This window comes from Hyalella azteca, unplaced genomic scaffold (genome assembly GCF_000764305.2).
Source record: "Hyalella azteca isolate HAZT.00-mixed unplaced genomic scaffold, Hazt_2.0.2 contig10333, whole genome shotgun sequence".
NCBI classification, from domain to species: Eukaryota; Metazoa; Arthropoda; class Malacostraca; order Amphipoda; family Hyalellidae; genus Hyalella; species Hyalella azteca.
This window is the reverse complement of record NW_025940377.1, coordinates 1-106,004: the sequence shown is the minus strand read 5'-3', so window position 1 is coordinate 106,004 and position 106,004 is coordinate 1. Positions and strand designations below refer to the sequence as shown.

Genomic DNA, 106,004 nt, shown 5'->3' with positions numbered 1-106,004 from the left:
ACGTGGATGTGTACACGCTGGATCACGTGGATGTGTACACGCTGGATCACGTGGATGTGTACACGCTGGATCACGTGGATGTGTACACGCTGGATCACGTGGATGTGTACACGCTGGATCACGTGGATGTGTACACGCTGGATCATGTGGATGTGTACACGCTGGATCACGTGGATGTGTACACGCTGGATCATGTGGATGTGTACACGCTGAATTATAGTAAATAATCTAACGTAATTATCACGGTTATCATTGTTTGTTCGGCGCCTTATATCAGTTCAATAAACATACCAATTTATTCAGCATTAACATTATGTATTAATGGTGTATTAGCATTCAATTTAATGTATGAGAACGGCACTGAATGCAGCCTTCCCAAGCCTGGCGCTGTGATTGGTTGGCGTCCAGCCAATCACTGGCTGCGGTCTGAGGGCATTGTTTGTATATATCCAATACGCTGTGTGCTGCTCACTGTGTGTACACATCCAATACGCTGTGTGTTGCTTTCCGTGTGTGCTGTTGAGTGTGTTCCATCAGTCACATTTATTCTTTTTCAGGAACCAAAACTGCTTCTCCTATTTTTATATATATATTTTTAAGGATTTTTGTTGAAGATTACTATTTTTTTAGTCTAATTACTTTCTTTGCTGTCAGATTTAGATTTTGATTGATTTTCTCGCTGAATGGCCTGTACTTTTGAAGTGAAGAAGCCGGCATCGAGTTGTATCTATTTTGTGTTAACTTATCGTTATACACTTCAGTATTAGCTATCCTTCGTTATATCCTTAGTATCCTTATGGCAATAACCTCTTAGATGATACTTCAGATTTTAAATAAAAGTTCAAGTAAGTTGGAACAGACGTTCCAGGCGTGCCGTGTTGTTGGTTCACTCAGGTGGGTGGGTCACTCCGCGGCCTGGCGCCGTCGTGAGAGGGTGTGTGTGCGTGTGCGTCTAGTTCGTACTTGACTGGGAAATCACGTGCGGTGGTGGGGAGTCATGCGTGTGGTGAGACATTGTGAGGCTATACTGTATACCAGTTCAAATGATTCTTCGTTTGATTTTATTAGGTTCAATTTTTTTAATGTTCTATTCCTGTTGGTGGTGTTACTTCACGAAGCATTCTATTTGAACGTTTATTTAATATTACCGCACGAATATTGGCTGATGTACCTTGAGCGTGCCACTGAGCATGCGCGCCCTCACTATATATGCACTATTTCCATTTTAATTCATTCACGTTCAAAATAATTATTTACTGCATCATAATTTTTCACACTTGTTTAGCCGAACTTCTCATATTTTTTTCCTCAAAAAGTTCAATTTCATGGGCAGGGTCATAGTTCCGCGTCAGCAAACGATGCGTGTTGCAGCCTTGCAAATTTGTTGCATGAATATGTATCAGTTATTAAATAATCATTGCTAAATTTTAAGTTTTGCGTTGTGCATCGATTCCTGAAATCGGTATATTTAGCCAGTTTTTATTTTGAAAGCATATGCACAATTATGTATTGGCAAAGTTGGACAAAACTTCTTCCTCTATGCAAACATAATTGAAAACCCGAGAAAGCTTTTTATTATTAATTTCTTCTTTTTTATGAATCGAACACATGCATCGAACACATTTTTGTGTTGTGCACCTGGCGCCGCAATATAGTTCGAGTTGGGGCGCGTTCACTATAGTTCACATATAGTTGCATGGGGCGCGTATCCAGGATACTTGTGGCTCCGCAATATTTAGGGGCTGTTGGGGTGCGTATCCAGGATACTTATGGCGCCGTAATATATAGGGGCTGTTGGGGCGCGTATCCAGGATACTTATGGCGCCGCAATATATAGGGGCTGTTGGGGCGCGTATCCAGGATACTTACGGCGCCGCAATATATAGGGGCTGTTGGGGCGCGTATCTAGGATACTTATGGCTCCGCAATATATAGGGGCTGTTGGGGCGCGTATCCAGGATACAAATAGTGTCGGGATATTGCTTGGGGAATTTATCCGTAATGGTGGAATGGTGGAACACTGACAAAAATATAACTCAGTACTCACAGCAATGAGTGACAGAGAGCGCATTTTCTCGTCGACGAAAACTCGAGGTCACGGACGGACAGACTGACAGACGGACATCTGGCGAGCGCAATAGTACATTTTTTCCATAAATGAGAAAATGCGCTAAAAATAGGGGAGAATCAGACCTAAAGTAAAAAAGGGAATTTCATTTCGGGTAATTCAAATTGCATTAAAAAAGAAATGAAAGTTCATCGCTTTTTTTTATTTGCAAACAGGACTTGAATGGTGTTCCTCGTCCTTACTATCGCGATGCTAACGGAATAACTAAAAGTTTTAATTATTATGTGAATGTTTTGTACATGACGATCAATAAATTAAATATTATCTTTATGTTAACGATCGCTGCTCTGATGCAATCATAGATATTAATTAAATTTTAATTATGAGGTTTGTAACATATAAATAGTCTAAAATGTTTATCAAATCTATCAAAAAAATTGAGTTTCATTATATTTTAATAGAGATTGTGAGGTTTATGGCTAAGTCATGATTAAGAAACCAATTCCTGATTTCTCATGAATTACGATACATGCACTCAATTGTTTTATATTGAATTAATTGTTCTGAACATTTTTCCATTTCAGAAGATAACATTTTCGTGTGTAGAAAAGACACTAGTTGTGCGGACTTCAATCTGTTAATTTTTATGAAAAAAGACTTGGTTCTATACATTCATTTATTATTAACAGTGATTATTAGTTATTACTTAATACATATTATTCCTAATAAGATAAATATTTCGACACGCCAACATGAGCGAGCAATATTCCACTACCACCAGCAAAGGTCCAGACTCGCCATTTTCAAGGAAATCCCTGGTAACATCTTCTTCATCTACATCTACGTTATCATCTTCTTCATCTACATCTACGTTGTCATCATCTACATCTACGTTGTCATCATCTACATCTACGTTATCATCTTCTTCATCTACATCTACGTTGTCTACGTCTGTGGACGGCCGGCCGTTGCCAGACTACGTACAGACCATCACGGTCACAGGTGAGGTGGCTTAATGTGGCTTAATATTTCGTATCCTGCTATATCGTATATTCATAAGTATTAACCATTTTACACTACACAAAAAGTATATTTATATCCTATTATTATATAAGTAGGAGGCATTTTATACCAGAAAAAATGATCTTATAAGTATCGGGAGTATTTTTGTATGCATGGAAGGGTACAGATAAAGTTGATCTAAAATTTAATCACCGTTCTCAAGGATTAAGTTCTAGGTTTACCATTTGCATCGTGGTTTTAATTAGGTAGCATATACTAACATAATTCTATTGCTTTAAACACACGTTTGCCATTAATTAAAAGCAAAGAAAATGACAAGTAAATTCAATATATACTTTCTCCATCATCTGGTTGTCTACACACAGTTTCTAAATACAAAGCGTAATATTTACACACAAAACACAGTTTTTAAACACAAAATACAGTATTTGAACACAAAACACAGTATTATAACACATAATACGGTATTTAAACACAAAACGCCGTATTCAAACACAAAACACAATATTTAAAAACAAAAGTTTATGAACTATACCGATGTAGCTGGTCCACGCAACGTTTTTGATGAAGATATATTGAATTTACTTTGTTTTTTTTTTTGCATTTATTTTCTTGATGAGGCTACGTAAGTTTCATCTTGACCTAATCTTCAGATCGTCGTTTAATTTAAAATGATTTTTCGAGTAGAATGCGTTGCCTAACTTTTATATTTTTTAGGACGAAAGAAAAAGCCTCTTGAAAAACTAAACTGATATGTGTGCCGGCTTCCGCCATTTTGCGTGTGTGTCATAATGTCTAGGAAATCAATCGTGAAAATATTCTGTTGATATCACAGTTCCATAACTCGTAGAATCCAAACGTTTGATTGTGACTGACGTAGCGAACATTCACCGGCCTGTAACTGACGTAGCGAACATTCACCAGCTTGTAACTGACGTAGCGAACATTCACCAGCTTGTAACTGACGTAGCGAACATTAACCAGCTTGTAACTGACGTAGCGAACATTAACCAGCTTGTAACTGACGTAGCAAACATTTAAAAGCCTGTAACTGACGTAGCGAACATTCACCAGCCTGTAACTGACGCAGCGAACATTCACCAGCTTGTAACTGACGTAGCAAACATTTAAAAGCCTGTAACTGACGTAGCAAACATTTACTAGCCTGTAACCGGCGTAGCGAAGATTCACCAGCCTGTAACTGACGTAGCAAACATTCATTAGATTGTAACAGCCAGCAAAATCTTGCGTGTATGGCAGCTAGCAACATCTAGTGTGTATGGCAGCTAGCAACAACTAGTGTGTATGGCGACTAAAAAGTCTAGTTTTTAGTACATCTAGTAACGTCTAGTGTGTAAGTGACAGGCAGGCATTGATGGCTTATTAGCTCTTTACGAACTCCTCGAATTGGAACAAGATCGCCGCGAGGCTCGCTTTTTATGCCTGTATTTCTATAGATGATATAAAGGAGGCCACAATGCGCTCATTCAGGGCAAAGAGACAGATGCTCGAATTATAGATGAACTAACAGACGCTCGGGTTACGCCGGTGGGAGCGCAAACTTTTCCATTTTGTACACTGATAAAAATGAATCGGTCACATTGTACGAATTTTACAATAATGGGACACATTGTACGAATTTTACATTAATGGGACACATTGTACGAATTTTACATTAATGGGACACATTGTACGACACACTTTAAGCATCTAACACTAATTAATACGTTATTTTAATAGATGGGTGTTTCATATTTAAACTGAATCAGGTTGACCCACTAAAGAACATAAATTGCATCGCTATATTTGAACAAAATCTCGCTTATTTTTCTGAGTATGCATTGTTCTATCATTTGAATTATGGCCGGCGTATTGCTGGCCACCGCATCAAAGACGCCATTAGGCCTACGATAATTCTGCTATGCGTGGTTAGTTGGGACGCTTTTGAATGTAATTTCATTGTAGGTTATTTTTCCTTTGCTATTCCACTTTTGAATACAAGTGAATTTAAATTCAAGCACTGAAATGGAAATGAGCCTCGGTGAAAAGACGGCGACCGAGACAAAACTGGTATAAATAAACGGCTAATTTCTAGATATCTTCCAATGAACCAAGCCTTTTATGAAATATGGCGTGACTATTGCAAGTGATTATGTATATATTAGGCATAAATACTGACTTTTAATCAATTATGCATTGCATTATTTCCCAAATTTCGAATAAGTTCACTTATATTCTCATATATAAAAGAGGTTTTTAAAAAATGAAACATTTTTACAACCAGATGACATAAATTTAATGGGAATATGCATCGATTAAACTCTATTTCGTACGTTTAAATATGAGCGAGAAGTTTTATTTATTTTATATAAACCACCACAGATCTTTACGCGGATACGGCGACCGTAAGACTACCTTAATCCTACTTAAGATGACGTCACGTAACGCCGGCTTCCGCATTGCGTGATCAGGATCTGGAATTTAGTTTCCGGCAATAAAAAAAACTAACCGCCTAATCCGCTTTAAAAAACACAAAAACACGAAAGGAAAAACACAAAACACTATTTTCCGCAAGGCGTTTTTCCCTTCTTCGAGAATTATACAGTGAATGGCGAAAAGCTATTGGTTGAGGTAAGTTAAATTGAAATAGTGATTTTGCTACAGTTATTCAAGAAGTTTATTGATGTAATAAAGCGTATGTGTACTTAGGCCGCTACGTGTACTTAGGCCGCTACGTGTGCTTATAAGGCCGCTACGTATACTTATTAGGCCTTTACGTGTACTTAGGCCGCTACTTATACTAAGGTCGCTACGTGTACTAAGGCCGCCACATGTACTTATGGCCGCTGCGTGTACTTAGGCCGCTACGTGTACTTAGGCCGCTACTTATACTAAGGTCGCTACGTGTACTAAGGTCGCTACGTGTACAAAGGCCGCCACGTGTACTTAGGCCGCTACGTGTACTTAGGCCGCTACGTGTACTTAGGCCGCTACGTGTACTTAATTAATTAGTCCGCTACGTATATATGAGCGAATTTAAGTGCGGCCCAAGACAGTATTCGATGAAATTAATTTTAATTTCGAAAAAAGTCAATATGTCAAAGAAAATAAGTTAAGAGGAAAAATAACATGAATTTGCACGAGGAAAAAATAACACGGTTGACAAATGAGCTATGCTTGTGTTATGTTGACCTTTTCTTTAGCCTCGGTGTTCAAAAAACGTTAGTTGTTCATAACCTCCGTGTTCAAATTATCATGTGATCATCTGGTATGAAAATTTCATCAACTTTTCTTATTCATATTCGTCTCATGTCACCTCGTGTAATGATTGTTTTGTTTTCATTCACATATCCCCAGTAAAGTTAATTCACACTTCACATTCAAATACGTACAGAACTTATTACAGTTCATATGGTATAGCTTCAGTTCATACAGTATAGGGTTATAAGATTGACCAAGTAGAAATCTTGTATTGGCCAAAAAGGACTCTTTTATTGGCCAAGAACAACTCTTTTATTAGGCAAGAACCACTCTTGCATTAGACAAAAACTACTCTTGTATTAGGCAAGAACAACTATTGCATATTAGACAAAAACTACTCTTGTATTAGGCAAGAACAACTATTGCATAATAGACAAAAACTTCTCTTGGATTAGGCAAGAACAACTATTGCATATTAAACAAAAACTATTCTTGGATTAGGCAAGAACAACTATTGCATATTAGACAAAAACTTCTCTTGGATTAGGCAAGAACAACTATTGCATATTAGACAAAAACTATTCTTGGATTAGGCAAGAACAACTATTGCATAATAGACAAAAACTTCTCTTGTATTAGGCAAGAACAACTATTGCATATTAGACAAAAACTACTCTTGTATTAGGCAAGAACAACTCTTGTATTTAGCAGAAACAACTCTTGCATTAGGCACGAATAGCTCTTGTATTGGCTAAGAATAACTCTTGGATTGGTATAGAAAAACTCTTGTATTGACTACGAGTAGCTCTTGTATTGGGCATGTTTGCAAATCGCTTAAAACACTCGAATTTACTTGTTGTCCACTTCAGCTCTGATAATTCATGGACCACATCAACGTATTCAGACGCATTCATGCTGAATGCCAGGAATGCGTGGCATGCGTATATACACTGCGCCAGCGAAGCGTGACAGCTTAGAGGCTAGAGACTCTTCGTGCAATTAACATGATATTTACCTATAAATAATAATGAAGAAATGTTGAAATAGTTGAACATCAAAAACAACATCTTCTTCAATGAGAAGAGATGTGTGTTTTCCAATGAGATAATAAGTTTGGAAGACGGCATGTAATAAATTCTACAGAGAGTAGAAACAAATTCGTGTTCAAGAAATGAGTGCCAAAATTAGATTGAGTTCAAACAAATTAGTTTTCTTGTCGGAATTTAGTTCAGTTTGACGTACCAAAAGCGTGTCGTCGATTTAAAAATTTCGATTTATCGTATTATTGTTCGACTTGTTGACCATTTGTCTTACTTTTTTATAAGTTCCAGCAACTAACTTTTGATTATACGGTGACAGTTCCCACACTAGTATGGAATATTCCGGGTGTCGGAAAGTGGAAACATGTGCGCAAAAGTCGATTGAATGAAACTCTTAAATAAATAATCACCATAGGTTTTGAGGTGCAACCCCATGCAATTGTTCTCAAAAATTCCCTTGTAACTAAAGACTATATTACAGTGGATAATTTAAGCACCATAAACTCATCATGCTAGGCAGTCTGCATGCTAAGTCAAACCCTCATCTCAGCACCTCTGACTTATCATGCCAGGCAGTCTGCATGACAAGTCAGGCCTTCATCTCAGCACCTCTGACTTATCATGCTAGGCAGTCTGCATGACAAGTCAGACCTTCATCTCAGCACCTCTGACTTATCATGCCAGGCAGTCTGCATGCTAAGTCAGGCCTTCATCTCAGCACCTCTGACTTATCATGCTAGGCAGTTTGCATGCTAAGTCAGACCTTCACGTCCAGGTAGCAGCGGCGCTAATCTGCTTAGGATTTCAGTCTTTGGCCTGCAGATAAACCAGTCAATAAAATAACATCTAAGTGCCTGCCTCGAACTTCTTCTTTTGTCATCCCGAGAACTTCCTTTGTATTGCCCCAGCTGACAATACGAGGCAGCATCCCGCGCCCCTTATGCTCAGACACTCTAACAATCCCCTTATGCTCAGACAATCTAACGATCACCGCAACTTTTCTCGCGATCGTTACTTATAGAATGATTTCGGAAGTAAATATTAAGTTGTTTGTTCAACTACAATAGTTTTAAATATTTCTTACAGGTTATGGTTTTACTGTTTTATTTTAGGAAGAGAGGTGAAAAAATTGAATCGATTGACATTTTCAACGTCTTGAGTCTTTAAAACCTATTACGGGAAAAAATATACACGGATAGTAGGTAAAATTTTATTGGTTTGATTAAAAAAGATTCGAGGAAAAAATTGAGTTTTACATCAATGTAAAGTTCATCTGCTTTGCAAATATAATTATAATTTTACTAAATTGCGTTATTGTTACGAAATGAAATAGTACAATAATAAATTGCTTGATTTCCGCGGACTTGACTAAGAAGAATAACGTTGTTGCGAAGATGTTTCATTCAGTATTTTAAATAGCATTAAAAAAATATAATGACTGACTCGATTATATATACATCGTCATAGATTTGCAACGTCATGAAAGTTCAACGTCAGAAACTTCCAGCTTCATTGTAAATGCAGTATCGTAGATTTCTTACGTCATGGTAATTTAATGCAATGCTGGAGTGAGAGGCAGGAAAATTCTGTATCTTTTTAGAGAATTTTTCCAGTAGTGATCGATGTTGTATGCAACGTATATAAGTTTATAATGTGTGAGTGGGGCATGTGTGAGCGGCGCATGTCCGAGTGAGGCATGTGTGAGTGGGGCATGTGTGAGCGGCGCATGTCCGAGTGAGGCATGTGTGAGTGGGGCATGTGTGAGTGGGGCATGTGTAAGTGAGGCATGTGTGAGTGGGGCATGTGTGAGTGGGGCATGTGTGAGTGGGGCATGTGTGAGTGGGGCATGTGNAGACAAGCAATGAGCCGATTTAAGTTAGTAAGAAGAATTAGCCCAGTGACAGTATAAGTTAATGCATGCGGTTAAATAGAATTAATAATAGTTTCTCAGAAGCAAGTTCAGATTTTAATTTGAACAAACTGGGCCAATCAAGTGTATAAGAGAATGGCATGCAAATGAATGAGAATGATGATTAAGAGGAAATTTAAGGCAAGAATCGCTGGCAAAACCGGCGGCTGTCAAGGCTCGTCATCTAGATTAAGCTACAGAGCGAAGTAAACTCTTTCTTCACTTTAAGAAAGATAGAAATTTTAAATAGAAATTCTATCATTTGAATTTTCAAAATATCTATCAATTTAATTTCTAATAACCTGTCTATCTCACCTCCCGTCACTACCTGTCTATCTCACCTCCTGTCACTACCTGTCTATCTCACCCCCCCGTCACTACCTGTCTATCTCACCTCCCGTCACTATACCTTATTGGTAAAGGTCATAAAACAACTGTAGCTCAGTAGAAATTTCTTCAGCTTTTATTTAATGAAATTAACGGATCAAATTTGCTGTCAATTTTGTTTCTTACTACACGTTGAACGGTGTGGACAAGGTTTGGTCAACATCTGAAAAACTAACAGGGCTATCAACGACATTACAGGATATGCTTGGCTTAATTAAGTATAAGCGAAATCTACTGGTATTATCGATACATTGACTTAAAATTACATACGATATATCTTTCTAGGTTCCGTCTTCAATATAAAGAAATAGAGGCAGCTGCAGCGTAGTCTGCGTACACGTGAATCGCACGTAAGCTAGGCACCATCGACCCGGGTTGTTCTAAAGTAGATAAAAAAATACTCTTGAATTGCTGCTGACAAAAAATTATCATATACTAACTTGCGAAATAATAGAGATATAATTGAAAATAATAATTCGATAGGCAATGGGAACATAATTACCTTAAATGAAAAATCCACTTAAGAGGGTGCATGTAGACAAGCAATGAGCCGATTTAAGTTAGTAAGAAGAATTAGCCCAGTGACAGTATAAGTTAATGCATGCGGTTAAATAGAATTAATAATAGTTTCTCAGAAGCAAGTTCAGATTTTAATTTGAACAAACTGGGCCAATCAAGTGTATAAGAGAATGGCATGCAAATGAATGAGAATGATGATTAAGAGGAAATTTAAGGCAAGAATCGCTGGCAAAACCGGCGGCTGTCAAGGCTCGTCATCTAGATTAAGCTACAGAGCGAAGTAAACTCTTTCTTCACTTTAAGAAAGATAGAAATTTTAAATAGAAATTCTATCATTTGAATTTTCAAAATATCTATCAATTTAATTTCTAATAACCTGTCTATCTCACCTCCCGTCACTACCTGTCTCAGCACAGTACACAGCATGCACTGCACCACAGCACTGCACCACAGCACAGCACCACAGCACAGCACCACAGCACCACAGCACAGCACCGCAGCACAGCACCGCACCACAGCACCACAGCACAGCACAGCACCACAGCACCACAGCACAGCACCGCAGCACAGCACCACAGCACAGCATCACAGCACAGCACAGCATCACAGCACAGCACCGCAGCACAGCACCACAGCACAGCATCACTGCACAGCACAGCACCGCACCACAGCACCACAGCACAGCACCGCACCACAGCACCACAGCACAGCACCGCAGCACAGCACCACAGCACAGCATCACAGCACAGCACAGCAGCGCAGCACCACAGCACAGCACCGCAGCGCAGCACCACAGCACAGCACCGCAGCGCAGCATCACAGCACAGCACCACAGCACAGCATGCACAGCAGCACAGCACCACAGCACAGCACAGCATCTGTCTCTTATACACATCTAGATGTGTATAAGAGACAGGCACAGCACCACTGCACAGCACAGCACCACAACACAGCACAGCACCACAGCACAGCACAGCACCACAACACAGCATGCACAGCAGCACAGCACAGCACCGCACCACAACACAGCATGCACAGCAGCACAGCACAGCACCAGAACACAGCATGCACAGCAGCACAGCACAGCACCGCACCACAGCACAGCATGCACAGCACCAAAGCACAGCACCACAGCACAGCACAGCCCCACAGCACAGCACCGCAGCCCAGCCCCACAGCACAGCACCACAGCACAGCACCACAGCACAGCACCACAGCACCACAGCACAGCACCCTGCAGTGCTCGCCACATCTACCCCAGCCACACAACAGAGCCCACGCCACTCAGTGTGGCTGGTGTGTGTCGTTCTAAACACAATTGTGGCTTGTGACATTTTTTGTTCCTGTTCAAAAGCTGGCCAATTACACGGAGGGCGCCATGAGGCGGCCATCGCTGGCCACCAAAAAACCTACCATAATCCTGCCATGTTTTTCAATAGGGTAGTTTGGAAGGGAGGTCCTATAATTCCGACAAATTGCCGCGTCGTCCGCAATTTTAGTGAAGTCGCAGGCAAGATTTTGCTTTAATAAACTAAGTTGTATTTTGATATAATTTATGCGCCAACTAAAAGTAAGAAATTCTTTCTGTACTTTTGGTTCTGATAATCAGGGATGATTTGTTATTCATAAAGAATGATTTGTTATAACTCAGGAAGGTTATTCATAACTACTGCTGGATGTGCAGGTCCAATATACGAAATCGGGTGTTCAGTAACTATACGCAAATAAAGGTATATTCGTTTGAATTTGTTGGAAATCTATATTTTTTGTTGGCTGTGAGTGAGTAATTGTGTGAAATCATAAATTGAAAATAATTAATTATCAAACGAAGTTTATAGTTGTTATGTTTATTCTTATCTATTCTTTAAATCTATTATTATAGGAAGGAACAGACTATTGAATTTCGAAAATTTGCAAAAATTGCGTCGATTTTATTTAATTTTGCCTTTGATCTGCGTGAGTTCAATGAGATACAAATTAGGCAGCAAGGCATTGTTAACGCACGAGGCTACTTAACCTCCTTCAAAGAGGGTAGGTTTGGAGGGCGGGCCCTTGGTGTTGGGCCATTGTACCCTCCAAGGAGAGTATTGTACCCTTCAGGGAGGAAACAATGGGATGACAACAGCTGGGCCTCGGGGTGAACAAGGTCTGGGGGATGAGGTTGGGTGTAGGGGTTGCATGGCTGGGGTGAGGCGTTGAAATTGTTGCTTGTCAGGCCGTTCAGTGAATTTTGGTGGCGCGCGCACAGTGGGCGGCCGAGGGCAGTTTTCCTTCAGGCAAATGACGTTGAAACAACGTTGATAACGAGTTGATTTCGTTGAAAAATGTTGATTGCGAGTTGATTTTGTTAAAATAACGTTGATTACAAGCTAATTTAGTTGAAAAATGTTGATTGCGAGTTGATTTTGTTGGAACAACGTTGATGAGAGTTGATTTCGTTGAAAAATGTTGATTACGAGTTGATTTTGTTAAAATAATGTTGATTACAAGTTAATTTAGTTGAAAAATGTTGATTGCGAGTTGATTTCGTTAAAATAACGTTGATTACGAGTTAATTTAGTTGGAAAATGTTGATTGCGAGTTGATTTCGTTGGAACAACGTTGATGAGAGTTGATTTCGTTGGAACAACGTTGATTGCGAATTGATTTCGTTGGAAGAAGGTTGATTACAAGTTGATTTCATTTAAATTAACATTGATAGGAGTTGATTTCATTAAAACAACGCCTGATCAACGTAAGTTCAACGTAAGATATCTGATGGGTTAATTGGTTCTTCATTCGAAGTGTAATTTATTCAAGAATATCTCTTTAATTTTGTCCGTACGTTGAGTGACACAAAATATTTATATTTGATTATCAAATATAAGTTGACGAGAATGAACCCATCATCACTATTTTACTTCATCATCTTGAACGTCATTAATTGAATGATGAAATAATAACGAGTTCCACCACGATATTTATGTTTAAAATGTTAATTTAATATAAATAATTAATAGTGAATAGCAATATTTATTAGTTTATAAATTTATATAATAACTTATGTTAAAATTCGCAAGGAAAATTATAGCGCGGCCGTGGGCTGCACCAAAAGCCATCAGTGCATTAGCACGATCGTTTATGACACGTGACGAAGTGGGTCCAGTAGACTCACTTGCATCCTGGGCCTATACTTTCAAAAAAAGTTAAGAGATCGTAAGTTCATCAGCCAATCATTGACGGCCTTTCAAGCAAAATCCACCAATCATAGACAAGAAAATAAAGCGTAAGTACTTACGTTCACTATACTTTCAAAAAAAGTTAAGAGATCGTAAGTTCATCAGCCAATCATTGACGGCCTTTCAAGCAAAATCCACCAATCATAGACAAGAAAATAGAGCGTAAGTACTTACGTTCACTTAGCGAGTGTTGAAAGTATGGCCCCTGGTGTAGATGTAATCTTGGTATTGCACTCAGAAGAAAAATTAGCCAGAATTTGTCCAATTATCGATGCGCTTTTTGGGTCATCCTGACACAGTTTCGCCCGGAAAAAAAGGCGTTTCAGATCTCAATTTTGCTCTCTGCTCGTGCCGTGAGTAAGAAAGTGATTAAATTTTGGACAATCTAACGCATTCATTTGTGTAAGTGCACGGGTAAAAATAACGGTGGAACTAACAGAATGAAAGTAAAGTTGACTGTAATTATGATTTATTTTCAAAGCTTTCAGGCTTTTAGTCTCTATGCATCTAGACTCTAGTTTCTAGTTGAAACTTTAGATTCTATTGGCAATTATTCTTTAGATAATGAAGAAAAACGGGCCAAAAAATGCTCGATATAGCTGAATTACACATAAAGATACAGTATATTAAGCTAATAGCTGGATAGTCGATTCTAAAAGTACATAGAAATTACATCTACATTACAAATAACATTCCTACTAAGTTTTACACATAAGTACACATGAACAGCTTAAAAGCTCTATATAACGGGTTACAAGTCGTTAAAATTGGTGAAATTATCGACTCTAATTTAAAACTTCAACAATATTCATAATAAATAAATATATCTATTTATTTATTGCTGACATTGAACACTAGATTTCACGATGCTTTAAGAAACTACCAAATGAATATAAGAGAAAGGCACATATATTTAGCTTACGTGTATTTCAACGTAACTTAGATAAATAGGCTTTATAATAAGCTGTATTTTTAAGTCATTTCATTGTATTAAATTTGTATTCCATACGACATTACAAGGCGCTCTAGTACACATACACACACATATATATATATAATAAATCTCGTTTTAAATAACTGAATTTAAATAAAAATCAATCACTAAATCCAGATAATAAATCACGCAATGATAGAGCCAGCATCATTGATAAGAAAGATCGTCATGATGATAGAGTAATAATCATATTCATGTTAATTATCAATCGCGTGACGTCAACGTATATTACATTAATCGGTCAATAATTAACGCGTGACCGTTATGTTAGCTGGATTAATTGAAAATAAAATTAATGAATAATTGACAATTGAATAACTGTCTGCGGACAGACAGGGACAGGTTATTAGTTACATTTGTCCAATACTAACAGGATTCTTAATAATTAAATAACAGACCCTCATATGGATAGACTACTAGTTTAACTAATTGCGTAATAATTGGATAATGTATAAAATAACCGCGTAGCATGACACCCAGTACCACGTTATAGTTAATTTCCCGCATAATAATTGAATAACTGATAATTGAATAACTTGTTGCAGACAGCCAGGACCACGTTATTAGTCAACTTATCGTATAATAATTGAATAATTAATAATTGAAAAACTGGTTGCAGACAGCCAGGGGCAGGTGCGGCAGCTGGTGTTCCCCAAGGGCCTGGACCTGGACCGGCCTAAGCGCGCCCGCACCACCTTCAGCAGCCGCCAACTGACGCTCCTCGACGCCGCCTTCAGGAGGAACGCCTACCTCGTGGGGCGCGAGAGGGCCCAGCTCGCCAGGCAGCTGGGGCTGTCTGAGACCCAGGTGGTGGGGAGGGAGGGTTAGTGGGTGGTGTGGGTGGAGGTAGTGGGTTGGTGTGGGTGGGGGTAGTGGATGTGGGTGGTGGGGGTAGTGGGTGAGGGTGAGGATGGTGCGCGTGATGGTCGAGGTGCGCGGGATTGGTAATGGGGGAGGGCGAGTCAGGGTTCAAATGAGCCCCAATGGAGTGAGTTATTGCATGTTGTTAATGTTGAGGGGAATAATTATTTGCTTGAACAAGTCACGCGCGAGCTGCGGTAACTAATATAGCTTTTGATTTACAATGTGTATAGTAACAAAAATTGGCGCCGCTTGTAGGTCACGACAAACGTAATTGTTGGATGATATAAGGCGGATGTTCATATTTATTTTCTTGCCCTAAAGCTAATTTCATAAACTTGCTTCTTCAGGTGAAGGTTTGGTACCAAAACCGCCGCACAAAAGACAAGAGAGACAAAGAAAAGGAGCCTGAACCTTTCCTCCCCGTCTTCGGGAAGCGAAACTTCCTCCCCTCCTTGGGGCTGCCTTCCCTGTCCTCAGGACCTCTTCGTGGGGCTCCACAGGAACCCTACAAGTTCCTTCTGAAAGATCCTTGTTCCGTGTCAGGGAGTCACGTCACTGATACTCAGCTGGTGCAGACGCCCAACGCTGCTAACCAAATAGCGGAGACCTGCAGAATTGATTCCCGCCTTGGGCAGGTGTCCAGCAAAGATAACGATACCCAGGGCATATCAGCTCCTGGTAAAACACTTTCTTCTTTGTCCGTAGAGAATTTAGTACCAAAGAAACCGACTTGGCAGACGACATTGTCGGACGGCGTTAATCTAGCAAAGACTGGCACCGTTCAAAGCCCCGTAACCAGAGAGGGGTACACCGCTTCTCTTGACTTACCCCATCTTGGTTATACTCAGGCCCACCAGGGTTCTGATGAACTCAGTCGGGGCAACCCGCAGTTCACATCAAGTATCTCTCCTGATCGTGGGACTTGCAACGGAAAGTTTTTTTCCCCCTACGCTGCTTTAGCGCCATCATCTTGCTACTCCCCACTGGGGATGTTTAAACCCCCATCTACGAGTTTCTACTCTACCGTGAGTTCTCTACCTCGAGCCCAGCTCAGCAGCGACGTCTACTCGATGTCTAGTCCAGTCTACCCTAACATCCCCACCCCAATCAGGGTGGAATTAGGAGGACTGGAGCCTGGCAAGTGGATGTCAACTTCCTGAACTTCTTATTTTATGGTATTAAGCAATTTACAAGTCTTTTTATATTATTTAATATATTGTATATGTCAAGAGAGGCAGCTCTCAGCATCTCGCAACTGCTCAATAAAAATCGTATAATAGTGCTCAGGACAATGATTTTTAAGATTAGTTTACCACAACTACGAAGCTGTTACGAGCGAGCAAGAACTTTAAATTGTAGCCAAGGTTTGTCACGAACGAAAATATTTTTAAAGAAGGCTAGAAGAACAAGAACCAACACCAGGGGCCACGGCTATAAACTAAACAAACTGCACTGTAATACATCCACGCGCCAACATTTCTTCTCGCTTCGAGTCACTGACATGTGGGACCGCATCACTTATGACATCGTTGACGCTCCGAGTATGAACACCTTCAAGAACAGACTAGATAAAGCTATGGAAAAATATATGTTCAGACATTATGCAGTAGCATATGTTCGGTCTCAAAATGCCTAGCAATTTACGGACTAGGCAATAAGTCCAGCAGCTATCTCAATCAATCGTCAGTTATGGAAAGATCGGGTTCCAAAGGCCGGATCCCTTGTGAATCAAGTCACGAAAAGTACAAGAATCTGCAACAGGCCATGGGCCTATGTCTTCAACGCCGACACTTCTATTAAGACTGGTGGCTCAAGTGATGTGTCAACTTATAGCTACTAACATATAATTTGTAAACGTTCCTTAAAATACAGATTGAAAAATGGTTCACAAACAAAGATTGAACTGCACTGATATGCTTGGCTAAGGCAAATTATGTTGGGTGCTGAACGATCCACCGGTGAGTCCGGACATAATCCGCGATATATTTTTTTCAACTGTGATGGCCGGTAAAAATTGATTATGACATTACTTCGCTGATGTATTCGAAAAACTAAGAAAAAAGGAAAATTGTTTTTATTTTTACACCAGAACCTACAAGTTTATAGGTAAATATTGAATAGGATGCAATTTAATAGCGGGGCTACTCTGTTTTTACGACATCTGGCAACCTTGGTAGATCTTACGGCACTCGTAGTGTTAATGTATATATTTAAATCCTTATTTAAAAATCCATACTCCATGTAATTTATTAGGAATTGAGTATCTACCTGATAAGTTGCATTATTGGCTCAAAGACAAAGAGAATATTTTCAATTCCCTTTTTGTACGAGAGTTATCATTTCATACCTTGGCTACACAATATAAATAAAGCGTAAATATTTTTCAAATTGGTTTGTAATATCCTGTGTTAAACTTACAATAGATTGCTTCATTCAATTTCAAATTATTTCTTACAGAACAATATTGATAACGATTCTAACCTAGACACAGATAATAACAACTGTCAGAATAACTTATTTGCTCATCTGACTTCATGCATATGTTAATTAAACGTTATAGAGACAATGTAACGTTGATGTCTTGGGGAACCATTTCGATTCTCGAGGGACCGCTTCGAGCCTTATTCATGAGGCTCAGGTGGAGTGTACAGTGTTACTCCACTTGATTGGAGAGCCAAAAATATTTCGTTGCAATATTTTTTATTTTAAGCAGTCGAACCTTTCAATACAGCAACGTCCCAGCCTACGTGTACACGAGACACGTGTCATCACATTATGTCCGCACGCGCCGTACTTGGCCAGTGGAGGAGATTCCTCAGCAAAGGAAGGAGTAATGAATTTGATGATCATGTCATCATGGCGGCACGATGACGCCATACGGCATCATGCTTTGTCGCACATTGTGCCACGCGGAACGTTGAGCCACATGGCTGTTTATGGCATTAGCCATGTATGCGCCATTTGTAGAAAACTCCGAAACAACATCACCCACACCATAACATTTGGCACCCGCAGCATCGCAGCGTCACTGGCCTTATACGTAAGCTGCAGTAAATCATATGAATCATATCCTTAAAATAATTTCCCTAAACTTGTTCCTTTTAATGATTTATTCAAAGTCATTCCAGGAAATCTTTTCCTTGAAATCATTCGCCTTTCAAGAGCGCAGCATAACGGGCGTAGTGACGCTGAGTTCCTTGCCCGTGTACCTGAAGAAGTTGCTGACGCAGGGCCAGCACGACAACAGAAGGGCCATCGTCAGCACATGCGACGTGACGAGGAACAGCGGAAAACAGCAGCACAGCCACACGTCAGGGAGGTCATTGACGTGCCAGCTGCCAGCGTCCAGCGTCAGCACGGTGCTCAGCACCCTCTGGATGCTGGACGCGTATGGTACCTCAAACACCACCGACAAGAGGGCTACCCACAACCCGCAGTGTACGACCAGCAAGGTTATAAAAACCAGGGTTGGAGCACCGACCCTGGCGCGTGGTAACCAATTGGGGTCTAAGGAGGGGTCGAAAACCACGCTAGGGTTTAGAACCCCATTGTAATTAGGGTGTTTTTGGTCACGGGACGCTATTGTTGGCACATATCCACTCCTGCTGGAGGAAGTTGGGGTCTGCAAAGCCCTTCTGGGCTCGTGTCTCCAGGATAAGGGGTCTGCGATACGTTGGTCTACGGCTGACGTTACATCGTCAAGCGAGCGGCAGGACCCAGTAACATCGTCACCCTCGTCGAGCATGTCATCAAGGGCGAGGACCCTAGATAAGCCCACAGCTTTGATGACGTGCACTCTGTCCTGACGAGGGACTTTGGGAGCTGGGCTCACGTCTACAGGCACTGAAGGAGGATTTCGGTCACGGATTTTTCGACTCCTGCAGCGCCAAAGGCTGCCCAGGAGCTCCCGTAGGAGATGTGCAGCACTGATGGACAGCAACAACAGCAGGCTGCTCCCCACCAGGCTGTAGGGCAGCGACAGCAGCCGCGTCATGTCGCTGCGCACCACAGCCCCGCTAGGACCTGTGGAGGAGGACAGGGAGGATTAACATTGTTGCTAATCCTTGATTTCGTATAAGTTTAACGAGTTAATCCTTAAATGGGTTAACCATGGTGTCAGAGGAGGAGTTAGCCCTTGATATTAACCCCATTAAAGGGGTTAATCTTGATCTCACTCAGTGAAAGGAGGAGGAGGAGGAGGAAAAAGTTGATCCCAATTATAGTGGATGAAGGCGGAGAAGGTCGATGACATTGGAAGGGGAGTTAACTAAAAGGACAGCTGGGGGGAGGAAGTCAACACCAATGATTTAGAAAAAGAGAAGTTAACCTATCGACTTTGGGGAAGAGGAGAGTTTACCCTAATGGCTAACAGCATATACGGGACAGCGTTAACAATAATAACGAAGGAGGAGGAGAAAGTTTATTCCAAATAATTAGGGAAGGAGGTAGGGGTTGCAAACCAAGGACTTCTCCAATGCCTTAATGGGCATTGCCCTTTAAGGTAACAATTAGGCACGTGGCATTACCCATTAGGCACGTGGCATTACCCATTAGGCACGTGACATTACCCATTAGGCACGTGGCATTACCCATTAGGCACGTGGCATTACCCATTAGGCACGTGAGGCATGCCGCGTAGAGCAGGGCGCCGGACACGGTCCAGTGTGGCGCGCGTGTGGCGTAGCCGGCGCGTGTGGCGTCTAATGTGGCAGCCTCCAACTTTTCGGCGTACTCAGTAATCTTGGCGAGCCATGTGGCTTCCTGTGGCACCACCTGCCACACGGGATGCCATATGTGGCTTAGATGAGACATGTGCAAAGCAATCAGAGAAATGAGTGCCACTTTGTCCAAATATCGATGCACTATTTGCCCATTCTTGTGTCATCCTGACCCAGTTTAGTTTGACAAATGGGAGTATCAGTGTAGCGTTGCAGAAAGTGTGTCACTATTTGGACATTATGGCTCATTCATTTTTATGAATGAATGGTCGGTGACTGAGTGCCAGATAGGGTCGTGGAGAACAATCTGTGTATCAAAATAACGCTCAACGTTTGCGTTCAAACAACATTTCACGCTTGCGTCAAAGTAACGTTTCACGTCTAAGATCAAAATAGCGTTTCACGTTCAACATCAAAATAACGTTTAACGTAAAAGATCAAAAGAACGTTTCACGTTTAAGATAAAAGAACGTTTCACGTTTAAGATAAAAGAACGTTTCACGTTTAAGACCAAAATAAAGTTTCACGTTGGCGTCAAAATAAGGTTTCAAGTTTGCGTTAAAATAACGTTTCACTTTTGCGTCAGAGTAATGTTTCACGTTCAAGATCAAAATAACGTTTCATGTTTAACGTTAAAATAACGAATAAGAAACTGAGGCATAGTGTCTTAACTTGATTAGCATTCTATCAACATAGGTTAGTGCCATTAAACTTCATAGAATATACATTAATATACATTAGAACAATATACATTAATAGAATATAGAATAATCAGGTTAATCAATACAACATACATTAATATAATCAGGCTATTGAAGATCCATTCAATCAATATGGTCATAAAAGATCCATTAATGTAAGGAAGAAATGGAATAACAGAGAGTAGGTGCTGATTACCTTCCTGAGGTCGGTGGCGAGCTCGATGACGATGTTATTATTAATGTTAGGATGTTATTATTAATGTTAGGATGTTATTATTAATGTTAGTATGTTATTATTAATGTTAGAATGTTATTATTAATGTTAGGATGTTATTATTAATGTAAGGGTAGGTACTGCTCACCTTCCTGAGGTCGGTGGCGAGCTCGATGACGACCTGCGACCTGAGCTTGGCCACCCGCGCCACGACCCCCTCCTCCAGGGGGGCCTCCAGTGCTGAGAACACCAACGCCCCTCCCCACCACCACAACCCCAGCACCACCGCCACCCCAACCTGTCACGGGGGGGGGTGTTATCACAGCACTCATCACCACCACCTCCACCCTAACCTGTCACGGGGGGGGGGTGTTATCACAACACTCATCACCACCACCTCCACAACCACCACCATAAGCTGTCACGGGGGAGGTGTTATAACGCTAAGGCAATACAGCTTCACTTAGCGTCAACGGAGAAAAGAAGCAAACAAACGCTGCAACAAGAGTAACGCATGCAAACAAAACTGTTGTACGACTTTGGCTTCAGAAGGAATTCTCTGGTAAAAAAACTGAATAATAATAATTCATGTCTGAAAGTCTAGGTAAGTAACCGAGTGATCGACCAGCGGGACCCCGCTCACTCATGAATAAAAATTAATAAAATCTGTATAATAACTCTACGGTTCTTATGCTTCATAATATGTAAACGAGAACATATTTTGGAGAAAACCATGGTTGCTACGCTGGACTTCATGTTAAAATAAAAGTCTTGGAAAAAAGCAACAATTTTCAAGATTCCCATTGTATTAAATGGAACTTTGTGAGTAAAACTCTTCAACATGCCTATAAATAATTTGGTTAACGGAACATGATGCATATGATGGTCAAATAAACGATAATCTAAATAGCACGACCTGAGGTCTAAATTTCTTAGCTTTGAAGGTCGTGTTAACTTCCATGCGCAAGTAGCTGCGTTGGTAACTACGTTACTATAATTAATATAATAACTATGAACATTTGTTGAACACTTTAATAAAATAATTGTCAACATTTGTTGCTAGTCGTTACTAAGCTCTCTTCAACTTTACTTGTCGAAAGAATTATGGCTTCAATAAAATAAACAAAGATTATAATGCTAACACGAATCTGTAACATAAATAACATTGTTTTTATGTTGTTAAAAGTTCGCAGAAAAAACTTCAAGAGCTGGTCATATTTAGAGGAAAACCTATCAATTTCATCTTACATAAATCTCGCGCGTTTAGAGTTTTACATCAAACGAAAAATAAATCTATAGCCTAGAATTCTAATTACCGTTCTAAAACCAACGGCTTCAAATTTTTGTTTTGAAGTACTAGGTTTTCCTAAAGATTTATCCCCAAAATTTTCTTAGGTAGTATTGGGTTCTCCCAAAATTCAGTGGGAACGCAGCCGTGGGTAACAAAATTCACTCGTAAACAGGCCTTGGGCCCAACGCCAACCATCAGCATGCAATATCTACATATAGCCTCAGATCAATGAGCTGTGGGTAACTCCGGCTAACAGTAAATCCGCTTTGCACAACACAACCACGGCTTCACAGCGCCGCAGCGCAACTGGCCGGAGCGCAACAAGCCCTACCGCAACAGGCGGCGCAGGCTAGGTTAGGTTAGGTTAGGAGTAGCTGTTGCGGTCTATAGGGCCTGTTGCGCTCCGGTCAGTTGTGCTCCGGCCTGTATGCGCCCCGGCCTGTGACTGAACGGCGCTGTTGTGGTGGGCGCTTTGTGTCAAAAGCCGTGAAGATGCCCGGCTGCGTTACGCTCGGGAAGGTATATGAATCGCACTGTGGACTTGGGCTATGCTGACCTCTAGCTATTTACCCAATTCAGTGAGATCTCCCCCCCCCCTCCCGTCACAAAACGGACCTGTGAGAGCAGCACCCGCAGTAGCACGGCGGACGCCGCGGCGGCAGGGGTAAGGCAGCGCAGCTCCCGCAGGGTGGGCCAGAAGAACAGCCTCGAGTGCCGCGGCCGTAGCGCGGGCGTACGGCCGGCCATCTGACGGCCGTTGAAGTACCGCGGCCATGCTTGCACGGCCACCGAGCGGCGGCCGACGGACGGCAGGAAATGGCAGGGACAGTGACAGGATCGTGGATCATGATGACTCATCGTCTCCAGCAGCGTCTGGGTAGAGAGAAAAGGTGGATTACCCTCTACATTGGGTAGAGGGTTACCTGCGAGGGAGGGTAGAGGGTTACTTGCGAGGGAGGGTAGAGGGTTACTTGCGAGGGAGGGTAGAGGGTTACCTGCGAGGGAGGGTAGAGGGTTACCTGCTGGGGAGGGTAGAGGGTTACCTGCTGGGGAGGGTAGAGGGTTAACCTGCTGGGAAGGGTAGAGGGTTACCTGCGAGGGAGGGTAGAGGGTTTCCTGCTAGGGAGGGTAGAGGGTTACCTGCGAGGGTGGGTAGAGGATTACCTGCGAGGATGGTGGAGGGTTACCTGAGAGAATAGGTAGAGGGTTACCTGCGAGGGAGGGAGAGGGTTACCTGCGAGGGAGGGTAGAGGGTTACCTGCGAGGGAGGGTAGAGGATTACCTGCGAGGATGGTAGAGGGTTACCAACGAGGGAGGGTAAAGGGTTACCTGCGAGGGAGGGTAGAGGGTTACCTGTGAGGGAGGGTATAGGGTTACCTGTTGCGAGGGAGGGTAGAGGGTTACCTGCGAGGATGGGTAGAGGGTTACCTGCGAGGGAGGGTAGAGGGTTACCTGCGAGGGAGGGTAGAGGGTTACATACGAGGGAGGGTAGAGGGTTACATACGAGGGAGGGTAGGAGATTACCTGCGACGATGGGTAATGGTATCGAGCTGAGTTCTTCACGACGTCGGAGTACTGGGAGCTGGCGCTGCAGGGCCTGGGACCGTGGGGGGCACTCATCTGGTGCGAGGGGGGGCAATACCATTAATAACACTATTACTAAAACTAACTAGCTAGTTAGATAATGATAGATTAATTATATTAATCAGCTTACTTGCTTCCTTCTAGGTCACTGACCGAATCACCCGCTCGGTTAGGAGACGTTTTTATTTTAGTTAGACATTCTTGAGTTTTATCTACTCAAACCAGGATAATGATCGCTGAGCCCACCCTTTCTTCCTCTTAAAAAGTTGAGACAAAATTATAACCAATATGTAATCCTTAAATTCTAATTCAAAACTATTCAAACTGTCCTGAATATCATGGACCTTAACACGGACCGGGCATCTGTGTTTTTATTAATCCATTTACCAGCCTGATATTTTTAGGTTGAACCCTACGTCTTAGATTGGGAATAACTTAATTGTAACTCAGACACAACCAAGAAAAAAAATACGGAAAAGGAAAAAAAAGCATAAGTGAATGTTGGACCTGTATGTATTCCTGGGGTATTTTGATCCACCATCCAATCTGTAGTCACGAGGACATTAATATCCTTCCCCTTTGCAATCATGGGGATAAGACTTCTACAATTTCGTCAAAAAACGTGTATATCTTTATAACCAACTCTCGTGTACTTACCCTGGGTTCGACGAAACGCACTCGCTTGGGGTCGTTCTCGAACATGGGGGTGAGAGCCCCGCTGGCAGCTGGGGAGGGTCGAGCAACTTGTGTGTACAGAGGCAGGATCGCTGGCCTCTGAAATATTGAAGGTGAGGGAGAAGTGGATGTGGAACGAGTTTCTCCTAATTCACCTTCAGGAGACAAAGCGGGGTCTTCCTGGTAAAGTTTGGACCTATCGTCTTCCAGCAGCTCCGGTCTGTGTCTATCGGTTCCCGTCTGTTCTGGTCTGTTCCTATCGGCACCAGTGCGATCATGTCTGTATATTTCGGCACTCGTTTGGTCCTGTTTGTACCTTTCAGAATCCGACTGTTCCTGTCTTGTAGCGTATTGATGTGGTACAATTTCAACTTGGTCTTTTGTCGAACGGTTTACACTTCGTGTGTTGGCTCTCCGCGATGGACCATTGATGGTAGAACCGATAAAAGGAACGTAGCTGGTACGGTCATAGGAATTGTCATTCATGAATGGAACCCTGTGATGACGCGATGAAATAACGTGGGGACGGTAGGCATGACCGTCGCTTGAACAAAGGTCATCGTCAGACCGAGAGTATATGCGCAGGTCGGAGTCAGCAATCGTCCTGAGGTTGCCGGCTGAAAGAACTCTTATGGAATGACTTCGGCTGGTGGCGTCCAGAGGGGTGAGGCCAACGTGTTCCTGACGGTCAAGAATTCCTGGACTTGACTCTAAATTGCAACCGATCGAGGTAGAAACATGTGGATTAAAAGCAGGTTTTGATTGAATCAATGAAAAATTTGATGGATTCAGGGCAAAAGTGTGTGGATTCATAAGTAAATTGCCACGATTGAAGGCAGAATTGGGTGGTCTAGAGTCAGACGTTCGAAGATTCGGGGCCGAATTGAGACGTGTTTTTATCTCATGTCCTGATGTGAGGCGCCGTACAGAAGAGACTTGGGAGGAGGCACCGTTCCCCACACTTGCATGGGGAGGTCTTGAGACGTAGCCTCCCACGATGTGTGGTCTCGCAGATCCTGGAACTGTGGACTGAAACAAAAGTCAGGCGTTCACACACAATGAAAACTGATCAAAAAAGGCATCAAACAATACTGGTTTATCACAAATTCCAAGACGAAACTACTGCGCCTGTCGTAAGTTTCTATTCCTAGGAAGGAAATCCTGATTGAATAATGAGAGTATTCCATGGTAACTAGGTGAATCCTTTCAATATATATTCAAAGTACGTAAATGTACGACATTACCACATTATTGGGAGTAGCTTTCGTTTCTTTTGGACAGCATTTCATTGTTTTATCCGTATCCACGTATTGTGGAGTATTCCTAGTTCCAGCAGGTGATTTCCCAGCCATTGTTTCGATTAGTTGTCCCGATGACCCAGCAGTTTCTGCTGGTAGATTCTCATTGTCTCCGGCAGTTAGCGGATCCACTGGCTCAGTAAAAAACTGGTTTGCCTGCACCGCAATAAGCTGGCTTGCCGGGCCCACAGGAAGGAGGTCCCTCGGCCCAGCTGAAGACTGGCCTCCTGACCCAGCAGGAGGCTGGCCCCTTGACCCAGCGGGAGGCTGGCCCCTTGACCCAGCGGCAGGCTGGCCCCCTGACCCAGCGGGAGACTGGCCCCCTGACCCAGCGGGAGGCTGGCCCCTTGACCCAGCAGGAGGCTGAACCCACAAAGCGGAGGGAATTCTCGAGTTTTCTCCCTCCCGCCGGAGTTTATCGCGCTGGTTCATTACCGCCCCCGTCACATGATTGACCCTACGGTCGGCGGGGGCGGTTGTCGTCACCTCATCGTGACTGCCGTCCAGCGGGGACGTTCTCCGGCCGATAAGGTCCCGATCGTCCGTGCGGACATCGTTGCCTCTTTTGTAGACACGGCAAACATCGTTGGGGATGTCCTTTTTGCCGTCAGGGCGAATGTTCGAGTCGACGTAACGTTTATTGTGCGAATTATGTAAGTCATTTGAGACGTTGTTAACGTTACAGACTTTGAAATTTACGTTGCTACCATCCCCACCAACGTTTTGAATTTTAACGACGTCAGCAGTCGTGGCGTTGTCACTACCAAGATTCCTTCGGATGGATGACAGCCAGCCGCTGCTCGGCATTTTGTCTCGCTTAAAAATAAAGTTTGCCTGCAGTGAAACTTTGCCTCATTTGCCTGCTGAGGGAACAACTCCTGATGCCTGCAAAGGAAACAATAGAGGGATGCGTCATTTGCTGATGAAAGAAACACGAGCCCGTAGGATTTGAAGAAATTGCCTTTGCTGAAACTCTGATACTGGAATTTTCCACTTTTGATACTTAATTATAATTAAAAAACAATTTTCCTTCTACTACTTCTACTTCACGATGCTAGTTTGAGCATCTCTGCCCCAACTTCCCTTCGCTACTTTCTCACACCGGCTATCTCAGTCATATTTATAGAACCGTCACGTATACTGTGACATGGATACAGAAATAGACACAATAATGAAAATCGATATCGGTGTAGAAATAAAAATAGACTTAGAAATATTAATAGAAATACAGTGGTAATGGACATAAAAATATAAGACAAAAAATTGAAATGCACATAAAAATAGAAATGGACAAAGAAATAGAAATTGACATAGAAATAGAATGGACATAGAACTAGAATGGTCATAGAAATAGAATGGAAAAAGAAATATACACGACATAAATAGACATGGATACAGAAATATACATGGACATACAAATGGAACTTGACATCGAAATAGTTATGCGATAGAAATGGACATGAAACTTGAATGGGTATAAAAATATAATTAGACACAGAAATGAACGTGGCCACAAGAAGAGACTTGTAAATAGCAATTACCATGGACATGCCATTAGACATAATATACGGTAGCGTTGGCATGACCAAGCGTCGGACGGTGGCTATTACACGGCCGGCGAAACGCCGGCAATGATTCTTCACTCAGAAAAATGAATGGGCAACATTGCCAAAATACTGACACTTTCTCTAGTACGGCGCGAGCAGGGAGCAGATGTGGCATTTGACGCGTCTTTTGACTGTGTCAAATACTGTCATTACTCAAAATTGTTACAACAAAATCTAAATTTAACCATTCGAATATAAATAGTAATTTTCTGAATTCAATATAATTCAATTTCATTTAGTTAAATTACGTAATTGACAGGATTTTGCTACTTCCGTCTTAAAAAAAATGTGGAAAGAGAGTGTAAATTTCAGTGTCCAAGTCGAAACTTTCATTTAAATGCTTATATATAAGTAATAGGGCATGGTAAAGGTTGATGCTATGTATTTAACAATGATGAGATAATTTGTGATCGAGTGCTGCATGATGACGTAGCCTTAAACACAAACTGGGGGCCGTGATGGGTGGGCTTTTTGGGAGGAGATTTGAAGTGACCATACGTGGTCACTTGCCCACGAAAGTGTCAATAAATGAAGGCAGGAATGTACGGTTGGTTCGAGACCCTAACCACTAATTGTCAAACTTGTTCAAACTTCATAATTATACAATATACAATTATACAAACGTGAATTTGTTTTTTTATTCGTTCATTGAAATTATCGTTAAAATTTGAAATGGGTATACACGAAGAGACATGCTTGTAAACTGCGCTGAAATTTTGAACTGCAATCTAATGAACTGCTCTGAAAAAATTGAGCTGCTGCAGTGCTGTAGCATAATATTTTGTAACATAATTGAGCCTTTAATACATCAAAGTAACGCAGGAGGAACAATTAAAATAATGGCTTTAGAAGTCTTTGATGAAATTATCCTGCAGGATAGCAGCGCAACGCACGACACTTCCCCCCACCAGAAATTATTAGGCATACACTCAAAGAAATGAGGCAGACTTTGTGACGTTTTCACACAATCGACAGGATATCGAATTAAAGAAATAATCAAGTGAGCTTTTATTTTAATTTTGTCAACAAAGTATTGAATTTGATTCGACATGCTTCTTGCTTAGTTGAAACATATCTTAGAGCTGTCAAAGGATTGGCAATGTTCAGCCATTAAGACCCGAATCCCAAATGCAATCTTCAGGATACGGTCTAAAAATAAATAAAAATAATTAAATAATTTGGAGGTGGCGGTTTAGTTACACGTCGAATAAACTGAGTGACGTATACGTGACGTAAATAAAGTTAAGTCTGCCAGTCTCAAAAGCGATATGAACGTATACTGTAGAAGAAATAGGTCTGTACCAACAGGATTAGCGTAGATTAAATTATCGATAGTAATACATAATATACTCAACAAACTGTGAAAAAACTACCAACCTGAGGTTTTAATGCTAAGGGGGTGAACACTTTAAGTACGATGAATAACGTGAGGAAATTCGTGGACATCAGTAGGAGGGGAGGAAATCAGTTGGAGGGGAGGAAATCAGTTGGAGGGGAGGAAATCAGTTGGAGGGAGGAAATCAGTTGGAGGGGAGGAAATCAGTTGGAGGGAGGAAATCAGTTGGAGGGGTGGAAATCAGTTGGAGGGGAGGAAATCAGTTGGAGGGGCGGAAATCAGTTGGAGGGGCGGAAATCAGTTGGAGGGGAGGAAATCAGTTGGATGGGTGGAAATCGGTTGGAGGGAAGGAAATCAGTTGGAGGGGTAGAAATTAGTTGGAGGGGTGGAAATTAGTTGGAAGGGAGGAAATCAGTTGGAGGGGTGGAAATCAGTTGGAGGGGTGGAAATCAGTTGGAGGGGTGGAAATCGGTTGGAGGGAAGGAAATCAATTGGAGGGGTGGAAATCAGTTGGAGGGGAGGAAATCAGTTGGAGGGGAGGAAATCAGTTGGAGGGGAGGAAATCAGTTGGAGGGGTGGAAATCAGCTGGAGAGGTGGAAATTAGTTGGAGGGGTGAAATCAGTTAGAGAGGTGGAAATCAGTTGGAGGGGAGGAAATCAGTTGGAGGGTGGAAATCAGTTGGAGGGGAGGAAATCAGTTGGAGGGGAGGAAATCAGTTGGAGGGGAGGAAATCAGTTGGAGGGGTGGAAATCAGTTGGAGGGGAGGAAATCAGTTGGAGGGTGGAAATCAGTTGGAGGGGAGGAAATCAGTTGGAGGGGTGGAAATCAGTTGGAGGGGTGGAAATCAGTTGGAGGGGTGGAAATCAGTTGGAGGGGTGGAAAGTGGACGCGAAAAATAGACGGAACAGGAGGAGGTTTTACAGCTTCAGGAAATTAGAAATAGACTTAAGATTAGGATTTAATTATAGGAAACTTCGCGGGTACAGTATTAAATCACAGCACTATCAGAGCAAATAGCAAGTAATAAATTGGTCGAATTGATGTAAATATATTTTTACGTTTTAAATTTGAGTTGAATTACATTGAGAATTGAAGCCTTAAACTAAGTCGAACTTCCCAACAAATTAAACGAATGGAATAGAGCAAAAAAAATAACCGAAACTCAATTTAAAAAAACATTCATACAAACCAATTAATAGAGAAAGATGTTCCGAGTAAGATTAGAAATACTTAATGGCTGGATGCAGAAAAGTTGTAGCACTGTTTAGGAGTGACAATAGTAGACGAGTTCAAGTGGTTCATGATTGAATTACACGTCAACTTGAAATTGCGTAAAGAATTCGAATGAATTACACTTCAACTTGAAATTGGGTAAAGAATTTCAGTACGGTTTTTACATGCAGCGAATGCAACTTGAACCTTGTGATACAAACTCTCGATGACTCTTGATTCCCGCCCTAGAACCGCTGACATAAATCCCTACTTATTGTACAAATTAATTCAGAAAAACAGATTTAATAAACATAAACTATTATATGTACAAATTGACGGGGAGAAATGAGGAATTTCTCACAACTTTTTCTAGGTAGCGATGCACTTCTTGAGCTTACATGGGTCACCCTGACCCATTTTGGCCCGACCAAAGGACGTATCAATGATACATATGTTCTCTGCGCGCGCTGTAGGTAAGAAAGTGGGTCACTATGTGAAAAATTTTATGCATTAATTTTTCTGAGTGTAGTCATGAAATTTCAGGGCGTTTATGGGTGGCTTATCGGCGGCCATCCAAGAAGCTTTTATAATAGATAAATTTTTTTGTCTTTATGCAAGATATTTTGTGATCAGCTGAGTAGGAAGTGATCAGCTGACGTGGCAGTGATCAGCTGACGAGGCAGTGATCAGCTGACGAGGCAGTGATCAGCTGACGAGGCAGTGATCAGCTGACGAGGCAGTGATCAGCTGACGAGGCAGTGATCAGCTGACGAGGCAGTGATCAGCTGACGAGGCAGTGATCAGCTGACGAGGCAGTGATCAGCTGACGAGGCAGTGATCAGCTGACGAGGCAGTGATCAGCTGACGAGGCAGTGATCAGCTGACGAGGCAGTGATCAGCTGACGAGGCAGTGATCAGCTGACGAGGCAGTGATCAGCTGACGAGGCAGTGATCAGCTGACGACGCTGAGGTCGCTTCCATTACTGGGCCAGGGCGGCAGGGCAGGTAGGCCCGAGGCTCATAAACTGTTGGCCTCAGCGGCCCTGGGCCAGCTATCTCGTGATGGGAGAGGGCCATCAAACTAGTCAACTCTCCACGCGCTGGGAAGAGGCTAATAAAGATCAATTTCCTGTAGCAAAATTACTGACCATAAGTTAATTGGGTCACCCAGGTAATTGACTTATTACTTGGATATTAAAACAGAGGTAATGAGCATTTGTTTGTTAGGGACTTAGAGCAAAATAATAATTTATAAATATTGAGATATCATTAATGGCATCGATATAGAGCTTATAGATCGGTAGGTTGGAGCTGAATTATAGCACAATTATCAAGATATTGAAGCGTAGGTATCGCACAATTATCAGGGTATCGGAGCAGAGGTATCGCACAATTATCAAGGAATTGGAGCAGAGGTATGAAAAATTATTCACGTATGAGAGAGGAGAACAGAAAAACGGTAACGAGGTATTAATATACGGAGGCTACGTCATCAAAAGAAGCATGGCATGTCACAAATTTGTACCAGGAAGTAGGAGTATCAACACAGAGGTATTAAAGTAAAGGTATAATTAGGGCGGCGTCAGTACAGGAATAACGCAAGGGAACAGCTTGCTGTCACGGCACCAGAGACGCTCCTGACTGACTTGTACCTGGGGCTGTAAACTGGGGCTGTACCTTGGGCTGTACCTGGGGCCGTAGCTGGGGCCATACCTGGGACTGTACCTGCATGGGGCTGTACCTGAGGCTGTACCTGGGTCTGTACCTAAGGCTGTACCTGGGTCTGTACCTAAGGCTGTACCTGTACCTGGGGCTGTACCTGGGTCTGTACCTGGGGCTGTACCTTGGGCTGTACCTGGGTCTGTACCTAAGGCTGTACCTGGGGCTGTACCTGTACCTGGGGCTGTACCTGGGGCTGTACCTGGGGCTGTACCTGAGGCTGTACCTGGGCTGTACCTGGGGCTGTACCTGGGGCTGTACCTGGGGCTGTACCTTGGGACTGTAAACTGGGGCTGTACCTGGGGCTGTACCTTGGGGCTGTAAACTGGGGCTGTACCTGGGGCTGTACCTGGAGCTGTACCTGGGGCTGTACCTTGGGCTGTACCTTGGGCTGTACCTTGGGCTGTACCTTGGGCTGTAGCTGGGGCTGTATCTGGGGCTGTGGCATAGGTCTGGGACTGTGGCATAGGCCTGAGACTGTGACACAGGCCTGGGACTGTACCATATGCCTGGGACCGTGGCATATATAGGCTCGGAACTGTACCCACACGCATCGGTGCGCCGTCACCTCTCATGCAAACGTTGCAATTACATTCCCAGGTGACTGACAACCGCACAGAAATAAAACAGCATAAAGACGCAGCACAACAGCACAAAGAAGAAGCACAACAGCACAAAGAAGAAGCACAATAGCACAAAGGAATGGCTCAATACTGCGCCAAGAAGCTCATCTGATCAATGATCATGAACTGGCATTACGTGCACCCATCATCTTGTGATGATATGCAGCAATTATGCCTTAAATATGCATTTGGATTAGACAAATTCACGTGCTTGATGCTGGACGACAGACAATGACCAATCATGACATGCGGGTAATGATTGCGAATGATAGACAATCCCCGTAAGGTGATTGGTTGACACAATCAACAAGTCCAAATTGTCACACAATAGAGAAGTAGTTAGGAATTGGAATGGCAAACAATTCAAACCTAAAACATAACCTTGTGTTCTATAATTTAAAAACAAATAACGGTACTGGCCTCCAGGACACTCATTTTAAATGTAGGTGAATTCATTTCTTATTAATAATTCGGTAATTTGGGATTACTCCCTCGGCCACAACGTAGCGTGACTACGACTAGCGCCGTAGTGATGACCGAGCGTGAGTGGTGGGAGGTGAAGGGGGTAATGAAAGGAGAGGGAAGGGGTAATGAAAGAAGAGGGAAGGGGGTAATAGAGGAGAGGGAAGGGGATAATGAAAGGAGAGGGAGGGGGTAATGAAAGGAGAGGGAAGGAGTAATGAAAGGAGAGGGAAGGGGGCAATGAAAGGAGAGGGAAGGGGTAATGAAAGGAGAGGGAAGGGAGTAATGGAAGGAGATGGAATGGGTAATGAAAGAAGATGGAATGGGGTAATGAAAGGAGAGGGAACGGGGTAATGAAAGGAGAAAGAACGGGGTAATGAAAAGTGAGGGAAGGGGTAATAGAGGAGAGGGAAGGGGGTAATGAAATAAGATGGAAAGGGTAATAAAAAGAGAGGGAAGGGGGGTAATGCTAGGAGAGGGAAGGAGATAATGAAAGGAGGAAGGGGGTGATGACAGGAGAGGGAAGGGGGTAATGAAAGGAGGGGGAAGAGGGGAATTATAGAAGAGGGAAGGAGTAATGAAATGAGAAGGAAGGGGGTAATGAAAGGGAGTAACGAAAAGATAGGGAATGGGTAATGAAAGAAGAGGGAAGGGGGCAATGATGGGAGAGAGCAGGGAGTAATGAAAGGAGAGGAAATGTAGTAGTGAAGGAAAGGGAAGAGGTTATCAAAAGAGGGGTAAAAATATGCGTGTGTTAAAATGAAATTAATAAAGGGGATAAAAATAGAGGTGGTAATAATAAATTAACAAACAATCATGTATATATAACAATAATTCTGTAATACAAGTTTTATATATGGTGTAGTTGCTAGCAGGTGACGTCATTGGTGCTGGTCATTGTGATACATGTAATGATAGTTGGTATATTAAACTTAAATGATACTTGGTATGTTAAATTTAATGATGGGTGGTACATTCCATTTAATGATGGGTGGTACTTTCAATTTAATGATAGTTGATACGTTAAATTTAATGATAGCTGGTACGTTTAATAAGATAGTACGGAAATAAGGATTCAATACGCCCACACATTACGCGCGCGTACGGGTACTGTAAATTTAGTTTGGGGTAAATCGTTAATTAAATTTAGCTACCGTTTATGTCGGTGAGTGAACGTAATCACGAAATGATTTGTTTGGCGAGGCAGAGCAGTTCAGCCTCCCAGACGTGGTATGGATTGCTTCTGTTGACTGTACATTGATCCTGCAGTCGAATGTCCAGCGACTGGACGCAGTCTTGTAAAACGGGGACGCTGAAACAGGAACGCTGGAACAGGAACGCTGAAACGGGGACGCTGAAACGGGGACGTCTTATACAGGGACGCTAAACAGGTACGCTTAAACAAGGACGCTTAAACGGGGATGTTGATACAAAACGCTTATATAGGGACGCTAAACAGGACGCTTATACGAGGACGCTTCAACAGGGACGCTGAAACAGGGACGCTTAAACAAGGACGCTTAAACAGGGACGTTTAAACAGGGGCGCTTAAACAGGGGCTTTTATACGGGGACGCTTATACAGAGTCGATTAAACAGGGACGCTTATGAAGGATCGATTAAACAGGGATGCTTAAACAGGGACGCTTAAGCGGTATTACTTTAGATTAAGTGCATCCAAAAAAGGGTGTTTTTTATTATATGTTTTTTTGGGGTGTAGATAAAGAACCTGAAATCCGTTTTTGAAGGTCGGCATCGGAAAACAGATTTTTTCCCGATTTTTTTACATATTTTCAAAGATAAAATGCAAGTTAAATCTTGGCCCCAATATCCGTGGATTTATAGCGTTTTTAACTTAGCCTCGGTGACCCATATACTCTTGCAACCACGACATTGCAGGCAACCACGACATTGCAACCACGGTTAGGTTAGGTTAGGTTTTTCGCCGATTTTGCCGATTTTTGCCCGATTTTTTTGACGAATTAGAGCCTCGGGGGAAAAAATCGGTTTTCCGATGCCGACCACCAAAAACGGATTTCAGATTCTTTATCTACACTCCAAAAAACATGTAATAAAAAACACCCTTTTTTGGATGCACTTAATCTAAAGTTTTACCCGCTTAAACAGGGACGCTTAAAAAGGGACGCTTGAACAGGAACGCTTATAAGGGTCGATTAAACAGGGATGTTCTTTCCCGGACGATAAACTTGCGCGGGAAATCGTTCCGTTCTGTCCCGGAGAGATGATGTGTGTTGATGTAATTGCTTGTTAAAATTCAGGGTGGAATTCGAGCAAGGGTGATTTATACATTCAAGATTGATCCTAGCTGTCTGGCAACACAATGAGTTCGAAAATATCAACTAAGTATATAAGGTGAATCTAGGATGAGTTGTTTATATCAAATATGATATGTGCACTTGTTTATATATAAAAACACTTGATTTCACTCAGTTAAAAATAATAACGCTATTAGCTTGCTCTCTTTACTGGAGTAAGGACAAATTTCTGCAGCTCATGGATCAAATGGTATCGAGCTGGGAGAGTTCTTGATGAAAATTCAAAACCACGATGCCATTTGCCGACGCCATTATTATTCGCTTGTGTGGTATATATAATTTCTACTGCAATAGGTCTGGGATCGTGATATAAAGGTCTGGGATTCTATAAGAACATTTTTCCTTCATTATGAAATCATTTCGCCTTGACAATGCTGTCTGCACATTAACATTGTCACAATTAACTATATTCTCTTCGGATGACGAGCTATATCGTAAAAAAATGGTCTGGGCCGAAGAAATTAATTAAGTAAGAAGAATTTACGCCACGATTGGTTTACGCCAGAGGAACCTATTTGCAAACAATTTTCTAGATATCGCGGAGAACAAGACGAAGATGTACTCCATAGCATCACTGAAACTCCTATAAAACCTTCGTATCGTATATTTTTTCGTAGGTAATGTTTTTTTTGGTAAATAAAATACTAATATTAGCGCCAAAAGACGGTGGAAAATAATACACTTGCCTGCTATAGGTTATAGTTCCCCAAGATCCTAGCAGTAACGGAGTCACGTCTGTTCAAAAAAATTAAGAAAATGTTTAAACATACCTGCAGTAATGAAGTACTCTAGAGTTCAGACATGTAGTTTCCCCACAGTCGACGGATTTTGAATTAATAAATCAGCAATTTTGTCACGAGAAATAACAGGGAAGGAAACAGCGGAACAAATTAGGCACAACCATCCCCCGTAAATGTTCGACGTTGACTGGGCCCTAACAAAACCCTGAACCCGGGCGACGTTCAGAGACTAAATCAGAGTTACAGGACACAGTTCAATTATAAAGGTGGATAGAAAATAGCATAATTATTTCGTTCATTTTTTTTAAATCAAAGCATATACAGTAGCAAAAATTAGGTATATCTGGTAAGCAGAGGTGGGCAGTAGCGCGCTACATAAAGCTGCCGCTACATTTTCAGTAGCGGTAGCGGTAGCGCTCGCTACATATTTAAGTAGCGATAAGAGGTTTTGCGGCTACAGCGCTACCGCTACATTTATTGATAAAGCCTTTAGATTTTACTTAACAGTATTAAATATTATTTAAAAGCAACATGATACAAACAAAATATAAATTACAGAATAAAACTGTACGAAAGATTTCGGTGTAATGTTGTCAACCTCAGCCTGTTACTAGAGTCAACATATTAGTTGTTACCAGAGGTGGGCAGTAGCGCGCTACATGTAGCGGCGCTATATTTAAAGCAATGTAGCGGTAGCGGTAGCGCCTGCTACATTTAGAGCATGTAACGGTAGCGGTAGCGGCCGCTACATTTCAAAATAGCGCTGCCCAGCTCTGCTGGTAAGCATAATAAAAGCTGTAACTCTGTTGGTGCTGGATATTGTCATTATAAAAAAAAAAAACATTTATCGATATGCACGATTTTCAATATTAGTATTAAGGAGTACTTAAATCGCTATATACTCAGTTTTGAATTCCTTTATTTTTTGCTGCAGGAAAATATTTAGTAAGCCAATAACTATTGACAACTAAACAGTATGCAGCGACAAGACAACATTTGACGTCATGCTGAAGTTGTTGAGGCAAAGAGAAACGTTTTCACGACCTTTATTATGATTAGAAACTGTTTCTGATTTGCTTGTTAAGAAGAGAGGACCAGGAATAATACTTAGCTGAACTCGGTTGAATGTTACACTCCTTATTTCTATCAACGAAATGTTCACAATTTAAAAAAAGATTAAACCTATCAGAATTAATTTATATATATTAGAGAAATAATCGTAAATCATTAACGTGAGATAAGTTTCATTATTATCAGGCAGGAATAAACAATCGATTCACTATGAAGACATGTAAACAAGATTATTATCTACATATGTAGTAACCACACGTACACGGACACCTTATAGTTCCTTCCCAAATCGAAACCATAAGTAAAATACTCGAGCATGCTGCACATGCGTAGCTGTATAATAAATTGTATTTATAAGAACAATATAGCACAGTGGTAGCGGAACCAAGATGAGAGGAGCTATAGCCGTGGGTTTGAACCTCGGGAAGCTCAGTTAATTTCTCGGTGTCGCAGATGGGCGGCGCTTGGTTGCTGTCAAGGGTGGTGCTTGCAGCATGACCTCTGGTTGGTGTCCCTAAACAAACTTTGGGTACATGGCATCTGTTGATCTTCAGGTCATGACGGTGTCAGTTGATCACCCATCAGGTCTATGACGTTGAATCAACCTCGACTGAGCGTTGTTTCGGTTAAATCAACCAGCAATAAATGTTGCTTCAACGCAATTTGCTAAAGAAAACTGATATCTGAGTCCTGGCTGGATGGTGTATCTCGTGGTGCTATTACTGGGTGATGAAATGCATGGTGTAGTTATTGGTTGATGAAAACGTGGTGTAGTTACTGGGTGACATGGGTGATGCTGAGGGCTTTGTTCTTGGGCACGGTGATGGTGAGGATGTCGTCTGCAGAGAGGGCAGAGTAGACCGCCTCCAGCTTAATGGGACTAGGCAGCAGGAACTGTCGTCTGAAGCTCGAACTTCTCACAGACCCGTGGGTCTTTTCCTCGACCTTCCCCTCCACGACGAGCTCGTTGTGGGCGGTCGCACGAATCGTGATGTCGTGCTCAGTGAAGCCGTGCACGTCCAGCACGATCTGAGGAAGAGAACAAATTAATCATGTACAGGCGTCTGCCAACGCTGTACAAACTACATATATCGTTGATACATTATTTATAACAATAATTTAAAGCAGTATTAATTTAAATATAAAATGAGAATAATATAATATATTGTAGACTAAAATGTAGCATAAGTTGACGATATGCAGCCGGTAAAGGAAAATGCGCGGCGACCGCAAGGGGCCTAAAAGTCCTGCCCGATCCCAACCTACTGCGCGATCACGGTGAGGTTGGGAACCTCTCACTGTCGTATGGACACAACATATGTAACATGGCCTAATCTTTCATGGACTCATTCAAATGTGAGACATTATTATTGCTATTATATTAGTATGAATATTATTAGTATTATTATTCTTATAGAAATTAGATTATTATAGATATTATTATCATAATAGACTTTTTAGTTAGAACATTCAAGGTTCACCAACCTTGAAATCGTTCTCTGTTTCTCGGACTGTTGCGGCTTGGTTCTCCTGTTTAACGTTAAGGTGCCGCAGACTTTTGTAGCACGCGAAGTCGTCAAATATGTCATCATCTAATATACTCCTGTAGTTGGAAAATGTTTTATGGAACCGGCCAAAATCACCCATTCGAGACACGTTCCGAGAACCATCGAAAAGTAGCGAAGGTACTTCCACCCAGCGATCAAGGACCTGTCGAACAGCAGATTGGAAGTGGTCGTGGACCGTGCTGAAAAATGAATCTTGGTAGAAAGGCCCACGACGTATGATTGGAAACTCAAAGATGCTTGGATTTTCGTAGCTAATTAGTTTGTTTAGACTTTGGCTGGTGTTAGAAGAACTCTTGCGTTGCTTGAGTGACTCTTTGACGTTGTAGTCAGTGAGATCTTTTACATCACCGATCAGCTGGAACTGATTTGGAACTACTCTGCGATTTGCTTCGTCGATTTCACTTTGATTTTGGTCGATATAATTAATTTTAACAAGCTTTTCATGGTTAGACGTATCTCCCGTGTGCATGGAAGAGACGTTCGAGATATCAGAAGTGCAGGAAACATCTCGCTCTCTCAATTCCGCACAAGTCTGGGTCTGAGTACTGGATTGCTGGGTGTAGGATTGTCGGTTTGCATTCATCGTCTCCATCTTGCTGCTTGTGCTATTTTTATCCTCAGTAATTTTGGAAAACACAGGTTCAAATGGCCCTGTCATGTCTGTCGGGGTCGGTGACGTCACAGTGGATGCTGCAATACTGACATCACCGAGAGTAGAGCCTGAAGTAGACAGGACGGATGTGTCGCGTTGGCTTCCGGCGGTGCTGCTAAGTTCAGTAATTTGGAAAGTGGCTTCCTGTAAAGAAGAAAAAATTTAACTTTATTGTAACTTTTCGCCTTTTTTCTTGAGTTTTGCAGGTCAATTACTGGAAACCAAAGAAACATTTGTTACATTACTCTCTGAAAGGCTCTATTACCTATATATTTCGATTCAAATTTGCTTGAAATATCATAACTTTGTTTCCGTCCCTTTAAGATATTCAACGAAAGATTGGCAGATCATGTTCGATGAGCCCGAGTCAAAAACGCTTCAGAATATGATTTTCATAATGCTCTGGGTCGCATCTTAGTACGGCCAGTACCCTGGGCCCCGTGTCCTGGCTCACACTCCATGGTCAGTACCTTGACTCAAATTATCTCCTGAGTCTCACCAAATGATATAATTCTCCGTTTACCTTCTTCGGAGCTGTGATGGTGAGGACGCCGTCTTCGGACAGTGCAGAAGTGACGGCTTCAGAGACCACAGGTCCCGGGGTGACGAAGCGCTGCCTGTAGCGTCGCTTGGTCGTTGAGGTCCCCGTCGTTTTGTCCACACTTGCCTCTACCAGGAGCTCGCTGTCTCCCACAGCCCTGATGTTGACGGTGCCTTCTTCAAAGTTCTTCACGTCCAGCACGATCTACAGACAAGTGGTCTGGGTAAACGGGTGGCAGAATCCAGTCCATGAAAGAAGGAACGACTGGACAGGGGCTGGACATGAACTCAACGGTTAAACTATATGGCAGGCACTGTCAATGGTGATGAATCGCGTAAAATTTAGAATTAGTGAGAGAAAGGTCCAAAGAGAAAGTAGAAAACTATATTTTAGGCATATCACCTTTGCAATCCTCCAGCTAGAATACACATCTTTAGGCATCAATTTCCCACACGGTTCGCCAACCTTGAGTTACAGGAACTCACTTTATAAGCATTCCCTTCAGACGTGACAACAGCGGCTCGGCAGTCATCTTGCAGGAGGCTGGACCTTTGTTGGGTGTACCAGTTGAGGGGGTCTTGGATCCCTGGGGGCGACGCCAGCCTCCTGAAGACGCTGTCCACGGCTCGCTCGAAGTGACTACGTGAGGTGTCAAAGAAGGAGTCCTTGAAGAACGACCCACGTGGAGTGATAGGAATCAAGGAGTTGCCAAAACCTCCGACGTTTATTGGCACGTTTGTCATGCGTTTTTCCAAGATGGTGGAGTTATCGTGAGACGTCGTCTGAGATTGGCTGGTGGTGGTTGAATGTTTGGAAATGCCCGATGTTTGCACGCTGGCGGATGGTGCTAAAATATGGCTTAGATTTGTGGTCGATGTTTGTCCCTCGACTTCGATAGGAACGATGTGTTCCCGGCCTGCATCACTTGCCTGAAACATCAACAGTAAAACGATCTCAAACAAATTACATATTTTCTTTACATCGTAGTAATTACCTGACGTTCATGCAGGATTAATCCTATTTTTACTCTTTTTCTATTGTTTACTCTCGACACAAGTCATTCATGCGTCACCATCGCACATCTCAATTAATGGTAACCTACTGTCGTTATCGAAGACACCTGCTTCTGTTGTTGCTCAAGTTGTTGTTCTTGGTGTTGTTGAGCCTGTGTTTGTTGTAGCAGTTGTTGTTCGTGGTGTTGCTGCACATGTTTTTGCTGCAGCAGTTGTTGCACCTGTTTCTGCTGTTGCAGTTGTTCTTGATTGCTCGCCGAAGTTCCCTCAATGGCGGCGGTAGTGTTGCGCTTCTGGTTCAAGCATAGAAGGAGGTTCCATTTACGTTATATTGCTAGAACATATTATATAGAAAACTAATAGCTATAAACATACTAATCGCTGTAAAGATTCTAATCGCTTAAACATACATATCGCCATAAACATTGGAATTGGGGTGCGTGGTGATTTAAAAATCCCCGGTCATATATACACGCTGCATAAAAGCTCTTTTACTAGCGTCAAAAAATTAAAAGTTCACACTCCTATATTAACAAAAAGTTCAAATAAAACGTATTCACAGCAATTCTAAGAAAAAAAGCTTAAAAATTTCGCTGTGCAACATCCTAAAAAAACAACATACTAAAACAATTTTGTCAAATTTGTCTTCCGATCAAATTTGTCTTCCCACCCTCCCCTCTCCACCCCTCAAGACCCCACTCTTATCATCCTCCTCCTCTCCCTCATCCTCCGCACGTTTTCCAATTATCTCTTCACACTCTCAAAAATAGCCGCAGTTGCTCCCTCAGACAGACCCGTAACCTTATTGCTGTCCACTCTTCGCTTGTTCTCTCATACGTCATACCCCACTTCGTTAATCTCACCAGCTTCATTCAGAATCACCTCCATCATAGACTGACGCTCTCTCTCATACGCCCCACATTCCATCAACAAGTGCTCTATAGTTTCCTTCTCATCCCCATCACATATAAAATATTTATCACACATAAAAAATACTAGTCGATGAACGTACAAATGGTTTTCATAAGCAACCACTTCAGTGCTAATCGCTTTAAAGGACAATCACAAAAAGCAAGAACAACTGGCACGGAGGATAGTTACTCACCCTTGGGGCAATGACGGTTAGGACGCCGTCAGGAGACACGGAGGACGTGAGGCCCTCAGTCTGGAGATCCTGGAACATGAGGCGCTGTTCGAACCTTCTCGAGCTGCTCTCGGTTCTGGTAGTGTAGGACGTGGGGCCCGAGGAGGAGGACGTTAGGCCAGATGGTGAAGACGTGGGGCCCGATGAGGAAGAGGAGGATTTCTGCTCGACGACCCCTTGGATGATGATCTCGTTGCCGCCAACCGCCTTCACCGTCACCGAACCTGCGCTGAAGTCCTTCACGTCCACCAGAATCTGTGGCGCAAGTTAATTTGAACTGAAAAAGTATAGTGGGTGATAGCACCAGTTTGATCCAGTGACACTAGTGAGAGGCTTTCATATGGTTACAAAAATTTGTAGATATCTGCTCGGAGGGTGAGTGGGTAAGATCGATATAAGACAGGAGTAGCGATGTAATGTTGTATGTAGGCTGCAAATTCCCTACTTGCATTCGGACCGTAGAGATTAAGTATACCGGCGCTGATGTAGGCAGAGGCTGGTAATAGTAGCTGTGTCAATCCCGGCTTGCGTGTTGGTGCCTCGCTTACAGGGGATTACCTGAGTAACCTGACCGTCGCCTAGGTGAGCTGTATTTTGCGTTACTGTTGAATACTGTTACTGAGTTATGCGTTACCGTGTTTCGTGTTAATGTTACTGTGCTTTTGTGTGTGTTTACTTATATGTGGCTTATATTGTAAATAATTAATCTGGCGTCATGTAAAGCCGTTGTTAGGGTAGTCATTAGGCGTATTAATTAACAGCGTACTTACTATGCTTATTTCTCTTCTAGGATCAAGAGCTTTGTCCCTCAGTTAGCTCGCTCTCTCTCTCCTCCGCGTCTTAGCTCCGTATTAGGCTACTTGTTAAGCTTCTTAGTAAATAAACCTTGAACTTGCATTTGTTATAAATTCCGTCCCGCCTTAAGCGTTGCTTCGTAGCCAATTGGGTAGCTATTTACATATTCAGCTTCCGGTAATTGGTAGGTGAGACAATGGTCAATGCGAACCGTTAGTTGAGGTTACCGGCGCTTGGTGGTCAGAGGCTGGTTCATCACAAGCGAGGTGAGGGTTCGAGACCGACAGCCAACTGTGAAAGTACTGGTCGAAATCAGCGAGGTGGTCCGGCAGCTAGGCACAGCAAGATTGGACCAGTGAGTTGTGTGTTCTATACCTGCTGCAAGCAAGGAAAATTCTACGATGCTCTTTTTCGACAACATGCTTGATGGCCTGATCTCCAATGCTGACACAGATGTATACGGAGAAACATTTTGAAAAACCCTTAACGTAAATAAAGTTATTATTTCAATGTCAAATTCAATTGGTTTTAGGTAAAATTTATCGTGGAATTCGCGATCTTCTCGAAGTTTTCGTGCACTGACTTTTTCTTGCCCACCTGGTAGCCGCTCAGTTAGCCAACTTAAATAAGAGTGAGCCTGACCAATAGCCACCAGTGAACCAGCTTAGCAAGCTCTGCTTTGCTAGGTACTTAATACTTTAACATAAAATCGGGCAACGTCTAAGTTTCTGCCAAGAACTCACGACACTCAGCTTAGAGCAATTCTGAATCTTATTGACCATCCGATCAAAATCTCTTTCTGGCCAGAACCAGAATTCCGATTTTATTGTCGCCTGGGAGTAGGAGAAGGGTGGGTTGGGCCAATTCAAACCGAGCTTGCAAGCTGCTTAGAGGCTGCACTTCAAGCATGGCCGAAAAGGACATTGAGCGGCTGATTTACATACTTCACGAGTCCTAGGCGTCATCTGTTGCAGAGTCGGGCCCGCATCCAGAATTTGTTAGGATAGTTAGCCAACCAAAAAAACTCAGTTATGAACTTCGAGTAGTAAATAGTTTGTTATGTAACTCTTAGTTATTCTATCTGTAGGAACTAAAGCCTTCATTCAAACTGCAGGTAGAATCTAGTAAGTCTGCCTAGCCTACCTGGCAGGCCCTAGCAAGCAGGAAAACCTACCAAGTAGCCCCCTATAGTAAGATGCCTAGCCTACTTGGTAGCCTTTTAGTAAGCTGTATAGCCTGAGTGATTTAGCCTCTTAGTGTGGCCTTTTTCTGGCGTTGGCAAGTTTCTCGCCACAAAATAATTCACCCACGCCAGCCTCTCTTCACGCCCTCACTCTCTTCATTAATCATTCCTTATCGTTAACCCTCCCTCCTTCACCTTATTTCAGTTCCTACACTTCTCCCTCTCATCCCTACCTACCATCTTCATCTCTTTTCTCTCTCTGCCTTTTCCAGCTCAGCACGCACGGTCAAATTAACTCACGATTTGGCACGTACTCGTATATTTTACGTAAGTACTCGTATACATTACGTACATGCTCTAAAACACTACTCACCTACTCGTATATTTTACGTAAGTACTCGTATACATTACGGAATGCTCTTATACACGACTCACGTACTCGTATATTTTACGTTAGTACTCGTATAAATTACGGAATGCTCTTATACACCACTCACGTACTCGTATATTTTACGTTAGTACTCGTATAAATCACGGAATGCTCTTATACACCACTCACGTACTCGTATATTTTACGTTAGTACTCGTATACATTACGTACATGCTCTTACACACTACTCACGTACTCGTATACGGCCACACGTACCTTGTAGCAGTTCTCCTCGGTAGTGACAGCGATTGCTTGGTCGTCCTCCTGAGGGCTGCGTCGACGGAGGCAGCGGTAGGACGGCAGCAGCGCCGCGTCGTCCAGGTCCGCGGCACCGTACTTGGCCATCACGCGGCGGATCGAGCGCTCCAGGCTGGGCGAGTCGCCACCCTTGCTAAAGTCGCCACCAGGGCGGAAAAAGGGTGTCTCGCTCCGACAAACGGGCGACATTACCACTTGCGCGGCGGCCATCTTGCTTAGTGGTGGAGATGTTTTCTTATTTTATCTCGTTATTTTATCGGTGCACTGTGACGCTTTTTTTCTTATGTATTTAATTTTCTATGAGCAATTTCGATATTTTACGGTTACGATGTGTGACTTCTGCCTGAAAGTAAGGGGATCAACATTTAACTCTATTTTGGCACTTGGAAGCTTCTCATTGGTATTACCTTGAAAAAAGGTAATTATTTTCAAGTTTTTATAACGGCACTTTGAGACTTATGACAGGTATTGCAATAAGCGTACTGGTAATTATCTTTTAGTTACTGGTAAATCGCAACGGTGGCGATTTAAGCGTATTTGTTTATGAGTTAAGCCTCAAGTCACGTCAGGTTTTATTGTAGAAATACCCTGTGTTAAGGTTTAGCTTCAAGAACCGAGCACATAGTGGAGGCGGCTGACTGAGGACTTCGTTGTACAAATTGATACCAATCATCCAAACGTCGCAAATTTATAAAGTGCATCAAAAATGACAGAGTAAATACGGCACTTCTGAATACATTCTATATTTTTTTGTATCGTAAGCTTCACAACGAACCACTGCATGTATACCAAACGACTAAATATTTATACCAATCAAATCGTGCTCTATTATTTCCAAGCAAGATATTAACACTATTTTTTCTCGCTGCCCACGCTTCGAGAAATTAGCGGGTTTTCGTCCAAATAGCTATGCAATTTTTTGTTTATGCGGGTCATCCTGACCCAGTTTGGCATAAGGACGTATATATGTGCAAGTGGACCACCGCTTATTGAGGGGTGGTTGAGAACTTGCTTAACGTATGTAAGATATACAACAAAATATAAACAAAACAAATCAACAGATACACCGCTTAAAATTTTATGTCACCGCTTAAAATTTTTGTCTTAAAATTTTGTCATGCCTCAAAATTTCTTGCCGCTTAAAATTAGCTTGCTTGTCTTAAAACTTTCATCCTTTATCTGTAAATCACAGCCTTTAAATGGCACTTGTGAAAAACGAGTGAGACATTTTTAAAAAAACGATGAACTTCTGGCACTTGTGTGGGTCACCCCTACCCAGTTGGTCCGACAACATACAGAGCGTATCAAAGGCAGATAGTACGTCCGTCACTACTTGAACAACATGACCCATTCACCTGTCTGAGTGTAGCTACTGTCAAAAGCAAGCGCAAGACTGAGCACTTGGGTGGGAATGCTGGGTATAAATGGAGGAAAAATTTGGCACTAGTTGCCGGGGCGCGCGCCTGCGGTGGGTGGTGCGTGCGTCAGAGGGTAAACAGAGGGTAATACTTTACCCTCAACAAATATTTAACTTAGGTTAACTATATATTTAACGAAATAACGACGTTGCCTGTACATCAATAATCGAATAATCGAGATGCTTTATCTAGTAATTTATTATGTTTATGATAACAAGGTAATATAATAATAATAATAATCATATGTGGTAAAATATATAATATAAAAACATATAATTATTCGATATTAAACTTATCAGTATCAATGTATTGAGTAATGCGTGATGTATCTTTTATTACGAATAATTGAATGATTAGCATGAAAGTCCTAGACGATTGATTGAACTAGTATTCATTGTCACAACCATTACTCAAAATAGTTACAACTATCACTCATGGTCAAAACTATTACTCCTAGCCACAACTACCACTCACTATAATCGTCAAAACTATTACTCATGGTTACAACTATTGCTCGTAGTCACAACTATAACTCATTTCAGCACTTATTACACATGGTAATAAGTGCACTAATTTATTTATATTATTCATCACTATTACTCACTTCATTCATCACTATTACTTACTTCATTCATCACTATTACTCACTAAATTGATCGCTATTACTCTCTAAATTCATCACTGTTACTCACTAAATTCATCACTATTACTCACTAAATTCATCACTATTACTCACTAAATTCATCACTATTACTCACTATCTCCAATGACTCAGCAAAGTAAGTGTGGCTGGCCGGTCTATTTTAGCGCCGCTGCGTGCCTGTGGCTAAGTATAGTGGCGAGGGCCACTAAGATGTGGCAATATAATCAATTGAATTGAATAATAAAGGTAATAATTCAAATTGATATGCTAATTAATTATTTAATTTTAATTATTAAATTAAACAGTAAGATAATGAATTAGTTTATATGTCGATTGACACTTGTTACTGATGCTGGTTGAAGCTGTTATATTTTATTTATGAAAACCATGAGTCAACAAAATGCATGATATTCTGATTTCTGATTCATAAGATGTTTTTAGCCTTTTTGCAGCATTCTTGAATAAATTTCGTCTGTTTGTATACGTTGTGATATAATAACATTCCAGGACATTTAAGCCATGACTATGGAGAAGACGACACTGAACAGATGTTGTTGGTTTCTCCAAGCACACGAAATTTTCAGTTTCTGCTATAGTTTTTCGCTTGGCAGTTTAGCGAAAAATTCCAGTTTCTGCTATAGTTTTTCGCTTGGCAGTTTCGCGAAAAAATTCCAGTTTCTGCTACTGTTTTTCGTTTGGCAGTTTCGCAAAAAATTCCAGTTTCTGCTATAGTTTTTCGTTTGGCAGTTTCGCGAAAAATCCCAGTTTCTGTTACTATATTTTTTCGTTCCGGAGTTTCGCAAAAAATTTCATTTTCTGCTATAGTTTTTCCTTTGGCAGTTTCGAAAAAAAAATTCAGTTTCTGTTATAGTTTTTCGTTTGGCAGTTTCGCGAAAAATTTCAGATTCTGCTATAGTTTTTCGTTTGGCAGTTTCGCGAAAAATTCCAGTTTCTGCTATAGTTTTTCGTTTGGCAGTTTCGCGAAAAATTCCAGTTTCTGCTATAGTTTTTCGTTTGGCAGTTTCGCGAAAAATTCCAGGTTCTGCTATAGTTTTTCCTCTGTCAGTTTTGCAAAAAATTCCAGATTCTGCTAAAGTTTTTCGTAAGTTACTTTTACTCAAAAAAATATTTACTGCCAAATACAAAATAATTTTTCAGAAAATTCGCGCCTGTTACAACACTCCACGTTCATGGGCTCTATGGCTTCGATTTAGTGATACTTAGTCCTAAATGCGGTCGACTTTTCACTCTTGTGTGGGTCATTCTGACACAGTTTTCTTTGTAAAATAATATATCAGTTCTACGTTCTCTATCTGCTCGTGCTATGGGCAAGAAAGTGTGTCACTATGTGGACAGTATGAAACATTAATTTTTATAAGTGCAGCGTTAAATTCCAACGGGACTTCTGGGCGCAAAAAACCTACGTTTTATATTAGTATGATAATAATAAAACAAATGATACTAAAAATAAGAATAAAAAATTAATTATAATAATTATGATAAAAATAACTATAATAGTAATAATAATGTTAATAAAATATAAACTATAATAATAATAATAATAATAACAATAATAATAATAATAATAATAATAATAATAATAATAATAATAATAATAATAATAATAATATACTGTAGCGGTGTTTGCTACAGTTTAGGCCATGTTAGGCTACCGCAAATTCTTCAACACGCGGCCACTTCGCTGATTTCAGGCAGAATTTATTGCGAATCGATATGATTATACAAACTTTGAATACATTTGATTATTTATAAGTTGGATACTTTGAATACACATACCATAATAATTAATTATTAATGGACCAAAAATATTTATGGTAAGCCGCGTTTTTTTGAAGCTCGAAATATTTGCAAAAATTTTGTCTAAGGAAGTTAATATCTAAATACGTTAACAATTATCAGCATTATGCGCTTGGCATCAGCGTGAAATAGGCGTTTCAGTGTAGACGAATCGGAAAAAAATTGGACGATGATTGCAGCGGCACATTTTTATTAATAAACTATATATTTGTCATTACCTATATAATATTTACAGATGTATCACATAGTTATTTAACTATTGTAAAGTACTTTTTTTAATTAATTTTGCCACGGTTATGGTCTCGGCAACTGCGTGCAACGTATGTTTTCAGTTCCAGTTCGCTGCCGAGCCTGGGAAATGTCGATCGGGTTATTTTTATCTATAATAACTGGAGGACGGCTACCCTGGCCTGGGAGGCGGTCAGTGATGCGTCAGCGGGCAGTAGTGTACTCAGAGGAATTCGTGAGACTTTATTCAAAAAGCGAAGCACTTTTTGCTTATGTTTGGGTCATCCTGGTTCTCAGTTTCACTCGGCTAAAGGGGCGCATCTGTCTGCCCTCTGCTCGTGCTGTGAGTGGGAAAGTGTGTCACTAATTGGACAATATGATACATTTATTTGTGTGAGGCATTATCTGGCAATATTATATCTAGGGACCATTTGGCGCTGGGTTAGTTTTCCTGAAATCTTGAATTAGTTTCTGGGAATTTAATACTGCTGATTTTGGTGAACTTTGTACGACATGATATGAGTAGTATTCCTTCGCCGGGTTGCGTCGAATCGTCATCAATGATCGTCATAAGAGGTCATATATATAGTAGCCGTAAATACAGGACCACTGCTTTAAACGTAATTGTCCTTACCGGAGGTTTACGAAAAGCGACGTTGGACAAAACAGGCTACGCTTTTTCATAGGATTAGGAGGTAACATCTTTTGCTGTATTGGAATCCCACGCACATCAGATGTAGTCTTGGATGGAACTGAATAGTGTTTTTCTTGCAATTTATATGAGAGTTTTATTTGGAAACCAAACGTTTCGACTAGCGATGCAAAGCATACGTTTGACTGCTAGTGATACTGAATATGTATTGGGCCTGCAATTCTGGCTATTGGTTGATCCTATACTGGCACTCACAATGAAGCAGTTATTCGCGCTTCGATTGGGAGTGCACAGTGCAGCCGTGGGCCGTAAATTACTTTTGAATTTACGCTAGATGCAATGATTATACTATGCTTCAGAAATAAAAAGCCATGACCACGCTATATCTCTATAAATCTGAACAGGTTTGCTCTGGGCTAGCATACTTTAAGCCCAATTTCTCATGAATAGAATAGAATATTAGTGTCGGGTCTGAAGTAATAGGCCCATGGCCCGTTGCCGATTCTTGTGCTTTTCGTGACTTGATTCACATGAGATCCGGCGTTTGGAACCCGATCTTTCCATAACTGACGATTTGAATGATATCTGGAATGATAACTGCTGGACTTATTGCCTGGTCCGTATGATGCAAGACATTTTAAGACTGAACATATGCTCCTGCATAGCTTCGTCTAGTCTGTTCTTGAAAGCGTTCATACGCGGAGCGTCTTCGATGCTATCAGGGAGGCTGTTCCACATGTCGGTGACTCGAAGCGAGAAGAAATGTTGTCGCATGGATGTGCTACAACGCAGTTTTTTTAGTCTGTATCCGTGGCCCCTGGTGTTAGTTCTTGTTTCAAATTCTAGTAATCCTCCTGGGACCTTGTATAAACCGTGAGTATACTTGTATACTTCACTGAGGTCACCACGTAGACGTCGATAACAGAGGTTTGGAAGCTTCATAATCTTTAACCTTAAAAGGAGCCATCATGGGAGTTCCGCTTCACATGCCTCGTGATTCCGCCTTCCCGCATCTATTAATCGGAAAGTTAGGTCTGTTAAGACGAAGTTATTTTGAGTGTTGGGGTTAGTGTAAAAAAACTGTAAATTAATTGCTTAAGTACTATGCCTCCTGTGAGGCCTGCCCCCGAAAAGAAATTTGTAGTAATTGTATAGTTTGAAATTCAGGACCCTTAACACTCAAACTGTCAAAATATTTTTGAAGATGGGAAAACAGTTTGCAACGCTTTTGCCAGGTTGAAGGTGCGTTCATGTTTTTTTTAGGTGACATGGGGATTCAGGTGTAGGTGTTGATATCGGCAGTGTTTTCGTCGATGAACCCAAGTCCCAACTATGGCAGAAATTCCGGTAGATGGGTTTTCAAATTTTTTTTGCATCGTTTTAAAAAGTTACCATTATTTTTATTCATGGATCGAAAAATCCTTACGAGTCAACAATATTTAAATTGGTAATATATTTATTGCACTTGATTTCTTAAAAGCCTTTCCTAATATTTTCAGGTTCTCATTTAGACGTAATACAAATTTTTAATTCTTATATTGAGAATTTTTTCTATATTGTGCCCATAAATTGTTTACTTCTGTCGTTGTCTTGATGATCCGAATATCTAAAACAGATGAAACAGACAAAGAACTGCAGTCCTCATCCCGCAGCCTGTGTTGACAGGTTAGGTATTTACGTTCACTGCTGTGTTATGAAGTATTAACGATAAATACTGTTGGATTGATTTTTTTACTAAAACTTATATCATTTCGTCATGGTGAAAGAAGAAACCAAGAAAGATAATGAAGTTAAAAAGCCTGAAGCGAAAAAGGCTGATGCTGCCAAGGAAGTTGAACTGGTATGAAATAGAAAATTAATCATCCTAACTTTTTGAATGACTTTTGAAGATTTAAATTAGGAAAATATTAGAACCGGCCTGCCAATAAAGTCTGGAATTTTTGCAAAATCTTTTATTATGGGTACCATCAGCATCATTCCACGCCATTACTAACTTTCCTCCTCATTCAGTCATTGACATTTCCATAGCCCTAGTTAGGTAGCCTAGTAAGCCTACTAGGCTAGGAGTAGGGTACATAGTGGCAAACCACAGCTTTTTTAGAATCAGTTCATTTTTAATTTCCTCTTTACCAAGATTTAAATTAATTTCTTATCAATCTTATGTATGATACTGCTGGTATCTAGGATACTTTACTGGTCTACTTATAGGACTCACAAATGAACTTGAGGGAGAGTCTAAAAAACTCTGCTTTGCCACTATGCTAGGGTAAACGCGGTATATTCCGACATCGTAGGTAATTCCTGAATTCGAACACGTGGATGTCGGCAATACGTATCAGTTAAATTTAAAGCGCTGACGCAATACGACTCACCACGTGGCGAATATTGCCACACAAAGTGACGGAATATAGGGATTTGGTAGGTTTCCATTCTAAAGGCATTTTAATAAATATGGCTACATTTTGTGACGTTTCATCGTTGCTGACGCGCAGTGAAGTGTTTTGAGAGTCATGTGAAGGCAACAGAACTTACGTAACGCATACGTTTTTTTTATAGTTTTTCATTTCTTGATGCGTCCTTAATGTGTCGGAATATACCGCGTTTACCCTATGTGCTGTGCTCCAATTTTTCATTTTCCAAAATTGAGATAGCCTATAAGAAATTTAGATTGAAGTGAATAATGCTTAACAAAAATTATTAGTACCTAAGTTGACCACTTGACAGTTGACCAGGATTTGGCTATCACAGCCAGCTGGGGCTGCAGGGTCAAGGCAGCAGCCCCAGCTCATTCTGGAAAATTTGGCATCAGTAAAATGTGAATGAGACTTGAGAGTATAAAACAAAAGAGCCATGCTTTTTGCTCCTGGCCAATTTTATCAATTTTCATTATTCTTTGCCTAATTTCTTTCATAAAATGTAGGGAAGAATGGTAGGTATAGACCATAGTGGCAAAGCAGAAAGTTTTTTAGACTCTCTTTCAAGTTCATTTTTGAGTTCTATATGTAGACCAGTAAAGTATCCTTGTTTCTTGATACCTGCATTGTCATACATAAGAAATTGGTATAAATCTTGAGTTATTGAGGGAATTAAAAATGAACTGATTCCAAAAAAGCTCTGGTTTGCCACTATGGTATAGACTATAGGCCATGGTCCGGAAGATGTGCCAGGTGCGCGGGAATTTATATTGTCATTTAACGACCTGCGCGGTGCGCCGTACTATGCCGGTAAAAAAATGCGCCATGCGCCGTACTTTTAGAAAGCTAAAATAGTTTAAATATGGACGCGTGGCCATAGTGGCAATCGAGAACATATTTTTTTTCTAGGGTAAACATACAATTTCTGAACGCAAATTAAGCATATGCAATGCATCACAATTTTATGAACGCCGATGGCCCGATGCAAACAGTCAAAATATAACTCGGTTTAAAAATAAATTTACATTTTAAAAAATTAGTTTTTACATATCTCTGTCTCCAATGTTAGTAGGTTCTGCTCTGCTGAGACGACAATGCAAGTTTGGTACTGGCAGCGCAGGCATTGACAACCACACGTGGCGCCAGTTCACATACGTCTGGCAACAACAACACTCGTTCAAAACTTCACGTTCAAAGATCAGATTTAGAAGTTGAGTTCGTTCTCAGGAGCTGCATTCTTGGTATATGGTATTTGATAATTGCAATGGGATTCTCTAATATAAGGGATTACCAATCCCAGCAACACAAAGCAGGGATGGATGTTGCCATAACAAAAGGTTTCTTAGACTTTACTTGGAAGCAGGAAGGGGTTTGTAATTTCTTAGAATAACCTTAATGATAGAGGTAAAAATAAAACGACCAACTTTATATGTTTATTGTAATGGAGTTACATCTAAAATGGACACGTGGGAGTGTATATATGTATACCTATTTATCATAAAATTACTGATACTAAATCACATATTCTACAAATAATATCTACCTATAGAGGAACCTCATGTCTCAAAAATACAGCCCCAAATAATTATTGTTAAATTTTTGTAAAAATACGATTCTTCTCTGCTTTTTTGTAATCATTTTATGCTCAAAATTGGTTTTCAAAGAAACTATGGTGCTCTCTCTCACTTGCGTCTCTCACTAAGGTGCTCTCTCGGACATTGTCCGAGACGTCTCTCACTTGATGTAAATATAAAAAGGCCTGAACAATTTCATATACATTCATTTAACAATATCTTTGATATCATCTATGAAATTTCAAGAAGCTAAATATTACAGCAACCAATCTAAATAAGCTGTGCCGTGGTTTGCATATCATTAATCTTTTGTTTCCGTAAGTTATGTATGACCATGATAGCAAATTTGACCTCAACTAAATGAGTGTCAATTTTGTAAGTAATATAGTAAGCTATTTTATAATTAACAAGCCGGTATCTAGTTTATAGTTTAGACAAAATTTATAAGGTTATCTGTAAAAAATGTCTTGTCATCTGGAAATAATTGCTAAAATTTGAATTAACCAAAATTTGAACAAACTCGTTTACCTTATTCTAGTGACTGAATCCCAATCTAACATGTAACAGCTGGGATTCCTTGGAACGGGGGTACTGTTTACTTCTCGATCTTGTTGTGGCAACAGCAATCGGAAGCCATTGTGGTTACCATTGTGAACCTGTGATACAAAACATAAATCAAATCAAAAGTAGAACATCAAAAATAACAAACTTTGAAAATACTTAATACATGCCATATCCGGCCCAGTGTAGTAAAATAACAAAAAGTGAACATAAATTACGAAGTTATGAACGCGTCTGAAAATGAGTCGGGCAAAAAATTTGTTTGCCACCATGCGCGCGGCCATGCAAATTACGTAATCTCACTGACCATACACACAAACGTGTAGGCTATCCGCATTGTGTTGTGGTTGGATATGAGTTGCCTAGATTGCTAACGTGTCAACTCAGGACTCAGGTTCTAAGAGTCAGCACAGTAATGAATATTCATTCATAGATCTATTAGATCATAATTCAATCGGACATGAATTACAGAACTAAAGAAGGCAACATGGCTTTATATGTGCCATCGGTGCCTTCTAATGAATGACTGGACTGGTTGCGGCAAGTAGGGTATGAACCTGTACCGTACAGGTTCACACCATACTGTTATGTGCGGTATGAACCTCATACCATAAATCGTACTGTTGACGTACAGGCTGTACGTCAACAGTGCGATCCTGCATGTCAATGTTAGGACTATATTACCGACATCCTCCCGGCTGGCAAAATCGATATGATCAATACCTAATAACAATGCGCATAAATGGACTATACAAATTAGGTCAATATGGCATAATTACAGAGCGTAAGTATGCTACGGTACGTGATATAAAATATGAATATATATATTTGCAAGATAAGTCAATGGTCTGTCGTTTATTTTTGCTTCATTTGAGCAATCATGGTTTCCAAATCTGGGTGCGTTATGTTATGTCATGCATACTTTGAATGTGCAAATATTATAACTATCATGTGAAAATTGTTACGTAGGTTATCATAGCATGAATCGCAATAGAGTATCAAGATTGCAGTTCTGCCACCACCCTTCATTGAATTATACCGCCTTTTTTCTAAAATTCAATAATCTCTCTTCCAACAAAGTTTGCAAAATTCATTAGCTGCATAAAATACTCTCTGCTGTGGTATTCGAGTTTCGGTTGACATGATATCCGTTTGCTTGTTTGACACTAATTTTGTAAAGGTTGCTTCAGATAAATTAATCGTTGCCATTCCCATGTTCCACCCTCAATTTAATGTAGTTAACAATATTGAATGGCATTATTCATACAAATTGTATCTATTAAATTTTACATTTTAAGATCTGATGGAAGCGGCCAGCATCCCTAACAATATGAGGATGTATATAAAAACATTAATGATCTAGGAGCGGGCTTCACAAAAAAAAAAAAAAACATTTCAACGTGGCTATAATTAAATAAAGATCATTACTTGTAGTATAATAAACATGAAGTTTCCCTATTAAAAAGTTATATTCCGTTGGTCATCAAAGTTTATATCAACTACGCGAGTCAAACTAACAATAATAAAATGTAAGAAATGTCCGGGACTCCGGGTTACTTCTGACTCTTCCGCTTGTCGGATACGGAACATACGGTAATCGTAAACTGAGGCTATTAAACATACGAAATGTAAAAATACGGTATTCAGTGTTGCCATATGACTTTGGAGATAATTTCTTCCAAAATAAAGTTCTAGATTTCTCATTCACCAAATTTCCGTATCAAGAAAAATCATATATTATTGAAGGATAATTAAAGGCATACCGTAAAATGGGGTAACTTTGACCGCTTTTTTATTTCAAAACAATGCAATTTTTTTACTAGATAAGTTAAACTTAAATTGAAACCTGCAAAATACAGGTCTATACTCTAGCTTTACTCACCATAAATTGCTGGCTCCAGCCTCTCATAGTTTTGATGTAATTTTAAAAAAAAGTGATGGTCTTTGTTACCCCAGCTCTTGGGGTTTCTTTGACTGGGTAGTAAAATCAATTTTATTTTTTGGTAAAATAACTCCAAATAACTCCAGGTTGTGGTGCATTGTAGTAGAACTCTTCTAGTTACATATGCAAAAGATAGATTTTAGGAAAGTTTCATAGTTTGCAAATGGGGGGTGCCGCCCCCCCAATGGGTGAAATGTGACCACCTAATGGCAGCCGTGATGGGGTAACATTGACCGGTTTGGAAATTAAGTTAAAATTACCATATATAAGACTCTGTAGAGTCTGAAACACGGTTTGGAAATTAAGTTAAAATTACCATATATAAGACTCTGTAGAGTCTGAAACATAAAGAAAAAAACATTAATAGGTGTATCAAACATAAAATATGTTATATAGCTTAATATAGGTACCTATGGTAATTTTAACTTAATTTCCAAGCCGGTCAATGTTACCCCATCACGGCTGCCATCAGGTGGTCAAAGTTCCCCATTATGGGGCAGTGCCCCCCATTTGCAAACTATGACACTTTCCTAAAATTTGTTTTTTGCATATGTAACTAGAATAGTTTTACTACAATGCGTCAAAACCTGAAGTTATTTTACCAAAAAAATAAAAAATCGGAGGGGGTACTCAGACACGCTTTGAATAATAGCTCTTTTTTGTGGGTCACATTATTAATTTTTAAACCTATTAGATATGCAAACTTTTTAAATCTTTCTATTGTGTTACATAGCCTCAGTATTAGGCCTTTGATGGCCATTGACAAAATTTTCCTATGTCAAATCGTTTTTGAGTTTTGGGGGTTTTTGTTAAAAAAAACAAAAAGTGGTCAAAGTTACCCCGCCGGTCAAAGTAACCCCATTTTACGGTACTGTACTGAGTATTGCGTCTGTTCCTCCACAAACTGCTCTTGTGCGACGTAGAATTGATGGCCGGGATTGCGCGAACTGCAGAAGTCAAGATCAAAGAACCACACCGCAAATCATTCATTCACTAATAAGTGCTAATTGCATAAAAAACACAGGCACCGGAAGAAATCTATCTTAATTATAAATTTTCATTTTTATTGCAACGATGAAGGTTAATTATAGAGGCAAACAACAAACATTAATGAAAATGAGAATAGCTTCAGAGGGACACATCACACTCGAAGTCGAAGATCGTTCAGCGTTACTTGAAATCTACAGAGGTGTTGCCATTCCATTCAGATGAAAACTGTGTCTAAATCAGAACTGTGTCGGACAGTTCCACGGCCCGCACGGCGCGCAGAGTGCTGCACGCCGTGGAATCAATGACCGTGATTTGCACGAACGTGTGCACGAAGAAAATATGAAAAACTAAAAATGCGCAGGAAATTTCACCGTTTATATACATCTTCCTGAGTGTTGACTATAGGCTATTTTGGCTCATGATTTTCAAAAATTAGCTATAGAATAATAGTTTCTACATTTTAGAAATGAAAATGCGGGGCACCGCATAACTATGCTGGTGCCCTGACCCATCGAGATTGACGATAGCTGAGGCCCTCATTATCAAGAGCGAGTCTCCGGCTATCAACCTCCAAACTACTGGATTCGTCCGGACGCTGAAATTATTTTCGGAGTAATTTTTAAGCTAATATTTCGTATTGTATCCACTTTACCTTTGATATGTACTTCTGTCATTTCAAATTCAATTTCAGATGTTGTAAAACCTTCACCAGCTTGATAATGTAAATTGTATTTTCGAAACGTCGCAATCTATTAAAATGTCATTCGGAAACCTGCTTTTCGATCTCCCGGCTCCAGCTAGAAATTTGGTTTGACTCATTGAAAAGACAAACAAGAAGATTGTAAATAAAAAGCATGCTCTGGTCTTCAATCAAACTTGCATAAAAGAGAAGCTTCTGCCGAACTACACCAAATTCATTGAAATAAATATATTGTATAATACTACTTACTTTCTTGAAATGGTTACTGAAATTTTAATTTCTGGATATTTCAATGCTTGCTTGCTAAAGGGTTAAAGTCCAAATGGCCAATCATAGCTCGATGCGTGTTGTAGATATACGTGTTGCCAGCTGCAGCCGGCAGTGCGTTTTGAACTGGCGCCGCGTGTGGTTGTCGATGCATGTGCTTCCAGTCATGCACTGTTGTCCGTCTCGATTCTACTAGTGTACGAGTCAGAGCACTCAGAGGTGTCTGGTGCGTAAAAACTAAGATTTTTTGTTAGCTGATTTTAATGAATTGTACTATTATGATTGTTTAACATTCGCGTTCATAAATTTAGTCTGCAATGCATAGGGCTTGATTTGCGTTCAGAAATGGGATGTTTACCCTAAAAAAAAAAACGTGTTCTCGATTGCCACTATGGTCTTATTTAATGCATTAATAAGACATGTATGCATTAATAAGACATGCATTAATAAGGCAATGTGCATTAATAAGACATGTATTTTTAGAAACATTGTGTGCTAAATGTGAGGGACTGAGGGCCATTCTGGATTTGAAGTATACTTTGCTAAGTTAAATTAGTTAGTTAAATTCAAGAATAATTAGTTAAATTAACTAAAATTAGTTAGTTAAATTCAAGAATAATTTTCTATCCTGGCTGTTCATAGAAAACTTGTTATAAACAGAGTACTAGCATACTACTTGTTGTGGAAGTTATGTATTTTGTTGTATTCATGTCCAGTCTCACAACACAAATCCATCAAAAATCAAGTTTCTACTTTTATGATTAATTTGACGCACAAAAACACACGTAAATATTTGAATATATTTTTAATGCTAATATATTAGCAAGACTAAGATCTAGCATCTAAAATTAACAATAAATTTATAGTTACATTCAGTCCCCACTGTTATTTTTTTTCAAGAAAACCAAGATGTTTGATCTGAAACCAAAAGAACCAGAACCTTCTTGGATGAGAAAACCAAGATGTTATTATAGAATTTTTAGTGACCTGTTTGAACAAAATGTAATTTTTTTGACATATATACATGTACAGATATGTTTCTCAGTTTCAAATGTATCTAAATTCATGCTCAATTATTGACTTTTCATAATATTTGCAAGTTAATGACTTAAATTTGGCATGATCATCAACTTTGGGTTGAACACAATCAAATTTTTCTGGTCATTATGACCTGAAAGAGGAGATTAATTTACATGTTACATGGCAGTTGGTCCTTCATTGTGACAAGAGGTTGTGAGCTTTGTTGCGGATGCCTGGTGCGGGCAGTCTTGCAGCAATGCATTGGTTCCAAATGTCAAAATGCCACATTCTTCTAGATTTAAGATGGAATGCCACCAATGCTCAAGAAGCCAAGCTTAGGTTAACACTCGTGTAACCCTAATTAAAAAATTGGTCAGAGGCCACAAATTGGACAGAATCGCCCATAAATAATTTGGCTCATTTCCCCTATTCCTATGGATGTTTCCTACTTTCTTCAGGAAATTATAATTTCCATAGAAAACTAAGAAAACTATTTTGGCCTATTTTTATCTGCAATTTTCAAAAAATAACCCATGATACAATCATTTTAATTTTCCAATTTAGGAAACTTCCTGATATTCCAAATTGGCTTGTAACAAAAATTTAGACTTGATTTTTTCTGCAGGATTAAAATATTAGATTATTTCTTCTACTTCCCTTCAAAACCATCTTAAGATTTGTTGTCCAGAATATTTGAGAAGATAATGTTTTAGAAAAAATTCTGTCCCCACAGTCTGATGAAGACCGGCAGCTGAAGGAGGAGCTTGAGTCTCTGGTGCTGGGGCTCCACAGCCAGCCCTACCATGCAGCCAACAACAAGGCTGCCCTGCAGCAGATTGCTTCTCTTATCAAATCAGCTACAACGTCCATGACCAGTGTACCCAAGCCTCTAAAGTTTATGATTCCTCACTACAAAGAAATGAAGGTTAGCTTCTTCTCCAGATGGAACCATTTTCACTGAATAATTATGGCTTAATCAATTTCTGGTAGTAGATATATGGTATACACAAATTTGAAATTGCCATAGGTTGGCTTCTCTGTGGCTATTAGAAATCTTAAAAATGAGACCAATTTAGTTATCAAAAATGCATTACTGGTATATAAAACTGAAAAATTAGTCCTTTAGATTTGCAAGTTTATAAAGAACATTTTAGATGAAATAAAATATAAAAACTTGGTTTAGATCACTTGAAAATTTACATGTCAATTCAATTTTTTTGAACAACTGAGTGTTTGATTTGGTCACCACTTGGTAACGGATATAGGTACCTATACATAGTGAAAAAAAACTAAAAACTGTAGTCATGACTGATAATTTAGTGTATGCAAGTTGTAATTATATTTCTGTTCCTGCTTTCAGGAAGTTCATGAGAAACTAGAGAGCCCTGAGTTGCAAAAATTTTGTTCTGACATTTTGTCAGTGTTGTCCATGACTGTGTCAGAGGAGCGCGAGTGTCTCAAGTATAGACTGACTGGCCTGCGGGAGGATGTGGGGGCATGGGGACATGAATATGTCAGGTGAGTTCTGGTTTTTGAGTTTGTAAAATAAATGGCAACTGCTTTTGGATTGCTCATCCTAGTTTAGTGATAAAAATTTCTACCTCCAGGAAAAATACTTTTTTTTTTGTGCTATAAAAATGCACAATAGTAAGCTTGATGCATATCTAAAAAATTTTCTTGCAGTCCACGTTTCCATCCTAGATCACTACAATTTGTCATAAGGCTTATGAAAAAATGAGGCATCAATAATACTGTTTTCTCTAAATCAGTTCAAAACTAAAATTGTCATCCAAGATTTGTGTCTCTGAGTTTAGTGCTGTGGATAAATGTTCTTGATAAGAGTTGAGTTTTTTTTTATTCATGTTTTGTAATTGAAAAAATTGTGCCTGATATTAGGCACCTGGCTGGGGAGATTGCAGCAGAGTGGGAGACCCTGATGGAGGAAGATGTGGCTAAAAAGAATGAGCTTATAGCTGAAGCCAAGTTAATTGTGCCGTACCATATGCAGCACAATGCTGAGGCAGAGGCATGTGACTTGTTAATGGAGATGGAACAGCTCCAAATGCTCACTGAAGGAGGTGAGTGCCGGCTATTCATGACTTAAGACCTGTGAACAATGCATGCAGTATTTGCAGATCCAAATGCTTACTTACTATTCATGACTTATTGACTTAGGGAGGTGAACAATTCATATGCTATCACTACTATGTGTAGCTCCATATGCTCACTGTAGGCGTGTTCTGGCCATTTATGACTGGGGGTGTGAACAAGGCTTGATGTAAGTGTAGTTCCATTTGCTCACTGATGGAGGTTAGGTCTGAGTATTCACAACACAGGAATCTTACTTTACTCAAGCTACTTAACAGAATCTTTATGCAACCATACCTGAGCTCTTCTCCTGCAGATGTTGTCGACAAGGAGGCATATGAACGCGTGTGCCTGTACCTGACAAGCTGCGTGCCCTATGTGCCTGAGCCTGAGAACAGCGAACTGCTGCGCACCGCCCTCGCCCTCTACAGGAAGTTCTCTCAGTACCCTCAGGCCATGCGTCTTGCGCTGCAGCTTCATGACATGGCGCTCATTTCCGAGCTTTTCCAAGAGTGCCCTGACAGACTTGTAAGCCTTACCTATTGTCTCTGTTTAAATTGTAAGCTCCATTAATAAATGTTGATTATTCTCTTCATAAGCTTAATTATTGTCCAACTTCTGGACAATAATGCAATTATTGTCCAACTTCTGGACAATATGTATGCTTGATACATAAATGTTGTCAAATAAATTTATTAACAGTTCTAAATAATTTATAATTCTTTTGCTTGCCTTTCAAGGCTACAACAATTCACAGCATTTTATAAAAATTGTTCCAAATTTTTCATTTTGATTATAAATTATAATATGAAATCTGACTGATGATGTGCTCGCATAAAGCTTGTTTTGTCAAATTTTTATACACTTGCTCTTGGCAATGAAAGATTTTTATATATGGAAGCCTTGCTAATAATTGTGTGCATTACAGGTGCGCATGCAGCTGGCATTCATGCTGGGCAGGCAGCAGGTGTTCCTGGAGCTACCTGACACCATGGAGGACTGTGAGGACCTCAACGAAATTCTCAGCAATGCCAACCTGTCAAACCACTTCGTGGCCCTTGCCAGAGAGGTGCTAATACGCTGTAATTGGTTCTAAATCTATCAACTACAGCACTCTTCTCATTATCGAGGGAACTACAGCATTCTTCTCATCTATGAATTAAATCATTCTTCAAATAATTTTCATCATTCCATTGTCTCCATATACCTACTGCAGGGCTCGTAATAGTAAACGTTATTCCAAAAACGTTATGTATTATTAATTTCAACATTTATCATTGCTTTCACTTTTATATTAACTACGATCAAAAAGAAAGTTTCTTCTTCCATTGCAGACATGTGGCTGTAAAGTTTAGCCAGAAAGAGTTGAACTCATCAATAAGGTTTTGCTTGCTAAGTTGCAATTGTCTCAAGATGAAAATTATGCAAGATATTTAATTATTTTAGTGTATTCACTGTTGATGATGCTGATTTGTTCGTATTCTAATTGCATAATCAAGAAATGCATTATATATGTCTATTATCTGCGGGTGAATTTAAACTAACTGATTGATTGATTCATCTTTCCCAGCTTGACATCGTGGAGCCCAAGTCCCCTGAGGACATCTACAAGTCGCACCTGGACACTCGGCCGTCCTTTGGCTCCAACCAGGTCGACTCTGCACGCCAGAATCTTGCATCTTCCTTTGTCAATGGCTTTGTCAACGCTGCCTTTGGCACTGACAAGCTTCTCACTGAAGATGGCAATAAATGGCTCTACAAAAACAAAGAGCACGGTGAGTGTGTATTACAATGAAATGGTTCTGGCGGGTCGGTGATGGTCGTAGAACTACCTGCGGCCTTAATGCACTGAAAAAACCTATCAATCCCTTCCTTAGTTGCCACAACTAGGATGGGCAATTATTTAAAAAAGAAGCACGGTAAGTGTTTTCTTTGCTTGTCAATAGATATTACTACTAAGCAACATTTAAGGAAACTTCTGAAAGACAGTTTTTGATTATTCTCAATAGAGAACTGGAAACAATTAAGCTTTTAATTGACTGTCCTAACTAATCTGACTGATAATCCTAATTATTTTATTATTGCTCACAGGTATGATGTCAGCCACGGCGTCGCTGGGTCTCATCCTACTTTGGGACGTTGACGGCGGGCTCACAAAAATAGATAAATATTTCTATGCCTCTGAGGACTTCATTAAAGCAGGAGCCTTGCTTGCTTGTGGCATCGTCAGCAGCGGAGTCAGGAACGAGTGTGACCCCGCGCTGGCGCTCCTCACAGAGTTCTGCTCCCACAAGGTCCAGGTGAGCCCTTGGCTTCCAGACGTGACTAGGTTCTGCTCCCACAAGGTCCAGGTGAGCCCATGGCTTCCAGACGTGACTAGGTTCTGCTCCCACAAAGTGCAGGTGAGCCCATGGCTTCCAGACGTGACTAGGTTCTGCTCCCACAAGGTCCAGGTGAGCCCATGGCGTCCAGACGTGACTAGGTTCTGCTCCCACAAGGTCCAGGTGAGCCCATGGCGTCCAGACGTGACTAGGTTCTGCTCTCACTAGGTCCAGGTGTGCCTATAGCACTCCGACATGTCTTGATAAGCTTTTGATAATTTATCAATTTGTTTCATTGTTATGTTTGTGATTCACGCATTTTTTTAATTTTCTGCTTTGTTTTGCTCTACGTTTAGTTTCATTGGAGAATAATATTCAGGGTAGAGCCTTTCAGCAAGATATTGGTTAAAGAAAGTGCTATTTGCATTTTAGTGCAAAAATTTTTATGTACTAAGTCATTCTTATTAATTAAACAGGTATTGAGAAATAACATTAAAAAAATCCTCCAGTGCAAATACTACATCAACTGGAGTTCCTTATGATGAATTGGTCCAATGGTTAAAAACTGTTATTGTGGCACCAGATTCTGCGAGTGGGCAGCGTGCTGGGTCTTGGCTTGGCATATGCTGGCAGCAATAGAGATGACGTTATCAAGGTAAACATTAATTGCCCTTTAATAAGAATATAGAAGGTTATTTTTGTTAGAATATATGATTGAAAATGAAATTTCTACAAGGAAGGAAATGTTTAGCATGGCAAACACTTGCTCCATATTGAAATAAAATATTAACCTGTATTAATACGAGACCTTATAAACATTTTTCAAAAAGCAACACTAAATACGAAGCAACACTATACACTAAATTGTACTTGCAGGTGCTGCTGCCGCTGCTGACTGATGAGAAGAGCTCGCTGGAGGTGGTGGGGGTGACGTCGGTGGCGCTAGGCCTGGTGGCCGTAGGTACCACCAACCAGGAGGTGGGCGAGGCGCTGGTCACCACGCTGCTCGCCAAGTTCCCCTTCCAACTCAAGGACCCCTTCGCCAAATTCATTAGCTTGGGGCTGGCTCTTACTTATCTCGGTGAGTTATGAGTGTCTATGGCTCGCACAAATATAGGTGACTCATGCCTCACGACTGTCGATAATTAGAATGGATGTACTCCTCCTGGCAAATGTCGTTTAAGCAACGTTTAATTGACATTATCTGAACGTTGGATGCGTGGTGAGACGTTTGTTTATATTGCTGATATTTCGTCGATAATGTGTTGCATTATCCATATGCTTGTCTTTCATCGTGTCATTTACAATGTTGTTTACCTTGTTGTTTACCATGTCGTTTACCAAGTCGTTTATCATGCAGGCTGTCAGGACAAGTGTGAGGTGGTGCTGTCTTGCGTGGAGGGCCTGCCTTCCCCCTTCAGGCAGATGACAAAGACCCTCATTGAGGTAGCCTTCTGCAGCCAAATAAATATTTAATTGTTATCTCAGCAGATCGAGCAACGAGTTTTGTTTAACCCTTGTCTGGCTGTACAATTTTACAACCCCAATTTTAACCCTTGTCTTATCGAGTGTTGGTACAGTTGTAATTATGCAGTCCTACAAGAATTGAATTTAGCATACGTTTTTTGATACGTGTTGATGCTTTTATTTTTTAATTAGCAGTGTGTTTTTCACTAGATAAGCGTTGATGCTGGGCACTGAATGCATACCTATATCACAACTGAATATTTATTTACAGAAAAAATGTTTTATGGCCAATTCACCAGACCAAACATGAAATATTGTTTAAATAATCACGCTAATTTCACTGTACGAGTATGAATGTTGAGCAGGTGTGCGCATATGCTGGCACTGGCAACGTGCTGAAGGTGCAGGAAATGCTGCACATCTGCACAGATCACTACGAGACTGACGATTCCTCCAGCTCCTCCAAGGCCAAGGATAAGAAGGAAAAGACCAATAAAGATAAGCAAGATAAGGAGAAGAAAGATGAGGCTGCTAAGGAGAAAGATGCCAAGGAAAGTGAGAAGAAGGAAGATGACAAGGAAGTGGACCTGTCGTCGCAACAGAGCATAGCAGTTCTAGGTGAAATTGTGTGGCCGGTATTTCTTTGCTGGCGGTTTTAGAAGCGATTTGTTTCCTATATTAAATAATATACTGCACCTGCTGATACGGCAGTAGAAAGATTTATTCTACTAACAATAGTCCTTATTTCCAAGCTTTTATTTACTTTGAAACAGGTACTGAATTTATCTTTGATTCATTTCTCCCGTATTTACCTTTGTAATTAATTTTTGGATTTTTTTCTTGCTTAGAATGTTTTTATGGCTTTCAACACAAGAATTTTATTCATCTGTGAGTCTTACCAAGTATATATTTCTCCATTCATTAGAGTGCTTGCAACTCATCAGTGTTTGTCCCTATCACAGGCATTGCTCTGATCGCCATGGGTGAGGACATCGGAGCGGACATGTGCTTCCGGCAGTTCGGTAATTTGCTGCGGTACTGCGAGCCTGTGATCAGGAGAGCCGTGCCACTGGCGCTGGCCCTGAGCAGTGTGAGCAACCCTAAGCTCAACATCCTCGACACCCTCAGCAAGTTCTCTCACGACTCCGACCACGAGGTCGCCCACAACGCTATCTTCGCCATGGGACTTGTCGGGGCGGGCACCAATAACGCCAGGTGAGTGGCGGGGCGGGCATCAACACCAGGCGAGTGGCGGGGCGGGCACCAATAACACCAGGTGAGTGGCGGGGCGGGCACCAATAACGCCAGGTGAGTGGCGGGGCGGGCACCAATAACGCCAGGTGAGTGTCGGGGCGGGCACCAATAACGCCAGGTGAGTGGCGGGGCGGGCATCAACGCCAGGCGAGTGGCGGGGCGGGCACCAATAACACCAGGTGAGTGGCGGGGCGGGCACCAATAACGTCAGGTGAGTAGTTATTTCTAGTACAGATTATAAAGTGAAATGAATGCTCACAGTCTAACAACGTACCGGAAATGAAAAGTTGAGTGCAACTAAAGATCTAGTAATAAAACCTGAAAAATTTTAAATGACGGGCTGTCACAAAAATAAATTAACTCTAAAAACTTGACGTGTATTCATCTACGTTTCTCCAGGTTGGCGGCGATGTTGCGTCAGTTGGCACAATACCACGCAAAGGACCCAAACAACTTGTTCATGGTACGTCTAGCCCAGGGCTTGACGCATCTGGGCAAAGGCACAATGTCGCTCTCACCATACCATTCCAATAGGCAGCTCATGGCGCCCGTGGCAGTGGCTGGACTTCTTGCCACTTGCATGGCATTCCTCGACACCAAAACATGTAAGGCTTTAAGTTAAATTTGCTTGTGATTTGAAAATTTTCTTCGTACCGAAGTAAAGCAAAAACCATTGCACAAGCATTGAATATTTTGGGATGTGTGTTGAAGGCCAGTAATACCCAACTTCACACTTTATTTCATATCCCTTTCCGTGGGCATAGAAGCCTATGAAGTTAGGTACCTGAAGCCATCCTAACGTAAATCCACTGCCAGTGCTATACATGCTACACTTTCTAATATGTAAGCTCAATATGGACCTACCTGCACACTTAGTCTGACTCTCCACCTAACTTTTAATTGTTGGACCTAACCATCCGGTCATTGTCTTAAGGAAGGTGGAGTGACTGAGTAAGTGAAGGGTTAGGGCCTCGATTGGCTTATATTTTGTGAACAGAGGGGGCAAGAATTATGCCAACCATAGCAGATCTGGGCTGGTTTACGGTGCTGCAGAGCGCTCTGTAGCATCATAGCTCTGAGGCTTAGTGTAGCTATTGCATGCTGTAGCCGAGCGTTGGCTCTGGGGCTAGTTTGAGAGTTGGATTTGTAGCCAACGGGGGCTCTTCCATATTTTGTAAAATTTCTGTCGTCATGCTGTGTACCGCCTGTTTCTTGTTTGTTGCTTAGTAAAATCACATAGATTGGTTTATTAGTTTGAGATATTTTCTTATGTTTTAATGTCAGGTGTGAAATAAATGTTTCAGACCTTGTGAGGTATCAACATCTGATTCGCGGCTCGTTGCACATTTACAGTGTATTATGTGATATCAAGTTACATACTCGACTGAGAACGCCCCATTTTATCAGTAGACTTGGCGTCTGAAATTTTATATATTTTTTATTCAGAAGTTTGCCTTAGTTTGCATGGGACTGTTTGCTAAAGCTTTAATCCGACGGCATTAAAAAACGTTTTGTAGCACACTGCAATTGATAACGCGTTTCGCACGTGCAGTGATACTGGGCAAGAGCCACTACCTGCTCTACTGTCTGGTGTCGGCGATGCAGCCTCGTATGCTTGTCACCTTCGACGAGCACTTGAACCCTCTGCCTGTGGCGGTCAGGGTTGGTCAGGTACGTTCCTAAGTATAATGCTGTACACAATGTTCGCTGTTGAAGTTAAGTACCTATCCTGTTTGTCGCTGAACAAGTGATAAAACGACACAATCCTTCTTCAAATGCTAATCGAGGAACAAAGCTTGCTGAATTTTTTTCCTGTCTATCATCGCTGTCTGATTTTAGAGCAGTGTATTTGTAGAGGCTATTCGTCTCTTTATTCAAGGAGTGCCTTACTAGAACTGTCATTGAGACCGCTTGGAGTTGGCATAGTCCAATAAACTATTGATAAAGCAGTACGTATAAACTAAAAGTGTTTTTAGATAGAAATTTATAACGTACGGACTTCGTAGCATTTATAAATGGCTAGAAATCTTATGCTGTTGTTCAAACAATTTTTCTCAGCTGCAGCTCTTTCGAAACGGATGAATTTTCACTGTACGTGCATGACTTCCAAGCTGGAAAATGTTGTTCTCATTACTTATGTTTTGATAATTATAACAACAATTATCACAGTGATTGCTGTAATTATTATGTCATCATAGTATGATACTTATAACAATAGTTCTGACAATTATTGTTATGATCATGGTTCGATGGGCAGGCTGTAGACGTGGTGGGTCAGGCTGGCCGCCCCAAAGCCATCACGGGCTTCCAGACACACACGAGTCCTGTTCTGCTGGCCTACGGGGAGCGCGCCGAGCTCGCCACAGACGAGTACCTCCCCCTCACCCCCATCATGGAGGGCTTCGTCATACTCAGGAAAAATCCCGATTTTCAGGCTTAGATCATGCCTGCCTGCTTGTATTTCTCGAAAATCGTAGTTTCTTTAAGGAAAATCCAGTGAGGGTCGCAGTAGAAATTAACATTTTCTTATGAAATGGCTACTTTAAACTCAATAAAAATGTTAACATCCAGCCTGGGACTTTGATTTTTGATGAAACAGATTTTAATTTGAAGACATCTACTGTTTAATGCTGTCACGCATCAGAAGCTAAATAATGTATTTTGAAGCTGAATTTTGAGCGTCTGTACCAACTTAACAGTGCGTGAGACGAATTGCTTCAGTATAGAGGGCTGGGCCGCTGAACCGGAAAAAGCCATTGTTTTCCGTTTCTTTTTCTTCGTTGCCTATCAGGAAGGCATTTTTTGCAATTATCTTCCCATTCACGTTTTTTTAACGGTCCATATATATCGATGAGGAATCCGATGCCAATTGAAATTCTTTTCTAGGAGCCATGATGTAGTCGAGTGACATTTCTTGGCTGTCTGGAATTTAATTTTCGCAAACTCAAGTGTTGAAAATGACTCCTTGTGATGCATCACATTAAAGTTCGGCCAATTTTCGAGTTGAAAATCTAACAGATCCTAACTCCAAGTACCTGTTACATCCTAAACACAATATTTTTCATATTGCCCTTAGTATTCTAAAACCGATATTTTTTCTGGATCATTTGCAAGCTATCACTCGATTACATGAGTTTTTTATTGTTTTTTTTTCTATTGTATGCAAAAATGCTATTATGATAAATTAAACTTCTTAGGCGAATGCAAATTTTTTTTTGATCAGACTTGAGAGCACGAAGTTCCATAATGTACTTAGTATTATACCAACGTCAATTTCTTACACAAGAAATTAAGGATCAATAATGTCGTGAGTTTATTAGTAAAATTTGAAATTGCTCTGCTTCTTGATTTATTATTCCTAAAGCCATGTTTTGAAGATGACAGCCATGGCTTCTGCAAAGGTTTTGCTTATGAGAGAAGAGAAGATTGTATTGCATTTTGTTTGGATGTAGTGATGACTATAATTTTAATCTTTTTCAGCCCGTGACTCGTGTCAGTAGTAGCAAACCTGTGATGACCTTCGCATAGTTACCTCACGTCTCCCAATACCCGTGGCTCCCACGTCCCTGAGAAAAAGGCTCCTAACCCCTTATTGTCGTATAACTCGCTAACGAATGAGAAAGAAAAAAAATCGAGCTAAAAATCACCGTTAGGTCCTAATGAATACGTGTGTAAAGTTCAATTGAGCTCCGGCCATTACTTTGGGAGATATATCTTGATCACTGCATCGGCCTCAGAAATGCCAGTAGTTTCTCTGTATAGGGAAGGGTGGCCCAGTGGTTACAGGTAAGCAGAGTACCAAGATTGGCGCAGAGAGGCGCGGGTTCGATCCCAGCTCTGTGCGCCAGTTTCTGGTCAGAATCGGCAAGGAGGCCGGGCGGTTAAGCACAGCAGAATTGTAGCAGTGAGTTGCGAGTTCAAGTCCGCAAAATGCTGCGAATGTTCTGCGATGTTCAGAGTCGGCGACAGGCCTACGGCCTAATAAACGCTGAAACCGCTATTATTATTATTATAATTATTATTATAGCCATTTAACTCATGAACGAAGACATAGCCGAAAAAATTTCCACGAGCTAAACATCAGCGTTGGGCAGTTAGAGAAGTTCCTGCAGTTAGCTATAAATCTGGCTTATAATTACTGAATCGAAACTTTTTGGACATTTTCTGGTGGATTCAGAATAATTTTGTGAACTTCGTAAACAAACTTTATAAAGTAATTAAACCATCATAAGTACAATTTATTGCTTCAAAAATATGGAAAATATCCTTGCTAATGAAACAAAACATGATTATAACACGTATGTAACACGTTTCAACAAAGGCCGACTAGCGCGGGAAGGCGGTCGCAAACTCGCGTGGCGTAAGTTCGTAACGCGTTGTCGCGTTCTGTTAGTTGCGTAGAAGGCGTTGAAAAGAGGTGAATGCTCTAGTAAACTAAATGATTATAATTTCGTAGTACATTTCTCGGTTCTAACTCAAATATATCTACAAAAGTGAAGAAATAAGAAGATATTTAAAAAAAGTGACCCAGACATGAAAATTTCACGATTGCCTCATCCACATTGTCATTTATTGGTTCGTTGTCAGTCAGTGCAGGTGAATGAAAACATAGGGCTAGGGGTAATACTGACACTGCCACACTGGCCACTGGCACTGCAGCCTGTGTAGTGTGTAAGCTTTGGATTTAAAATCGGATTTATAGCTCACCCAAAGTCCAAGTAGCTAACAAACCAATGCAAAACTGTTCTATTGACATTATTTGCAAATTGTGCAGAAAAAAGTTTGTTGTACGACTTGTACGGTACCTAAGCCTACTTGTTTAAGCTCGATTCTCGAAGGAAAACTTGGTTTTATTTTCTGATGCTGTTTGTCAATTGTCTAGCTATTGTTAAAAGTATCAAAATGCATCGAATTTTCTACATAATGCGGATAACGGAGGAAAATTTTTTGGCTATTATTGTAGGTATTAGGTATATATGTGAGTTAAATTAGCATTAGGCTATGATTACATCTTGTGCATGTGCTCATTGTGCTGGTGTGCATAAAAATAATACATTCACTTCTAGTGCTAATAGCTAAATGCAGGATTTTATCCAAAAGCCACTAGCTAATTAGATTTAAATTTAATTTATGCTTATCAATTTTCATAAGTAATAAAGTAAAACTGTTCTAGGTACTGTAGTCTTCATCATATAAAATTTTTGACAATTAGAAATGAAAGTCATTAGCTAGTTGATTTCAGATAGCTAGGCTAAAAGGCAATAGTTTTTAATTGTATCTATGAGAATATGAATAATTTTTAGTCATCCTGGTTTGAAATCAGATGTCATTTTCCTAATCCGATTTCTAGTATTTGAAATTAATTTGCTGTCTTTGCTGAAATTTTTAATTTCTTATAGCTAGCAGATGCTGAAAAAATTACTGTGCATATTTTTTACACTGTTTTATCAAATGGTTTCATTAGCCTATTAAAATATTAAATCACAATTTTTTGGTCATGAAAAATTTTGAAGACAATTTTTATTAATGACATTTCAACATGGCAATGTCTTGAAAAAGACATTAATTATTGCTTATCACTCAGTGTGGTAGTCATCATAGACTTGCATGCTGTTTTCTCAATATTTTTCAACATTGATTTTTTTTATGTGTGGTCTCATGTAGAACTCAATTAAAACAATATTGCAAGATTAATATATCATAAACATAAATTCAAACAATTTTTGAAATTTGAACTAAGTTTTTCATGTTTTTCTTATTTTGATTCTGTAGAGAATTCTCAATGGACAGGCAACATATTTGTGCTACTGCATCTGCTAGTACTAGTAGTGCACCTCATGAACCTGAGTATCATCTCATGAGACACATGAGGAATGAAACTCATGCAGACAATGCTGTCTTGCCTGCAGTAAGGCACTACTATCCTGGTATCTGTCACACCTGCCTCAGGTATGTCTTTCTACTCAAGTACTCATTACGTTACCTTGAATATGTATTGACTGTATATATGTAATATTAGCTGTATATGTAACATATATGACTTCTGATAAGTGGCTATGAACAGGTAGTTTAGAAGGCCCACATATCTGTCAAATTCCTTGTTTTTGTATCTGTTGTCTTCATAAAATGAGTTACAAAATAGGTGTTGAATTACATTCACATGTATCATGTATGGAACTTATGAACATATATAATAGATGCTCAGTGACCAGTGCAAGCAGAAGCAGGTTAATGAAAAAGGCACCTGACAGGAACTATACTGAAGTTCAAATGACTGGTGTTGCACAAAAGCCAGTGAATAAATTGATAGATAATAGTAGAAAATAAAAAATCCAACATAGTCATATTTGAGCCTTTATAATGAATAAGCTACAGAATCAAGGTTAAGTCACTCTGGTTGATGGAAAGTAACTGTAAGCTATCACAGAATGCCTCCTGATCCTGTGCATGAGCCACTACAGCCGGGCCTGATGCGCTGCTCTGGCTGTCAGCTTGTTGTCTACTGCTCCAAACGATGCCAGAAGATGGATTGGCGTCATCACAGGTCCGTTCTTTTTACAAATATTGAGTAACTAGCTGAATACGGTTGAAACTAAACCAGTTTTGAGCTGAATCTTGATGTCTGCAATAATATAAATAAAAAGTTTTAAGAGATTGATGCCAGGAAACACTAAAAAATTCCCAAATGCATTACAATTACAATTCATATGCATCAAATTCAAAGTCTGCAATGATTTTTGCCTAAATTTGATTTCTTTACATTAACTGTATTTTTTACCTAACTTACTAAGAAGAAGGCTATTTAATCATTATTTGGAATAAAGTCTGACCTTAATCTTTCTGATAGGCTTTGCCATAGTTGAATTATATAAGGTTGACCCACGAGAAGTTCCGTCTTTCAGTTCAGCTTTCTTGTTACGTCACTGAGATCGAGAAACGTAAACAAACTCGTCATTCCCATGACGGATTGCTTGACTGGTTTGATCGCATTTCGTTGATTGGTTAATGCCCGTGACGTCACTGAGATCAGTGACGTCACGGCTAACAACGAACGATCAGGCTAACAACGAACTACATTCCCAAAAATGGGCTTCTGGTGGGTAAACCTTATACTAGTTCAAACATGGGCTTTGGCTGTACAAAGTCATGTTTTATGTTAGTATACCGGTATGTATGAAGTTGAATGATAAGCAGCAAAATTGGACATAGCATTTTGAATATTTCATTTTTACAGCATTTTTTTCAATTAAAACAATGATGTTTTCTTCCAGGGACTTGTGCCGTGCCAACAAAGTTGAGGGTGGCAAGAACGTATTTGAGAATGCTAAAAATCAAGTAGCTCATGGCGGAAGCTGGTTTCGCTATAGAAATAGGATGTACTCATCAGCAATGGCGAGCTTGAAGCGTAAACTGGAGCCCTATGAATATGATATCTTCATGTTTCCTCGAGTGTGTAACATTTGTCTAAGTGCCAAACAAGATCAACTGGCTGATTGCCCAATGTGCCACTCTGTTTTCTATTGTTCTTCTGAGCACCGAGATGTGGACCGCCCACAACACCAGACGTACTGCCTGCTGTTTCTTTTCATGCATCAATGCGATAAATTCGAAGCTGCGAAGGGCATGCGAGATATTCCTCTTCCCGTCGAAGTTGACGCTGTTTACAAGAACTTGCCTGATGGACTCATGACCTTGTTAAATCCAGAAAAGGAGCGTGAGCCCCTGAAATCCCTTGGTGTGGAAGGTATGAAATTTTTTATGATTATAGGCGAGAGGCTGAGCTATCCGCTATCTCTGCAATATGTCTTGGAAAATGTGGGTTTGGGGTCAGATAACAAACCCCTGCATGATATGACAAAACTGAGCGTGTTTGTAGTCGGAGCCAAGAGTGACACGGAAGTTCTAGGGATCCACAGATGGGAATACCTGGCGCATCGTCTGCCTGCTCTTCAAGTCCTTCGTGTGGTCTTCATTGGACCTGAACTATTTCTTCATGAAAGTTCAGACGAGGACTCTTCTTCTAATGATTACATTCTGGAAGACAGCGGAGAAGCCATGTGCGATGACTGCAAAGCAAAGCCACGCAGGATTGTCTATGAGTTAGCTAATATGTACTACCATGATTTTGTTGTAAGCTCGTATTATTCAAAGCCTGATGTAGTTATAGCCTACAACTGCGGTTTCGGTGAACATGTTGACAGTAAATCCGAAGATACGTGGCAGTCTTCCTTCCCTCTGCTCGTAGCAGATCCTGCCGTCCCTCTGGTGTTCACCTCCCACACGCTAAAAGAAGCACATAGAGATCTGAGCGCGCTGCAAGCCGCTGCTCCAGTCAAGGTTGTGATGCCCACGCAGCGCAATCCTTTCAGCAGCTGTCGACCTCACAGAGATGACAAAACCGAATCTCCTGCTTCTAATCCCTTTTTTTTCTTGAACCAATACATAACTTGCGTTCGTCGTGCTGATGAGTGATGTTTTCAAAGAATCTATTTTCATTGCTACGGAATTGCATTCAAAGCAATGTTAAGAGAACAATTTTGAGCCTCACAAATATATACGGTATATGATGGTTTTTCCCGCTGCGGCTATTTTTGAGTTAACAAGCCCATTATTAATTATTTGTTGAATTCTTTTATGTCTCTTTCTTGATCGCACATTCAGTGAACAGGAACTGTACTGAATCACTTTTTCCCAGACTCATTACCCTAATGGAAATCACTTGATTATCCGATTTTCCGGTTTTTGAAAATAATTCGAATTGGAAAGTGCGCGTGTTTTGTGGTGATTTGAGCACTTGGGTTTGTGCCTGCACCGATGGATTTATCTTGCGTTATGTCAATGGGCGAATTTTATGTTCTATTTTATACTTCGACTTGAACGTAATTATTACACCTGTACTTGGAGAAAAATGTATAGTATCTTTCCAGTTAGGATTAGATTTATCTAAATTGTCCTATTCGATAACAAATGTAGTTCGCAGAAGTTTTTTGATATGACGATGGTAAAAACACCAACAGTGGCATTATGGTTTTGTAATATAAACTAAGATCAGCATCATGGCTGATATCTAAAGGATTTAAAAAATAATGAAGCTCTCAAAAATATGCCACTGCATGCAATTATTTTTCTTTTTGCAAAAAATGGATTTATGTTGAATAAACCTTAATTTTTTGTTAAATAAAACTGCAAAAGAAGCTCACCTACCTGAAACTAGAAAAAACAATCTACTTTTATGTGGAAGTATTGATCTATTTCAATTATCAAGGCTTTGTTTTGTATGAACTTAGTTGCTAAAGAATTTAAAAATGTTCTTCGTATTTTTTTTAATTAATGGTATATTAAGTATGGCTAAAGTCGTTCGTCATATAATTAGAAAAGAAGAATTTTAATATCACTCAAGTTTTGTGTTGGCTCGTAATACAATTTCTTCGAAAGGAAATGATGAGAATTTGTCGTTCTTATATCTCTCTAACCCGGAATCTGCATGATTTTTCCTACTTTTCAATCCTGCACAACCTAAGATACTGTACAATCGTTAGTACGCAAATTCATATGTTAGAGGCATCCTAGTTTTTTTACGTTAATGCGTTTCATTTTACCTTCGTATGACCTTGGCGAATACAAATCTGCAAGGAGATTTTCTCTAAAGCATTCAGAACTCGCCAGTGAACCTCAACTGCTTATAATTATTTGAAGATGTGATTCAACTTGTGCCCTCGTGTGGGTCATCCTGACCCAGTTCGGCCCGGCATAACTGAGTATCGGGGCTACGGCAGCTCTTTGCTATAAAAGTCACTCAGATAAAGGAAAGACTTCTTTTTAGCGCATTTTCTCATTTATGGAAAAAATGCACAATTGTGCTCGCCATGTTCGTTCGTCCGTCTGTCTGTCCATGACCAAGTTTTCGTCGACGAGAAAATGCGCTCTCTGTCACTCACTGCAGTGAGTACTGAGTTATATTTTTTTCCCTTGCTTGGGTTATCTTGACGAAGTTTGGCCTGGCAAAAGAGGCGTATTAGTGTTCCTTGTAGAAGGTGTCACTTTTTGGACACTACGACCCATTCAGTTTTCTTGTTCAGGCCTCTGTGCGTTCTTTATAAAATTTCAAACGTAATCTATGAAATTAGAGATTTAAACGTAATATATATTGAGTGTTTTTTTTTACAACAAATATCCACTGGAAATTTTGGTCTCTTAACTACTAGATGCAAAACGGAAGAGGATTTTCAGTTGAACAAAAAAATTATTTTACCCTTCATAGGTTGCAATAATTATACAACAACAGACCGGTAACTAGGACTGGCAGGCTACAGGACGACTGACCGGTAACAGAAGGACTGACTGGTAACTGGAAGTCTGGCCGGTACCGTACGTGAGGACTGATCGGTAACTGGACGACTGACCGGTAACAGGAGGATTAACCGACAGCAGGGGACTGGCCGATAACAGGACTGACGGGTAACAGGGAGACTGACTGGTAACAGGGAGACTGACTGGTAACAGGGAGACTGACTGGTAACAGGAGGACTTCTCGGTAATAGGACTGCTCAGCAACAAGGACTGGCTGGTAACAGGAGGAATGATGAGTAACATGATTGCCCGGTAATATGTCTGACTGGTAACAAGGACTGGCTGGTAACAGGACTGACCAACAACAGAAAGACTGGCTGTTATTTTGAATACTGGCATGTGACAAGAATGGTCCGGAAAATCTTCGTTACTGTGTATATTTACTTTAATAATTTGAGCAAAGCAGTTTTTGGTCGTTCATTATAAATCTATCGAGTTTTTACATGTGATGATCGTGTCTGGTGTTGTTTTATCTGTAACATATTTTATTTGCAGCTAAGCATTGTCAGCTGTATTTGTCAGCATTGCAGTATGTCAGCTGTATATTTTCTGCGACATACCTATCTATTCAGTATGTGACTCCTTTTCGTAGTAGCAAACCTATCTTGACCTTAGAATATATATAGGCTTTCGAAAATGTAATTTTGAATACCGCTTAAACACTTCGGGGACGAATTTGGGAACTGGCTTTCCACTCATAACTTAGTAATATTAGAACAGATATGGACCTAATTAAAAACAAAGAAGATATATATTCCTAATTCACTCCTGCGAGCGTTGTCAGAATTTTTTGGTTCGCTTAGATTTTAATTATCGCTAAGTTTCGGCATGTTATCCACGCTTAATTTTGTCAAATCGAAACCGTAACTAACTTAAATGAAGCTATTTATTAAAAAAACTCTCCTCCGAGCGTTGTCAGGATTACTATTGTTCGTTTAATTTTCACGTAGTGCGTTAGCGCTAAGTTAGGAACGAGAAGGGCGCTAAAATTGATTTTTAGCGCACTACGTGAAAACGAAGCTGACAAATAAATTCAGACTACGCTCGCAGGATAAAAAGTTCGTTGGGAACTAGTTGAATATGGTTTTAATTTGACAGTAATTTATGGAAAACATGCTATGAACATCCATCCCAATATAGTGTCCGGGCAGTATTTTTAACGATAGCGACATTTATTAATCGAAGCTAAACACTTTGTTTAACAGAAAATTACTCATTAACTCTTTAACAAGCCACGAAATTAAACTTAAAAAGCACTAATCTTTACCAGAAAACTTTACTATTCAATTTTTTATTTGATTGTTCTTCTGTTATCTTAACCGATAATATTAGTGTTTCGCGGAATAATCCAGCTACTTTGTGATCTTCCGCAGCCGCGGAAATCTGGAAAAAGTTTTTTTGTGTGTTTTTTTTTTAAGACGAAAGCCCTTGAGGAGAGAGTCCGCGGCGTAACCCGCTCCGCTCCGGGGTCTGACCTCGTTCACAATTCTTTTATATTCCATCTGCCTAATACCCATCACTCAGCCTTGCTTGCACTTTTCAACCAGTCTTTCCGAATGTCGGACTCGGAACTGCCGCTTGAGTGGAAAACAGCTCTCGTTATTCCAATTCCCAAGACCCAGAAGGACCCGAGCCTGCCATCCTCCTATCGACCAATCTCTCTGTTGTCATGCCTGGGGAAGCTAATGGAGAGGCTTGTGTGTGACCGGCTTTCATGGCTTCTGGAATCCAAGCGATGTTTTCTGCCTCACCAATTCGGATTTCGGCGCCACTTGTCAACAATAGACGCCCTAACACCAATAGAGCACGAGATTCAGATGGCTCTCCGGGGGGGGCAGGTGTTGTTGGCAGTGTACTTCGACCTTAAGGGCGCATTTGACGGAGCATCACACGAAGGCATCCTCTACAAGCTAGCACAGAATGAAGTTAGGGGCCGCATGTTGCGATGGATACGGGCATTCCTGACAGGACGTTCCTTTCGGGTAGCAGTCGCCGGATGCCTATCCTCACAGCATTACACTACATCTGGAGCATAGTGGCAAAGCAGAGAGATTTTTAGACTCTCCCTCAAGTTCATTTCTGAGTTCTATAAGTAGACCAGTAAAGTATCCTGGATACCAGCATCATCATACTTAAAAAATGGATTTAAATCTTGGGTAAATGAGGAAATTAAAACTGAACTGATTCTAAAAAAGCTCTGGTTTGCCACTATGTAGTCAGTCACCTGGCAGCAGGCTGGAATTCTAAAATTCGTGGTTCACATAAAAAAAAGCGTTCCGCCTTAAAAAAAACGTTCCAGGCAACTAGAAACAGGTTTGCAGGCCATCAGAAATCGGCTTCGGTTNTTGCATTCCTACATTAAAAATCCGCTCATTATTATCATTATTATCGTGATCATTATCGACTCTCATCATTTTTACTAATCATCGACTTGAATCAATCCATACTCACATAGTTGGGGCTGATAATGAGCCTGACGAAACTCCCGGTCTGGTCGGCGTAGAGGCTCTCAGCGACGTCGATGCGCATCTTCTCCTGCTCCGTGGCGCCCGCCAGTCCCGTCTTGCGGCCAAGATGGCGGATGATGGCGCTGCTCTCCGTCAGCTTCACGTCGCCGTCTATGTAGTATGGCAACTGAGAAAAACAAGTTTCTGAAGCAAAACTTATATGAAAGAAAATAAGAAGCGATTGAATGCAGTATGTGCTCTGGCAGAATAACGAGAGATTGATGCTAAACGGCTCAGAACGAAATAGTTCAATGTATTTAAATTATACCTTAATTGAAGCGCAATCGGTAAGTTTATCGAATTAATTAAAACTCAAATCAAAACGAAATTGCACTCAGAAATCGATCTAAACAACAAGGCGATAAAAATTTCTTAACAGCTGGAAATTCAAATTATGATTCAGCTCTGTTGAAGTTTTCAAACAGAAATTTTCTGTTGAATTTTCTCGGTGACACCCACATTGGGAAGATCAAGGCCGAGACTAAACTTGACGTTGAACCACTCAGACCGGTCGTAGGCGGGGGCTGGGCCGATGTCGTAGGTCTTGTCCTCATACTGCGTTCCAGTGTAGGTGAGCAACGTGCGGATGGGCTCCGCCAGCTGCAGGATCCACAAAAATAAACATCGGAGGTGAAAAAGATTCGTTTTAATTTCATCTATTTAATTTAAATTTAATGATTTAAGTCAATTATTAATTTAATAATTATTTTTATAATTAATAATTCTATTTTAATTTAACAATTTCATCTAAACTGTACGAAAATAAATAGAATCAATTAACACTTCTAGAAAAGGCTTTAGTTTATATCGAGCAATGAAAAAGCCTGCTCTTTCAGACACGTGGTTTTACAACTATTTCAAGGATATTCGCAAAATCGTGTGTCATATATTGAGCTAAATGTCAATAGAGTTCAGTCGCTGCCAGATCCGACTTCATTGCGCGAGGAATGACTATGCACAATTTGGGTCTCGCATGAAATGTCACCTGAAGCGTGACTCGCACAAACTGCTGATGTAGCACAAAAAAATTGTTGCCACGTTAATAAAAGTGGCTTATTTGAATGAATAAATTGTAGAATTTCTTCATCAAGTATCCAGTCAGTAATTTCGAATTAAGGTAAAATGTAATTTAAAAATGACCCTTTAACCAAAGTCAATTTATAACTATTGTTTAATTTGACTTTAAATTTGTACTCAATTTGATTTCTTATCTTTAAAATAAAGTTTGAAATGCACCGAAAGTGTAATTTTAAATTTTTAATCCAATTTCATCGCTGTTTTGTAACGGCTCATGATTAGTCCACTAAAATTAGAACTAATGGTAATGGTATATATCCTAACACGGTAGGTACAGTGGATGCGGCCTCCAGCACTCCTGCATTTAACAGCGCCAAACCGCGTCAACCTATTTTAAATTTTCCTGTCAGTATTAATTTTTTGCACAATTGTAGGCTGGTGCGCGTTAGTTACGTTCAACAGCGCCTCTGGCGCCACGGCGGAGGCAATGACCAGCAGAGCACGGCGAAGGAGGCGCCTCGGGGTAACCATGGTTCCAACAACCAGGGACACGTTTCAAGATATTAAGAATATGGCTATAAATAACCCTAAAGAGTTACAGTGCCAAAATTCAAACACGTAAATTAAGAAAACTTTCTCTAATATGTATAATATATTCTTGTGCTAACGGAGCTCAAATTGATAATGATTCAAATATGCTCTTATTACAAGTTGAAAAAGTTGATTATGGTTAATTTAGTTGCGAGACATTATGAAGCTTTTCCGCTCCAAGCGATAGATCATTTACAACAAGTATTATAAGTATTATTTATCTTCGGTTGATAGCCTATGTAATATTAGTGGTTGATAGCCTATGTAATAATATCTCAAACTGGTGGTAGATCACAAAAATGGTTGGGAACCGTTGGATAGAACATTGACTGCAATTACCAACGAGCTTTAACTTGGATTAGCAAAATATGTTGTGTCTGGCGTTATGGATAATTGAAATAAACTCTACTTCGTGGGCTTTCAAAATATCTCAGTTTCTCTCGATGTATGCGTAAAACAAAACGAAAAGAGTGCTCAATTATAAAACTTTGAACTGATAACCTTATCGGGATTCATCTTCATCAGTCCCCCTACGGAGCATCGGCATCAGTCAAAATTTATTACTGCACGTTTCAAGATGCAAGTTCCACACCACGCTCAATTCAAGTTTTTCAATCACCGAGGATAAAAAAAAAAAAAAAAATCACAGCAAAATTTGTTTTTGAGTAGGCCACTGCAAACCCCATATTGCTATTTTGTATAAGAACGATTTTGATCACATTTGAGTTCAAGAATTTTAATAAAACAATATAAGGACGCAATCCTGTGAACGACGTAGAAGATATATTTTAACAGAATATTCAAAGCTATAAATTCAGGCGTATGAAAGCCAAGGTAGTGACAGCAAAGCAGCTGAGGAATTAACGAATTTTAAAATCACTTACTGCTCGGAGGCTCCAGTAACCCAAAACAGGCATGATATTGAATAAGTGACGCAGGCAATAATAATACAGTCAGAGAGACGAGTACCGAGCACGTACTATCTATCCCAATGCTACTGAAACACTGGTTGGACTCTTCCACCTGTGCCTCTCCAGTCGCAAGCCATCTACTGACCGGTGTCAGATAATTATTGGCTATAGCAACTGTGGCCGGCGGCCTTGGCAGAAATACTTGAAAACTACACACGTATGAAAGCTCATATCTCAACAAGACACTCACAATACTGGGAATATTTAAAAAAGCTATTATACTGGATAAATAATAACTATATACGAATATACCTCTATTTCTACTTTCACCTCCCAAAAAGTTGGTCGGCCTCTGTTGGTCGGCTCAAAAATCGGCCTTTGCGGTGTTGAAATCGGCCGCAGACAATAGAAAAGTTCAATTTTGTGGCAGAAAAAATCTTCAACAAAGTGCACATCCGAAAGTAAAAATGTTTATTCTTCTTGTTCTGCATCCTGGTTTGTGACCTCGAATGAAGTTTATGTGACTTGACGTGCGTGGCTTAACAGATGCAAGGTTATCAACTCATTTTCAATAAATGTTTACTAAGCGAAACTATAGGCTGGCAGAATTTCTTCTCTTAAGCAAGTTTGTTAAAGACCAGAGAATTAGTTTTATTTATTAGCTTCTTGTTAGTTTTTTCAATAAGTCGTACTAAATTCTTCGTAAGTGTTGGAAGATTGACAATCAAATTACCGATAGACATTTTTAATATTGAACGACGTTTCGAATGTACAACATTCATTTTCAAGTTAAAGACGCATAGAGTAACAAAATTTGGGTTGACATATGAACGAAATCAAGTAAATTGGATACCATTCAAATAATGATAAAATTTCGTTAATGTGATACTACGGGAAGATTTTACAGGCGCAAAAAACTACTCGGAAAACAATCTCAAAGTTTTCGGAAACCAACAGATATCGGAAGGGTCCTGAACGCTGCCAGCGAATGCCCGGAACGCTACAAAAAGAGCACAATACGCGCCCTCATCCATAGAGCTTTCAAGACCTGACCGCTCTACTGAAGATGATTTAAATAGCGAACTGAGAAATTGTAAACAAATCCTTGTCAACAATGGCTTTACAAATAGTGCCATCGACGAGGAAATCTCAAAACTCCGATCAAAACAAAATGGACTGGAACAAAATAAAAATTTTACTACTATCTACTACCAGAACCAAATGACCAGTGGCTATAAAGCAGATGAGCGGATCATTAAATCTATCGTACACCTACGAAGAATTTAGTACGACTTATTGAAAAAACTAACAAGAAGCTAATAAATAAAACTAATTCTCTGGTCTTTAACAAAACTTGCTTAAGCGAAACTAGTGCATCCTAAGTTTCGGAGATCGAGTTCATCTTACGTTGCGGAGCGCGTAGACATCCCACGTCAAGCACGATGAAATAAAAAAATGAAGTTGTGAGTCAAAAATACGACGATTTAGCTAAATTTTTGGAAACTAAGAGATGTAGGCATTGCGAATGTTTAGGAAACATCTGTTCATGACACCCTACAAAAAAAAAAATCTGCGATGTCTTGAATCTTGACCAGAATAAATGGTTTCAAGTGCTATAGTGTGAGGTGATGTTAAATGTTGTGACATAAGACTGTACACCCGATAAAATATTTAAAAATTTGATGAAACTTTTGTGAGTGCATCGTTAGTGTCGTTGTTCAACGCGGACGGATATGTTCGCTTATCAAGCATGAGTACTCAGTACTCCTGAAATTGTAGGCGATGACCGCGATGGGCCGATGACACTACACTCGATTCTGGTTCGAGTTTCGTTTGTTCGTTCATGGTGGCAAGACGTGTGGTGCTTACGCTCAACAACCAAAGTTCACGGTGCTGTAGTCAAATCTGAAACACAGTGCAAATTTTATATTTACTAGGGATTACCGAATTAGTGTGAACTGTGAAGAACACTCAAAGGTGGAAAGTATGGCTGAATCATCGTCAGGCCCTGGCCTGACAGAAGACCTCTTCGCCGAAGCAGTGATGGACACCTCTGATTTTGCCGGCTTCCCTTCCGACTCACCAGTGATAGGAAGACCTGCCAAGATCAAGAAGCCCAGACTTCACGGTTATACCAAACCTGTTCCTTCGCCAACTTCTTCAGAACCTACCTCAAGCTCAAACAACTCCACCCAGTATGAAACACTGCCGGCCAGTCACTCCTCTACCACCTTTCTTCTGCTACGAGAAGATAAAAAGGCCCTACCATTCAACTTCTATGCCCAAATCTCCAAAAGCTGGCCAGCACTACAGTTCATCAAACCCGATAGCCTTAGCCGAAATTTGAAGGGCACCCTAATCACGGGGGAAGTACTGACCAATAAAGTAAAAGAGTTTACCAACTCAGATCACTGTTATGAACACAGCGGAATTAAATACAAAATTCGTATCCCTAAAGAGCCAGCCATGTTCCAAGGGGAAGTAATATTCGATTTCACAGATATAGAGGACAAATACCTTCTGAGCTACACCGCAGATGATCTCCTAGCCGAGCTTTCCCTCCCTGCTAACCAAAATGCAAATAAAATCCTCTCGGTTAAAAAGCTATTCCCAAGCCATGTAGTTGCAGATCCAAACAACAGCAGTTTTCAAGCGATGCGCATAGCAATAGAATGCTCCTCGGCAGTACCAGACAAGGTATTCTTCCATAATGTCTCACTTAAAGTACACTCCTACCTTGCCCCCCCCGCCCCGCTGCTACGGTTGCCAAAGATTTGGCCACGGTTCCATCTCCTGTCGAAGACTAGCAGTTTGCGCCCGTTGCTCCTCCCCTGACCATGTCGTGCAGAACTGCAATGCCGACAACCCATGCTGCGCTTCATGTAAGGGCCCGCATCCAGCATCCTCTCCTCGTTGTCTTTTTTACCAAAAGGCCATGGCAATCTCCTCTCGTGTTGCTTCTAGAGTTCTCTCCCGGGAGATGGCTGCAAAGGAATATGCAGCACTGTACTTACCAACCAAAACCCAACCTAGTCAACCCTTAAGAAACACTATGCAGACCAGTGCTACACAAGGGACCACTGTCATACCTCTACNGGGTATAGGAAGGCGAGGCCTGAGCGCAGTCAAGGCAGCGATTGTTCTCGGGTTACCGGCAGTCGCCGAGGGTTTTCAAAAACTTGCCCTCGTTTCACGCACTATAATTTGTCGGGAATAAAACACTTGTACTAGCCGTTTTTCTCACTATTCGCACAATTTTGATTGAACTGCACTAACATTGAACCTTTCACTGAAATCGTTTCGGTACAAAATTCGCGAGATAGGTCAAACCGGCATAGTAAGAAGTGAGAAAGTTGGGACCCGCAAACACTACGTGCGTCCCCGATCACTGCCAGAACTCAACTATATAGGTAAATTTATAGGAGGATATAGGTAAATTTTTCATTTGATCTACAGGTAGACTTCTAAAGGACACGATGGAACTTGTGTAACTATATCGCGACCCCGAGACCAATTTCTGCTCATAAGCTCGAGTGTCTTGAAATATTTTCAGGTTCCTAATACAATCCTTGCCTCGTGAAGTGTTGCGCAAATTTTAAGCTTCTGAATGAAGGACTTGCAACTATCATTCCTTAACTACAATGTCGAGGAAGTAAAATAGGAACCATAAATTTCCCATTTTTTATGTAAATTAGAGATTTATCCAGAAAACTATGGGGCAAAATTATTGGACCCTTCCTCATGCAGGCCTCAGACGAAGGACATCAGAAAGCTCCAAACGATGTACCATTTAGTCGATGGCGTTCTGTCCTCAATTTTCGCATCTATCTAATCCAAAAAACTATCACTCAAGTGGCTGTTTTGCTATATCAAATATTTGTACGCTTTCGAATTATCAATTGTTTCATTCAGATGAGTTAGATGGTCCGGTATCACGCACAAAAATATTCGTTGGTTCAGGAAATTGAATTAGACCTTATTAGATTAATTTTATTTGCATCAGCAAACAGATCAAATAAGAACATAAAAGTTGGTAGAAAATTCTTACCTTAACCACAAAACCCAACATTCGCTCATCCTCAGCTAAAAGAAAGCGTATAAAAACTGTACTATAGTGTTACTCCGTACGATAATAAGCTAGTTTAAACTTAGTATGATTCTTCCCCGTGGCCAAACTTGGCCATTCTGCCGAATAATCTTGTGCTGATTTTTTTGAACTCCGGAGAGTCGCGGCGCGCCTTCACCCCTGGCAGGTCAAGCAGGCGAGTCTGAAGGGCCTTCAGGGTGGGGAACGCGGCCAGCGCGCTGGGGGAGAAGCTCTCGTAGCGGTCCAGCAGCTCCAGGATTAGGAAATCCGCGTATGAGATCTGCAAGAGCAGAGCTGAATTAACGTGGACTGAAATAATTAATTCCAAGACACCTCTAGACCAGTCCTTTCACAGTAATCCTTCAAAGAAAGCAATGACAAAAATTCTAGCAAAACAAAGGTCATCCGACAACCGACACAAGCAAATAATAATAATAGCGGTTTCAGCGTTTAGTAGGCCGTAGGCCTGTCGCCGAATATTAACATCGCAGAACACCCACAGTATTTTGTGGTCTCGAACTCGCAACTCACTGCTACAATTCTGCTTTTGCTTAACCGCCCGGCCTCCTTGCCGATTCTGACCAGAAACTGGCGCACAGAGCTGGGATCGAACCCGCGCCTCTCTGCGCCAATCTTGGTACTCTGAACTTTAACCACTGGGCCACCCGGCCCTGTGCAAAGAATCTCCGAATAAAATAAAAACGAAATTAAATAAAATAAACAGGGTTCGTACCGGTCATGGAAAACCTGGAAAGTTATGAAATTTGATTTTTCAGTTTCCGGCCCTAGAAAGTCATTGGTCTTCATTTCAGGTTATAGAAAGTCATGGAATTTGCAAATAAAAAATGAAAAAAATGAATGTTTTCTGTGATGCGTGTGTAAAACTGTTTGTGCAGTCTTTTGTTTCCTGCGTTCTGATTGGTTCTCCAATCACATGACCGTCGGTCATGTGATTGGAGAACCAATCACGTGAGTCAGTTGCATTGGACAACTTTTTGATGTGCAGTGGCAGCGCTCCATCTTCAGCGTACAATTTCTACATCACCATGCCTGGAAATTGTTAATTTCATGACTTGTAATTAAGAATAGAAGCTTATCGTGACTGGCTTGCTCGCCATCCAAAGCACGAAGGTATGGCGATATCAGGTACATTGTGCTCGAAACACTTCGATGTGTCAAATATGGGGGAAGCAGCTTTGATGAGCCATGCCACCTTTGAAGTCCCGACGTAAGACGTAAGCTTTAATCGTTGTAATTGTCAACAGATAGTCAAATAGTATTCGATACAAACTTTTGACTCTTTTAAGAAGGTACAGGAATTTACAATAGTCGTTTCACATATGAAAAAAATATAACTCAGTACTCACAGTAGTGAGTGACAGAGAGCGCATTTTCTCGTCGACGAAAACTTGAGGTCTCGGACAGACGGACGGACGGACAGACAGGCAGACAGACAGACGGACATGGCGAGCACAATAGTGCATTTTTTCCATAAATGAGAAAATGCGCTAAAAAGCGCAGCTGCAAGAGGTCAAGTCACGTATATAACGCACCTCTTCTCCTGCTATGTACTTGCTGGACCCCAGGAGCGTGGCGAACTTCTGCAGCTTATCCTTGATGTCAGCTTCGAACGGTATTTTGTCGCTCTCCTGCAATTAATTACACCAGCATTATGAGGATCTCAGCATATAATGCTAATGCATAATATGCATTCTATAAGTTTCGCCCTGCAACGCTGCAGAGTTGATCTCAATATCTAAAAATAAGTGAACGTGAGCGGGGTTTATGGAGTTTTGCAATTACAGGTTTGGTTTTAGGCTTGTTTTTCAATCACAACTTGCATTCCTACATTAAAAATCCGCTCATTATTATCATTATTATCGTGATCATTATCGACTCTCATCATTTTTACTAATCATCGACTTGAATCAATCCATACTCACATAGTTGGGGCTGATAATGAGCCTGACGAAACTCCCGGTCTGGTCGGCGTAGAGGCTCTCAGCGACGTCGATGCGCATCTTCTCCTGCTCCGTGGCGCCCGCCAGTCCCGTCTTGCGNAATAATCTTGTGCTGATTTTCTTGAACTCCGGAGAGTCGCGGCGCGCCTTCACCCCTGGCAGGTCAAGCAGGCGAGTCTGAAGGGCCTTCAGGGTGGGGAACGCGGCCAGCGCGCTGGGGGAGAAGCTCTCGTAGCGGTCCAGCAGCTCCAGGATTAGGAAATCCGCGTATGAGATCTGCAAGAGCAGAGCTGAATTAACGTGGACTGAAATATTTATTTCCAAGACACCTCTAGACCAGTCCTTTCACAGTAATCCTTCAAAGAAAGCAATGACAAAAATTCTAGCAAAACAAAGGTCATCCGACAACCGACACAAGCAAATAATAATAATAGCGGTTTCAGCGTTTAGTAGGCCGTAGGCCTGTCGCCGAATATTAACATCGCAGAACACCCACAGTATTTTGTGGTCTCGAACTCGCAACTCACTGCTACAATTCTGCTTTTGCTTAACCGCCCGGCCTCCTTGCCGATTCTGACCAGAAACTGGCGCACAGAGCTGGGATCGAACCCGCGCCTCTCTGCGCCAATCTTGGTACTCTGAACTTTAACCACTGGGCCACCCGGCCCTGTGCAAAGAATCTCCGAATAAAATAAAAACGAAATTAAATAAAATAAACAGGGTTCGTACCGGTCATGGAAAACCTGGAAAGTTATGAAATTTGATTTTTCAGTTTCCGGCCCTAGAAAGTCATTGGTCTTCATTTCAGGTTATAGAAAGTCATGGAATTTGCAAATAAAAAATGAAAAAAATGAATGTTTTCTGTGATGCGTGTGTAAAACTGTTTGTGCAGTCTTTTGTTTCCTGCGTTCTGATTGGTTCTCCAATCACATGACCGTCGGTCATGTGATTGGAGAACCAATCACGTGAGTCAGTTGCATTGGACAACTTTTTGATGTGCAGTGGCAGCGCTCCATCTTCAGCGTACAATTTCTACATCACCATGCCTGGAAATTGTTAATTTCATGACTTGTAATTAAGAATAGAAGCTTATCGTGACTGGCTTGCTCGCCATCCAAAGCACGAAGGTATGGCGATATCAGGTACATTGTGCTCGAAACACTTCGATGTGTCAAATATGGGGGAAGCAGCTTTGATGAGCCATGCCACCTTTGAAGTCCCGACGTAAGACGTAAGCTTTAATCGTTGTAATTGTCAACAGATAGTCAAATAGTATTCGATACAAACTTTTGACTCTTTTAAGAAGGTACAGGAATTTACAATAGTCGTTTCACATATGAAAAAAATATAACTCAGTACTCACAGTAGTGAGTGACAGAGAGCGCATTTTCTCGTCGACGAAAACTTGAGGTCTCGGACAGACGGACGGACGGACAGACAGGCAGACAGACAGACGGACATGGCGAGCACAATAGTGCATTTTTTCCATAAATGAGAAAATGCGCTAAAAAGCGCAGCTGCAAGAGGTCAAGTCACGTATATAACGCACCTCTTCTCCTGCTATGTACTTGCTGGACCCCAAGAGCGTGGCGAACTTCTGCAGCTTATCCTTGATGTCAGCTTCGAACGGGATTTTGTCGCTCTCCTGCAATTAAGTACACCAGCATTATGAGGATCTCAGCATATAATGATTAATATGCATTCAATAAGTTTCGCCCTGCAACGCTGCAGAGTTGATCTCAATATCTAAAAATAAGTGAACGTGAGCGGGGTTTATGGAGTTTTGCAATTACANATTCGGTTGCAATAGAACAGTGACTGACACTTTTACTATTCTAATGTAATATATTATAAATAATTGTTAGTCATTTCGTTGCTCTACTGGAACATCTACCACAACACTATTTTAATTGTATATTTTGACGACATTCCATGGGATTCAGCACGGTTTCAGATCAAATTAAATATTCGCAAAGAATACCAAAGTCTGCGCGAAAAAAATCATCATGTGTTCAGTGATTCTGTATGGATGAAGGTAACAATCTTGATTGTTACTCGTCTCATATTATTCGAACTAAAAAATTTTTTAGCCCCTATAGGGTAAGGTATATAAATGGAGAGTCTAGTGTATGCTTAAGATTGATAAAGTTTTCAGTAAGTTTGATGCAAACGAAACAAGCCAAGGAATTCAGCTGGTTTTGATACTCGGTTACTTTATATATTATTATTATTTATCGTTGTATTTATCGTTATATATTATTATTATTTATCGTTGTTTTGCAGGTCTGAGCTTACGACAACTTCGCGCGATTTGATGGTTTGTCGAAACCATTGTAATCAAAAACTTTCTGGATTATAGAAATTCAATCGATTGTCAGCATTTTGAAGTTAATAGAACATTGATTGATGGCAGTTGGCGAGGATAATGGCATGGAAAGTCATGCTTAATTCGTCGCCTTACGTCAGATATGCTAGTTTTTTTGGTATAAAACTGTGTTGCGATCAAGAACGTACTCGTATATACTCGTGCCAAGGTCTAGGCGGCCTATAGCACCTTCAGACACGTTTGGATTTCTTGATGATTGAATGACTCGACAAATAAATGTTTTTCGTACGTTGTCCCACGAAATGCGCATAACATTGTAGCAGATATTTGTAGCTTTCACATTCGTTCCGTGCAGAAAATGTATCCGCATCACTTCAGAAAAAGGTTTACGAAAGAACTCTTAGTACAAATTACAACAAAATGAGGTAGGTTGGTGTAAGGCAGCTTTGTTCGGGATGTCAGAAAGATCGGCTTCATCGAGATACTCTGCAAATTGTCCCTACAAACTAAGAACGAAGGTCATGCATAGAGAAAAAATTCATAAATAAAGAATGACCACAGCTCACAAACATTTACGTTTACATTTTTTCGTAATTTTTTGGCAGCTCAGTAAATATTGCGTCTCCTCGATTAAACTTCACAGCTCTTGCAGGTTTCACGACGCCTGATATTTTTTTAGAGAAAAAAAAACAAGTTCACTCTGCTGTGTAAATTTTGCTGGCACACAGTAACTTTTTTTCAAGATAGTTGAGGAAAAATCCAATAAGAATATTGGGTGATCCATGTACCAACGTTCATTTTACTTTGAAAAATCTAATTTTAATTTTTATATATTTTTGCCGAGCCGCAGCTCTCTTAAGTAAACGAGAGAAAGCATATCCATACATGTATTTAACATGGGCATATGAATCGAAAAAATTCAAAAATGCTCATTTCTTCATGCAAACTTACAGCGACGAAAATGAAACGCCGGAATATGTTTTAAAAATCTCTATGTTGAACATTACTCTGTTGAATTTAAAACGATTCATGAAGACATTCATCATTTACAGTATAAACGTTGTCACAGCAGTAAACTTGAACTGTCGTCTTACCCATGCCACTAATGTAGGAAAGTGCCCATCTATAGAATATCAGTCGTTGCAATTTTTAGTAATTTATTTTTTTTCTTTTACAGAACGAATTTTCATTCATATTTTTCCTGGTCGCCTTGATACTTTTGTGTTTTTTAAAGGTTTGTTCTCAACAACCCTGGAAGTCATCCATCATCATAAAAATTACACATCACCAAATCTGAAGGTTTAGTAAATAAACGTTCATAGTGAAGTTTAGATTTATTGTATCGTTGAACGCGGATCATGATGTATTGTTGAAGATATTGGTAAATTTTTCATTTGATCTACAGGTACACTTCTATAGGACACGATGGAACTTGTGTAACTATATCGCGACCCCGACACCAATTTCTGCTCATATAAGCTCGAGTGTCTTGAAATATTTTCAGGTTCATAATGCAATCCTTGCCTCGTGAAGTGTTACGCAAATCTTAAGCTTCTGAATGAAGGACTTGAAACGATCATTCATTGACTATAATGTCGAGGAAGTAAAATTGGAAAAATGAATTTCCCATTATAGCGCATTTTCTAATTTATGGAAAAATATAACTCAGTACTTACGGCAGTGAGTGACACGAAGCGCATTTTCTCGTCGACGAAAACGTGTAGTCACGGACGGACGGACGGACGGACAGACAGACAGACGGACGGACATGACGAGCACAATAGTGCATGATTTCCATAAATGAGAAAATGCGCTAAAAATTGTCATTTCGTTGCTCTACTGGAACATCTACCACAACACTATTTTAATTGTATATTTTGACGACATTCCATGGGATTCAGCACGGTTTCAGATCAACTTAAATATTCGCAAAGAATACCAAAGTCTGCGCGAAAAAAATCACCATGTGTTCAGTGATTCTGTATGGATGACGGTAACAATCTTAATTGTTACTCATCTCATATTATTCGAACTAAAAAATTTTTTAGCCCCTATAGGGTAAGGTATGTAAATGGATAGTCAAGTGTATGCTTAAGATTGATAAAGTTTTTAGTAAGTTTGATGCAAACGAAACAAGCCAAGGAATTCAGCTGGTTTTGATACTCTGTTACTTTATATATAATTATTATTTACCGTTGTGTTTTGTTTGCAGGTCTGAGCTTACGACAACTTCGCGCGATTTGATGGTTTGTCGAAACCATTGTAATAAAAAACTTTCTGGAGGTTAGAAATTCAATCGATTGTCAGCATTTTGAAGTTAATAGAACATTGATTGATGGCAGTTGGCGAGGATAATGGCATGGAAAGTCGTGCTTAATTCGTCGCCTTACGTCAGATATGCTAGCTTTTTTTGTATAAAACTGTGTTGGGATAAAGAACGTACTCGTATATACTCGTGCCAAGGTCTAGGCGGCCTATAGCACCTTCAGACACGTTTGGATTCCTTGATGAATGAATGACTCGACAAATAAATGTTTTTCGCTCGTTGTCCCACGAAATGCGCATAACATTGTAGCAGCTATTGTAGCTTTCACATTCGTTCCGTGCAGAAAATGTATCCGCATCACCTCAGAAAAAGGTTTAGGAAAGAACTCTTAGTACAAAGTACAACAAAATGAGGTAGGTTGGTGTAAGGCAGCGTTGTAGACTGAAGTTCGGGATGTCCGCTTCATTGAGTGACTCGGCGAATTGTCCCTAAAAACTAAGAACGAAGGTCATAGAGAACAAAATTCATAAATAAAGAATGACCACAGCTCACAAACATTTACGTTTACGATTTTTCGTAATTTTTTGGCAGCTCAGTAAATATTGCGTCTCCTCGATTGCACTTCACAGCTCTTGCAAGTTTCACGACGCCTGATATTTTTTTAGAGAAAAAAAAAACTAAGTTTGCTCTGTTGTGTAAATTTTCCTGGCACACAGTAACTTTTTTTCAAGGTTGAGGTACCCAGCAGCGCATAGCCATGAGGCATAGCAAATCCTCTAGCACCGCAAAAGCACGTCCACAACAATTGCCCGGTCTGTCCCACGTTCACTGACCCCACGGAGCGTTCAGCCTAGAGGTCTAGCAAATCATGAATCGCCCCGCGGGGGTCAAAAAGCCTGGCTAGGAGCGTGCAACCACCTCACGTCCAGCCTTGAGAGCATAGCAGGCTCCCATGAGTGCATCCGAGGCCGTGCCGGTCATGGGTAGTGTCTGGCCAAGCAATACCATCCACCACCCCAACCCGCCTCACCGCCCAGCACTCGATCCCTATAGAAGTTTCTACAAAATGAAGTTATAGAAGTTTCTACAAAATTCTAGTTGAGGAAAAATCCAATAAGAATATTGGGTGATCCATGTACCAACGTTCATTTTGCTTTGAAAGATCTAATTTCAATTTTCAATCAACTTTTTCCCGAGCCGTAGCTCTTTTAACTAAACGAGAGAGCAAATCCATGCATGTATTTATTATATGGGCTTATGAATCGAGAAAATTCAGGTATGCTCACTTCTTCATGCAAAAAAAAATATAACTCAGTACTCACGGCAGTGAGTGACACAAAGCGCATTTTCTCGTCAACGAAAACGTGTAGTCAGGGACGGACGGACGGACAGACAGACAGACGGACGGACATGACGAGCACAATAGTGCATGATTTCCATAAATGAGAAAATGCGCTAAAAATGCCCTATTGTGCCCGTCATGTCCGTCCGTCTGTCCGTGACTTCACGTTTTCGTCGACGAGAAAATGCGCTCTCTGTCACTCACTGCATTGAGTACCGAGTTATATTTTTTATGTAAATTGGAGATTTGCTCCGAAAAAAATATGGGACAAAATTATCGGACCCTCCCTCGTGAGGCCTCAGACGAACGAAATCAGGAAGCTCCAAACGAGTTGACGGAGAAATTCCCCCAAGTATGTCAATCACCCAAAATGATAACCCAAATCCAAATAACCCAAATCCAAATGATAATAAAATCGAGAAATTCATTTGAACAGTTTCAAGTCTCATCAATTGCATTCATCATATAAACAAATATAGTTTCGAAACGCAAGTATACGATAGGTGTATATGCGACATTGCTCGCTCGTAGTGCAAGAAACGTACAGCTACCTTGTAATGGACCCGATGGACACGCTGGCTTCGTTTCTCCTTATGGCCCTGCAGTTCGGTGGTGGTGGTGTTCGTAAAATTGAGGACCGATGGCGTGCGGGCCTCAATTTTCGTATCTATCCAATCCGAAAAACTATCACTCAATGGGCCGTTTTGTTATATTAATTATTTGTACGCTTTTAAATTCTCGATTATGTCCTTTTGATGAGTTCGATGATCCCATATCATGCACAGAAATACTCGTTGGTTTAAGAAATAAATTGAATTCAACCTTATTAGATTAGTTTTATTTGTATCAGCAAACAGATCAAATTAGAACATAAAAGTTGGTAGAAAATTTTGACCCTAACCATAACCACCAACATTCGCTCACCCTCAGCTAAAAGATAGCGGAGAAAAAACTGTATAAGTGTTACCCGTACGATAACATACGCTCATTTAAACTTAATAGGATTCTTCCCCGTGGCCAAATTTGTGCATCCTGCCAAATAATCTTGTGCTGATTTTCTTGAACTCCGGAGAGTCGCGGCGCGCCTTCACCCCTGGCAGGTCAAGCAGGCGAGTCTGAAGGGCCTTCAGGGTGGGGAACGCGGCCAGCGCGCTGGGGGAGAAGCTCTCGTAGCGGTCCAGCAGCTCCAGGATTAGGAAATCCGCGTATGAGATCTGCAAGAGCAGAGTGGAATAAGTTTAGGACGCTAAAATTAACGTGGACTGAAATAATAATTTCCAAGACGCCTCTAGACAATCCTTTCACAGTAATACTTACAGAAAAGCAATGAAAAATATTCTACCACAACACAGGTCATCCAACAACCGAAACATGCAAAAAATCTCAAAATAAAATAAAAACGAAATTAAATAGAATAAAGAAACTACTCGGAATAAATTTGATATAAGATTATATGATAATAAAATAGGTTGAATAAAATTATCATTGAGCGATCAAAGGAGTAATAAAAAATAAAATTTATACATGGCTCGCAGATATCTACTTGTATTGCATATTAAGGGAACATGCGAGCAAACCGATCGCTCATGGAGATCAATCCACGCTAAAGTCCCGACGTAACCTTTAATCGTTGTAATTATCAACAGATAGTCAGATAGTATTTGATACAAACTTTTGACTCTTTTAAGAGGGTATAGGAATTTACAATAGAAGTTTCACAGATGAAAACAAAACGCAGCTGCAAGAGGTCAAGTCACGTATATAACGCACCTCTTCTCCTGCTATGTACTTGCTGGACCCCAGGAGCGTGGCGAACTTCTGCAGCTTATCCTTGATGTCAGCTTCGAACGGTATTTTGTCGCTCTCCTGCAATTAATTACACCAGCATTATGAGGATCTCAGCATATAATGCTAATGCATAATATGCATTCTATAAGTTTCGCCCTGCAACGCTGCAGAGTTGATCTCAATATCTAAAAATAAGTGAACGTGAGCGGGGTTTATGGAGTTTTGCAATTACAGGTTTGGTTTTAGGCTTGTTTTTCAATCACAACTTGCATTCCTACATTAAAAATCCGCTCATTATTATCATTATTATCGTGATCATTATCGACTCGCATCATTTTTACTAATCATCGACTTGAATCAATCCATACTCACATAGTTGGGGCTGATAATGAGCCTGACGAAACTCCCGGTCTGGTCGGCGTAGAGGCTCTCAGCGACGTCGATGCGCATCTTCTCCTGCTCCGTGGCGCCCGCCAGTCCCGTCTTGCGGCCAAGATGGCGGATGATGGCGCTGCTCTCAGTCAGTTTCACGTCGCCGTCCATGTAGTACGGCAACTGAACAAACAATCTCACTGTAAGTCATTGTTTGGTGTTAATAATTCAAGTACTAATTATCTCAATTCGTCAAACTTATACCATAGTGTAGTACAATGCAGCCCAGCACTGTACTGTACACTAAACTCTAAAGTACTGTATACCGGGTCGCCTGCCGAAGACCACCACTGCACTGGACCATCATAATTCCTGCCTTCCGGAACGTAGCCTTCAACACTTCAAGCCGTCCGTATCTAGGCCGTGGGTCGAACCAGCCGTCGGTCGAACGGCCACTTGTNCTGAAACCTAACCTCAGATGCGGTGAACGTAAAATTACGTAATTTAACGATGCCTGGAAGTCATATTCGATCCGTGGCCTGGTGGTGCACGGCAGGTGGTGGTCAAGGCCGGAGGAGGACAAAACCGAGTGGTGCACGGCTGATTGGTGTAGGTCCGGAGAGATACAAGGCGTTCGAGTCAGGGCTTATTGGTGCACAAAATTGGTGGTGCACGGCTGGGTTCCCCTGTATACCATTATAATATCATTGTAAAGTATTTATTCGGCAGGAGCGGCTCACTTTCTGTATGCCTACAGCCAGCGAAGCGGACGCTATACTTATACTCTCCACCATTGATATGCTGCAGCTATATAATCACGTACAGGGGAGTGTGAGGTCAAAGATTTCACTCGAGCCATTTTTTCCAGGAGCTCACAGGATAGAATCTCATGAAAATTTGCATAAACCCGTACGCATATTTTGTGTACCAAAAATTCCTATCGGATTTCCGAAATTTCCACTCCTTCCTCCCATAATCCCCAAAAAATATAACTCAGTACTCACTGCAGTGAGAGACAGAGAGCGCATTTTCTCGTCGACGAAAACTTGAGGTCACGGACAGACGGACGGACAGACAGACAGACGGACGGACGGACATGGCGAGCACAATAGTGCATTTTTCCATAAGTGAGAAAATGCGCTAAAAAGGGAGAAATTTAGTCAAAAAATTACCTAAAATGAGGTCGCGGAAACGATCACAGCTCAAAAAGTTGCAAACTCAGATCAATGCGCTTGATTTCAGAAGAAAGGTAAAATATTGGAGTGTGTTTGGGATTTGAACGATTTTTTGTAGTGTCAAAACTTCATCCCCAAATTGGGGGTTAAAGTTAACCTTGAAATAAAAATTTTCGGCCATTTTTCAGTGGTTTTTCAACTCTCATGGCCAAACCGTAAAGATTTTTGAAATTTTGACGACATATCTCTAATTGTCTCGAAAAGATATATACACTATATGGTTAAAACAGATTTCCGAAAAAACGAAAACTCACAAAGTTGTGAGCAAAACTTTGTTCAACTTTTTACCAACTTTTTCGCATTTTCTTCACAACTCTACGGAAAAATTAATTTTTTAGATTTTTCCCAACAACTCTAGTAATAAGGCACAAGTCTGCCTTTAATTCGAACCCTGATTCATGATCCTAGCTTTTATAGAACTCGAGATATGATTTTTCGAAGAGGAAAAGAATTGATCAAATTTTCGTCGAAATCGCGTAACTTCGAGAGCTTGCCTGAAGGTGTTCAACGTCTTTACTCTTAAGATTATTGTGCGAGACTGCGAGCTGCGTATTTTTTTGGAAGCTTTCTGAAAGTTGCTATCAACAGAGGATAAAATTGCGCTTATTGCTGTGTATATCACTTATTTTCAAAAAATTATTTCTTCAAGAAACTTGATGATTAAAATTAGACCAAAAATTTTATTTCTTTGTTCACTTTTTGAGCATTTATTTAGGCAAATTAATTTTAACTTGAAGACATCATTCTTACATGGTTACCTGCTTCAGCTCTTCAGAATTAATAATGCGAAAGAAAAAATCTCAAAAATTCTGTATAAAACGGTTTTCGTGAAACATTAATATTGCTCTGTGCCATGTATTTGTCCTGCATGCCCGAACTGCGATTTTTGGCTTTTTCAAGGTCTTTTAACTTGTTAACGACCAGGATTGAAGAAAATTTACTCGAATAACATTGAAAAGAAAACAAAAATTACCTTCAATGGCCCCGAGTGTTGAGCTCGGGGCCGTGACGTTCCTTCGATATCTACCGTCAAACAAGACCTCAACTAGAATTTCGCTCAAGCCGTTATTACGACGTATGATGACCACCGGCGTGCAGGAGTAGGCAGCGCTCGTAAATGCGACTAGTAAGTTGAGAAACTGGTACCTTAAGAAGTTTTGAAGCTGTGTTTTTGCAATGGGCAAGTAAGTATTTAAACTTTTTGCACTGTTTACTTTGATAGAGGAAAGCTGACACCTAGGTTTTTGAGGTTTGGAGTATTCAGGCCGGAGTTCGCATTTCCAACACGTTCAGTGAGTCTCGGAAATGCAAACTCCGGCCAAAATCATGCACGGTATCAAAATAGAGTAGGTAGGAAATTGAACACGTCGTAAAAATTACGTCATTGGCTGAGGTTAGGTTCAAGCCAGGAACAAGTTCCCATGGCGACCATTACAAAGGGTGGTTAGGTTAGGGTATATTAGGTTAGGTAAGGCAAAGTTAGTTCAGACAAGGTTAGGTTAGGATAGATTAGTAGAGTAAGTTAGGTTAGATTGGGTTGGGTTAGGTAAGGTTAATTAAGGTAAGATTAGATTAGGGCAGGTTAGGTTAGGATATTTCAGGCTGTGTTTACTTCGGTTGGGTTAGGTTAGGTTAGGGTTTTTTGGCTAGGTAAAACTAATGTAAGATTGTTTTAAACACTAATGATACACACAGGAAAAGGCTTCAATTGGGGGATTGCTGTGTGTAGTAGGAAATGTATGGCAAGAAGAAGAAGAGAGAAAAAGAAAAAAAGTAAAAAAAAGTATAGCGGCTGATCTGGATATACGCTACTATACTAAGTTAGTTTCTAATAGAATTACTGAATGATTCTAATAGAATTACTGAATGATTTCTTCTGAATGATTTTACTTGAGTAAGATGGGTAGACCGTAGATGTATATCCCAAGAAGGAAAAAAAGATTCGGACGTATCACTTTTTGTAGAAACCCTGCTGTTCGTGAATCCAAGAAACCTCTTAAATTCTCAGGTGTCAAGATCATGTGCGCATCTCTGAAAAGAAGTTTAGTAAGAACTCACGTTAGGAAGATCGAGGTCGATGGTAGGTTTAACGTTCAGCCACTGCGACCGGTCGTAGGTGGGGGCTGGGCCCATATCGTACGTCTTGTTCTCGTACTCCGTTCCGGTGTGAGCGAGCAACGTGCGGATGGGTTCTGCTAGCTGGAGGATCCGGAGAGTTTTTTAAACAAAGCAGAAGAGAATACTTTGCGAAATAAAAACGATGATGAACCATCTACGGAGTTTATCTAGGTAAACATCTGTGATATTTCAGTTGTCAGAATTTACTGCAGAACATGGTCTACCGAGTCAGTTATTTGAACAATTTTGGTTGAATCAAGTAGCATCCATGCAAAATTCATCTAGTATTAAATAAAATGTTGATAAATAAAATATTGCTTTGTTAGGGAATTTATTAAATATAGTAAATACACGAGTAGATTAAATTTAACAAATTACCTGACATAATACCCAAGTTTCCGCACAACGACTCATTATATTGTTCAATAAACTTTATCGATACATTTTTATCAGCGGTTTTCATACCATGCTGCAATTATAAGGCAGATATATCCTAAAATATATCCAAGTCACATTCATTAAAGAATACAATTCTGAGCTACTTATGTATTCGCTAAAGGCTCTAATATTAAGGTGAGAAGAGTTAACACTTAATTCCGGTGCTGATAAGGGCTATAAAGATAGGGTCGAGTGTCGCCTGCACTTGACTGCAACGATTGCCGTTAACGTGTAATTGCATTTGTTCTTATGTACTTTATATCAAGGTCTTACGACCGAAATACTCTTAGTTTAAATAATTTATTTAGAATCATAGGTGAAAACTAGGCCAGCAATTGAAGAAAGTTAATGTGTTTCAGCAAACGTAATAATAGTTCATAACTGCTAAGTAAGTGGTTCACAGCGGCAGTTATTATCAATTCATATCAGTGGTTTCTTTAAAATAATAACACATGCAATCAATCTATTGTGGTACTAACTAATAGCAAAGATACCACGTACTGGCAGACTGATGAGTAATGCGTACCGGCACCGATAACCTATCACAACTCGGACTAGAACGCTAGAATGCCTATATGAGCCGCACAAGGTATAATAACTATACTTAAACCGGTTATTGACCAGGGGACTTTCAATTCAAACATGCTGCCTTCAAATTCACTCACAGTTTCTTCATTGACTATGCGCGATGACTATATTACATATTGCACAGAGAGAGAAATACAATATTGATGCAATAAGAACTCAGGCTACATATTAAACTAAGTAGGGAAGCCTCAAATCTCACAACGTTGAAATATGCAAATCACTCACCCCGCGGACGCTCCAATAACCCAGAACAGGCATGGTGATGAATGAGCTTCTTTATCGTTGAAAATAACAGAGATGGAACAGCGAAGTACAGAGCACCACCTTCCTGACAGAGAGCAACCACCAGACTGCCAGCAGGTTGCCACGGCCGGCCGGTGCCATGGTTGTCTCGCGTTGCAGGCAAGCCCTTCGACGATCTAAGGATGTTGTACCTTATATATCCCAGGCCTAATTAATCTATACGTTCATCCCATTAAAAGTGGACTCTAAATGTACTCTATAAATGTACTGTTTATGTATATATATATACTGTAAGTGTACTGTAAATTTACTGTAAGTGTACTCTAAAAATGTACTCTAACTTGGTTGCGCTGGGACAAGAGGCTGGTAAGACGCGAGGATTGATAAATATTATTAAGATTGATAAAGTTTTCAGTAAGTTTGATGCAAATGAAACAAGCCAAGGAATTCAGCTGGTTTTTATACTCGGTTACTTTATATATAATTATTATTTATCGTTGTGTTTTGTTTGCTGGTCTGAGCTTACGACAACTTCGCGCGATTTGATGGTTTGTCGAAACCATTGTAATAAAAAACTTTCTGGAGGTTAGAAATTCAATCGATTGTCAGCATTTTGAAGTTATTGAAAACTAGGCCTGCAATTGAAGAAAGTTAATGTGTTTCAGCAAACGTAATAATAGTTCATAACTACTAAGTAAGTGGTTCACAGCGGCAGTTATTATCAATACATATCAGCTGTTTCTTTAAAATAATAACACATGCAATCAATCTATTGTGGTACTAACTAATAGCAAAGATACCGCGTACTGGCAGACTGATGATTATTTGCGTATACTGGCACTGATAGATAACCTATCACAACTCAGACTATATACTTATGAACGCTAGAATGCCTATGAGCCGCACAAGGTATAATAACTACTTAAACCGGTTATTGACCTGGGGGCTCTCACTTCCAACATGCTGCGTTCAAATTCACTCACAGTTTCTGCACTGACTATATTACATATTGCAGAGAGAGAGAAATACAATATTGATTCAATAAGAACTCAGGCTACATGCATATTAAACTAAGTAGGGAAGCCTCAAATCTCACAACGTAGAAATGTGCACATCACTCACCCCGCGGACGCTCCAATAACCCAGAACAGGCATGGTGTTGAATGAGCTTCTTTATCGTTGAAAATAACAGAGATGGAACAGCGAAGTACAGAGCACCTCCTTCCTGACAGAGAGCAACCACCAGACTGCCAGCAGGTTGCCACGGCTGGCCGGTGCCATGGTTGTCTCGCGTTGCAGGCAAGCCCTTCGACGAGTTGAGGATGTTGTACCTTAATATATCCAAGGCATATTTAATCTAAACATCGTTCATCACATTAAAAGTGTACTCTAAATGAACACTATAAATGTACTGTTTATGTACTGTAAGTGTACTGTAAATTTACTGTAAGTGTACTCTAAAAATATACTCTAACTTGGTTGCGCTGGGACAAGAGGCTGGTAAGACGCGAGGATTGATAAATATTATTAAAGGGTATTTAACGTAAAGGGAAGCACTTCGAAGCGGCTGTATGTAATTTAGATTTTAGTGGACCGTCTGGGCCCCACAAAACTTTTTTATTCACGGACGGATCACGATGAAACTTGGTACACATATGTAAAACGGAAATCTAAGATTTTTATTTCGTGTAAATTTTTCGGAAAAAAATGAAAGAAAACGAGAAATTCTTAGAGAAAACTCCTAGGATTTTCAAGCTACAACATCGAGACACATAGCATTCGATGCGTAAAGACCATATCTATCGATTGGTATTTGTTGTTTTTTTTTTCAAAATGATCATTTTTGTGGTTGGGGGAACATTTTTTCGTAAATTTTTCGATTTCCACCCCACCACCCCCCATTTTTCAGAATATAATCTAATTAAACTATAACGAAATTACAAAAAAATGAAAGATCATTCTCTGGGCAGAAATTAACGAAACTTCGCTAAGTATACGTAACTTTTCGTACTTACGTTCAAAAAGTTACGTATTGCCTAAGTCAGTCAAAATTTGGCATTAACAAAACTGTCTTACGCAAGACTTATCTGAAAAGGTATTATCGAAACTATCCAAGTAACTGACCAATCAGAGGCTTCGAATTTGTCATTCTTAGCTCCTCCTGTGACTAGTCCTGTCGCGTCATTCGCGTGCGGCGACAGCGGCGTCCGGCGTGTCGAGTGTCGACTCAGTACGCTGTGCGCGTGGATGAAAGGAGGTTATATCGTGTCAGCGTCATCTGCGTTGACTGACTAGGGAGCATATGGAGAAATGAGTCAGACGTTTTCTAAATAGCAATGACAACGCCTTGATTGTCATTTTTTGCTATCAAGGCAAAAAATTACATTTTTCTCATTCAAAATTTAATGACTTTTTAGAGAGCTACCTAGAATTTAGAACATTTTGTGAGTTGGAACTGGCCTGCGAACTCGAATGCAAACCCAACTTCATTTTCAACTGTGGCACTCATAAATCCTTCAATAATGAACGGATTTTATTAAAATTTCAAATATACGTAGATAATATCAGTATTTTGCGGGGGGAATTTTTTTAGATTTTTACATCAATAACTTTTTTGTTAATACGGAAAACCTAACTTCATTTTCAACTGTGGCACTCATAACTCCTTCAATTATGATCGTTCAACTATCAGCGGAGAAAGAAAGGAATTTGTGTACGTAGCTAGAAAAATGGTTGGCTTGTCAAACTCCACTTAGTTTTGATTCAAAAAGTCATGAAGATATTATTTTAGAGAATGATCATAAAACTCTTAGCTACGAATATCAAGATTTGCTTGCAAATTATAGCACAAAAGGAAAAGAAATTAGCTGGCAAAACTTAATTGAATTTTTTTTTCTCAAAAAGCACCATTTAGCACGATCACATATTATGCCTATGTTGAATTATTGACAAAATTCTATCACAATTCACCGTGTTGCAAGTAAGTCAATAGTTTTATATTGCTTCGACACACTCAAAACGTCTGCGTAACTCCACTTACGACACCTCCGAGCAGGCGTAGAGCTACGTACGGCTTCTTGTACGTAGCTTCCCGCGCAAATGTTTTGAAAATACCACCGCTAGAATTCTTTCTTCATATCAGCCCTTACGCCATACGTAAGTCGCTACGTGTACTTAGCGATGTTTTGATAATCCGGCCCCTGGATCTTTTCTTTACGAATCGAATGGTATATCTTTCAATGATGTAGCTTGGAAACTGTAGGAGGAGATAGATTTTTAAGATGTCGCGGTTTGGAAATTTTAATTGTTCAGGGGAACCAAATAGGTAAAAATTTATTAAAAAAGAAGATTGTGCCAGAAAAAAATGAAAGATATTTTAGCCCAAGCTTTCTCCATTGCCAATTAGTTGCACTTGGGGTACCAGCACGCGTCTTTAGACTTATTCTTGTCCAGTTTAACGTGAATAATAAGCTATAAATTTTATTTTTGTGATATTTAAATATATTAAAAATGTACATTTTATATAAGTTCAAAAGTGCATTACGCAAAAATTATTGCATGTACATCCGTGATATTTACTTTCATGAACGCGTCTTGTTTGTGGCTTTCAAACGAGTGCAAACACTTTGCAATTAACGAGACTAATGAGCTATAAATACAGATTTAATTTGATGAAATCTCAGTACATATTGACAAAAAATGTTCATTTTATATTTTTTTTTAAATTGCTTTACGCAAAAACTAGAGCACGCACAGACATGCTGCTTGCTGCGTTAGACGCGCCTTCTCAGCCGCAACAAAATGAGCATAAACCAGTGGTTCCCAAACTCTTTCAGGCTGGCGCCCCTTTTGGCTCCCTAGTGAATTTCTAGCGCCCCCCACAGACATATAAAAATTTACGCCTCTTTCTTGATATTTAGTACGCTGTAATTTTAAAAGAAAAACGTTAAACACAAATGTGTATTTCACAAATAGAACCCCATTTAGTAAACCAATATGTTTTTCAGCTGTTTTAACTGTTTCAGCACTAGAAGCCTAAGACGTCTCGGTCAAATTTACGGCCGGACTCGTGGCCGGTCTCACGGCCAATCTCCAAATTCAATTATCAAGGAATATCTCCCAAACTAATGAACGCCGCTCAATGAAACTGGGAACATGTATTCATCAACCTAAGTTCAGCTCGTGAAAATTTTTTAAATTTCACCTTAATTCGTGAGGTATATTGCAATACAGGCCGAATTTCACAGTGATCAAAGAATTTCTTCCTAACTACTGAACAGATTTGAACGAAATTTGCAATATACATTCCTAAGTACCTAACGCTGATTTTATTTTTGCGTTTACATTTTAATAAATTTTTCCGTTTCGCCTTCGTTTGCGAGTTTTTTTTTCATTTCACAGTCATTCATTATTTCACACTTCCTTATATTCGTCCCGTATCGCCGGGTAATTTGTCGCTTAAATTCGCAGTGATCAATAAATTTCTTCTAAACTACTGAACAGATTTCAACGAAACTTTGTATATAAATACCTAACCTCCCTACGATGATGTTCAGCTCATGACAATTTTTATATTTTGCTTTCGTTATCGAGTTATACAGTTATAGGGGAAACGACCGGCTTTTGTACCGGCCGGTTTAACCAAAAGCCGTTTACGTATAGCCGTATAACTCGCAAACGAAGGAAAATTTAAAAAATTGTAACGAGCTTAACATCACCGTTGCTGAGCTTAGGTATTCAAATACTAAGTTTCGTTCAAATCTGTTCAGTAGTTTGGGAGAAATTTCTTGATTACTGCGAATTTAAGCACATATTTCTGTTTGAATCACGAATGACGGTGAAATGAAAAAAAAACTCTCGAACGAATGCAAAATCGAAAAAATTTTCACAAGCTAAACATTACTGTTCGGTAGTTAGGACTGTAAAATCAAAATTTCGTTAGAATCTGTTCAGTAGTTTAAAACATATTCCTTGATCACTGTGAATTTCGGCCCGTATTGCCATATAACTCACAAATGAAGGCAAAATTCAAAGAAATTTCACGAGCTAAACATTAACGTTAGGTCCTAATGAATACGTGTACCAAGTGTCGTCGAGTTAAGTTAATTAGTTTGAGAGTTATTCCTCGATCGTCAAATTTGGAATTTGGCCGTGAGACCGGCCGCGAGTCCGGCCGTTAATTTGTCCGAAGTAAACCCAGGAGAGGTTAAAAAGCAGATCTGGGTGAAAAAACCATCGCTGGGAGTCATACTGTGCTTGCACGTGTTGTGTACAAATCGTCAAAAAAACTTTTGAAGTTCTGACTTCGACTTCGGACTATCGCCCCCCCCCTATCGCCCTCTTCTTCTTTATCGCCCCCCAAAATCTTTCCACCGCCCCTAGGGGGAGATATCGCCCACTTTGGGAACCACTGGCCTAAAACAATGAAAAGCCCAAATTTTCAATTTCTGGCCCAGACGCTCCCCTTACGGAATTATTCTCTTGCAACGAAATGATGTCAAGCTCGTAATTTATTTAGAATGAATGATTTAAATTCGCGTAATGACCTGAGTCGCCATGACACAAATGCCGCCAATATTCAATATAAACGAATCTATACTTAAATCATTAATCAATGATCTGTTTAAATCGCAAGTTCTTCAAGAATATAAAACAAAAAAGGCAGTTAAATTAGCAATATCTTAATTAAAAATATTTGGGAGACTAGCAGTTTGAAACTATTATAAAAAGTTATTCAAATACAAGTATCATGAAAAATGTGAACACAGTTTGATACACGAAAAGATATACACGAAATATATTAAAATATTAAGTTACTAGCAATAGTTTTCACTATTGATTGTACTTATATTCTAGACTAACGCCAGCCAAGTGGCGTTGACTGACGTTGGTCAAGGCCAGTCGTTTGTCATCAATCCCAGCCAAATAATTGTCACTAGCTTGGCTGTTGACAAACAACAGCAGCAACAGCAACAGTAGTAAAATAGCAACTGTTCCAACAGCAAATTTAGCATTAGTAGCAGACTTCTATAATAATTTAATTATGACTTGAATTAGAAATTAATGTTCAGTTCCAACAATGTGTAGATCGCTTCGGCTAGAGTACTTCCCTC

General features: G+C 40.4%; 7 protein-coding genes across 11 annotated transcripts; 3 read left to right on the top strand and 4 right to left on the bottom strand.

Moving 5' to 3' along the window:
- Nucleotides 1–15,055: 15,055 nt before the first annotated feature.
- On the top strand, nt 15,056–16,383 carry LOC108677789 (the record flags this gene model as incomplete). The annotated part of the gene is made up of 2 exons (XM_018166068.2): nt 15,056–15,166; nt 15,571–16,383. Coding segments are annotated over 2 exons (924 nt in total), but the record flags the coding sequence as incomplete, so codon positions are not given.
- Nucleotides 16,384–16,999: 616 nt separating this feature from the next.
- Nucleotides 17,000–26,511, bottom strand: LOC125178505. The gene is made up of 8 exons (XM_047882395.1): nt 25,937–26,511; nt 25,334–25,435; nt 24,389–24,662; nt 23,672–23,767; nt 22,763–23,020; nt 21,005–21,154; nt 19,834–19,996; nt 17,000–19,246 (listed from the first exon to the last, which is right to left on the bottom strand). The coding sequence occupies exons 1-8, from the start codon at nt 26,509–26,511 to the stop codon at nt 18,381–18,383; spliced, it is 2,484 nt and encodes an 827-aa protein (XP_047738351.1). The 3' UTR covers nt 17,000–18,380.
- A 9,954-nt stretch (nt 26,512–36,465) lies between these two features.
- LOC108677806 lies at nt 36,466–44,868 on the bottom strand. The gene is made up of 7 exons (XM_018166094.2): nt 44,353–44,868; nt 41,690–41,983; nt 40,692–40,877; nt 40,057–40,500; nt 39,554–39,775; nt 38,296–39,174; nt 36,466–37,839 (listed from the first exon to the last, which is right to left on the bottom strand). Exons 1-7 carry the CDS (start codon nt 44,602–44,604, stop codon nt 37,585–37,587), a joined length of 2,532 nt encoding a protein of 843 aa, XP_018021583.2. The 5' UTR covers nt 44,605–44,868; the 3' UTR covers nt 36,466–37,584.
- Nucleotides 44,869–50,782: 5,914 nt separating this feature from the next.
- On the top strand, nt 50,783–68,316 carry LOC108677802 (26S proteasome non-ATPase regulatory subunit 2). Its single transcript, XM_018166082.2, has 16 exons — nt 50,783–50,993; nt 59,355–59,546; nt 59,982–60,139; nt 60,518–60,699; nt 61,026–61,237; nt 61,638–61,778; nt 62,280–62,484; nt 62,801–63,009; nt 63,614–63,685; nt 63,907–64,111; nt 64,391–64,476; nt 64,863–65,115; nt 65,460–65,712; nt 66,151–66,356; nt 67,304–67,422; nt 68,009–68,316. Exons 1-16 carry the CDS (start codon nt 50,910–50,912, stop codon nt 68,189–68,191), a joined length of 2,760 nt encoding a protein of 919 aa, XP_018021571.1. The 5' UTR covers nt 50,783–50,909; the 3' UTR covers nt 68,192–68,316.
- Nucleotides 68,317–71,499: 3,183 nt separating this feature from the next.
- Nucleotides 71,500–74,869, top strand: LOC108677787. The gene is made up of 3 exons (XM_018166066.2): nt 71,500–71,700; nt 72,179–72,295; nt 73,023–74,869. The coding sequence occupies exons 1-3, from the start codon at nt 71,534–71,536 to the stop codon at nt 74,221–74,223; spliced, it is 1,485 nt and encodes a 494-aa protein (XP_018021555.1). The 5' UTR covers nt 71,500–71,533; the 3' UTR covers nt 74,224–74,869.
- A 3,668-nt stretch (nt 74,870–78,537) lies between these two features.
- On the bottom strand, nt 78,538–81,234 carry LOC108677788 (glutathione S-transferase). Its single transcript, XM_018166067.2, has 3 exons — nt 81,101–81,234; nt 79,068–79,208; nt 78,538–78,735 (listed from the first exon to the last, which is right to left on the bottom strand). Exons 1-3 carry the CDS (start codon nt 81,131–81,133, stop codon nt 78,538–78,540), a joined length of 372 nt encoding a protein of 123 aa, XP_018021556.1. The 5' UTR covers nt 81,134–81,234.
- A 3,869-nt stretch (nt 81,235–85,103) lies between these two features.
- On the bottom strand, nt 85,104–101,159 carry LOC108677804 (glutathione S-transferase Mu 1). 5 transcript variants are annotated; one of them, XM_018166085.2, is made up of 6 exons: nt 99,874–100,009; nt 98,563–98,703; nt 95,348–95,452; nt 87,158–87,235; nt 86,768–86,863; nt 85,104–85,494 (listed from the first exon to the last, which is right to left on the bottom strand). In XM_018166085.2, the coding sequence occupies exons 1-6, from the start codon at nt 99,904–99,906 to the stop codon at nt 85,276–85,278; spliced, it is 672 nt and encodes a 223-aa protein (XP_018021574.1). In that variant the 5' UTR covers nt 99,907–100,009; the 3' UTR covers nt 85,104–85,275. The 5 variants fall into 5 exon arrangements, with proteins under 5 accessions (XP_018021574.1, XP_018021575.1, XP_018021576.1 ...); XM_018166086.2 differs by having other exon boundaries at nt 87,158–87,274; nt 95,387–95,452; XM_018166087.2 differs by lacking the exons at nt 86,768–86,863; nt 87,158–87,235 and adding exons at nt 87,282–87,451; nt 88,725–88,820 and having other exon boundaries at nt 85,104–85,324; nt 95,270–95,452; nt 99,874–100,008.
- Between the last annotated feature and the right edge of the window lie 4,845 nt (nt 101,160–106,004).

What these genes read in the sequence shown, in the direction of transcription:
- LOC108677802 (XM_018166082.2), top strand. Translation starts at nt 50,910, where the DNA reads ATGGTGAAAGAAGAAACCAAGAAAGATAATGAAGTTAAAAAGCCTGAA. An exon ending in CTCACTACAAAGAAATGAAG is followed by an intron (nt 59,547 to 59,981) that starts GTTAGCTTCTTC and finishes TCCTGCTTTCAG; the next exon opens with GAAGTTCATGAGAAACTAGA. An exon ending in TGACAAAGACCCTCATTGAG is followed by an intron (nt 64,477 to 64,862) that starts GTAGCCTTCTGC and finishes AATGTTGAGCAG; the next exon opens with GTGTGCGCATATGCTGGCAC.
- LOC108677787 (XM_018166066.2), top strand. Translation starts at nt 71,534, where the DNA reads ATGGACAGGCAACATATTTGTGCTACTGCATCTGCTAGTACTAGTAGT. An exon ending in ATCTGTCACACCTGCCTCAG is followed by an intron (nt 71,701 to 72,178) that starts GTATGTCTTTCT and finishes AAGCTATCACAG; the next exon opens with AATGCCTCCTGATCCTGTGC. An exon ending in ATGGATTGGCGTCATCACAG is followed by an intron (nt 72,296 to 73,022) that starts GTCCGTTCTTTT and finishes GTTTTCTTCCAG; the next exon opens with GGACTTGTGCCGTGCCAACA.
- LOC108677804 (XM_018166088.2), bottom strand. Translation starts at nt 101,046, where the DNA reads ATGCCTGTTCTGGGTTATTGGAGCGTCCGCGGG. An exon ending in GTTATTGGAGCGTCCGCGGG is followed by an intron (nt 98,704 to 101,013) that starts GTGAGTGATGTG and finishes CGGATCCTCCAG; the next exon opens with CTAGCAGAACCCATCCGCAC. An exon ending in TCATTATCAGCCCCAACTAT is followed by an intron (nt 94,976 to 95,269) that starts GTGAGTATGGAT and finishes AATTAATTGCAG; the next exon opens with GAGAGCGACAAAATACCGTT.
- LOC125178505 (XM_047882395.1), bottom strand. Translation starts at nt 26,511, where the DNA reads ATGCCGAGCAGCGGCTGGCTGTCATCCATCCGAAGGAATCTTGGTAGT. An exon ending in ACCATTACCCATCGTCGCAG is followed by an intron (nt 23,021 to 23,671) that starts GTAATCTCCTAC and finishes CTCTCTACCCAG; the next exon opens with ACGCTGCTGGAGACGATGAG. An exon ending in TCGCCACCGACCTCAGGAAG is followed by an intron (nt 19,997 to 21,004) that starts GTGAGCAGTACC and finishes CCCGTGTGGCAG; the next exon opens with GTGGTGCCACAGGAAGCCAC.
- LOC108677806 (XM_018166094.2), bottom strand. Translation starts at nt 44,604, where the DNA reads ATGGCCGCCGCGCAAGTGGTAATGTCGCCCGTTTGTCGGAGCGAGACA. An exon ending in TTGAGCAACAACAGAAGCAG is followed by an intron (nt 40,501 to 40,691) that starts GTGTCTTCGATA and finishes TTGATGTTTCAG; the next exon opens with GCAAGTGATGCAGGCCGGGA. An exon ending in CCATCACAGCTCCGAAGAAG is followed by an intron (nt 39,175 to 39,553) that starts GTAAACGGAGAA and finishes TCTTCTTTACAG; the next exon opens with GAAGCCACTTTCCAAATTAC.
- LOC108677788 (XM_018166067.2), bottom strand. Translation starts at nt 81,133, where the DNA reads ATGCCTGTTTTGGGTTACTGGAGCCTCCGAGCA. An exon ending in GTTACTGGAGCCTCCGAGCA is followed by an intron (nt 79,209 to 81,100) that starts GTAAGTGATTTT and finishes TGGATCCTGCAG; the next exon opens with CTGGCGGAGCCCATCCGCAC. An exon ending in TCGGCCTTGATCTTCCCAAT is followed by an intron (nt 78,736 to 79,067) that starts GTGGGTGTCACC and finishes TGTTTTTCTCAG; the next exon opens with TTGCCATACTACATAGACGG.